The 142649-nt window shown below is 50.6% G+C and overlaps 2 protein-coding genes and 1 long non-coding RNA gene across 5 annotated transcripts; 2 read left to right on the top strand and 1 right to left on the bottom strand.

The window, feature by feature from the left end:
* The first annotated feature begins 73372 nt into the window (after window positions 1-73372).
* PCBD1 (pterin-4 alpha-carbinolamine dehydratase 1) lies at window positions 73373-77806 on the top strand. 2 transcript variants are annotated; one of them, XM_038534249.1, is made up of 4 exons: window positions 73373-73446; window positions 76106-76237; window positions 76681-76761; window positions 77301-77806. In XM_038534249.1, exons 1-4 carry the CDS (start codon window positions 73444-73446, stop codon window positions 77397-77399), a joined length of 315 nt encoding a protein of 104 aa, XP_038390177.1. In that variant the 5' UTR covers window positions 73373-73443; the 3' UTR covers window positions 77400-77806. The 2 variants fall into 2 exon arrangements, with proteins under 2 accessions (XP_038390177.1, XP_038390176.1); XM_038534248.1 differs by lacking the exon at window positions 73373-73446 and adding an exon at window positions 74171-74294.
* Window positions 77807-80193: 2387 nt separating this feature from the next.
* On the bottom strand, window positions 80194-136560 carry SGPL1 (sphingosine-1-phosphate lyase 1). 2 transcript variants are annotated; one of them, XM_038534247.1, is made up of 15 exons: window positions 136542-136560; window positions 131169-131230; window positions 110745-110910; window positions 105423-105490; window positions 102128-102275; window positions 99696-99772; window positions 98144-98272; window positions 91276-91364; window positions 89775-89880; window positions 88273-88371; window positions 87491-87640; window positions 85785-86023; window positions 84505-84651; window positions 83307-83427; window positions 80194-82816 (listed from the first exon to the last, which is right to left on the bottom strand). In XM_038534247.1, exons 2-15 carry the CDS (start codon window positions 131193-131195, stop codon window positions 82676-82678), a joined length of 1707 nt encoding a protein of 568 aa, XP_038390175.1. In that variant the 5' UTR covers window positions 131196-131230; window positions 136542-136560; the 3' UTR covers window positions 80194-82675. The 2 variants fall into 2 exon arrangements, with proteins under 2 accessions (XP_038390175.1, XP_038390174.1); XM_038534246.1 differs by lacking the exon at window positions 136542-136560 and adding an exon at window positions 132479-132646.
* Window positions 132850-135234, top strand: LOC119876193. Its single transcript, XR_005357930.1, has 2 exons — window positions 132850-133117; window positions 133524-135234. It is a non-coding gene; the product is annotated as an uncharacterized LOC119876193 (long non-coding RNA).
* Window positions 136561-142649: the final 6089 nt, after the last annotated feature.

Here is a 142649-nt window from a genome sequence, read left to right as displayed (position 1 = left end):
TGGATGTTTATCTGCAGCTCCACTCACAATCGCCAAAACGTGGAAACAGCCAAGATACGTTTCAATAGATGAATGGATAAACTGTGGTACATTATTCAGTGTAAAAAAAAAAAGAAAAAGAGCTATCAAGGCATGAAAAGACATGGAGGAATCATAAATACATATTAGTAAATGAAAGAAGCCAATCTGAAAAGGCTACGTACTGTAGGATTCCAACTATATGACATTCTGGAAAAGGCAAAGCTATAAGGGCAGTAAAAAAAAAAAAAAAAAAAAAAATCAATGGTTGCCAAAGGTTAAGAGGAAGGAAGGGATGGATAGGTGGAGCTCAGAGAAATTTTAGGGCAATGAAACTACTCTGTGTGATACTGTAATGGTGCAGATGTATCATTATACGTGTCATTGTACTGTAATGGTGGATGCATGTCATTATAAGTTTGACCAAACCCATAAAGTGTTCATCAAGAGTGAACCCTAATGTAAACTGTGGCCTCTGGACGATAATTCTGCGTAAGTGTAGGTTCATTAATCTTAACAAATATACCGGCTTGGTGGGGGATGTTGATAATGTGTGGGGCAGTGGGTATATGGGAAATCTTTGCATAGATTTAGCTGCCACCAAAAAAAAAAAAAAAAAAGATTTAGCTGCCACCTATGTGTGCATCTAATTCTGTTTGCTCTCTTTTGTTTTGTTTATCTATGTTTTGGTTACGGTAGCTATTTGGTAACGCTTGAAAACTGTAGTGTGAGTCATCCAAGTTTGTTCTTCTTTTTCCAAATAGCTTTGGCTATTCTGTGTTCTTTGCATTCCCATATACATTCCAGAATCAGCCTCTCAGTATTAATGAAAAAGTACGATGCAATTTGTATTGGTATTAAATCCATAGATTGAGAAGAAGTAACTTCTTTACAATATTGAGTCTTCTGATCCATGAACATGTTACATCTATTTATTGAGATCTTCTTTGATCATCAAACTTGTAGTATTCGGCATGTAAATCTTGCATATATCTTCTTAGATTAATTTCCAAGTATTTTATATTATGTTATTCTAAATAGATTTTTTTATTTTAATTTTTTTAATTTTTATTTATTTATGATAGTCACAGAGAGAGAGAGAGAGAGAGGCAGAGACACAGGCAGAGGGAGAAGCAGGCTCCATGCACCGGGAGCCCGACGTGGGATTCGATTCTGGGTCTCTAGGATCGCGCCCTGGGCCAAAGGCAGGCACCAAACCGCTGCGCCACCCAGGGATCCCCTAAATAGATTTTTTAAATTATAATTTCCAGCTGTGCATTGCCAGTACATAGAAATACAACAGATGTTTATCAACTTTTTGTGCTGCAATCCTGCTAAATTTATATGCTAGTTCTAGAAGCTTTTTGATACATTCTGTTATGATTTTATATGTAGGCAATTACACCATTTGCAAAAAAAGACTTTTTTTTTCCCTTTCCAAACTTTTATTTTCTTTTCTTGCCTAATTGCACTGTTTAGGTCTTCCAATATAATGTTGATTAGAAATGGTATAGGTGGACATTCTTGCCTTGTTCTGACCTTCTGGAGAGAGGTTTTATCTTTCACCATTAATTATGCTGGTAGCCCTTTGTTAGGTTGAGGAAGTTCTTTTCTATTTCTACATTGCTAAGAATTTTTATCATGGCTGAACATTAAATTTTGTTAAATGATTTTTCTGTATCTATTGAGATGATCACATGGTTTTCCTAGTTTAGTCTCTTGATCCAGTGAACTGCACTGATTGATTCTCTAATGTTGAACCAACCTTACATTTCTGGGATAAACTTCACTTGCTCATGATATAACTGTTTCATAGATTTTAAAAATCAACTCACTAAAATTTTGTTAAGGGTTTTTGCATCTTATGTTCATGGGAGATATTGGTTTAAATTTTTCTTGTGCTTTAATGCGTTTGTCTGTATCAGTATAATACATCATCACAGAATGAGTTGGGAACGTTCCCCATTCCTGTCAAGTAATTTTTGATTGGATGCCAGATATTATAAGTTTCACATTGCAGAGAGTTAGTCTTGCTGTAATCCTTTATAAATGTTGGTCTTTGTCTTGGTATGCAGTTAGGTTGTTTGCACACTCTTTTGATCCTTAAAGTCTCTTTTCTAGCTTAATTAAGTGCCTGTTATGCTGAGCTTACTCATACTAATTCATGACCCTGACCAGTCGGAACTTCAAATCTTCCAGCCTATGATAAGCTTTGGGAATTGACCAGCTCACTGGTCACTCTTTGGTCACCTTCTGGAGTTCCATCCTAAATCTGAACACTAGGATTTAGCAACATAATCTAGGGGATTCCTATGGAGATTTCCAAAACTCTTTCTCATCATAGCTTCCTATCTCCAGTTCTCTGCCCCACAAATCCCAGCTGTCTCAGGCTGCTTGGATGTCAACCTGCTGCCTCCATTGAGAGAGTCCATGGGCTCTCCGTGGATTCCCCTCCCCACACTGCAGTCTGAAAAGAGCCTCTAGGCTGAAAGCTGGAGTGACCATGGGATCCACCATTTGTTTCCCCTTTTTCAAGAATCATAGTCAGGAGCTGCCTATTTTCCGGTGTCGGAAAACAGTTATATTTCATAGGTCCTGTCCAGCTCCGTAGGTGTATAGGAGGAAGGGTAATTCCAGTCTCAGTAGCTCCATCATGGCTGGAAGAGGAGGCTCCCTTCCCCTGTAGTAGTCCTTCCCATCTGCTGCCCTTCTCTCAGCAGAAGACACCCTCTTTTCCCAAAGCCTGAGCACACTGCAGCCGAGAAGGCCCTACATGACCAGGAAATGGCCATGGAAGCCCTGTGCCCTCCAGCAGCCTCCCTCTCCAACCTCTGCCCTCCTTCCTCCTTCCTACCTAAGTCTCCTTGGGACCTCAAGCCTGATTCATCTTTTCAAAACTAACAGGTTTTGGCCCTTTTGTGTCACACATTGACCTGGGCATTTTTCCTAAAATCATCATTTTAAAACTTCACAGTATTTCTCTAAGGATTAAAGCTACTACTGTTTATCTAGCAGGTGCTCTGTGCTAGGGCATCAGGCTGGGCATGTTACACACATTGCCAAGAGCCCGATGATACCATACCCATGAGCTCCATTTTACGGATGTGGAAGCCGAGAGGCAGAGAGGTTGAGTTCTTGCCGGAGGTCTCCAGGCTAAGTTTGGGGGTACTTTTTAAGAAGCACTGGGCCTCTGGCCCTAGGTCACCCTTCACACCAGGCTGGCTCACCCACTGCCCCCTGGCCAAGGCTGCTGAGTTTAGAGTCCTTGAGGCCTGGTTCCTCCGGGACCCTTTGCTCTTAGCCTGCTCTTAGCTCCCCAGCTCCACAGCTTTGCCTTCCCAGGGAGGGGAGCTTGGAGAGAAAAAGTGGTCATTGAGATTTTCTGGCTCTGTGGCCCTTTCCCCCACTAGCCCAGCCTTCAGCACCAGTGCCCAAAGGCCCTAAGGAGCCCCGCCCCACTCTAATCCCCTGTGACCAACTTGGTTAGTTCCAGTGCCTGCACTCACACTTCGGGCAGACCACAGGTCACAGGCCAGCTTCTACCCCTGCCCTCTTCTCAGCCCACCCTGAGCCCCCAGGGCAGGATTTGTGAGGACCTTGTGAGAATTATCAGAGCTCACAGCTGAAAGGTGGAGGCATCCCTGGGGAATTTCCTGGGACCTCAAGGATCTCTGGAAAACCACTGCCCCCAGAAACTGAAACTTGGTTCCAGCTGCTAATAACAAAGAAAATAATCCCTAACATGGTGAACCTACCCCACTTACCTCTCTACTCCTGGATCTGGGGCCAGTTCCCTGGGGAAAGCTGTTCTTGGATGGAGGGAAGAGAGCATGCAAGCCAAGGGCCAGCCACAAGCTCCTCTCCCTCCTGTCCCCATGGCCTCATCACTTTGAGCCCCAGCCCCTTCCCACTCAGCTGGCACCCGGCAGGGAGGACATGATGACAGTACATCGGGGGCAGGGCCAACTTTGGGACCCAGAATCTCTGGGTTTCTAATCCAGGGCACCAAACCCAAATGAGCCCAGAGGTGCACAGAGCTTGCCTGAGAAGTCAAATGAAGCCCTTCAATTGGATAATGCTTTCGCCTCCTCAGTGTGAGACACAATGACAGCAGTAGTGGCTTCACTTTCTAAGTCCTGCCGTACCCCAGGCGCTTTGCACACTCGCTGCTAAGGCTCGCAGCCTGCAGCATCAAAGATACGGTACCATTTGGCCAAAGAGGAAACTGAGGTGTGGACTCCCAGGTCACCTGGCCAGGTCCCTTTCCCTCACCAGGGAAAGAGTGAAACTGGGCTTGAAGCCTGGGAGTCCCTGCCTGTTTTCCTTGCACTTCTCGGCTGTGCACACAGCCACCCTCCTCCTTTGTCCAGCTACTCACAGGGACTGTGAGGGAGGCAGAGTTGGCATCAGCATGCCTTCCAGCCAATGGGGAAACTGAGGCACCTGGCCCAAAGTCTCCCAGAGCCCAGACTATGACCTAGGCTTGCTCTACCCCTGAGAGTGACCTCTCTCCCACACACATGCATGGGTGTGGAGTTTTGTTGCTCCCATGGAAACTTGACCCTCATTATGGAGGCCAAGGGTTTAGAAAGAAACCAACACACGGTCAGGTCTAGCTTCACAGACATTTGCTTTTGGGCGGAGGGCGGGGAGGGGGGCAGTCAGTAGGACCCACACCTCACAGGGCACACATTGCTCTAGACTCTAGCAAGCCCTTTTTCATGCCTCGTTAAATCTGATCCAAGCATAAGGCAGGTAAGGATCATTTTACCCATTTTATAGATAAGGAGCCTGAGTGACGTAGGGCCCTCTGATCATCAAACATCCCGTGTGCAGCCCTAAGAGGAGGCATATTTGCAGGTGGCCAGATGATAAACTGTCACGGGGCCCCCTACCTCTAAAAGCTCTTGGTCCAGAAGGCACTAATGATCTGGGGATGTGGGCACTGTGGGGCCTTCCCAGTCAGGGCTGGGACCCAAATAGGGTAGGGCGTGCAGGGAGCCCCATGTAGCCGCCAGGCCTCTCTCCCAAGCATGCTAATTGGGGCTGAACGGGGTCACAGGGGCCACGGTGCCCCACCAGAGCTAGTGTTTGGAGCCAAGCAGGGGGCAAGCAGCCTTTGTGTCTGGCCTCAGAGCAGAGGTTGTCCATGGGGGCCTGCAATCTGAGCTAATGAGATGGCTTCTGGGCCTAACTTGGAGCAGCTGAGGCTACAGCAACACCAGTGGCAGAGGACAGGTGGCCTGGGGCCCCGTGCGAGGCCAGCACAAGTGTCCTCTTCCATGCCAGGTCAACAGGTGCCACCGGGACTCTCCCACAGATGAGGAGGCATGGTGGCCCTGCATGTACAGTCAGTGTTATCCCCATTTAAAAGATAAGCCAAAGGTCAGAGAGGTTGTGTCTTGGCCAGCAACACAGCTGGCCAGAGGCAGACCACAGATCCAAAGCACATCTGCCTCGGTTTGCTCCTGCCCCTAGCCGACCCTCAGTCCTCACCTGTGTGGTGATAGCATATCTCTTGATCAGCACTCACCCTGGGCCAGACACTGTGCCCAGACACTTTACATTTATTACCTCATTAAATTCTCACAATCAGACCACTAGTCTCCCCTTTTAGAGACATGGACATGGAGCACAGAAAGGCTAAGTAATTTGCCGAGTGTCACACAGCTAGGGATGTTAGAGCAGAGACAAGCCCCGACAGTCCAGGGGGTGTGTGAAGGAGGCTGGAGCGGGGCCCCGTGTCAGGCCGCCAGGCGGGGTGAAGGTAGGGGAAGAGTGGGTGACAGTGCCCAGAGGGGCGTGAATCCCCGGGGACTTCCTAGAGGAGGGGGCCAGCGTGGCAGTCCATGGCACCACCTCCCAGCCCACCACCTCTCTCCTCCCGGCTCTCCCAGACTCCAGCAGCAAAATACACCTTCCAGGTTTGGCATCCAAACCCAGAGGGTCGAGATCCTGTGTTTCCACAGCAACCGTATCCTTACCAGCATCCAATAAGGACATTATTTGGCTGCGATGAGCACACATGATCTTTTGATTATTGCTCAAGATATTATGGGGCAGCCCTTTCCTCTCGTCTCCAAGGGCCCCGTGCCTCCTTGGAAAAATGGATGCTGCCCTCCCCAAAAAAGTGAAAGGATGGTAAAGGAGCAAAGTCCTCACGTGAGACAGAGAGAGATGGAGGGGAAAAAAAATCAATGTTTGCATTAATGGAGTTGCCTGTTCGGCGTTTCTCCTCTTTTATAGATTTAGATAACGTGCCTGTCAGGGATATCTTCGTTTCCCAGAGCAAAGAAATTAATTACTCACTAATGGCGCAATTCAGAAATTCATTTGCTCCACCGTCTCAAATATGTCATTATTAATCAATTGGCAGCATGGGGCTGGTGGGGAGACGTGTCCATTAGGGTCTGGGCGCTCGGGCCGACCTGGGGCTGGAGGGCTCAGGCCTGGATGCTGCAGGAATAGCACTCGGCTGGCGCCCATAGGTGGCCTCCGGCAAGACCTCTGGGTGTCAGGTTTCCAGGCTGCACGCTGAGGAGGGTTGGACTTCAGTAGAACTTCTCGAACCTCTTGCAACTGCAGAGTCCACTTGACACGACAGCAAGCAGAACCCGGCACCCAAGACACACAGGCTGGGGCAGGTGTGGGGGGGTCGGGGTGCCGGAGCCCCTTACTCCTCCCTGGTGCCCAGGGCTTGGAAGAGCACCATGGAAAGCCCCAAGGAAGAGGGTCTCTGCCTGACTTCCTGGCTTTCTGGGGTGGGGACCCCAGGGCCTTACGGCCTCAATGAGGCATCCCTGGTTCTTCGCCCCTCATTCCTACTTTAGCTCCAGCCCGACTCCGAGAGCTGTAAGGGCAGCTCCGAGAGGGCTAGGCCCGTCTTGCTCCTGCACCATCAGCGCCTGCGACGGGGTTTGGCATACAGTAGGCGCTCAATAAGTGTCTGTTGTGTGAATAGCGGTTTGGCTAAAGCATCCAGCTGGGAGAGAAGAGCCCCCCCTGGAATCCGGGCACCGCGGCCCTGGCTCTCACCCACCACCTCCCACTCTGACAATCTGTACCTCCCTGGTTCTCCTCAGTCGCCAGCAAGCTCCGCTCCGCTTCTCCTTACCAGTCTTGGGCAGCGTGCCCGTCGTTATTCCCATCCTACAGCCAAGGAAGTCTGGCTCCAGAGTCCACACCTGCACCACGCACGTGGCTCGGGGGCGGGAGGTGAGGTGCCACTCACCCGACAGTGCCTGGGGTGGACTCAGCCCAGACCCCGCTGGAGGGCAAGGCCCATGGTGTACAGGACGATCCCTTAGCCTGGTGGCGTTCCGGACGAGCAGCAGGGACACCGGGATCTGAGAGTTGGAAGGAATGACCTCGTCATTTCACAGATGGGAAACTGAGGCACAGAGGGGGAGGGTTCACCAAGACCACCAACAAAGGGAGATAGGGATTCCCTAGGGAGGATCCTAAGAGATAAATTGTCCCCTGCTCCAGGTGCCCCTGAGCTCGGCACCCTTGGGTCCTGGGGGCTCACGAGAAGCTGGACTGGGGGCAGGGAGACCCTCTGGTGCCAGGAGGTCAGAGGGCGCTGAGTCAGAAAGCAGAAGCAGCTGGGAAAGAGCAGGACCGGAGACGGCTCCCCGGGGGGTTTGCGGGTCTTGGGAGAAGCACGGAAGAGCTTCGTGGTGGTGCAGGAGCTGCTCCCCTTCCCAGCCTCGCCCCTGCTTGTGAGAGAAGAGCCTTGGGCTCTTCTAGGGAATCAGCACTTACTGAACACCTGCTACGTGCCTGCTGCGTGACCTTTGTCACTCTGCTTGGCCTTCAGCCCCACCGCATTCACAGATGAGGAAACCAAGGCCCCAAGAGGGAAGGGGCTTGCTCAGAAGCACCGCTGGGCACAGGGCCCTGGTGCAGGGGAGGTAGGGGGCTGGCTAGGGAGAAGGTGCCAGAAGGTTCGGAGAAGAGAAAGGACGTTCAGCTTGGCTTCCCAGGCGATGCCAACTGTCCACAGCCGCTGTCCCCCCAGGACAAATGATAATTACGGCCTGCGTCAGTGGGTACCCGCAGTGGCCGTCCGTGCCCAGGGCCCAGGGCAGGGGAAGGGAGCAGGCATTCTGCACCAGCACCGCGGCCGCCACCGCTGGGAGAGCTGCGTCCCGGCCCCAGCTCTGCCCAGCATCTGGACGGACTTCGGCCAAGTGAGTCCCTGTCCCCTCGTCAGAGGACTCGGGAAGGGCTTGGTGAGAGAGCCTGGGGGAGAGGGGTGCCGCCTACCCCTACTCCCCGCAGCTTCCCTGGCGCCCTGGAGACGGCCTGGCCCTGGTGGGAGGTCACCACTCCCTGACGATGACACCATCCCTGGCGGGCTGTGGAGGACCAGGGACGTTACCCTCCGGGCAGCCTCAGGAGGGTGATTGGAGCACCAGAGAGTCCCCGTGACCCGCCCCAGGCCACACAGCAACCCCAAGTCCGGAGGGAGACACTAGATCTCCTGTGGTCACCTCCCCCTGACCCCGACCGCCCCCGGCCTCTCCTCCCCCTCCCGCCTCCCCTTCTCTCCCCACCTCCTCTCTCTGCCTGTCACACCTTCTGTCTCTCCTTGTCTCTCTCGGTCTCTGCATCTCTATATGACGCTGTGGTTCTGTCTCCAACGCTCCCTCTTCCTCTCTCTCCTTCTCTGTGGTCCTTGAACCTTCTCCAGTGGCTGGACATGGAAGGTGGGGGATCCTCTAAGTGTGCCACTCATGTGGTCGCCCACCGTCCAGCCAGGCCGAGCCAAGACCCGCCAAGGGCCCCTGCCCGTCCACCCCCTGCCCCCGAGACCCCGCGTGGAAGCAGAGGGCCTGAGGAGGTGCACTGTGTCCACGGGTGCCTATGGGGGGGTCACGAAACCCCTAGTGCCCGTCCCCTACCCCCTATGGGACAGAACTTACCAGCACAAGGGCAACAAGGGCTTAATAGCCTCTTGGCACAGACCTACACCAAGGCTCTGGGCCAAGACCTTCAGGGCACAGCCTGCTTCACCGTACACCGTGCGCTGGCTGGGTGGACACCATGACTTCCAGTTGGGTTCAGTTAGTTGGGTTTGGGCAGCGGTGGGTGAGCTGGAGTGTGAAAGGTGGAGTCAAGTGACAAAGAACAGAAGTAGGGGGAGTTCAGCATGAAGGGGTTAGGTTGGGCTTGGCCTGGCTTGGGTTGGGGGCTTGCCCAGGGGAAAGTCTCTGAGGTTCTGTTTGTGTTTGCGGAGGCATAGCAGCCCTGGGGACCCCATGCATGTGGCTCCCTGTTCCTTACTTAGCGCTTATTTCAGCAGCACTGGGCTCAGCCCCAGGGAAAACAGAAAGTGATTAAATGTGTGTTGATCCAACCACCTTGGGAAAGCTCTCGGAAATCCTCCTGGCCGGGCCCTTCCAACTGCACAGGCGTGGCTCCTCTCGCCAGGCCCCCTTCGCAGGCTCCCCCTGCTTGCTGAGGGGGGTCTCCCTTGGACAATCGATCGCACCCGGCACCTTGAGGCACCGCTGGGAGAGGGGTCTCTGAGGATGGAGGGTCCGAGGTACCGCACGGACTCGTGCAGGAGTCAGGGGCCAGGTGAGAGGACCGGCAAGCCACGTCATGAGTGAAGACCATTACACGTGGGGGGCATCCTCCCCGCTGCACTCTGCACAATGTGCGTGTCCCGGGGTGAGCATCCTGAGCCTTGGAGGAGTCTATGTAATCCAATCAGGTAGCTCCTGCTCAGGGTCTCTCCATGTGGCCCTTTTCATGAAGATGCTGCTTTTTCACTGGGGACTTTGGGACAAGGTGCTCTAACCCCAGTATGAGCCCTGTGGGGATCTCTCCTCCGTGGTGGTCTGGGGACGGGGGTGACATTTGGAAAATCCAAGGGCTCCTGGATACCCGGTAGTCACGAAGTGAAGGAAATTCCCCACCTCCTCTCGGTGAAAGCTACTTTCAAGTTTGGGGATGCGCCCCCAGGCCCACACTGAGGTTGTGAGACTGCCTGTCTCTAGGACTCACTTGCCTCATCTGCACCACGCGCAGAGAGAAGGAAGGAGTGAGCGAGCGATCTTTCCAGCTCCTTCTGTGGCCAATAGCCTCGGAAGTCCCACCGCCCACCTGGTGCCCACCACAGAGCGAGAGCTAGTGTTAGCACTGCGGGAGGACCAGCACTTGTGTCGCTACTCACGATACACCCCACAGCCACGTGTCACCCTCTGTCCACAGCGGTAGGGCGGCTACTAGTAAATCCATTTTGTGGACTGTGGCATCTGAGGCTCAGAGAGGTTGAGCAGCCTGCCCAAGGATGCACAGCAACAAGAGTTGCACCAGGGTGCTCAGATTCTCAAGATGCCGTTCCTTTGATAGCACGGTGCTGCATCCTGCTGGGATTATTATCTTGCCAAGAGGAGGATACGCCTTATATCTCTAGTAATGAATTCCTTGGTCTCACTGGCTACTCCTCAGCCACTCCAGGGCTTAGGAAATACCGGCTGATGAGTGATGCCGAGCTCTCCCCCAGAGGTTGCCAGAGCTCTGTTCCTCTGCAATCCACGGAGCTGGGTGCTGGCCTCCTGCCCCCTCCCTCCATGCCTTTACTTCCTCAAGCCTGAGGTCTGCCTCACTGCCCTCTCGGGGAGGAGGGAAGGTATAAAGGTGAGTGAGATCAGAAGCGGCAGTAGCCAGGTGAGCTGGCGAGCCCTCTCTTCATCTGCCTCCCCGCCTCCCCCCAGGGACCAGGTGGCGGGCCCTGTCTGCAGAGCAGCCGGGCCTCTGGCCTCAGGCCCTGGCATCTGCAGACCCTCACCCCACCATCGCAACCGTGTGACCACCAGCTCAGAGATGCAGCCAAGGAAATAGGCTCAGCTTATCAAGGAAGAGCCAGCTTTCCCTGCACGGCTGAATGTGGGAGAGTAACCACTGCATGTCCAAGCACAAACATGCACACACACACACACACACACACACACACACACACACACACATTCCAAACAACCCGACCAGCTTCCCAGGGAGTTGGGCCCAGGTATGGGATTCCTGCCTTCTCATACACATCATAAATGGTGATCCTAAAAAAGTAGAGCAAAAAGTTATAGGGAGGTGTGTTTGGGCTCCGCATAAGAGAGCTCATTCTAAGAATTGGAAAGGTCCCACTGTTGAATGGACTGCATTGGAAGTAGTGAGCAACCCATCTCTGGAGGTGTGCAAGCTGATGTTGTCCTACTTGTCAGAAGGTCAATGGAAAGGATTCCTGCACTCCAGAGGTATTGACCTAGAGATCCCTCTGGTCAATCAGTGCTCTGTGATTCTGGGGCAGTGGGTTGTGGAAGAAAAGTGCCAGAAGCTAGGACATGGCCTTCCAGTCCCAACATTTCAGTAGCCGTGTGATCCCAGGTAAGCCCCAGACCCTCTCTCTGAGCCTCAGCTCCTCCACTGTAGCATCAAGTAGATGAATACATGGCCTTCAGACCATGCTCTGGGGACCCTGTGGCTCCCTGGAGCTGCCTCAGAGATGCCACAGGGGTGACATAAGGGCAAAAGGAACAGCATTCTGGATCCCGCAGCAAATCCAAGAGCAGTGTCTATGCAGCATTGAACAAGACCTCATCCCAACCAAGGGCCCCTGCTGCGACAGGTCTTGAAACCTCAGAACACAGGATTGAAGACACCCTCCAAGCTCTGGCGTCTGGACTCACAATTTCATTTCAGACATGCTGACTGACTTTCACCAGTTAAGCCTCAGGAGCCCCTTGATGCCTCACCCTGGGCTCCACAGGGACACAGAGAGGTCCAAGCCTGGTCTGGGGGATCCATCCCTTCATCTGCATTAAGTGTCCCACTGGCCTCCAGGGAGCACCCTGAGCTGTGACTAGGAGAGTCGCTGGCCTCAGGGCGTTGGGGTGCGGCTGGGGCAAAGTCTTTTTCTCTGTTCTCTGGGGTGGGTGCAGTGACCCCAGGGGAGAAGAGAAGGCCCCATCCATCCGCTTACACAGATGTGGGAAAGCCGTCCTTGGGTGCGTCCAGAGAGATGAGTGTGTGGCTTCCCTCTGGGGGAGCTGCTGTTTACCAGGGACAGCTTTCCTTCTGGTGGGACCAGGAGTCTGGAGAGCGAGGTCAACCCACACGATTTGCAGAAGGGCTCTGGGCCAGCTGGGCCAACGCAGAACAGGCTTCACCGGTTTAGCAGCTACTGACTCCCAGGTGCGGACGTGGGACATTGAGTTAACCTGTGGATCTTCCCTGTCTCTCCTGAGCCTCCAGGTGAGCGGCAAAATGTGCCAAACAGGGTGGACCCTTAGGGCAGGAGACAAGTGGCAACCAGACACGGACTCTTCCTTCTACAGTCATACTGACGTCAGGTTCTAGAATCCAGCATGTGCGGTGCTCGTGCTCTATGTGTTGAAGGGAGAGAGACCCCCGGGACTGGAAACCATCAGGGAGGGTGGTCTAGTTACCCATTTCTGCATAATAATCTGCCCTAAAACTTGAGGCTTCAGAACAACAATTCATTATTGTTATATCTCAGTATACTGGGGGTCAGACACGGTGTAGTGGGGGTGACTGGTCTTTGCTCCCTGACGTCTGTGGCCTGGGATAACCCAAATGGCTGGGAGCTGGAACAGGCCCGGCATCTTTTTATCTGCATATAGCCTCACCACCTGGCTAGCTTGGGCTTCCTCACAACATGGCTATGTCAGCGTGGTCAAAACCTCTTATACGGCAGCCCATGGCTCCAGGAAGCCAGGGTGGGAACCGCCAGTGTCTTTAGGGCTCAGGGCCTAAATCCCCCACAGTGTCATACCCGCTGCCCCCCTCAATCGAAGCAGCCACAGGCCAGCCAAGGTAGGGGGCATACCCACTGCTCAGTAGGAAGAGGGTCAAAGGCTTCAGGCTCTAGTTAATCCACCACAGATGATATATGTTTTCCGAGGCTGCTGTAACACAGTCCCACAAATTTAGTGGCTTAAAATCACAACCACTTCTTATCTCACAATTTTGAGGGTCAGAAGTTCAGACACAGCAGAGCTCCACTGGTCGTCTGCTCTGAGATACAAGAAACCAAATCTAAGGCATCATCGGGGCCATGCTCCTTCCTCAGGGTCCTGAGGATGAATGTGCTTCGAAGTTCATTCAGGTTGTGGGCAGAGTTGCAGGTCCGCATAGTTGTAGGGTTGAGATCCCGGTTTTCTCACCACCTCTTCTCACCCTCTAGAGGCTATCTGCACTCCTCGGCCCATGGTCTCCTTCCTCTACGTTGGAGGCCAGCGACGGAGGACCAAGTCCGGAATCTCCACCTCTCCTTCTGCTCCACCTGCCTGCCACCTTCCTCTTCCACCTCATATCCCTGACCAACTCTTCTGCTTTCAAAGGCTTCCATGATTGCACTGGCCATACCCCCGTAATCCAGGATAATCCCCGTATTCTAAGGCCAGCTGGATAGTAAATTTAATTCCATCTGTGAAGTCCCTTCACATCAGTAACTGGATCTGTGTGTAATTGAGTAGCCAGGGGCAGGAATCTTGGGGGACATCTTTAGTGTCTTGCCACCACAGATGGCTTCCTAGAGAGATAAAGAGTTGGTTGGGCTCTGTAAGGTGGTAGGACCTGGAGGGGTACAGAGAATGGGGCATCCCTGGTTGGGGGTGGTGGTGAACAGAGCCAAACACAGGGCTGGCAGGACTGTCACGGCCCTCTGGGCAGAAGTTCACCATGTGGGACGCTGTCAGGGGACCAGGAGGAGAAGCCGGGCCAGAGGCAGGGCAAGGAGAGGCAGGGCTCCCAAAGCGTCCATGCTGGAGAATTCGGACTGCAGGGGTAACCAGCACTCTGGTTCAGAGCTCACTAACTGGGATTTCGTGTACCCCTCTGGGGACACGATGGGATTCAGGATGCCCTAAAATTTTGCAGAAAACACTATGCTTCCATAGACACATGTGCTTCTCTAGGAAGAAGCTTTCATCCCGTTCCCTGAGGAGCCCATGCCCTGCAAGGGGCACAGAGCATGGATTATTGGCCTTTGGCCTTTCATGCTATTGATTTTTATCAGAGGCCATCTATGAGACCCACATGCCGGGCCCTGGGGAGGCCCGCATGGACAAGAAAGCCCCAGCTCTTGCCCTTGGTGGGCTTACAGTCCGTAGGGTATGGACAAGTGCTTGGGTGTGACAGTTCAGAGTGATGTGTGCTGACATGGGAAGGACGGAGCATTCCAGGAGCCGGTTAGAGGCACACTAACCCAGCCTCAGGAGTTGGGGGGTTCCCTGGAGAAAGTGAGACCTGAGGGTGAAAGAATCAGCCAGTGTGAGGTGGCAAGTAGAAGACATGAGGAAGGGCCCCAAAATTCTAGAGGAGAAGGAACACAGGGCCCCTGGGGGAATGCTGCTGCTCCGCTCTTCTCCTGGGACTGCTGAGCGCTTCCTCCCACTAGCTCTGGGTCCAGGTGGGTCCACTCAGTCCATCCCCACTGGTCCACACCTGGCAGGCGAGGAACGATGGCAAGTTTATTTCACTTGTGCTGTGTGACCTTGAGCAAGCCCGTGCCCGCCTCTGGGCCCCCACCAGTTGAATAAAGCAGTCAGAAAGTTCCTGAAGGCTCTGGAACTCTATCTGTGACCTTGTTCAGTCAAAAGAGTGCTCTTTGGGGACTGCCCTGGCCCTCTTCTAATCCCACCAGAAGAGCAGAGCAAGATGAGCTGGGCTTGTGGAGGGAGAGAGGAGGCCAGGCTGTGACCTGGTGGGCCGAGGGGGGTGGGGGAGGCAGTCTGCTCCCACCTTCCAGCCCAAACCCACCACTAATGAGGCCTGTCTTTGGAGTAATTAGCCGCAATCACAGCGCAGAGCATTAGGCAGACAAGGCCTTGGTGCGGCAGCTCCCAGAATGCAGGAGCCCAGGGCTTTGAACACTGCATTACGGTGGGGGATGCGTCCTAATGTCACTTAATTACCCCAGACAGCCTTAGATGTAATCGAGCCTGGATGGGCTGGCGGGAGCGGGTACAGACGTCCAGAGGAGGCTGATGCATTTATAATGATGCCACTTTGCAAGACAAATCTGGCCTTGGTGGGCTGAGCAGAGCACGAAGTGGGGGTGGGAGGGAGGAGGCTGCGGTGGCATCCAGACAACAACCCCTTCACTTCTCAAAGCCTTGGAAGCCGTGACCCTATCTTGGCCAGATGCCTGCGCTGATCTGCCCCAGGCAGCAGGACTTGCGGGGAGGGGAGGAGTCCTTACTTCCCATCTCCCATCCAAGAGGCTGTGGGGGTCAAGGTCTTCCTCTTCCTTCCATTGCGTTGCCTGCCTGATGATGAATGATGGATCAAGGGGGATCCTGGGGATCCATTGGATCACGGGGCACAGGGAGGGTCGATGGACATCGCAGACCGTCCAGAGGGGGTGCCCCCGAGGATGCTGGAGATGAGTTTGGGAGAAAGCCCCAGTGGCAGGAGGAAGAGCTCTGAGGCATGAAATCTAGACCTGAGTTCCAAGGGCAGACTCTCCAGACAGTGCTCCTGTCAAAGCCTGTCCTTCTAGAGGCGGAGGGCCAGCACTGCAGGAAGCTGGGTTCTCTGAAAGGCCCTTGAAGGCCCAGCTCAGCTGCCTGGCCTGCGAAGGCCCCAGTCGGCTGTGCTGAGGACCACTGATCACCCTGAATGATGAGGAGCCCCTAACAGAAGGGAAGGGGCAACCACCTCTGGGGCCTCCTCTCTCTCCTGCCGCCGAGCCTGAATCCTGCATGCCCACCCCAGGCCAGACCAACTCCCTGGGCCCGTGGGAGGTGAAGTGTCAGTGGCCAGGACTGAGGTGACACTGCCCTAGGCTTGAGGAGGCCAAGGACTCACCGGCCGTTCCCTCCTTCGAGCCCCCGCTCCCTTCTGGGCCTGACATATTCTCCACACCCAAGGATCACTAGCATAGGTTCTTCCAACAACCCCAGGAATGGCTGCCACGGAAGGAAAAGCTTCTTGGGAAGGTTCCCCTTGAATAATAACAGGGGAGCATTGACTATGTGACCCAGGTGGGGGCCTCATGCAGGGATTAGTTCAAAATGCCGAGTAGAATAGGCAACTATAAGAGGCATTTGGGCTAATGCTTCCCTTAGATTATCAGACAGGGCTGGGAGGGGCTTGGAAGACCACCTGCATTTGGGGCGTGAGCAAAGGCTCAGGGGTTGGGGAAGGTGGACAGAAGGCTGGGGCTGCAGAGTGAGAAGGAAGAGAAGGTACAGACCGATGGTCACGGCCTTGAATGCTCACAAGAAGTTGGGACCACACCCTCTGCCCGTCCTCCTCTCCGGCCCCCGCCAGTGGGGACAGTGATATACTCTGAGGTCTGTCTTTCTCTTCTCCCACCCTTGGGCCACCTAGGACCTCTTCAGGAATCTCTGCCCCTACTTGCTATGCAGCCTTGACCAATTTGCCATCTCTCTCTGGGCCTGTGCCTTTCCACTCAGATCATGAGCAGGCTGGACTGTAGGGTTGCTGTGTCCCCTTTAACAGACCTTTGTCTGCCAATCACCAAATGGGGCTAAATCAGGCACTGGCTTTCCCTGGGATCCCTGTCCCTGCACCCCAGAGTCCACATGACCCCTCCCTGGGTACCTAGCAGTCACTGTGACCCACAGTGACATTGAGGGACGTGCTCTTCTCTCCCCTGCCCAATGGGCCGTGTGCCAACACCTGCCTTCTCCCCGCTGTCATCTGTCACTGTCTTGGTGTGTCGGTGGGAAGACAGCTTCATTAGCTCCTCCTGAGCCATCCGTCCCCTGGTGCAGAGACAAATGAAGCCCTCCCACCCCCTTCAGGCTGGGAGGGCTCAGAACCTGAAGGGCAGTTTCTAAAGGGCCGCCCTGCCTTCTCTGCTCCCCGTACAGCTCTCCCACCTGAGGCCATAGGCTTCTCCCAAGGCACAGGGATGAGTCCCCAGCAGCTCCCTCACCACCTGACACCATGCCCAGAGCCCCACCAGGAGAGGCCACTGAGGCACTTCTGTCCCCACAAGTCCACAGCAAGGCAGACGCCCTGGCCTAGGGAGGTCAGGCGCAGGCCTGGAGCCAAGAGTCAAAGGCGCTCCCTTCTCTGCTATGGGCTCCAGGCACCTGGTTCCCCCCCCAACCCTGGGCCTCAGTTTCACCATCTTGAAATGAAGGACTTAATCTAGAACCTAGATCATCAAGCCCTTTAATCTGCGATAGTATGAGGTTCCATGGGAGTCTCTGGGGTTCAGAGCTTGTGGAGGGAGGAAGCGCTCTGTAGCCCACTCCGTCTGTAGGAACTGAGGCCACCAGGTACCCGGCTCAGTTTCCCAGCACAGCAGTTAACCACATGGCTCTCTCCCTCCAAACCACTGCTTGGAAAATGGTCCCCATTTTGGAACTTCCAGTTACCAGCCATGGCCCCAGGGGCAGTGGGCAGAGTGGAAGCCAAGCCTTACATTAGCATCTGGGTTCATAACAGGCCCCAGAAGGAGAGTGGTTTCTTCGCAAGGATCCTTCTAGACCCGCAGCCAAAGATCCTGCCCCACCTGGTGAGACAGGGAGGGGACGCATGATGCCCACCTCTGGACCATCTTGAGTTGCCCACAGGTTCGATGGAGAAAAGAAGAATCACCCCATCCCCACCTGCCTGCTTGCCCCAAAGGAGGAAACCCCCCTGGTTTTCAGAGGGAGGAGGGAGCGGTGGTTGCCCTGTACCGTATAGTGTGCGAGGAAACTCTTCCATCTCCATTGATAAAATCACACTGGATCCTCCAAGGTTGAGCCCCACAGAGAGAACCTCTTCATGGAGCAGTCTGGGCTTTAGTGGGGGCGGGGGGTGGATGGAAAGCTCCCTATGGGGTCCCTAACACTGAAGCTGAGGCAGGGCCATGATTGCTGTACAATGAGAACCACTCCAGCAGGTCAAACCCCAAAGGCTCTGAGCAAACAGGCAGATGGAGGCCTGGGTGCATGACCCCGCATGGCTTGGCCTTCCCAGGGCGCAGGAGGCAGGGCCCTGTGTCTCCGTGACTGTGACCTTGCTCGCTCATTCCATCATGGAGTGGGAGCCCCAGAAGGATTCGGTCTCAGCGAGGGGCCGCAAGTCACACCTGTCCTCCCTCAGAGCTACTCTTCCCTCACTCCTAATCTGGAAAAAGCAATAGTGGCTTCATGAAAAGACTTGGGTGGATCAAAATACCACCAGGACACACCCAGGCCCCATTCGCAGCCTCGAGCAGCTCTGGTGAGCCGCCGATGGGTGGGCCCCGAGGAGCAAGGAAGGCCTTCCCCTGGGACTCTGCACCTGCGTCTCAGCGCGTGTAAGGCCCCCCTGCCCCGCGAGGGGCCCGGACAGCCCACTGTCTCAGACGTTAGCAGGAGTCGGGCCCTGGGGATGGCAGAGGCTCAGGGGTGAGAGAGGAGAGTGTGTCTGGGACCGGTGAGGAGGTTCTCCTGGCTGGAATGAGTGGAAGGGGATCAGAGAGGGCCTTCAGGGCCTGGTCAAGGACTTTCAAACTTGATCCTATAAGCAGAGGGAATCTGTTAAAAGCTTTTGGTGGCAGGAAGGGCCAGAGCTGGGAGGGCCCTGGAGGACGTCTGACCCAGCCCTCCTGTCACAGGTGGGAAGCCTGACGAGGGCCTGGCACAAAGTCACCCAGGGTGTCTAGAACCGGGGCCTGCACTGTTCAGTTCTGCGCAGGAGGTAACCCTGCTCCATGCAGAGGAGGAGCGCTCCCGCCACTCCAGCCCTGGGATCTCTGTCCCCTTGGGGCTGCTCCCCCGCCCCCACCAGCTTCCCATCAGGAGGAGGTCTGGGCTCCAGCACCCAGTTTCCCTGCTAGGAAGCCCTGGTTGGGGCAGGCGGGGGCAGTGGGGAGAGGGGCTATTATCAGGGGGCCCAGATGTAAAATGAATGCCTGTGATATTTATCCCTGTCATCACTAATAATAAATGGCCTGATTTGTCAAGCAGGGACAGATTCAAAGATGTCAATTAGGAAGGGGAAAAAAGCCCAGCTGTACTGTATTTATCTGCCCTGCAGATGCTCGGTGGAGGAGAGGGCTCCCGGCGGGGAGGGGGGCCTGAACCCCCCCCCATCCCCCATCCCGCTGCCCCTTGCCTTCCACCTCCCTCACCTTCTCGCCCCTCTCGCTCTTCCCCCTCTGGTTTTGGCCTCGTGTCTTACCTCTTGCTTGTCTCTGTCTTCTCTCGCCTTCACCTCTCGCCCGGCCCTCCCCCAGTGCCCTGGACCGTCCACCTCTCCTGTCAGTCTCTGGCTTGTCACTACCCTCTCTCTGCCTGCCTGCCGCCTCCGCTACGTTCCTCAATCTCCTCTTCCAGCTTCCCCTGCCCTGAACCTTTGGTTTCTCTGACCCTGGTCATTCCCAACCAGCTTCCTTTGTGATTGGGGTTCACAAAGCCTGTTCTGGATCCAGAGGGGTAAGTGGATGTAAGCCATTGAAGGAAAACTGTGAAGGCCACAAATCCAAAGGTTTTTACTTCAACTACAGAGTAAGCCAAACTTTTAGAGGTTTTTGCTTTGAGAGATAAACTAAAATAAGACCCCAGGGAATCAGTTTGATTCAATCCCTGAAAAATAGATTAAAATTGAAACTAGTGCCCGAATCTAAGCAGAAACTTCTCCATACTGCACCCCACCACCACCCCCAGCCCTGAACCAATCATGTCTGAGACCTGGGGCACCCAGGACAGGACTCTCTGGTGGCCAAGGAGTTCTAAATAGCACTCAGAGTCCTCCTCCTAGATCTTGGATCTCTCCAATCAAGGAGTCACAGAGAAACGTCCCCAGGGTGGACACCAGCCCCACAAGGGCCCTGCACTCTAAAGGGATTCCAGGAAGGATGTGAGGACTTGTCCATTGTGCATGGAACGAAGGTGTTCTCCACTCACTGGCATCGTGGGAACTTGTTGGCCTCCTCTAGAGAATACCTCTTGCTCAGACATCCCAAGCTGGGGCACACAACCCTTGCTAGAAGCCATAGTTTCCTCTCTGAACAAGAGTGAAAACGTTCCCTGAATGGTTCTCTGGAAATGAGTCCTGAGCTGCTGGCGTAAGCAGACATCCCTCCACCCCAGCCCCACAGTCTCTCCGGCCCAGGATGATTTCACACTGCAGAACACCAAGACTGCCCCCCGACGGGGGATGAGGGCTGGGTTTACCCTGGCTGAGACCAGGGGCTAGATTGCAGCCCATGCCAGGGTGGGTCAGTCCATGGTCAGGGGACAAGGGGAAGCCTCATGGTCCCCGGAAGACCCCTGGTATTGCCAGTCTGGCCAGAGCCAGCTTCCCTGAGCCTCTGTGTGTGGACAGGAGGCCCTTTAGCCATATCCTGAGGTGTCCCTTGCATCCGTAAGGAAATGAGGAAACCTGACCCAGTGGGTCATAACACTTCAGGTGACCACCCCACCTCCTGGTTTAATAACCACCAATCTCATCCTCTTCTGCCTTCTTCCTGCCCCCTAGGAGCCAGCTGAGAGCATCCCCTACTGATGTCTCTGAGAGAGAACTTTGGTCTCCCATCTAAGGGCTCCCCTGGAGCTCTTCGTCCCCAGAGGCCCAGCTGCACCATGCATGCTGGGTCATGATGACATCTGTGGCTTCTCCAACAGCCATGATCCCTGAGACCCTTTGCAAGAGCCCCGGGGTCATGGGTCAAGCCACCTGACCTTATTCCCCGTGCGCCACCACTGGCGAAGCCTCCGACTGGTGGTCTGTAACTTTCAAAGCCGTTCCACACTCGTGATCTTTTCCCCCCTCACAATCTTATCTGATTCTCAAATTCTCTCCAGGAAGAGAACGAGGTGATGTGGTTTCATCCCCATATGCAGATGAGGAATCTGTCATTCATTCTGAGCCTGAATTAGAATCCACGCTCCTTGCCCTGTGGTCCTTCCTCTGCTCCACGTCTTCAGGTTCGGTGTGAGGATGATTACATGATGACAGATGATATCCGAGGTTGATCTTTGAATCCTTAGGGAGACAGATGTCACACACATAGAAGTGATTGTCGCAGCCAGGATCTATGTGAACAGATTTATAAAGTCACTTGCCAGTGGCTCAGTTGGAGCTCGCAAAGTCCAGAAACGCTATGGGTGTCTGTCTTCATATCCCAAGGACATGGTGAGCCACTGAAAGCCGCTCTAACCTGTGTTCCGCAAGCCTTTACCTTGCCGCCTCTTTTTTAGTAGCATCGGAATAATAATAAAATAATGACGACAATAAACATTTATTGGCCACAGAATATGTTCAAGGCAGTGGGCTAAATACATCCCCCGTCTTATTGTGCTTGTTGATCACAACAACCTCATAGTTCAGGCACTATAATCTCCCCCTTTCTAGAAGAGGAGACTGACATTCAGGGGTGTTAAGTAATTCGCCCAAGGACTCGGCCCGTAAGCGGCAATCAGCACTTGAACTCAGATCTGTATTTCTCCAGAGCCGGAGCTGAGGACCAAATTTTCCCCTCCCTCCTGTCTTGAGGCCCAGGGCTGAGGCTGAGGGTTGGGTGAAGGTGCCCATGGAGGCAGTTCTTCCCTGGGCAGCTGACCTCAGGGTCCATTCAACCAGGAGGTCGATGACTGAGTCTTAGTGCCGGGAATTCTCTGCTCGGCCACTGAAGCAGATGCTGTGGGTGCTCACCCCACGTGCACCCCCCTTACCATTTCAGAGCTCACTGGCCCAGCTGCCGACTGATACCATCTTCATTTCTTGGCCAGAGGATTTTCTCTGACTGCTGGGGTCCTCTTGGCTGCCTGTGTAGGGAAGACCAGAAATGTCAGGGAATCAACACCCCCTGGGAGCGGCCTTCACCCCTGCTGGGAGTTAGGACATAAACGCCCCCGCTCCCTGGCTCCTTGGGCAGTCCAACAGTGGGCCATGGTCCATTCCGGGTCTCAGAGCATCCCTGCAGGACTGGGTGCCACTCACCCACCGTGGTAACTGGCTCGATAATGGCCCACGGCCTTTCTTTCCCTACCGGTGTCCCTGCCCTGAAATACGTGTCTTGGCGTGGGCTTCTGGAGGAACCCAAACTAACCCCCTTCCTCCCTACTCTCAGCAGTGTCCCCAGTACCCAGAGCAGGAAAGCGGCACGGGCTGGGGCGGGGTGGAGGGAGTCTGATTAGAGTGTAGATTCCATTTTCCTTCCCAAATCCACTGATGGCTCCCCAGTGCCCTCCGGATGGGGTCCAGAGTCTCTAAGCCGGCGTGCTCCAGCCCCTGCCCTCCTCACCTTTGATGTACCTCTTCCCAAGAGGCTCCAGCCACGACATAGTCTCCCTCCTGCTGGCCTCCTCAGAGCCCCTCCTTTCCACCTGGTGAACACCTGCTCCTCTTTCAAGACTCCGCTCAAGGGTCACTTCCTCCAGGGAAGTCACTCCTGAACCCCTCCCCCCCCCTCCCCGTGCCTGCCCCAGGGAAGCGAACCCAGGGAAAGGATCCCTCCTGCGGGGATCCCCCAGCAGACCTGAGCCTGCCTCTGTCCCAGGGCCTCCCCATGATCCCTTGAGGGTCGTATCTGTGTATACAGGGCTGACTTGCACCCCAAATGCTGAACTCCTCGAGGGCGGGGGCCGGTCTCATTCATCTTTCGTCGTCAGGCCCGCCCCTACTAGATGTCTGTTAAATGAGTGACAGTCTGTCTGAGATGAGAGGAGGGGAGGGCACAGGCAGCTTGGCAGGCTTGTTTGCTACTGTGATCATCTCAGAACCTGTCCCTGCTCCAGTAGCCTGACAGCTGGGCCCAGTTGGTCATACGGCCCCATGGCCCTCTCCCCCTTCCCCTCAGCCAACTTCTAAACTGTTCTGTACCCACCGCATTCCAGGTGATCAGTGGAGAGGGCCTCAGAATCTGACCTAGATTTAAGCTCACCTGGGACCTTCAGCAGGTTACTCGGCCTCTATGTTCCCATCTAAGCCTCAGTTTCCCCAACTGTAACAAGGGGAATAATACAACCATCTGCCCTCTGGGAGCGCTGTAAACATTCAAGATGATACTCACGGAAGGCCCAGCACATCTCTTGGAATGTGGGGGTGCTCTCCATCAGCGACTGCACAGGATATGGGAGATTTCTGTCAAGGTCTGCGGGCCGCTCCATTTCACAGATGGGCAAACTCAGGCCCAGAGAATGATCGTCCCCCACAAGGTCACAGAGCCTGTCAGGGATAGAACTGGAGTTCTGAGCTCCTTGGCCGTGCTCTTTCCTTTGCCCCAGGTGGCTTCTTTGCAGCCATCCTCGTTTAGCTAAAATAGTTAGAAATGTCTTCTTTTCCCATCTGTCTGCACAGGGGGTCCCTGCCCAGAGTTACCAGTGGCTCCTCATCTAGTACCCCAACCTGCCAGGTCTTCCCCACCCCTGGCTGCCCACACCTGCTCATACACCCCTACCTTCACCAGCCAAGACTTACGGTCTCCCCAGGTTGTGGAATTGGGACTGCGAGGCCGAGGGGCCTGAGAGGGGCTGAGGGCAGGGGGCTGGAGGACTGGGAGGTCTCTCTCCCATGATTCCTCCTCCCAAGACTGCAAGCTGTCTCAGCAGGAAGTCCAGACACCAGACAGGCTGGGGGATGGGGTGACCCCATATTCATTCTGCCAACATCTGCGGACCTCCCACAATGTCCTAGGCTCTGTGCGAGGCTTTGGGGGATCCAGAGCTAACCCAGTCACTATCTGCACCCCACGAGGCTCAGGGTCAGGGCAGAGGAGCAAGCAGGCAAAGAAGGACCTGCTTGTGTGAGAGCAAAGGCCCCTCAAGGTGAACCCCAGGCACGTGGGAGTGCGGACAGCAGCTCCCTCCAGGGCTCACAGGCCACTCCCACCTGGGTGTCTCACTAGTTAGTGCCCCACTAACAGATCTGAACACGGGGCCTAGCAACAAATTCTGGGTCCCCTAGGGAACATCTGTGATTGGATGGACTGGCAGAGAGGAGCCCACTTATGGAGAAGGAGGTTGGGGGACCGTCAGCTCCCCTCCCCCATTCTTCCTCCCCTCCCCTCCCCCACAGCCCCGCTCCTGCCCCTCCCCTTCTCGAGAGTCCTATTAATAACTTGTGATACCATTAGCTTTTGCTGTCACCAGCACTGACAACTCAGAAGCCCCCGAGAGCTGTCTGCAAAGACACAATAAATGAGAACTCTTAATTAACACCTTCCTTAACTAAATAAATTAATTTTATGCGGTCATGATGTCAGCGATGTGACTTGCTGATGACAGAGGCGACTTGGAGAGACTTGGCAAGGGCTGCAGGGCAGGAGCGGCGTGTTAACCTCCACGAGTGTCAGGGGGGCAGCAGGTCCAGGGGGTGAGAGCCTGGCCTGCTGGCCGGGGACCCCAGGACCAGGCAGCGGTCAGGCGAGCTGGTGGCCTTGCAGCAGATGGGAAGGGCCTTTCCAGCTTCCCCTCCCCCGAGTGGCCTTGGCAACCTGCTTAGCTCCTCTGGGTCTGATTTCCTCATCTGTAAAATGGGCATCCTCTCTCTTCATGCCTCTTTCTTGGGACCATGGAGAAGACCAAAAGGTGGTGGGTAGAAAGGGGTTCCACAAACTATGAAGAGCTGTGCGCATGTGAGGCAGGATAACACCCCCTTGAACTGCTGGGGAGTTAGTGCCAGCAGGAAAGTTCTGCTTCCCCGCACCCCCACACAGGAAGATAACGCTCCCCAGGAGCCCTGAGCCTCCCGAGGACTCCCCGAAACAAGGAGGACACGGCCCAGAGCAACGCCCCCCGAAAGCCTCCGGTGCCCACCCGCTCGGCTAGTGCTTAGAGCCAACGGGGCCAGGGTGGCACGCTCTCCTCGCTGGCTCCCAGCAGACAGACAATCTGCCCTGGCCCCAGGCTGACCTGCCCGCACCTGCGGGAGCCTCAGATCCAGCCCTGGGCTGAGGGCCGGAATCAGCCCAGGCTCTGACTTCAACTCTGACCCTGAGAACTCAGCCTCTGCTCTGCCCAGGCCCTGACCGAGTTCCTCATTTAGGCCCCAGCATGGGGCCCCAGCTGTTGGAGCCACCCCCTGGCTCCAACCCCTGGCCAAGCCCCCCGTCCAGCCCACCCTGACGTCCCTCAGCCCCTCTGCCAGCCCAAGTCCTGGCTGCATGCCAGGCCCGGACACTCTCCGCCCCAGCCCCTCAGGCCCATACTGTGCTCCCACCCACACCAGCTCGCCCTGGGGGTAGTGGAGAGGGCCCCCCTTCCCGTGGTTCACACTTGGCACCTTCCACCCTCCTGCCCATCATGTCCCTCCAACACTTGCATGTCATTAGCCACTCTCCCCAGGGAGCGCCATTCCCAGGGATCTGAACACAGAGACGACAAGCAATTCACCAAGGGCCACACAGCATGGTTGTGGCGGAGCAAGGGCCCAGGCAGTCACCTAGAGAATTCCTGTCTGCCTCTGAGAAGGAGGCAGAGGTCACTGTCCTCGCTTCCCTGAGCCTGGAGGACAGGGGTTCTCATTCACTCATTCATTCATTCACTCCCTCAACCGTTTACTGAGTACCCGCGACACACGCGGCACATGGCACAGTGGGCGAGGTGGTCACAGCAGACACGGCCCCTGCTCCCCTGGGGCTCACAGGCTGCGCAAAGATAAGGCTTGTTTCCTGGAAACTGCACCAAATGTTTCACAGATGCTACTTCTCTTCCTCCCAACACACGCACACTTGACACACACACACACACACACACACACACACAGGCAGGCAAAGTGAGGACGCGCCTTCAAAGAAGCATGTGAGGGAAGCTGAGCTCAGGGAGCTCCTCCAGCCGCTGCGATGGGCACAGGGGTCAGGGGAGGTCGCAGGCTCTCTCTCCGTCAGTGGTGCCACCAGGAAAGAGGCCCTCGCTGGCTGTGGGAACACGGAGTGCTGCGCTGGTGACTGGGCCCATGTGGGGAGGGAACGAGCCACGATGCTCTCGCATCTCCGGGCCCAGGGCTGACCGTCGGTGACCCGGCCCGGAGGAGGAGTAGCCGGGAGCAGAAGCAGGGCCAGGGCTGCAGAAGAGCGGCCACCAGGCCCTCCCGCGGGGGGACCTCTGAGCCGGGTGGCGTCGAGAGGCAGAGACCAGGGCCCAGGGCTGGACACGCCAGGCTTGTGGATGCAAAACCGTACTGCCCGGGCTTCTTGGCCTCACGGAGCATCCCCCATCCCCGACTCCAGTTCTCCTTACGTCCTGGAGGCCTCCTCAAACTTGACACAATCAGAGTCTGGACCCTTCTCTCTGGGAAGCAGCAGAGCCTAGCACGAGTCCCTGTTGCATGGGAGCAGCTGTGTGACACCGGTCAAGACACCTAACTTGGTGCACTTCAGTGTCCCCATCTAAGAAGTGTGGCTAATCGTGCCCTTCTCAAAAGGCTGTGGTGGCATTAGGGACGGTCACTGTTCTTGGCTCAGGGTTGGGGACATTGGGAGTTCCCCCATCTTTCCATCCCTTGCCTGCCACGAAGCCAGCCTTCTGGCCCCAGAGCCCCAGGGACACAACCTCCCAGAGTGGGAAGTGGCCTCGGGGGTGCCCGATGTGCCTTTGCCCCAAACCCCTCCATAGCCTCCCTTCAGGGGGTCCTTGGCTTCAGCTTGTATGCCCCGAGGGACGGAGCACTCACTGTCCAAGGCAGACCTGCGAGGGAGCTCGGCGTGAGGGGTGGGTCTCCTACTAGGCTGGAACGTGACTCCTTGGAACAAGCCCATGTCCCAAGGAGCCCGTACCTGCCCCGCTCTTGGTGACCCCCAGAGCCACCTACAGCCATCACCAGAGTCCATGCCTCCGAGTTCAGCTTCTCTGGCCTTTCAATCAGGGTGCCTTGGAGAAAGTCAATCCGAGGACAAGACAACCCAGGGAGTCACTCCCCTTCCCCTCACCCCTCTATCTTCCCCCTCTTGTCCCCAGTAGTCACGCTGAGCTCTCCTGATGCCCCAGGGCCTCCACTCACATGAAACCAGAGCATTACAGCCCTAACCAGTGTCCCTTCTGTGCTTCCATTTTGGAAGCCGGGACTGTTGATCTAATTCACCCAAAAGAATGATTCCTAATGGTGGCATTATGGATGTCAGGGCAGCTTGGTGGGATTTGCAGATAAGAGCCTTCTTCTTCTTCTTCTTCATTTTTTTTTTTTTTTTAGATTTTATTTATTTGCTTTGAGAGAGAGAGAGAGAGCATAAGTAGGAGAGTGGCAGAGGGAGAAGGAGAGAGTCCCAAGCAGACTCTGCACTGAGCATGGAGCCCAACCCGGGGCTCAATCTCAAGACCCTGAGATCATGACCTGAGCTGAAACCAGGAGTCAGATGCTCAACCAACTGAGGCACCCAGGCAGCCTGACAAGAGCCTTCTTAATGCCCCCCCCCCCCAGTCATCCCAGCCTGAGGGCTGCTATGCTTCCCTTCGGGGTGAGATTTTTCCCACACACGGAGCGGTGGGCATTCTTTGGAACCTGAAGCCTGCTCTTCAGCGGGAGGGCTTAGCCAAAGCAGCTGGGACAGCTGCGGCTTTAAGAATAACTCGGGAGCCTGCAGGAGGGAGGAGCAGAGGGGATTGATTTTTGGGTCCTCTTGGAGACTGGGATCTGAAATCAATCTGGCAATTAATAGGCCAGGTGTGAAGTGGCTGCTGGATTTCAGGCTCCTCCACCCCCTACCCCCACCCCCAGGTTCCTCTCCTTTCCTGAAGGGGAGACTCTGCTGCCTCTGCTCCCTGCCTCCCAGGGCCCTGGTCATAGCTGCTGAGGACTCTGGCTGGTTGTACCTCTTTCAGGGCACGGTCACCTATGCAGGGCTCTATGGTGGGCTGAGGGGAGGAGGCTCAGCTGGCTGGGTGAGGTGAGGGAGCAGGGGACCCCCCACCCAGGCCTCCATCACAGAGGTTGGGCAGCCTGGGCTCCCGAGCATCACGCTGGCCACATCGGAGCAACCTCCAGGGCCCTTTCCGGCATCACCACCTCCACATCCGCGTCCTAGGTAGGGAGGAAGATATAGCAGGGGTTCCCTGGATGGAATTTGCTGAGGGCCAATTCAGGGGTTGCAGAGAGCTGTCTGTCCCACGTCCTCCACCTGCCCTGCTGACCAAGCCTGGGGGTGGCTGGCAACTGAAACAATTCAGCTCAGCATCCCACCAGCCACCCCAACTCCAGCCCTCTCGCACTTAGAAAACAGAGCAGCTTGTCAGGACTGCCTAAAGGGGGAAGGGATGGGGTGGAGACGTGGGGACTGTCCCGCGAGAGCCACGGGCACTGCCTTGAAAAAGCTCAGGATAACGTCCCTCTCCTGTGCTGTGTGAACCTGGGTGATTCCCCTCCCCTCTCTGAGCCTCCAGGCCCCACCTGCATCAGGAGGGTTGGAGCAGAGGATCTGGTCTGGTGGGTGGGGCAGCGGCGGGAACTTCCAGGGCTTAGGCCCTGACACTAGGGCTTTCCAGTGTGGGCAGCGGGCGGTGGGCTTTACCAAGTTCAGCATCCCGCAGGCCCCAGAAAAAGTAGGCTAGTGACAGCCAGGTTCCCCCATAGGTGAGGATTCATTTGAGGTCATGCACCCCAGATCCTGGGCTCCAGCTCTCTGCCCTCTCTCCTGAGCCTGGGCTGGGGGAGGAGGCCAGCACCTAGAAGAGCTCAGCCAACCCTGAGCTGCTGCACGCCGGGGCCCAGGGCCACCACGGTGAGAGGCGATGGGGCTCTGGGGCCTCCAGAGCAGAGTAGATGGGCCTTGAGAGTACTCTGTCTCCTAAGGGCTTCAAGGGCCTCTCCTTGGGGCTGGTGGCAGCGGTCTCCACCCATAAGCAGGAGCCCAGGGGCCCAGAAATTCAAATCACAGGCCTCCACCGCCTCTCCTGACCCCAGATGGATCCCTTGAGTTACCCCCACCCCCCAAAACATGATCTGAGGAAGCCCAGGCTAGACCCTCACCTGCTGATTCCCCTTCCTGAACCCTGATTCTAGAGCTTAGTCACCTCCTGGCGGAGGCCAAAGATAAGCGCCAAGGGGACTTGCTCTGGGAGGAAGCAGGAAGGGTGCCTTCTTCTTCTAAAGATTATTTATTTATTTATTTATTTATTTATTATTTATTTATTTATTTATCAGAGAGTGAGAGAGAGCGCGTGCGCACAAGCAGCAGGAGCAAGCAGAGGGAGAAGCAGACTCCCCACTGAGCAGGGAGCCCGATGTGAGGCTCAATCCCAGGAGTCTGCTATCATGACCTGAGTCAAAGGCAGAGGTTTAACCAACTGCGCCACCCAGGCACCCCCTTCTTCTTCTTTAAAGACCCAGTAGCTTAGGTGTAAACCAGAAGCATCTGACTCCTCCTCTTGTCCCTTATCTCTTTCTTGTCTCCTCCTCCTCCTCTCCCTCCTCCCTGCCCACCTAGTGAAAGATAGAATCATTCTAATGCAGCTAACTATGCCCTTTGCCAGATGGCACACAGATGGTCAGAAGAGATCCATCCACCTACCCACACATCACCCATCCATCCACCCACCTACACATCCATCCACCCATGTACCCGTCCACCCATCCATCCACTCATCTATCCGTCCATCCACCCATCCATTGACCCACCCATCAACCCATCCATCCACTTATCCATCCATCCATCCATCCATCCATCCACTCATCCGTCCATCTATCCATCCATCCATCCTTCCATCCATCCAACCAACCACCCATCCATCCAGTGTGCCCTCTGCCAATAGTGTCGGACCATGGGCCAGGCAGACCAAAAAGGAATCCAACTGCCTCCACCCCCAGGAAACTCCAGACCAACTACCCTGGGGCAGAGCAGCCTGGGCAAGGCCCCACTGCACCCAGGCACCAGCATCTACTCTTCCCAAAGAGATAAGGATAAAGTCAACCAGTCACCAATACCCACCACTCAAGCATAGCCGAGAAGATATCACCTAGAACAAGCCCTCCATTGGACAGGAGAAAAGCAGCAGGCCCGGTGAAGAGGATAGTGTGAGTGGGGGTCAGGAGGAGGATAAGCAAGTCGGAGTACAGTGCCTGAGGGCGGGATGGGGGTCAGAACGGCCCAGCTAGAGAACTGCCGTGCAGGGGGTCTTGCAGGGGTGGACAGGATGGGGCTGCCCCCTCCGCTATCACCCACATTCCGTCACCAGCTCCTCTCTGGCCTGCACCCGTGCAGGGGTCACCCCAGACGCACCAATCTGCATCTCTTCCTTTCTGTGCAGGAGGCCCCCCTCTCGGGCCAGTTGGCTGGCAGTCGATAGAGGCATTCACAACCCCCATCACAGCTCCATCGCCCACATTTCTTTCCCTCATTTTTCTTGCTAAGAGACAGTTTTTAAAAATGAGTCCCCGAGCTCAGCCCTTTCCAGCCTCGTTAACTTCGTGCCCCACCTCATTTGTTCGGGGGACCTACTTTCCCCTCGCCCGCTGCAGCCTTCCTCCCGCCAGCTATATTGGGATCTCTGTTCTGTCCTCAATAACCTTGTGCGCCACTCGCAGTTCTGCGGCTGTTTGTCCCTGCCAAGGAAGTCTGGACTCGCAGGGACCGCAGAGGTCATCTGTTCACCTCCCACCCCCTCCTCATGCCCGAAACTGGAATCCTTTTCCCAGCATCCCTGCCCAAGGTTATCCGGGCCCAACTGCATTCCTCCAAGGACAGGCTGCCTACCGTCCCCCAGACAGCCTTGCTGCTGCAGGGCAGCTCTCAGAGGGCCCGGGCACTTCCAGAAAGGAGGAACCCACCCGAGGCTCCTTGCTGTGGTTCTCTCGGCGTGTTTCATCTGCACCCTACCATCAGCCTCCAAGAGCAGGGCCCATGGCATGTGTTTCTTGGGTGTCCCTCGGGCCACATGTTCGCTGGACACCTTGGATGTACAGGACATGTCCTTTGCTTGCAGTCCCGCCGGTGGTAGGACTCGTGCACCTGTTCCCATGCCTCTGGCAGCCACTGGGGTTGGTGGTGACCTGGAAACTTTTTCCTCGTTTCAGTTGAGAATTGCCTCTTGCCCTTCCCCATTCCTGGAGCTGGCTCTGCCTTCAGGAGTCCCCGGAGCAAGGAGAATGCCTTTTCTGTGGGACAGCCCTTCAGATGTTTCAGAGCAACCATCACATTCCCTCCAGGTGCGATGCCGGATCGCCTCCAGTCATCCAGCCTCTGGCCTAGGCTTTGTGGCCCAGGAACCACCCACTCCCCTCCAGGTGACCCATGGCAGTTTACCGGTGTCCGTCTCCGTCCATGGGTGTGGGCCCTCTGGCCATGGTCTGAGCAGAGCCAGCGGACGCCCTGGAGCTTTGGCAGCACTGCTCACGCCGCTGCCTCACGTGCTCCTGTCTCCCCCAGGAGAGCCAGGCCCTGAGCAGCCTCACCCACTCTCCATCCCAAGAGCACAAAGCACATAGGGACACCTTCTCACCCATGAACCCCCAAGAGGTCTACACCTGGCATCTCCACACCTCACTTTCCTCTCGCTCCCCACCCCCGCTATGGGGCCGTGCCCACGTACACCGTGGGTGCGCTCTGAGCAGGCTCTCCAGCCTCCCGACTCTCACCCAGCCAAGGCTGCCGGCCACCTCTCTTGCTTTTGTGATGCACAGCCCCACTCCAACCCTCCGACTCTCAAGGCACTCTTGCCCCAGCGGGCTCTCGGGCTCCCACTCTACCCCTGCTGTGCAGACCTTCCTTCAGTGGGTTTGCACCCTCAGCCCACCCCTCCTCACCCTGCACTGGCCCTGACTCATGCCTGGTTGCAAAGACCTTCTGGCCGGGCTGTCCCCCAGTCTACCTAATAGCACCTGCTGAACTGTGAACAGGGCTTTCGTCACTCTTTGAAGCCCAACTCCTCCTTCAAGATCAAGCCCCAACTCTTGTCTTCCAGAAAGCATTGTACCATGTCCCTATGTCACTCAGGTGCCTGCACAGCCGTGTTCCCTTATAGCTACAGTGACCTTGCTCACACCCTCCAGATGGCACTGCTCAGACAGGGATGAAGACACGGCCCTCCATGGGCAGCCCGGAGCAGATCATGTGGCCGGGCACCCAGGGCCCAGGGGGGGAAGGCCATCAGACGGGGCTCCTCGGGATTTGGGCTGAGGATACGGTGAATTAGAGCAAGAGTGCATAGCAAGAAGGATGAACAGGCAAATGGGGGGAAGCTGTCCCGGGAAATGGGGAAAGGGAGGAGGACAGAGAGACCCCTGAGAGAAGCAGCCCAGAGCGGCTGGCCCCCGGCCACCTGACGTCCCTGCCAGGGAACCCCTGTATCTCATGGCCCCTAGAATGAACTTGGGGCCCACAGACTAAGTGTTCAGCAGATTCCTTCTACTGACCGGGGGCCATCTAAGCCGCCCCTTGGCCCCTTTGTGGAGAAAAGAGCTAAGGAGCCAGGCAACCTGAGAACACGAGGCCGGGCATGGAGGGGGACCATTCAGTACAGGGACTGTCACAGGGTTGTGCTCCCTCAGGGGCCCATCAGGAATACCTGTTGTGGCCCTGAATTCAGGCCCCATGTCCCCAGGAGGTCCTAGCAGCTGGGACCCTATCACAACTGGGGGTGAGGCTGAGGATCTCTGGGGGATGTTGAGGCAGGAAGAAGACCGAGAAGCATGGCCTGACCAGACTCCATTGTTGACTAAGGAGGATACCAAGGCCCAGGGAGGGCCTTGCTGAGGCCAAAGGTGAGATGGCCAGGCAGGGCAGGCACAAACGCTGGCTCCCGATGGAGGCTTGATGTTTCCAGCACATCTCGCAGCCTCTCTGGGGAGATTTGGTTTCCTCCCTGGCTTCTGCACGACCTTGGGCTGGTCACCTCCACTCCCCCCATCTGGTCTCCTCCTGCATCTTAAAGAGGCCTGAAGCTCAGCATCAGGGATGTGGACTCAGAAGTGTCCAGCCACTGCCTGGAACCAGGCTGTTGCAGCGGGAGCAGGGCTGGGTGACCTTCCAGAGCCAGCACCCCTGCACCTCTGCCAGGTTGCTCAGACAAGAGGGCGCCAGGGGCCTGGGCCGGAGGTGTCCACTCAGACTTGTCACCTCCAGGGCACCCGTGCCCAGCTGATCACCTCCCCAGCCCCCTGCTCTCCGAGGCGTCAGATCCCCGGTGCTCCAGAATAAGCCTCTCTGGCAGCTTTTCATCCCAGCCTATCGTCTCTGTTGCTCCATCCTGGTTCCGGGGCAGGGGTGTATGTCTGTGTGCATGATGGTGTGAAAGCATGGGGGTCTGAAGGTGGGTGTGGGTGTGTGAAGGGGTGTGTGTGTGTGTGTGTGTAGATGGAGGTAAGTGTGTGCAGCTGTGCATGTGTGTGCATTGATGAAAGTGGGTGTGGGTGAAAGTGTGTGTGCAGATGGAAGTGGGTGTAGGTGTGTGCAGCTGTGCATGCATGTGCATTGATGAAAGTGGATGTGGGTGGAGGTGTGTGTGTGGATGGAGGGGTGTGGGTGTGTGGGTGGAGGTGAGTGTGGGTGTGTGCAGCTGTGCAGCTGTGTGCATGCACAAAGATGTGTGTTTGGGGGGAATGCAGGTAGGTGTGAGTGTCTGAATGGGGGGGCTGCATACCTGGGATGGCAGCCACAAGGGAGCGTGGCTATCGCTCAGGGTGTGCCCGGCAAAGGAGCAAGGCTGGGGGATCCAGCCCCCAGAGAGCGAGAACGAGGCAGGAACTAGTCCTGCAGCCACTGTGCCCTCCCGAGGGGTCTGAGCCACCCAGCGAGTGGCTGGAGGGCAGAGCGGCAAGGAGGGCTCCAGGCTGTGAGGGCCAGTGGTCTTCCGAGGTCCGTGTCAAGGTCGGCATGGGCCTGAGCTGCCCGGCTCCTGGGTGGGGGTCCCCTTCCTTAGACCATCTGCTCCATATCCCCCGAGTCTGCTGAGTGACGGGCAGCAGCCTGGGCCCACTACGGGGAGCCCAGGCCCCCGGCTCTGCCCCTCTGAGGACTGAGGTCTAAAAGGAGCGCTCTGCACCCCCGACGGCCCCCTCAGCCTGCCCCTCTCACTGTGAAGAGCCACCTCGCACAGACTGAGGCTCCCACCTGCCCCCCCCCCGACCAACCCCCCCCCCACCTCCTCCTTCCTCGGCAGGAAGCTAGGGCCGGAGGAGGCAGGGGGAGGTGGAGCACAGCCAGGGCCCTGGCAGGGGATGGCGGACAGACAGCCGGGGCAGGCCTCGCATCCCTCTCCCCGCCTGAGAAAGAGGGAGGCTCTTGCTCCCTGCCCCTCTGTACCACCCTCCCCACCCCAGGGTACCCCCTCCTTGCACTGTCCCCATGTGGACCCAGAAGGAGACTAAAAGTCTAGAAGTTAATCCCTGGCCAGGAGGAGAAAGCAGAGGCTGATGCTCCTAGTCAGAGGGTGGTGGGTAACGATGGGTGCAATCTCTCCAGCCACCCAGCCACCCCCGTCCCCATGTTACAGAAAGAAAAAGAGTCCTCAGGGAAGGGAAGCAAGGGGGCAGGGCCTCTAGCTGGCCTGGCCTATCATCATGAAGAATTCCTGGTCGAGAGGCCTCCATGTCTGTCCTTCCCAGCTAGTCGGGCTACAGTGCCAGGGAAGGAGGTGTTCCAGAACATTCCTGCTGGCCTCCGAGGTCCTTGTGAGGACCAGAGCTGTGCTAGCTTGGGAGGGGTGATCCCCCCAACACATCCTTGTCCCAGTTTGCCCACGACTTCCCAGGTTTTAGCACTGACGGTCCCACATCCCTGGGAACCCTGTAGTCCCAGGCAAACCAGGACGGTTGGTCACCCTACTCCAACCAACAGGGGACATCGCTCAGTGGCTTCCATGTACTTTGGGGCCAGACCGGAGTCACAGAGGACGGGGAAGTCTCAGAGGCCACCAGCTTAACCTCTCTCCTCTGAGCTCGTTCCTACCAGCCTCTGCTTGAATGCCCCCAGCTCCCGGGAGCTCACCACCACATTAGGAACCTTACTTTGTTATGGAGCATCTCCACATGCGAGAATGTTCTTCTTACAGAAGGCTGACAGCTGCCTTCCTGTGGCTTCTCCCCCTCCCGACCCCCGCCTTTCTCCCACTCCCGAGAACACCCAGAAGACATGTGCCTCCTTCCAGGTCCTTGCCCTTCAGACACTTGAAAGCTGTGATCACACCGCCCGGGGCATCTTGGGCCTGTCTTCTCCAGTGAGTGATTTCCAGGCCTTCTCCCTTCATCCAGCCTGGGTGTGCTGCTGATGGACAGACAGCAGCCCCGGGGGCCCATCTCATGGCCCCACTCCCACCATGCCATCCCCGTGCCCTTCCCCTGCCTCGTGCCCTCCCAGGACCCCCACTTCCAACCTCCCCATCTGCAGAATCCATTGGGCCCTGGCTGCACCCCCCCTGAAATTTCACACACATTAATGGAGCACCTACTGTGTACCAGCCCCAGTTGGAGTTTAAGAGATGAGGGGAGGTCTGGGGGGCTGTGAGGCTGTCTCAGGGATGGGCACCTGAGCCGTCTCCAGGCTCCAGGTCACTCTGAACCAGGTGAAGGGGGAAGAGGGGGCTCTAAAGAGGGGTGCAAATCCACAGCTTGGAGAGCAGGGCACCCTAAGTGCAGCGGGAGCCATTGGGAGCAGCAGGGTAGGCATGCAGCCCCTAAGGGAGGCGACAGGCCCGTCCTCCCCCAGGCTTCACCCGCTGGCCTGTCACGTTCCTCCCTGAGATCTAGACTGAGGCAGCCTCTCCCTCCTGCCCTGCATCCCCCGTCACCTCCACACCGTAAACCTGTCTTGTAAAAGCCGGTGGAAGGCCTGGCCGTCAGCCACAAAAGCCTTCCCGGGCCTTCTCTGGTCGCGCGTGGCTCCTGGAGAAAGCAGGAGGGGGCAGGAGGCTGGCATCCGCTGCTCGGCAAATCTATCAAAGACACTTTCTATCCCTTCCCGACATTCCTCGGTAAAAGCCACTCGGCTGCGTTTACAAATTACAGAACTCATTTGATGTCAGGGCCCTGGCTAATGGCCTGGGCAAATCCAGCAGGAACAGATGGGCCCCTCCCGCTCGGCTCCCGCCTGGCTGTGCCACCTTGAGTCACGGTGTCTCAGCCTCGCCTCCTTGTCTGTAAGGTGGGGGTGCAGGTGGCTGTGTGGCTCGATGGTATCCCACGTGGGGGCCGGCTCGGAGCAGGTCCCTAGTAAAGGACGGTGGCGAGGATGTGCATGGAGGCCTGTGTGAGGCCGCAGCCTGGGGACAGGCGACGGGGGTCAGAACCCAAGGCCTGGGGTTTCCAGCCCCTGACTGTTATCTCTCTGCCAGGCAGGCCTCCTGCATCACTGGGCCTCTGTGGGTGAGGAGGCCTGGAAACAACCAGGCTTATGCACAAAGGGGGATCCTCCTCCTCCTCTTCCTCCTCCCCTTCCTCCTCTTATACAGCAAACTTTAGAACCTGTCCCCTTGTCCTCTCTGAGCCTTCCCACATCAAGACTGTTCTAGCCCTTAGAAGTGCATCTTAGAAGTTCAAGCACTCCGTGAACTGATTGGTTGAGCTTCTCTAGATCCTGGGTTAAGAAGGATTCTGAGGCTGCTTCCAGTTGATGAGTGATGTATGCCATTGGCCTTGGCCGGTGTGAGGTGGCCCCGAGTATGGCCCCGTGCTTTGCCATCCTTTCCCCTTCCAACCCCCGTAGCTGATAGTCAAGAAGGTGCATGGGGAGTTAAGAAAGGGGGTGATGTTCCCTGAGCACCCGCTGTGTGTTAACATGCCAGCCACCATGTCCATACACCATCCCCTCCCGACAACCCCAACCGTTTGACAAAAGCTCTGAGGTTAGAGCAGTCACCCAGCAAGCTGTGGCTCCCAGGAGCCATCGCACTGGATTCCGGGGTGTCAAAGGACATAGGACAACCGAGGAGCAGATCCTTGGAGCGGAGGAGCCCGGACGTGCCGTGTGCGGATGGAATGGCACAGCAGGAGGCCGCGGGCACCTCACAGAGAGGGGATGAATCGTCATGGGCGGGAAGCTTCCCCTGGCAGGAGTTTCTTATTTATCACTTGAGAAGTACAACAGAGCAAATTGTTAGTAGTTCTGGAAAAGCCAATCGTCCTCCAATTTGAGCCACGCCGGGAACTTTTCAGGGGGCTTTCATGTGTGCGACTTTGTCGGAGCTGCTGAGAGGCCCTATGCAGGGCGGCGGTGGCTTGGTCTGCCCCAGCTCATCGAGGAGGGAGGGAGGCGATGGGAGGCGATGGGACCTACACCCCCAACTCGTGGTGCCACCGATCAGGGACATGTTCCCAAGCTTCTTAGCTTACCTTCTGGAGGAAGGGCATCGTGCCCCCGCCTTCCTCCTCCTCCCCATCCCTCTCACCCCGACTCTTATGGTGTCCAGGGCTTTCCATGCACCACCTCTAACCCTCACAAAAGCCACGTGCAGGGGGAGCTCTCATCAGCCCCACTGCACAGATGAGGAAACTGAGGCTCAGAGCAGTTGGGGCGTCAACGCCAGCACGGCGACTCCAAAGCCCTGAGCAGCCGCCAGCGTTGGGGGGGTGGCTCGGAGAAGCAGGGCCGCCCGAGGATGGCACGCCACACCTGCTGCGGTCCATGCTTCAAAAAGGAAAGAAAAAAATGTGCTCTCTCGGCCCTAAGCCTGCTGCCTGCTGGCCCACCGCCCGTCTCAAGTCAGGGAAGGTCCTGTCGGGGCCAAATCCTGTCACTGGAACGTTCTCGGGACAGAGACAGTCACCAGCCGGAAGGGTTGGGGGTTAGACATCTCCCTCCGGGGGCCCCCGAGTAAAGTCTGTGGGCAGGAGGACAAATAAGAGCATCACTACTCTGTCATCCTTTTGCTGCTGCCATGCTGAGTGTCAGCCCGGTCGCGCACAGCACACGGTGGACCCCCCGGAGAGTCTGATGGACACGGGGTCCGATGACCCAATGGCCGAAGGAAGGAGGCAGCACCTGTCCTCTCTGCTCCCTCCTCTGGAATTGGGGATCACGACCACTCCCCCCCAAGGCTGCTGGGGAGCCCGTCCACAGCACACCGAGTGTGCTCCATCAACAGGAGCTATTATTTCTGGGAAAGACCTTTACCCTCTTGGAGATCACAAATTAATCGCCTCTCCCTCGTCAGCCTTCACCCCCCCACTCCTGGATGAACCACAGGTCAGCCCACAGCCCCAGAAACTCAATCACTGTCTGATAAAGTCCAGGGCTTTTGTGTAGTTGCATGCCTGCCCCTCCATGCACACGCACACGCACACACATCGGGAGCAGATGTTCTAGAAAATCGAGGTGGCCTGGATTTGAAAGGCTCTGCATGTATTTCTGAGTTTTGTCTCAGAAGATGAAGTGATTGGGCGTGACACAAATCAATGTAAATATCAATGTCCGGGGGCCTGGCCAGCCTACGGTGTGAGGGAGGTGACAGTGGTGTCAGCCTCCTGCGTGACTGCAGCCGCTGTCCCTCCCCAGGAAGATCCGGGAAGCCGGCAAAGGGGAGGGGGTCCCCAGCATGCTCATGCCCAGTCCCCTCCTGTGGCCTCGTGAGGAAGGCGCTGGGGTGACCAGTCTGATCCCCTCCCGGGGCCGCCCCGGCTGGTTCTCTGCATCACGGAGAACCTCCGTTCTTTCTGGGCAGAAATGGGCCCAGGGATGCCTCTTGCTCCAGGTCTGGGCCGTACTGGGTCACTTGAAGCATCTCCCCCATGGAGCTCCACGTCCCCAGAGTCCTTTTCAGAGTGGCCCGCCACCTGCCCCGTGCCAGGCACAGGGGCCCAGCCATGCCCGCAGCCCTGCCCTGAAGGGGAGCCTGCCCCACTGGGTCACCGCAGGAACCGGTTCCGGTTGTACCCAGGGCCCCAGCGGAGTCCTGCCACTAGAAGGGCCTCGAATAGGGACCTGGCCTCATCAGGCGGCGTGGCATGGCTGAGACAGGTGAGTCCATGTGACGTAGAGGTGGAGGGAGGCAGAGAAACCACCTGGGCAAAGGCCTGGAAGTGGAAGAGAATAAGACAGAATCAAAAAGAAAGAAAGAAAGAAGAAAAAGAAAGAAAGAAAGAAAGAAAGAAAGAAAGAAAGAAAGAAAGAAAGCAAGCAAGCAAGCTACATGCTGGGGTGCGGAGTCACTGCAGGCCCCATGCTGGGGGCAGGGGCTGAACCTCATCCCAGGTTCCTGGCTCCCCTCACCCCATCTCTGATCACCCACAACCACACGCGGGGTTTCTTTCACACACACGCTCCCCTTGCAGATCGATTCATGCAAACGGGCACCTGCCCATCCAGCAGGTGCGGCAGGACCCAGAGTCCCCATTTAAACCACACCCGGGACCTCCACATGACCCTGTCCTGGTTCCACTCCCTGACAGCCCCCACATACACAGAGCAGCCTCAGTCAGGAGCCAGCACCTATGGCTCCTACCTACCTACCTCAAAGCAACACTGCACAAATACACAGACGCTGCTGTCACCAGCAACTTACTGAACTTGGCAGTGGACAAGGACAAGGTTGAGGGCAGTCATCAAGAGCTAAACCTTAGCAACTTGCATTTCACCCCAGAAAAGAGACAAGGCAGGCACTTGAGGCCCGTGGTTTTGGATCCACTCCAGCCCCTTCCGGAAGCCAAGCTCTCTGCAGCCTGTCCTGAGTCTCTATCACCACCTCCGCCAAGTAGGCTGCCCTCCTCTCTCCATGGCCCTGGTTGCCTGTGTCCGTATTTATTTATTTATTTATTTATTTATTTATTTATTTATTTATTTTATTTTTCCTGTGTCCACATTTTAAAGTCTGAACCATAAACTTCATTGATCCTCAAGGGTCTGCAGACCTGGACTGAGACTGCCCCGCCCCGCAGTCTGGGCGAGAGTCCCAGTGAACAATTCAAAATGAGCTCAAAGGCCATTACCCCCAATAAGCGGCCTAGCCTCTTGCTTCTCTAATTTGAGAGAGACGTAGAAAGACAAGGGGTGCGGTGGCAGTGAGGACGAAGAGATAGAGAGACGTGGAGGCAGAGGGGGAGATAAATGTGGAATCATGGCTCACTGCTTCTCTGTGTCCCTTACTAGGCATCCCGTCTGTCTTGCCCTGCCTAGCACCCAGGACACAGGGACCCAGAGCAGGGGCCAATGAATATTTTAAATGAAGGAAGGAGAAGGATCATAAAGCAGAGAAAGAAGAATGAGAAGAAAAGGCCAATAGCAGAGTAGCAGGTGGAGAGAGTTGCTGGGTCCCTCTCTCCGTCCCATCATGTCTGTATATTTTTTGTGATAGGAGAGGCTGACTATGTGGCAGGCCTGACCCTTCTACCCAGGACATGAGGTGGCTGTGGCAAAAGGGAAGCCAGACGCTGAGTTCCTTGCTCACCCCTCCCCAGCCTCCCTGGCTAGCCCAGTGCCCACAACCACAGCCGCCCTCCACCGGGCCGGGGAGCCAGGCCGGGGCCCAGTCCTCTGGGCTCTACACCACCCATGTGCCGAGCAAACAAAGCGTCCACGTGGGCATGTATGACTTATGGCTTTAATCTCTCTGATAGAAGGCCTTTAAAGATTATTTCAGGGATGAAAAAAAATAATCCTGGGTAATGAATCACGGCCTTAAGAAGCTGATAAGCAGGGAAACTGGCAAGGCCCGAGTTCCTGATTTAATTAAAGTCTCATGGAGACTCCCTGAAACAAAATCCATTGTAGCCATCAAGGTGATAAAAAGACTGCAGGTTACTTTAACTCACTTCCTCGTGAATCCTCTTCCCGGTGGAGGGGACCGATGAGGGGGCCGTGTCTTCGGGACACAGGGCTGCATCACTGCGGAGGGCCCCATGTCGGGCTGCAAGGGACCCCTGGGGAATAGGAGGTGGCTCATGGAGCCCAAGAGCTAGAGCAGATCGGAGCCTGGAGGACACAAGGTCGTAAGCTCAGAGAGTAGGACACTGTGTGTCCTTAGGTCCCTCGCTGGCCCTTTCTGGAACTCAGTTTCCAAACTATCACCCAGGGTGCAGGAGATGAGTCCAGCTGGTGTCTGAGAGGCACTTCGAGCTGCCCTGCAGGGTCCTAAGCCCCACATTTCCTGAGGAGGTGAGGAGAAATGGGTGGTATCTCCACGGGGGAGGCCTTTTTCTCTGGACCCTGCCCACAGCGCCAGCCTCCCCCAGCCTGGTTCCCCCTCCCTCTCCGTCCTCCCTGGTCCCACTCCCACACACAATTACCTGGTAAAAGTGTAGTTGCCAACACTCTTGGGGACACACTCTTGGGAACACACTCTTAGGACACACTACTGGTCCAGTGAGGGGGCGAGTGGAGCATATGGGTCCAGCCCGAATACACCACGGAGGGCAGGGCCCCCAAAGCAGGCAAGAGCCGTGGAGTCTTCCCAGCTCTGCCTCTAGGCTCTGCGAAGGCTCCAGAGAGAAGCCAAGTGGACTTGGAAGGACAGGATAGAGCCCGTGAGAACGTGACAACAGTGGCCAGTGGTCTGTACACCCTCGGGGTGAAAGACAGCTGCGCGGGTGAGTGCGTGGCTGGATGGGTGGATAGACAGGTAGAGGACGGATGAGCCAATGGCTGCATGGACAGATGGACAGCATCCAGGGGAGGTGACCGTGAGCCGAAGCTGGGTCTCGTGCCCTGGTGCCAGCTCCCTGTCTGAAGCCCTCAGCCCTGGCAGCCTGGGCCCGTGCCCCGCACTCGGTGCAGACGTGTGAGTGAGCTGCCATGTCACCCATCAGGGCCAACGCCCAGTGTCAGGGGTGCCGGAGAAATTTGAATTTTAGATTAATTATGAATAATGTTTAACAAAACTTTGTCCCAAAGACTGTATTTAGTTGCTCCATAGTGCAACCCTCCACGGAGTGGCCCCTGGGCCCTGTGCCTGGCAAAGGCCTGCTCCAGAGACAGGCCCCCCCCACAGGCTGGGCCCCGAGGCCCCGGGACCCCCTGACTAGTGAGTGTCTAAGGAGAGAAGATTCCAGAGAGAAACTGCAGGCTGAGATGTGGCGGTGCCAAGGCCGGCACCCCAGAAAGTCCTCGGGCCCAGGTCGGGGCTACAGGTGGGGCTGCCGGGGGCTGGCTGCCACCTAGCGGCCAGTGTCAGGACGGCAGGCTGCGGCGCCCCGGGAAGATGGGCAGGTAAGTGGCCCCCCAAAACAGCCTCCTTGTGCACGGTTAGGGTCCTCATGCACTTGGCAGGAAAGGAAACTGAAGTGTCAGGTCACCTAAACCCATACCCGGACCCTAGCATGGGCGTAGCTGGGTCTCCACCTCCAGGTACCCCCTTGTCCTGTTCACAGCCACTGCGTGGGTCCCCAAGGCCCACCCCGTCGCGTGCATCTCCCGCCCATCAGCCTTCATCAGTAGCCCCCTGTTTTCGAGGCCATAAAGCGAGGCCTCTCTGCACTGATGTTCAGAGCCTCCTCAACCAGCCCGAACTTCATTTCCCTGACTTTTTCTCGCCTTCTAAAATCCTCCTGTGTTCCACCTCCTGGAAACTTCCCAGCCCTCCTCTGGCTCCTTCTCGCCAGGCTCCTCATCTCTGAGGCTGCTGTGCCCCCCTCCTTCGTCTGCCCTGAGGCTGTTTCCAGTCTCCACGTGCTGGGCCCTGACCTCCCAAAGCCGCAGAGGGGCCCCTCATGCCCTTAATAAGCTCATCTATCCCATACCTGCGAGTTCCATCCACCAGCAACTCCAACATGCATTCCCGGGCCCAAGCCTCTCCCCTGAACTCCAGACTCACACTGTGCACCGTCCACCTCCTGAGAGTCCTCCCCCGGGACCCCAACAGGCCGCTCACACTGAAACGATCAGCACCCCAGGCCTCCCTCCGAAACCCGCTCACCCTCGGCCTTTCCCGTCCCAGTGGCACCTCTGCCTCTCTAATTAGGCCAATCTCTTTTGCATACGCCCCACATCCACTCCCCCACTCCATGTTGTTGGCGCTGCTTCCAGTATCCAGGGAAGTCTGACCACTCCTCACCCTCTCTGCTGCCACCCCCCGCCCCCCGAGGAAGCCTACTTTGCAGGGGCCCACGGCCAAGGGCAGCCTCCTGTGCCCACCTGGGCCACTGCACAGGCCCCTCACTTCCTCACTCATTGTCCCCGGCAGTCCCGGCTCCCATTCACGCATTCATTCATTGAAGGTTGGGCAAGGCCCCGCCATCGGGAAGCTTCCATGGGGCGAGGGCAGGGGATGGGATGGTGGTGCAGAAGGCAGGTAGTAAGCAGCCAGTGAGACACGACTATTACTTCACTGCCATCAAGATCGCTGCGCCAAAGCAGAGATGGAGGGAGTCACACAGCAAAGACAGTGGAACCCAGGTGGTCTGAGGCATGGAAAAGGCTTCCCTGAGGAAGGGCGTTGAATCTGTGTTCTCAGAAATTAGTCTGCGTCACGTGGACAAAGAGAAGGAGGGTGGGGAGGTGGGGGGTAAAGATGCACTAGGAGGGAGACAGAGGTGGGAGGAAGGGGGCCCAGAGAAGGAGGGTGTGGTGTGTGCTGAGACCCGAAGCCGGGCGGGCTAAGACCCTTCTGGCCCTGTGGGCCCTGGAGGCACTTACTGTTTTACTCTGAGGGCTACCAGGAGCACCTCTCAGGGTGGGGGGCTCCAGACCCATCGTTCGGGGTCCCGGACCCCTCCATACCTGATTGCCCACCTGCCCCTGATTCTGGCCACACAGGGGCAGTGAGGAGTTAGTGAGACACCAGAGACAGAAGTATTACATCAGGCTGGAGACCAAAGTCCTCCTGGAAACCCCAGGCTCAGAGAGCCTGCCTCTCCAGGGTCCCCAGGGGCCTCCCTGTCCCACACACTTGGTGAGGGTAGAGGCCCCTGTGCCAGCCCCACGCGGCCCAACATGGGATTGTGAGGGCCAGGCTGGCCTTCCCAGAGGCAGGGGCTGGATTGAAGGTATTCCCAGGCCCACCCACACAAAGGAGGGATCTGGGGTTGCCACAAGATGCCCAGGGAGTAAGGGAGCCCTTTTCAAGGGGCCTGGGTGTTCCCCCAGGGGTCGCAGGCTGACTTACAGGTGCTATGTGGGGTCAGAGAAGGCTCCCTGGAGGAGGGGACGGGAGAGAGTAGAGGAAGTGGCAGGAACAAAGCCGGCAAGTTTCGAGCAGGGCCTGCATCTCCCTGGCGTGCACAGCACCCGCCCTCAGGGTGGGCTCAGGTACTTGGTGTGGAAAGATGGTTGGATTGAGTCGGGTTTGACTCTCAGAGGTGGAGGGAGGTGGGAAGGACAGATGTGCCAGATGGGGATGATGGCTGAAGCGCGTACTAATTCAGGGTGCAGGTATCAGTTGGGGATGGGGGCACTGACGCCCTTGTCACTGCCTCTGTCTAGCATGGTGTGGCTGTACCCATGGAGCACACATGAAGGGAAAACTCTCTCCCAGCAGGCCCAGCAGATCCCAAGAACCCAGGCTCCCGGTCCGGGGCAGAGTGGGTGTTACCAGGGCCGGGAGCAGTGCAGGAGACAGTAGCTCTTGTCGGGGTGCCTCCCAGGGAGGAGCAGATGATGGACCAAGGCAGAGGGTAGGCTCCAGGACGGGGGTTCCAACAGGCAACATGAGGTCTCAGAAGCACTGGCTCAGAGATAGGGGTGCCTGGGATTCCATCCTGCCTCTGTGCCCCTCAGGGCCTCAGTGGCCCCACCTACCAACCGGATAGGGCCATGAGTGGATGGGGGTGACAGTGGCAGACACAGCCCTGGGCATGAATGCCAGGCCGTCTTGAGGGGGCTCTTGATGAGGCTAGGGGTGAAGCCAAGACTTATTTGAGGTCCCTGCCTTCCTTCTACAGGAAGGATCAAGAAGGACAGGGAGCCCTCCTTTGTCTGGCCTCCTCCCCGGAACCCACAATGACCCCTTTGTCTCTCACCTGCCCAGCCCAGGCCTGCCCGACCCAGGCGAGAGCTGGTTGTGTGTTTCTCCACCTACACGAACTCAGGAGGAGGCTGGCTCTGGACTCCTGAGGCCTTCCCAGGTGTCCGCTCCTGAAGGAACTCCAAGGAACCCTTTGGTGCTGGTTGTGCTCAGCAGAAGGAAGACCAAGGACATCTTTCCCATCATCAAAGATCTAAGAGGGCACTAGGACTGGAGCCTAGTCTGTTCCTGGTCCTTGTCTCTAGGGGAAGAAGTGGGACCGCCCCCAGGTCTTGCAGATGAGCGTGAAGAGGTGCCTAGGGTAGCCCAGGGCCTACGACTTCTCCCTGGACATGGGGCTTAGCCCAGGCTAGCCCAGAACTAGCGCCCAGGTCAGCCCAGTGCCACACAGGAACCCAGAACTCACACACACGGTCGTCCAGAGACACATGACACCCTAGAACATTTGGGTTAGTTTGGAACACCTGTCAGCCCCAGGCTGGCCCAGGACTCAGAGGTCAGTTCAGAGCACACAAGTGAGGCCGGGTTAGCCTCTGACACATAGATTTCCTTGGCACATCCAGGATGGATGACAACAAATAAATTGGTCCAGAAGAATAGTTTTTCAGGGGCACCTGGGTGGCTCAGTGAGCTAAGCGACTGCCTTCGGTCCAGCTCATGATCCCAGGGTCCTGGGATCCAGCCCCACATCAGGCTCCCCGCTCAGCAGAGAATCTGCTTCTCCCTCTGTTCCCCCACCACCCCGCCCTGTTCATGCTCTCTCTTTCTCAAATAAATAAATAAATAAATAAATAAATTCTTTTTTTAAAAAAAAGAAGAATTTTTCAAAACTTTTTAAAGCAGTGGAATTCCTCTTCAAATAAAATCTCGCCCAGAGCCCAAAGTATAAAACCAACAAAGCAGAGCTGCTGTGGTTGGGGTTGGAGGGGTGGGGGGTGCGGGGCGTGCAATGGCATGCTGGGAAACGTGCAACCCTCGGAGGCCAGGGAATAGCTCTGGCTCAGAGCATTTGGCGATTTCCTTGATGCAAATCCTCCCACCACCACCTCTGCAGGTACCAGCTGCCCGTAATTACCTCCACGAGCCTGTGAGCCAGCGCCAGCACCCAGACCTACCTAGGGGACCCCCTGGGCTCTTCTGGGGACACCCCAGGACTCGGAGGATCTCAATGCCGAGGACCCCGGATCCAAGACACAGAGGTTGGCCCAAGCCTGGGGGTGGACTATTCAATTTCAGGCTTTCGAAGCCTGAGGGGAAGCCAGAAAAATGTTTCCCAATCCCTGGCAAGCATGGGGCAAGTGGGAAGTGAGGTCAGTGGGGGAGACCTGGCCTCAAGAATTGCCCACGTGGAATGTGAACTGGGGCAACCACTCTGGAAAAGTGTGTGGAGGTTCTTCAGAGAGTTAAAAATAGACCTGCTCTATGACCCAGCAAAGATTTCCCCAAAGATACAGATGCAGTGAAACGCCGGGACACCTGCACCCCGATGTTTATAGCAGTGATGACCACAGTAGCCAAACTGTGGAAGGAGCCTCGGTATCCATCGAACGATGATGGATAAAGAAGATGTGGTCATGTATACAATGGAATATTCCTCAACCATCAGAAACAACAAATACTTTGATGTGGATGGACCTGGAGGGTATTATGGTGAGTGAAGCAAGTCATTTGGAGAAGGACAAACATTATATGGTCTCATTCATTCAGGGAATATAAAAAATAGTGAAAGGGGGTTATAGGGGAAAGGAGGGAAAATGAGTGGGAAATACCAGTGAGGGTGACAAAACATGAGAGTCTCCTAACTCTGGGAAACGATCAAGGGGTGGTGGAAAGGGAGGTGGGCGGAGGACAGGGTGCCTGGGTGACGGGCACTGAGGGGGGCACTCGACGGGATGAGCGCTGGGTGATATGCTATATGTTGGCAAATCGACTCCAATAAAAAATATACAAAAAAGAAAAAAAAGAACTGCCCATATGACTTTGACCAAGTTCTTTCTGGCTTCTGGGTCTCAGTCTCCCCATCTGTGCAAATGAGAGACATGAGGGCCACGGGGCCCTCCTCTGGTCTCTGGAAATCAGCTGAGCTTGCCTTTGTCACTTGCTGCCTCTGCCTCCTTCCCAAGCCCGGCACCTCATCCCAGCAGTGCCCCGGGCACTGGGTCACTCTCCCTCCACCCCTTGCACACCTGTCCTCAGCCAGCTGGCATCCACGGGGGTGTGTGGAGCTGGACACAGGGCATGCGTCCTCCTTTGTCAGAAGTGAGTCCTACATGTGCCTGCAGCAGCCCCACAAGCCTGGCCTGATCGATCATCTGAAGGAGCGACAGGAGGGTAGCTCCTCACAAGCAGCTCAGAACACTAGGAGAGCCAATCTAGACTTTTCTTTTTCGGTTGAAAATAAGAAAGCACCTGGTTCACAATGGCAGGTCAGCACTAGACCTGGGTCTGTCCCCAAGATGAATGTTCTCTTCCCCATAGGCCCCTTGGTGGCCTCACCTGCTCCCCGCCCTCGGGGCCTCCAGGAGGGGTTGTTAATAAGGATGCCAGGTCCCTAGGTGTAAGTGGGGACTGTCCCAGGCAAACTGGGCCATGCTTCAACCCTACCTTGGGAAAGCTCCCGGAAGAGTTGGTTGAGAACCAGCACGGTGTGAGGTGCAAGGGCACCTGTAACAAAGAGAAGACATCATCCTGCCCCAGAGGTGCACACCGGTGCCCAGAGGCCCCCACCCCCCACACACGTTTCCTGTACCCATCACGCTGTGCCCTCTGCGCGGACCAAATACGGAGATGTCAACCAAGCGGCAGGAAGGCGCTGATTTTCTAGAGGAAGGGGTTTGATTTAGGTCTTGGGCAGCATGCCTGCTGAGGTGGAGAGGAAGAGGGAGATCCCAGCCGGCAGAGGGCCCCCCACATACGAACACTCAGTGGTGGGAACCTGCACCCCACCTGCCAAGGAGGCAAAGCAAGGGGTTTGTGAAAACGGGAAAGTGAATGATGAAGCTAGAGAAGCACATAGCCTATACGCATACCCACGGATGAATCAAATCCAGACTATTAAAAAAAAAAAAAAAAAAAACCTCCAAATCAGAGAGAAAAAACCAACAACCAGCCCAATAAAACTTGACATGAACAGGCGCTGTTCAGTGAACACATGTCCAGCTGTCCAGCGAGCACGTGGGAAGTTCCCAACCCCATCACTCCTTGGGGAAATACAGGTTAAAACCACAATGAGATCCCATTACACTCCCACCACGATGGCTGAAGTTAAAAAGGAATCTGGCTCCCGGAGTCGACGAGAACGTGCAGCTACCAGAACTCTCTCGCACGCTGCCAGCGGGAATGTTAAGAACCACTTGGGAAACTGCTTGGCGGGATTGACGGAAACTAAAACACACGCCCGTGTCCTGACCTGGCGGTGCCACTCACAAGCATTCGCCCAAGAGAAATGAAAGCGGGTGACCATCGAAGGTGGTGGTGACACAAGCGGTCATCGCAGCTTCTACCATGAGAGCCCAGAGCTGAGGGCCTCTCTAATGCCCATCGGCCGTGGGGCGGATGAGTAAGTGGGGGCACCCAACCTTCAACGAAATACTACGCAGCGATGAAGAAGAACAACCAGTTGTGATGCACGTAGCTGTGAGGTGGATCTCAGAACGCGGAACGGAAGGAGGACAGAGAAACTAATTTGGGGGATTGAGGTCTGAAGAGGGGTCACCTCTGGGAGATTATTGACTGGCAAGGGACCCAGGGGAACCTCCTGGGCTGCTGGAACTCTCTGTACCTTGATCGATGAGCCATTTACCCATGTAGAAGTCCATGGAGCTATGCACACTTAAGATTTGAGCACTTTATCCTAAGAAATACCCCCGCAATAAAGTGGATTTTTTTTTTAAGATTTTATTTATTTATTCATGACAGACACACAGAGAGAGAGAGAGAGGCAGAGACACAGGCAGAGGGAGAAGCAGGCTCCATGCAGGGAGCCCAATGTGGGACTCGATCCCGGGTCTCCAGGATCATACCCCAGGCCAAAGGCGGCACCAAACTGCTGGGCCATCGGGGCTGTCCTAAAGTGGATTTTTTTAATCCCTCTAGATGAAGTTCAAGAGTGGAATGGAGAGGGCCAGGGAGGGCAGGGCGAGCACTTGGGAGGCTTTTGCAACAGCCCAGGTGCGAGAGAATGAGTAAGCCAGCAGCAAACAGGTGCCAGGCGTAGGCTCAGCCAGTCTCGCTGCAGGAGGCCAGAGGGAGATGTCAGCAGTGTGGGCGGCTGGCAGAGATTTCTGGAAAGAGAAGGAAGGCCTCGACCAGAGGCAGAGGAGAGGACTCCTTGAGGCACTTGAAGGTGTCAGCACGCCCAGGTGTCATCTGGAACAGGCTCCGCGCTACCCGCCTCAGAGGGGGTGAGCCCCCAACACCGGCAGGCTCAACAAGAATGGTCAGACCCATTTGCTGGGCCTTTCTGACGTCTGCAATGCCCTGTGGCGGGAGCTTTACTGGAGCTCTCTCCTCAAGCTCCGGGAAGGAGGCCTCAGTCTTCCTATTTCACGGACGTGCACACTGAGGCTCGGAGGGCTGAGCAGTGGCACCAGCACCCCAATCTGTTAGGCCACCTTGCTAACAACCATGACACACCCAATGCAGATGACCTGCTGGCAGGGACAGCTTGGCATCGGTGGGGGGGCCACCAGGCAGAAGCAAGCCGGGGCAACGGGCCTGGGAATCTGTGGCTCCTCGGACCGCCCAGGGGTCCTGGGCACGTCCAGGTTTGGGAATGGATGGGTCGTGTGACAACGGCAGTAACTCTGAGCAGGGGCGTGGAGCAGAGGCGGCCTGGGAAGGCATCGGGCACAGTCCTGGGCCCCCTCCCCTCACGATGGACCTCCCGGTGGGTGCTGTCGTCCCCAACTCACAGAGGAGGAGCCGGAAGCCAGGAGTGGGCAGCCAGGGAACCAACCGCAGAGGTCCCCAAGTCCAGCCTGTCACGTTCACCTGTCACACGTCCCCCTGGGTCCCGGGCACCCAGTGGATGGGGCAGACGTGGCCACTGCTGAGAGACAGCAGAGAATGAGGCGGGAGCAGGGATGAACAGAGACGCCAAGGAAGTGAGAAATGCCGCAGACGGAGCGGGCGGGCAGGGAAGCAGGTGGCGCCGAGGCGGGAGACGGAGCAGATGTTCCCAGCAGCTGTGAACTCCCAAGACGGACGCTCCGACTGTCCCCTGCACCCGCGCGGTGGCCACCCTGGTCCGCTGGGGGAGGATCAGCAGCAGGCTGGGCCAGACTCCCAGAGAGACCCCCACCCAGACCGTGCGCCCTGGGCCTCAGTGTTCTCATCTGGGCAATGGACCTCACACACCTGCCAGCACTGTCAGGCTCTGAGCCACCAAGGCATCTCCCCCGCACCCAGCCGCCACCGCCCACCCGCCCGGCCCCCGCTCCCAGCTCCCCGTGGGAGCTGCAGCCCACTCGCCGCCACCCTCCCGGGACCTCCAGCTTCCTTCCCGGAGGAGGAGATTAGCGTGGCCCCTGCGCGGGGATGAGTCGCAAAGTCTTGAAGTAGTCCAGAGTTTAAAAGCACAGAAATAAAACCAAAAGGCGAGGCCAGAGACGGCCTGCAGCCTCTTGGTTGTCCCCAGGCAGACCCTCACTGCCTGTCCTGGAGCGCAGTCGGTGCCTTGCGGCGTGACAGTAGGGTGGGGAGGGTGCCGGGGGACCCATCAACATATTGTACCACCACCCCCAGCCCCAGGACTTCCTGGCCTCCAACCCAGCTTTGCCACTTCACAGCTGTGTGGCCCGAGGCAGGTAACCCAACCCCTCTGAGTTGCTCATCGGTAAGGTGCAGATGAGCTCGCCCACTTTTCAGAGCTGGGGTGAGAACTGGCTGACCCTGCAGCTGCGGGGCCCCCACCCGTGGTCCAAGGTGACCCTGCAGCTGCGGGACCCCCACCCGGAGCCCAGCACTCCGTGGTCCAAGGACAACCACGTAGCTGAAGGGACCACAGACAGGGCTGCCCCTGCCCCTCACGTCCACCTACGGAGGGCAGCTGGAAAGCAGACCACACAGCCCTGAGGGCTAAGACGGCAGGGAGCCCACGCTTCTGGCTCCCAGGCCAATGCTCCCTGGTCCCCCAAAGTCACTCCTATCTCCCCCGGAGATGCGACAAATGCCTGCTTAAGTGGGCGCAGGAAAGCGCTTCACGGGGCTCTGGAACCGCCGCTGTGTTGTTGAGGGTGAAATATCAGCTTGCCCCGGGCCCCAAGTGGGGCACCTGCCTGAGAAGGTGCGGCCGAGGTGGGACCCAGGCTCCGGGGGCCCCGCTCCCCCTGCCTGCTGACCATCAGGCCCCCCATTCCCTGGCAGAGACTCCAGGCTTGATTAAGCTGTCACGGCCACTTGCAACGTCACTTCAAATAGAGTCCAAAAGGGACAAAGGCTACAGGAACCACAGGTCCCTGAAACAGGCTGAACCTGAGGTCAACGGCCTCCTTGGGTCTCTAATTCCAGCCAGCTGCGCTGTGGATGCTCAGCCCGCCCAACCTCACACGGGGGAGGGGACACTTTACAGGCCCTGATGGATTAAATCGATAAACCACCAATGCCAATCTGGCCAAGGGCCAGCTCTTCACAGTGCTCCGTGCTGAGGGGAGGACTGCACGAACCACTGCGGCAGAAGGGAGGAGAGACAGAGGAGGAAAAGAAGGAAGAGAAAGGCCAGCCAGGGAGGGGGCTTGGAAGCAGGCAGCATGTCCTGGCCTCCAGACCTCCTCTCTGGACCACATCATGACCCATATCTGCAGCATCCCCTGGGGTCCCGTTATCGGCCTCTCTTTCCCACTTCCTGTCAATATGGCTTCAAGCAAAGTCCTCTATCAGTCATTTACACTATAGTAAGAATTTGAAGCTGGACCAGACTGCAGAGATGCCCTGATCCCATGTCATTTGGGCGAGGATCAGCAGCTGAGGCTAGGAGAGCTAAATGCCCCTAGGCATCCGTGGCCAAGCTGAAAATTTCTGAGCACTGGGCCTATACCATGGTCTTTGTGCTGCACAACCTCCTCATGCCAAGGTCTTGCTTTGGTGAAGAGTCAAAGTGTCTAACTTGGTGGAGAATAAAGGCATATATACTAGTGCTGGCCAAGGCTGGCTACCAGAGCAGGAGTCCTGCAGGGTCCCCTTCTTCAGGGTCCTTGGGTCTGGGCAGTGTGGGGCCCTGGCAAAGCCCCAGGCAAGCAGCCCTGCTCACCTTCTATTCTGGATTCTCAGGGGACCTGGTTGTCAGGAAATCTGTACCTTAAGGGAGGCTGTGTGGCCTGGGGCCAGCCTGGTCTCTTCTGAGCCTCATTTTCTCTGTCTGCTCACAGGGGACTCAGAACTGACAATCTGTAAGTGACTCTCTAGCTCAGACACTCTCTTCATCAGGGTCTGTGAGGGGAGAACTGCATCTTTGACAAGCCTGGGGTCTAGAGTGCCTAGAGGCACTCTAGCCACCCCCAAACTGCTGGATGGGCCCTGGGGTTCCACCATGAACCCCGAGCACCCTTCATTTTCCCACCTATAAAATGGAGAAATAGCAAGTGTGGATCTCACATGTGGGAGGCTCTGCACTTCCAGAGCCTCAGAAGAGGAAAGGGGGAGCCTCTGCGGGGACCAGGGGACATAGGCAACAACCTGGGGGCCCCTGATGCCAGGCTGGATGCTGGGCCCTGCCCCGCTGGTCCAAGAAACACCAGCAACCCAGCAACCTCTGGTCTGCTGGAGAGATTTTCCCAGCATTCACTTCCCCTGGGACCTTGAGGAAGAGCTTCCCCATGGCATGTCCCTGCAGCCCTCCCCTGTAAGTGGCTCTGAAGCCCTATGACCCAACTCTAGGGACCGTGACAGCATTTTCCTCCCGCCCCTCTCTCTCACTGGGGTTTGTTGAGTCTTCACACATGCCTACCAACCACTATGAGGGACACAGGGGATACACGGGGAAGCGCCAGCCGTCAGGAGGCTGCGTCCCCCCCCTGGGTAGACAGAAGGTAAAGAAATGAGAGAGGTTTAATGTCAACACGCATGAGGATGTTAAAATAAATGGCCCCATGGCCCAGATGCCTCAGCAGGGAAAGCAGACCCAGAGCCCTGCCGTCCTCTAGTTCCTGACCTTGGCAGACAAGTCTCATAGACCCCACAACTCTTTCCAGCTGAGCCTGGAGGCAGCCTCCCTGCTCCTTCCTTTCTGCTGCTCCGGGCACCCGCCAGCCTGGTCACTGGAGTCAGCAAGCGAAACGGGGTTCACGTGTCCCCAGAGGCCTGAGGGTTACAGCTGAGCCGGCTACAGGAGGCTTCCTAGAGGGAGACGTCTTCACCTAGGCCTTGGAAGAAGAACCCGGGTAGTTGGAGGGAACAGAGAGGATGTTCCAGGTGGCAGGAGCAGCGTAAGTCGAGATCTGGAGAGAAAAACCTGCACAGCGTATTCAAGGACAGTGAGGTCAGGCGTCCGGCAGAGGAGAGGGAGGCGGAGGGGCAGGTGGGGCGGGGCGCCCAAAGCCAGGCCGGTGCCTCCCCTCTCCCCACTCTGCCTGGTGGAACCTGGAGCCCCATCGCCTTCTGAACCCACTCCCCAGCCTGGAGCGGCGCTGGGGGAGCCTGGGGTGAGCAAGGGGCGCTGTGTGCCAAGGAAATTTTCGACCTCATTAGAATGACATGTCAGTGCCCACCCTGAGTTGCAGGGTAGATGCCTGGGATGCATAAGCCATCTCCTCCAGCCCCGCGGCAAGGGTGATTTACAGCCACGTCCAGTCCGGTCCAGCCACTGGTCCAGGGACAGCCACACCACAGGGAGAGGTGCCCTCCATCCCTGCCTACTGGAGACCAAGTGCAGGACGGCGGGCTCAGACGCCGGGGCTTCTAGGGTCCTAGGATGCAAGGGGTACACGGACCAAGGACAGGTGCACGATGCCACTCCTTTCCCTACCCCTGGGGCCCGTCCCCAGGAGACAACTCTCCACCCACACTTTCCTTCAGAATCTATCTTGGTTTCCACCTCTAACAGGGAGTCACCAGGATTTATCCGAAAGACCTGACCAACTGCGTCAAATGGCAGGAAACCTGTTCAGAGGTCCCACCCAATGCTGATACGCTAAGGGACTTGGGCAAGCCATCCCTCTACTCAGGACTCAGTTTCTCCATCTGTCACCAAAGAAGTCAGACAAGAGAGCCTCTGGGCCTCCAGCAATAACTCTCCCATCACTTCTGTCTGGAGGAGGCCAGCTGTCTGGCTGGCACAGGGCTATGGAATCATCTGGAGTCCGTACCCTGTCCTGGTGCACTCAGAGCCTAGCCCAGGGGCTGACCGCAACCTGAGAAGGGTCAAAGGCCCAGAACCTTGGGCTTCCATAGCTGGAGGGGCCTTCAAAGACCCTACGGTCCAAACTCTGCCTTTCCCAGATGGATAACGGAGGCTCAGAGAACGCATTGACTTGCCCAAGGCGGCACAGCAAGCCCCCCACCGCCAGGACTTGAACCTCAGTTGAGATCTTGGAGATGTGGCTCATGGGTACAAAGGCTGTTCGTACTGTCCCATCTGTGCCACTCGCAGGGAGTCCCTGGGGTGAAGGGAGGGTCACTGGGCCCTGGTGGGTGGGGCCCACAAGAGAAACAGAAGAAATAGCCCCCGCCTGCCAAGCACCTGCAGTCAAGACAAGAGGAGGAGATTCTAGTGGGAAACAGGAGCCAGGGAGTGTACTCGCCCACCTAAGGTGCTCCCGTCAGCTCCCCACTGCTGTCAATTCCACCGTAAATGAAGTGTCCCTTTGGGTTAAAAACTGCCCTCTTTATAGAGGAGGTTACAAAATAATTTCCTAGCATCTCAGTATAAATGAATTTGTCAGAAGTTCTTCTGAAAAATTCTTGGGGCAACAGGGGCCCAAGATCAAAGAAAGGATCCAAGGAGAAAGACCCCTACTTCCTCTTGGGATGCAGACAAAAGCTTCTAGAATTCTCTCCCCATGGGCAGCCCTGTGGCCTCATATGTTGGTTGACAGCTTGCCCCAGCACAGACAGACAGACACACACACACACACACACACACACACACACACACACACACACACGTCTCATGGCCAAGGCCAGAGTGAAAGCACCAGCCTAGCAGAGACCTTCTCAGGACCAGAGCAGACTTTTTCAGGGGTGGGGAGCTGCATGACCCTGGGGGCGCCCACGCTGAAGCGGTGGAATGAAGAGGGGACTTGTCCATCCCCGAGAGGCCGGGACACTGGACCACTCCCCGTCCTTCCCTTCCTCCCCCACGAGCTGGCCTGAGTGCAAGTCCATCGTGTCCTCCCTGCTGCTCCTCTGGCCTGCTACCGGGGCCCCAGCCTTCGAGGGTGCTGTTTGAGTGGCCGGGGCAGGGGTGGCCCCTCGCAGGGGCTGATAGCCCCCTTCCTCAGAGCTCCAGGGCCCCTGAGCCCCCGCCGATCAGGCCTCGGCCCACTCCTGGTGGCGGGACCCCTCGTCAGCACTCACGGGGGCACAAGGAGCCGTGGCCTGTGATCTGGAAAAGGACAGCCAGGTCCTCCCTCCCCGGGCAGCCTCCCACGTGCCTGGCCTCGGTTCCCACGTGTCCACTTGGCTCCCCACCTTCGTGCTTCTGCTTCATGCCCTGTGTCCCACCTCCTCTCCTTCTGCCCCTCACTCCCTTCACCTGCCCCCTCCCGTCCCCCTGTGCCAGCCCCAGCCCTTCGGGAGCTTCCAGAACTGCTGGATGGTGTGATGAGGGTAACTCTCAGTGCTCCCCAGTGGAGCCCACTGGGCCTCCTCCCCTCCATCCCCTCCTCTCACCTCATCTGTCTCTGGGTGCCCAGCCCTGCAGGCCCGAAGGCAGGCAAGAGAGGGGAGAGGAAGCCACACTCCGCCCAGGCACTTCCCTCAAACATCCAAGGTGGGTTTTACTTTCCCCATTTTACCTACAAGGAAGCAGAGGCCCAGAGACACGAAGAGACCACCCGGCCCAGCTGCAGCCTAAACCCAGGTCTGCCCGCCTCCAAAGCCCAGGGCCTTTCTTATCTCCACTTCAGCGAGCCAGACAGCTGGGCTGACGGCCAGCCAGGGCTTGAACCTGCAGCCCTTGGGGGTCTGAGCCAGGAGGTGCTCACGAAGGCGTAAGGCACCATCGGACCCACCGCTGGGGTCGCCCAGTGCCAGGCCCCAAACAGAAAGTCAAGGCTGAGGTTCCCTGGGCTGCAGGAGTGGGAGGGAGCCCCGCAGGAGGAGGGCAGCCAGTAGAGGCTGGAGATGAGCCCGGGGGAGCCAGGCAGCACCTGCTGGGGCTGGGCTGGGGAGTCCCCAACAGTGTCAGACAGGGGAGCCTGGGGCTGTGGGCTGGGGTGCTGGTCACACCGCCTTCCCCGGCTCTGTTACCCCCAGTGCTCAGCCAGTGGCCAGGGGCAGCCTGGCAGAGGAAAGGGCTATAAGTCCTAAGGGGCAGCTGCTGGGCGAGGACAGCCAACCATCTCTTGGGGCAGCTTCTCTTGAAGAGAGGCGGGAAGGGCACCCCTCCAAAGCTGCCACACTGACTTCCTGGGGCAGAGTCCTTGCAGGCGTTGGTAGCTCCACCTCACACAGAAGAAGGGGTCCCTCTCCCTCACCCCAGTCCCTCCTGGGGCAGCGCCAGCAGTGCTCAGCACCTCATCTCCCCCACTCCCCCACCTGGGGGGACAGGACAGTAGAATTGGCCCCAAAGCAGTGCTCCTGGCTGGGGCAGGGATAGCGGGGCCTCAGAGCAGGGCCCCACCTGCTGAGGCCAGCCTGTGCCTCAGGCTCTGTTCCCACAGGTCCTGGCAGGAGCCCCCGACCTACCAGAGGCCCAGAGACTCATCACTGTCACCACTAGGTGGGTCCTGGTCCCTGGCCACCCCAGGTGGGGCTTCCCGTGGCGCACCTGCAGACAGCCTCCTACCTGGGGGACAGCCACCTGGGGCGGGGTTGGGGCCAGGCACTGAGGCACCCCCAGCTGGATCCAGGTGCTGAGGGCTTGGAAATTCTCTTCTCCTCCTATTGTAGGTTCTGTTTTCTTCCCTGCTGATCCCTTCCTCGGGCAGGCTTTTCCTGAGGTGGGCAACAGGCCCGGCAGCTCCAGGCTGCATCCCAGCAGCATCCCACCAAGAAGAAACACCCTCTTTCCTAATCCAGTGAAAACCCAGGCTGGGCTTCCACTGGCCGGGCCTGAGGCCTGGAGGTGGAAGGGGCCCACGAGAACAACAGGGCCTGGGGATCCCTGGGTGGCTCAGCGGCTTGGCTCCTGCCTTTGGCCCAGGACGTGATCCTGGAGTCCCGGGATCGAGTCCTGCATCAGGCTCCCTGCATGGAGCCTGCTTCTCCCTCTGCCCATGTCTCTGCCTCTCTCTCTCTCTCTCTTTGTCTCTCATGAATAAGTGGATAAAATCTTTAAAAAAAAAAAAAAACAGGGACTGAGATGAGGTGGGTGAGGAGGGGGACCAAGGAAAATCCACATGTTGGAAGCCAAAGAAGGTGGAGGGGCCATGGGAAGTCATCCTGGCAGCAGCCCGGTTCCCTGGCCAACACCAGCAGTCACAGGCAGGGACAGAGTGGCACCCCCAGGCTTGTCCAGCAAAGCGGGCGGAGACCAGAAAAGGTCAACGTCTCAGAGGCCAAGGAAAGATCAGGTTTCCAGAAAGAAGGCATGGTCACGTCAGCTGTGGCCACAAAGCGTCCACTAGATTGGGCACCAATGGTCGCAAGCGACTGTGGCAAGAATGGACACTACAGGGCAGCCCGGGGGGCTCAGAGGTTTAGCGCCGCCTTCAGCCCAGGGTGTGATCCTGGAGTCCTGGGATCGAGTCCCACGTCAGGCTCCGGCATGGAGCCTGCTTCTCCCTTTGCCTGTGTCTCTGCCTCTCTGTGTCTATCATGAATAAACAGATAAAATCTTTAAAAAAATAAATAAATAAAACCATTGGACACTACATGATCTGCTGCCACCAAGGGGACACCATCCAGGACCATCCAGGGGTGGGGCTGGGGGGGGATCCTGGGAGGAGAGAGTGTTGGGGGGCAGTGGGGACCCTGATGGGGAGCAGGAGGCAGGGAGGGGATGAGTGCAGCAGGGGAGCAGCGGGGGACAGAGCAGGGAAGACCCAGGAGGAAACGACAAAGGGAAGGAGACGGAAAAACTGCTGCCACAGAGCTCTCCCTGCCCACCCCCCACCCCCCCCCATGCCGAAAGTTAAAAATAGGTTGCTGGTGAAAGACAGACAGAATGAGAGCAGGCATCTGAGGCAAGAGGCAGGGGAGCTGGACCAGGGTGAGCACCCGCAGGCCTCAGCCAGGACGCCTGGCGCTGGTCTCTCCCGCCCGGGCCCCCACCCGGGGCTGAGGACCTGCTCCTACCGCGGGAAGGACGCACCCCTGCTGCGTCGGGCTGGCTCTGGGCACCCAGACCCGGCAGGGTGGATTACAACCCCACTGCTCAGAAGGGAAAACTGAGGCCAGTGGGATTCCTGGGGCTCAGAAGTAAAGGTGCAGCCCCCCGCCACCCTCACCACCACACCGCCCGCCTCCGAGGGCCCTCGCAGGCTGGCACCCAGCATCAGGGACGGCAGAGGAGAGGGTGGGGGCACGAGTCACAGGAGATCGGGCCACACGGGCGGGTGGGTGGCCTCCGCCTTCCTGCGTTGGCAGCTCTGGTGGGGGCACCTGAGCCCGGGGGTGGGGTGGGGGTGCGAGCTCTCGGCCCAGTGCTCCGCAAGAGGCAGACAGGGGCGCTGAGAACCGGGAGCTCTTTCTGTTCCCAGCCCGGCCTGCCCCTAAGCAGCTGGTGGCCCGGTTAGACGCCCCTTCCCCGGGCCTAACTCCCTCCTAACCCCGTGCCCTTCCTGCCTCCCTCCCGGGCGCCTGGAGGAACTAATTAGTGGTTGGTTTGCAGAGGCAAAGCCCCCGGAACACGGAGGTGATCAGCCTCGGCCGAGACGTCGGGGCGGGCTTCTCTGCCCAACTTGAGGGCGTCATTACCTGTGTTAGCAGACAGCGTGACTATTGGATGCTGGAATAATCTCATAGGTTTGTAAACAGCCTTTCTTCCAAGGCTCTGAGAGCTTCCCGTAGCCAGGAGGTCAACACCACGGCAGGGAGAAGCGTGGCCCTCCACGCTCCCCTGAGGCACAGAGAGGGGAGGCCTCTCGCCCAGGGCCGCACAGCAAATCAGCGACAGGGCGGGAGTCCGTGTTCACGGTCTGCTGGGGCCCCGGGGCGGGGGTCCCACCTTCTGTGTCCTCGCCAATTCTCTAGGTCTCTCTCCAGCCATCTCAGGACAAGCCCACCCCTGATACTTGTCTCGTGTTTTCTATCAGTTTTGATCCCCGGGTTCGGGCAGGGCTGTGGGATTATTGCTCCCATAATGCAGGTGAGGCTCAGAGAAGTGAAACCCCTTCCTAAAGATCACACAGCAACGGCAGGGAGAGCCCCGAAATCCAGGTGTGTGGACTCCCCATCTGGTGGGCAGGAGGAAAACGAGGAGGAACGAGGTGGCCCAGCTGGCGAGGAGACCCCCAGGGGCCGACTGAAGGCGGGCAGCTCCCCTCTTTGTGCCTCTATTTCTACAGCTGCTGCAGAGGGATGGGGCTGGGCATCAGCCCTGGGGTTCCCTCTGAATCTGAGGCCGCTGAGGTCTGGCCCCTGAGTCAGGCCCACTGGAGCCCCCACCCCCAGGGCGTTGGGGTGAGGGTGGGGCAAGCCCTGCGGCCCCGACACGTCTGGGGGGTCCACCCACTGCAGAGGGGAGAACCCAGCCAGAAGGCTGGAGGCCCGGCCTCGTATCACGGCCGGCAGTGATCTTGGGCCAGTCCCTTACCTTCCACTCATCTGCTCCTCATCTATTGCATACAGGACCACCTAGGTGTCCCTTCTGGCCCTGGGGAATCATGACAGATGCTCCCCGGGGAGCAGCTCACGCTTGGCTGGCTTGGGCACCCAGACATGGATGAACATCGGCCCCCCAGCCTCTCCGGGCCACCAGGCTACAGAGAGACACCAAGGAGGCCCTGTTCATCTTCTTGCAAAGCAACTGTCCCCAGAGCTCTGGCCCAGGGTGGCCAGCTCCAAACAGCACTAGCAGCCCAAATCCCTGGTTAAGGAAGACAGATGGGCTCCCCTGGGCTGCAGGGGAGGTAGGAGGTGAGTAGGACTGGAGCCGGGGGATCAGTCAGATGGAGGCGGTGGTGCTCGAGGGGGACAAATGATGAGGAGAGGGACGACGGTCCCCAGGCCTCCTCCCGAGAAGCTGCCTTCAGGGCACCCAGGACTGCCGCCTCATAGGCTCTCGGAGTGGGTGCAGCCCCATCCCCACCCTTCTGACCTTAGGGAAGGACCAGCAGGTCTGATCTCAGCCCAATGGCCCAGAAGAGTTGGGGGAAGGAAGCTAGTCCTGACTCCCCATCACCGGGCACAGCGCTTCAGTTTGTCAGGATCTCCCCAGACCATCTCCCTGGAGTCTCCGTGAGACCAGTCCTCTCACTTCGTTTCACAGCTGGAGAAACTGAGGCCCGGAAAGGGCTGGAGACTCTTACCCCATCACCCCGGATGGGCCTGAGCTTGGCCACGGACTTGCTGGCTGCCCCCACCCCTGGCTCCCAGTCTGTAACCTGAGTGAGCAGGAGGCCCTGCGAGGAGGGATGCTCCCTCAAGGCCTCAAGGCCCGAGAGAACCGGCCCTCTGGCCCCCATGTTGATAACAGATGGGCCCTTCCATGGGGTGGGGGAGGAAGGTGAGGAAGGGGGGGAACATATCTTCTCCGAAGGATGTATTACAAGGTCAACTAAAGGGGACTGTGTCCGCCCCCCATGGACCAAGTCAATGCGGTGTAAGTTGGATTCCAAGAGATGCCAGCAGCCCAGTGGCCCCTGATTCCTTCACACGGAAAATGGGGCTAGACAGTCCCCCTGGGGCACAGGGACAGGAAAGCAGGGAAAGGGCAGAATTGGCCAGAAGGCTTGGGCTTGGCGTGTTGTTGGGACAGGTTAGCCAAAGGGGATGCCCCTCCCACCACCACCACCTCCACCCTCCCTGGGCACCCGTGGGAACTGGGAAAGAGACAGCTCCCTCCTCCACCCAACACAGGCCAGAGGCTCCCCCCAGCACCCCTGCACCTGAGCCCACTGCCCTCACCCCATTCTGTGGCGCCCTGCGGGGAGGACTGCAGGGAGGCAGTGCCTCTGCGGTGCAGGACAGGGACTTCAGGGCTTCGGGAATGCTGTTCTGCAATTCAGTGCCTCTGAGCCATGGTCTCCTGACCTGTGAATGAGAGACGAGACCTCCCTCCTGGGCTTCCTGAGATTAGGACAGCATGTGAAGTGTCTGGCACCTGCTAAACTCTCCACCGCTCCTACCTGTACGGCCGGGCCTTAGCCAAGCTCATGTCCTCATTGCTTTACCCCAGGCTCTCATTAAGGGTCTCCTGGCTGATGGCCTGATGCCAGCCCTTGCTCCCTCCCCTCATTTGTCTCCTGTACACACTGCCATGGTGAGCTTCCTGAAATGCCCACCCAGGGTGGCTCAGCGGTTTAGCGCCACCTTTGGCCCAGGTTGTGATCCTGGAGACCCGGGATCGAGTCCCGTGTCGGGCTCCCTGCATGGAGCCTGCTTCTCCCTCTGCCTGTGTCTCTGCGCCTGTCTCTGTCTCTGTCTCTCATGAATAAATACATGAAATTTTTTTAAAAAATGTTTTAAAAAAAATGCTCACCCAAGTCCGGCCATTTCTGGGCTTAAAAAATCAGTCCTTGATGTGAGATGAAACTAAAGAATGATTTTGAACTTCGTTCAGATGTGGTCACGATTATGTTTAAAAAAAAAAAAAAAAGAGTCCCTAGCTTTTAGAAATGATATGTGATTTGCCTCAAAATAATCTGAGGGTTGGGGGAGAGCTGAAAGGAGCCTGGCAATTCGTTCATTGTCGAGCCAACCAGGTGGTGTGTCTATGAGGACCATTATACCAGCTCCCTGCTTTTGTGTGTGTTTGAAATTTCCTATAATAAGAAGTTTTCAAAACGTGGAGGGAGAATGGATGAAAACATGCCAGAATGTGATCATTGTTGGTGGGCACAAGGGAGTCATTATACCACATACTTTGGGGTATATTTGTACATTTTCACAATGAAAAGTTGTTTCGCTATTGTGTTCCTAAAGGCAATTCTGTGTGCCCCTCCTTGTGCCCCAGGATGGAGCTCCTTAGCACGGCTCCCGGGTCCTCTAGGACCTGTGCCTACAGCCCCACCACACTCGTCACTGTCCCAGCTCCCTGCCCCCAGTTCCTGCCTGTACCTCATACTCTGGGATCGGGAACTGCAGTCAGCAGCCAGACACTCTGGCCCATGTCCTGCCCCCATGCACCATGCTCTGTCCCCTTGATGGCACACCTCGAAGCCCCATCGGCCAAGGGGTCTTAGTTGAGCCCCAAAATGGCCTTCTCTAAGGAACAGGCCCAACTTCTCCTCTGGCCTCCACCCGGATGGAAGTCCTCCCTGCTTCCTTGCAGTCCCTACCATCCACGCCACGCAGCCAGGGACCCAGGCTTCAAGGGGCAGGGTTTATCTCTGTCTTCATGCACCCAGAGCCTAGCACCAAGCCTGAAGCTCAGTTATTGTCCATGGAGTATCTATCGGGAGGTCCCATGTAACCCCAGACATCATCTGGCTGCCCAAATCCCAAAGAACTGGGATCATTTCCTGAGGTCACCCTGCCCCCTATTGGTGGAAAGCAGCTTTGCAGGGATGGGTGGAAGCAAAACTGGATTCCTGGCACCCTCAAAGCCCGTAGGTCATGCAGCAGAGCTCTGACTAGGCTCAGACATGGGGGAAGCCCGCCAGAGAAACACGCAGAGCCCAATACCGTCAGCCTCTTCTTCCCACCCCTCGGGCCTCCCATGTCAACCCACTGAAGACCTTCCTTAGGAACATACGCTCCCTCAGGCCACCTGACTTTTGCTTGGCCCCTCAAGCGCATACCTTGTCTCTCCCTGGACCTGGCCAGCTCCTGGCGAGTCTTCAAGGCATACCCTGAACATCCCTCCATGTGGACACCTCACTGTCGCCCACGTGCAGAGTTACTGTGTCACTCTACTACAGCCCAACCACATCCCTCAAGGGTAGCACTTGTCGCCTGTGTTACTGGGGTAACCACCTCCTTGCCCGGACCAGAGTCCTTGAGAGAGGATACTTGGTCTCAGTGTGGCAGAGACCCACTAAGAACTGAACTCGTGGGTTTGGTTTCTACCACTATTGCCAAAGCTCCCTGCTGCCCTTGGGGAGGAAGGCTGACTCATCAGACAGGAGGAGGTGGCAATTTTTATCTCCCTTAGGAAGAAACCAAGACTTCCTATTTCTAATGTCGAGAACTATCCTGTCCAGTATGGCAGCCACCAGTCCCATGTGGCCCTCAGACAGCTGAAGGTGGCTGACCTGCCCCCTCCCTCATCAGCAAGGACTTCTGCTCAGACGGCTGGAGCCATCCCAGAATGGAGTACTTAAGGCAGTGAGCACCCTATAACTGGGGGCATTCAGTGCTCCCTGGGGACACCTCCTAAAAATCAGCGGCCACCTCCAAGTGTGCTCAGGACTCTCGGGTGACTCCTAAGCTGTCCTTCAGACCTCCTGCCATTCAACAACATTTCGTGAGTGCCTGTCTGAGCCAAGTGCTAAGCTGAGCACCAGCAATATAATGGGGAGGGACCATTTGATCTCTGGGGGACAAAAATCATCACTGTCGCCACCACCCTGATTGAGAACCACTGTCCCAGCCCTTTCTGCTAGGTAAGCATGGACCCTGGGAGAGATGGGTGGCAAAGAGGCATTTGTGTTGGGGATAAAGGAAGGGAGCGGCCCCCTGCAGGTGGCTGGTTTCAGGATTTCCACTGGGCAGATTCCTCTGTCCTTGCCCACCGGCGCTGAGGCTGTGCGCCCCTGGAGAATTGCTGAGAGGGTCCTCGGGGAGCAGCCCCAGTTGCTGGGGGACAGGACACCCCCCACTTTGGCCTCAGAAAAGACGTGTTGCTAGAACAGAAGCTTGGCAACAGAGCAGGGACCCAAGCCCGGACAGCAGCGCCCCCTGTGGCAGACGTTGAGGCGGGCAACCTGGAAAAGGAAGCAAGACTCTAGGCTCCTGGAGAATGGAGGCTTTCCTTTAGGATGCCGTAAGCCCCTGGGGTTCGTGTCCACCCAGGGACACGGGGGGGAGGGGGAGCCCCCCAGAATATGTATTGCACTTCCAGCCATTTTCAGGGGTGGGTCTCTATCACACTCTAACTTGAGAATATTTTAGGTGACACTACCTGTGCATCCCAAGGGTGTGAAGCCTTTATACCTGCAACTATCATCTCAGTATCCCTTTCCCCTCCTTCCTGCCACTGGTCACAGTGCTCAGCATGGAGAAATCAAACAAGAATAGGTGAGGATGGAAAGGAAGGAGGGAGGGAAGGAAACTCGTCCTTGATTATCATGCAGCTGGGAAGATGGTGCCTGAAAACAGACACAGCCACCAGAATTATGAACTCAGAGAAGCTTAGAGCTGGAAGGGATCTAGGGCCACAAGTGGAGAGCTCTGCCCCATGCAGCTATCCCTCCAGCAGCCCTAATGGGGTCGGTGCACTCAGCTGCTGCCATGCAGGGTCAACAGAGCCCTCTGCTCTTGATGGAAGCCCATCCCATGTGGGACAGGCATGGCCGGGTTAGAGTTCTGCTAACCCACAGAAAAACATTAGAACTGAATAGACAGAGCATTGGTGTGACTGCAGACAAGGTACAAAATTCATGCCCCACATACACACCCAACAATAGCCAATTAGAAATGTAATGGGAAAAATATCCTATGCACAATGGCCAACCAAGACTATAAAAAACCTAAGAGTAAACTTAATGAGAAATGTCCAAGTCCTATGCAAGGAACACAATAAAACTTTACTGAAGGACATAAAGAAGGCTTGAATAAATGGAGTGATATATCATGCTCCAGATGGGAAGACTCGATAATAGGAAGATGTCAATTCTTCCCAAATTAAATCTATAAATTCAATGCATTTCCAATCAGAACCCTAAAGGGATTTTTATAGAACTTGACAGGCTGGTTTTAAAGCTCACTGGAAAGAATAAACAAGGAAGAATCACCAAGAACATTTTTGAGAAAAGAAGAAAAATGAGATGAGACTTGACCTACCAGATATCAAAACATGCTGTAAAGCTAGAGTAATTAAAACGGGGCAGAGTTGATGCATCAAAGGAACAGAACAAAGACTCCAGAAGCCATGCTATGGGGAGCATGGGAATTGGGCAGTATGCAGGAGCAGCATTCAGGCAGGAGGACATGATGGGCTAGTTGGGATACCAACAAATAGTGTGAGAATTTTCCTTACCCCCTTGGAAAATGAAACAGTAAGTATTGCTATTGTTGTTGTTGTTGCTATTAGCGTTACTATATCTCACATGATGCCCCAAAGTCCATTCTAGAGAGATCAATAACCTGAACACTTTTTACCATCTGTCCGATATTTGTTCATCTCGGTGTAAGGAAGTTCTTTCTAAGCTAGACATGAAATCCAGAAACCACAAAGGAAAAGTCAGACAGATCCAACTATCTAAAAATTTAATGTTTCAGGGACCTGGGTGGCTCAATCGGTTAAGCGTCCGACACTTGACGTTGGCTCAGGTCATGATCTCGGGTTGTGAGATCGAGCCCCAGGTCAGGTTCTGCACTAGGCATGGAGCCTGCTTGGGATTTTCTCTCTTCCTCTCCCTCTGCCTCTCCCCTTGCTCCCCTCCCACCCACCCACCCATCCCCACCCCACCCCACCCGCCGCCAGTGTAACATTTCGCAGTGTCACTAAGCTAAAAAGCAAATGAGATTCAGAGAAATATTTACAACATCTGTAATAAATGAGGGGCTATTGTCCTACAAATCAATAAGAAAGGACTATCTTGAATTAAGAAAAAAAAAAAAAAGATTGCAGGCAGGTTGGTGGCAAAGGGAGGAAAGTCTAGGGCATGTGCGTTGAAGAGGAGGTCACCGAGGGCCATGGGCTGAGTCCACCAGGGACCCCTGAGACACCGTGTAGAACACACCAGGATTGCTCACCCAGGGGGCAAGGAGGCGGATTTTACGCAGTAAGCCCTGGTCCACATTGGTAGAGAGCCAGGTATTACCCTCCTACTCCATCTGTCTAGACAGAGCTTGTTCTAGGGACCGAGAACGTCCTCAGGCAGAGGGAGCAGAGAATAACAGTGGGCAGACTGCGCAGGGGACCTTCCTGTGGTTGAGAGGACACAGGCACGGTGCCAGGCACTTGTCACGGAATATCTCATTTAGTCATTGCAAAAACCCTAAAAGGCAACTATTATTACTATTACTCCCATTGCACAGTTGAGTAAACCGAAGCTCCAAAAGTGAATTTGCCCAAGATCCCACAGTTAGGCCAATGGAGGAGCGGGACCTCAGGGCAGGTGCTGCTCCAGTTCCTGTGGTTGCCTCTGCGTAGTGACCCTCAGAGGGCACAGAGCGGCGTGGAAAGGTGCCTCTTACCTTTCTCTTTATGCCCAGCCGTATTACCAAGGCTGGGGTGGATTTACTGAAGAAAACAGATTCTGAGCCTCAGGGCCCTTCACCTGAATGGGATCCATCCAGGAACCAATCTGGTCCTGTGTGTTTATGAAATTTGCAAGAGAAAGATGTTTTGATATTTTAGATACAGTGGGCTAAGGCCCTAGTCTTTTGTCTCTCAGTGGAGTCCCCTGATGTTGCTCATCTCAAGTTGGGTTGTGTTAGACTAGATGCCCCATGGGCTTGGGGACCTGGTGAAGGGCAAGCTGAGTTGGGGAAAATGCTTAATTTGGGTTCAGGAGGATAGGTACACATATGTGATTCTCAGTGACTTCCATCTAGATCAGCTATTGGTGGCCATTCTGGTTGTAGGAACACCTTCCAGAAATAGTCCTACCTCCTGCTGGATTGACTCATCAGGTGAAGACAAAATGATGCAGGGTCAGACACCATGACACGAATGCATCCCTTGGCCCCTGGCAAGGGGCATGTGGCTAATGCGGGAGAAGAAGGCTCCTTATGTACACAGCCAGCATCTAACCTCTAGAACATTCTTGCAGTTGTCAGTTGTATAGTATTTTCATTTTCAAGCATTTTCCTTTTCCTTGACTTCTGGTAGAAAGAGACATCTTCTCAGAGCTCCTGGGTGGCTGATTCAGTTAAGCATCTGACTCTTGGTTTTGGCTCAGGTCATGATCTCGTCCTGAGATTGAGCCCACATTGGGCTCCACACTGGGCATGGAATCTGCTTAAGATTCTCTCTGCCTCAAAAAAAAAAAAAAAAAAAAAAGATTCTCTCTCCCTCTGCCCCCTTCTCTCTCTCTCTCTCTCTCAAATAAATAAATAAATCTTTAAAAAAGACATCTTCTCCCTTCATATTAGCAAAATCTCAATAATTTAACATATTCAGTTATAAATACATGGTTATTTTTTTTGTATTGCACAGATAGAATGCATCAAAATTTCATTGTTGGTCAGATCCAGCTAGCAAGTCTGTACGTGTGTGAGGTCAGTTTACACATCTAAACTATGAACAAAATAATCAGCTAACATAATTACCACAATTTACCTTCCTATTCTCTTTTTTAAAATGCTAATGAAAACTATCATCGTATGAAGCAATCAAAATGTAGATGAAATTGTAGGAAATAAAAACTATTAGAGATGTGTGTCAGGCACCTAATTAAAATATTATATTATTTCTATGAACTCTGTGATGTTTATGGTAGTTCTTTTAAATTTGCAATTTGTTTTGTGACTGCCTTTCTCCTTTTGAATAAAAATTCATATTTGAGCTTAAATTCATGCAGGGAGATTTTTTTCCGGACTTTGTGTTATTTTGCCTAAAGAGGGCCTCCACAATTACATACACATTAGACTTATACAAAAATTCTGGATCTGCCCCTACTTCTTGGAAGAGGTAATTTATTAAGTCATATTAATGGAGGGATGAAATTCTAGGAGTAGAATAGTAGGATCAGAAGACAGCCCCCAAAAATCCAGACATTATGAACATCTAGACTCAATAAGGGGGGCTCAAAAGTTTCCCTGGGCCAGACCATGCCCCTGGAGCCTCCATATGCCTGACCCACTGTCCCACATGATGTGGCATCCCATGAGCCAGCAATCAACTTCTTTAGGTACTCCACCATGGAGGTGGTGAACTCAATGGTCCTTCATGCAACTCATCAGGTATTTCCAGCATCACTTCCCAGGCAGAGGGTAGAACTGCACTTCTCCATTCCATCTGAAGCTGGGCACAGCCACATGAGCTAAAACTTAAGATCCAATGCTAATCCATCACATCCCCATCCCACCTCTCTAGTGATTAGTAATTGTGGAAATATAGAAGACAAGAAACCTCCACTGGCCTAGGTTCCTCTGTGATTACAATGGATAGACTCCATTGGGTGGAGCTAACCTGCATTGGGTATTGTGAAAGAAAGAAGCTTTTCTTATGTTGAGCCACTGAGATTTGGGGGCTTATCCATTACTGCAGCATAACTCACCTCATCCTGACAGAGGTGTTAAATGGAGGAGCTCAGGCTGCTTAGCCCAATGTGAGGCCTTCAGACTACTTGTTAGGATGTCTGTTCATATTCTACCCCCAGAGAGCATGGCTCGTGAGTCAAAGCATACCCTGCTGGGGCGAAAGGGGCTGCAAGGGATGTGTGACACTTCCAACAGGAAGATGACAGGGCATTTTCACTTTTACCAGGACATTGCTCTTAACCCTTTCGCACTCAACATGTGGACGGCTGGATAAACATTCCTGCTCAAAAAAAGGGAAGGAGAAGGAGGCATGCAGTAGTCAGTGGGCCTTAGCAATTCTGAAATCCAGCAGGGCATGATCATCATAAGATCCTGGATCGTCCTGCCCCCGGGCAGCCCAGTCCTGCTCCAGGGAGTCAATCTTCCATAGCTCTCGGCTTAGGACACTAAGTTCTCATAAGAAATGCTCCTATTTGAAATACAGTAGCTTTTTCAGTCTGAATCCCACTCCTCGAGGACTTTTCCTTTTCAATTGTCTCTATCTTTTTCAGTCTGAGTGGGTAGTGCTATTACCAATACAATACTCTAAAAAATTGTGTGAGGTTCTTATGAATCTTATGGAGGTTTATTGTAGTAGACAAAACTTCCAGCCACAAATCTCCTTCAGAGAGGCCCTGCTCTACCTTGGGTTGTGAGTCAGGGCACTGCAGAACCATGTCCTCAGGATTTTTAACAGCCTTCCTGATTGGAAAAGTTGGTCTAAGAGTCATATCCTAAAGATTCTTCTAGAAGACCTGTTGTCTATCTGAAAGTATGACACACAGCCTTAAATCTCTCTAAGGTCGTGACAAAGAGTCTTACAACTGCACCCCTGACTTGATTTTTACAGTGAAGTCATTTCTTACTTTGAGAATCTTTGGCTAGCTGGAAAAGCTGTGCTGGGCCCTCCCTGTTTTCTCTAAACTCTGCTCAAAAACCAAACAGGTCAGAGCACCTGGCTGGCTCATTTGGTAGTGCATGCAACTCTTGATCTTGGAATCATGAGTTCAAGCCCCACAGTGGGTAGAGAGATTGCTTAAAAAAAAAAAAAAAAAGAACCAATCAGCTCACTATTCCCTCTTTTTTTCAGTGTTATCACAGGAGCTAGCAAGCTCAGCACATGCTCAATAGGTACCCCTTCTCTCTTCCAGGTGACTTCAAGAGACAATCTTCCTTAGTCCTCTTTTTTTCCAATAATTTCTTCACTGTTGCTTTTTTTTTAATTTTTAAAATTAAAATATAACACATATATAAAATAGTTCATAACTCATAGAGGTAGAGCTTGAAGAATTTTCCCTGGCTGACATACCCACATACCCAATACACAGTCAGAAAGAAAACATTACCAGAAGCCCACTTACAATTTTTCTGACACTAACTTCATTGGGAAATGATTGTCCTAACATTTCACACTCTAGATCCGTTTTTTTAAATCTAAGTTTACTGAGATATAATTTACCTATTCATACTTTTTGGCAAAGGCATCCAGTCATTTGATCACACCACAATCAAAATATAAAATATCTTAATTACCTACCAAAAAAGTTTCCTTGTGCCCCTCAGTAGTCTGATTCCACCCCCACCCCCTGCAGCCCCTCACAGTCAACCATGAATCTTTGCCTAGTGTATTTTTCAGAATGTTATATAAATGGGATAATATTATAGAAAGTAGACATTTGAGCTGCTGTCACTTAGTGTAACACGTTTGGGATTCATCCACTGCCCTGAATGTGTACTCATTTCTTCCACAGTGTCCTTTGTTGGTAGAAATTTTATATGTTGGGATACTGGCTTATCTCTTTTTTTCTCTGCCTTATAACTTTGTGCTTTTGAAGATTTATCTGATAATTTCCCTGCCATGACAATATTCTTCCTTTTCTTCAGTTAACTTTATGGTTAGATAAATGTAAGACCTAAATGTGAAAGCTCTCCTTTTATGTGAAGTTAGTTTACAGATGGCCAAATGGGAGAATATATTTGCCATAACAAAAACGGACAAGCAATTAACATCTAGATATAAACTCCTGCAAATCAACTAAAAAAGAGAATACTGTGAATTCTTAAAAAAAAAAAAAAAAAGTAAGATTAGAAGGCACTTTACAAGCAATAAGCCCCAAGTGCTAATAAGCATATGAAGAGGTGCTCAGAATCATTAGTAATCCGAAAACGCAAAGTAAAACAGTGAGCTATCATTATGCCTGTTAACTTGGCAAAAATTAAAAAGCTAGATAATGCCAAGTGTGAGTATTATGTGCAAGTAATGTAGGGGAACAGGAACCCTTCCTCACATGATGCACGTGACATAAGGACCAACACAGCCACTATCCACAGCATCTGAAACTATTTGGGATATATACCCATGAGGGAATTACTGGGTTTATAGAAGAGATAGATAGATAATAGATAGATAGATAGATAGATAGATAGATAGATAGATAGATAGATAGACAGATAGATAGATATTTATATTTACATATTTATATAGATTTAGATTTCAGTTGCCTAAGAAACTGCCCACAAGCCAGAGACCTACTAAGCTGGAAGAGATACTCACTGCAAAATCATCTTTGTTGTTCTGTTCTCTGTGTGTTACACACTCACATGCTAGGGGGTGGGTAGTGGTGGTGGTGGTGGCAGGTTGTTGGACGCTACCTGAGTCCAACACTGGAGGAATGATTACCCATTCTGGGTGCTCACCATGGAATACTGAGCAGCAGTTGGAAGCTATCGATTAAAGATACGTATAGCAAAAATGGGTGAAAGAAACAGAATGAGACAGGGCACACAGATTCATTTACAAAAGATAAAAATACATACAGATGAAACAATAGCACATGTAAAACACATAAAACAAAAATACATATTAACACATTAGAGTTCACAGAGTAACACATTGGGAGGAGAGGAGTAAAAGTGAGATGAAGGGATGAAGGTTAATGGGGAAAAAATGTTTTTGAACATTAGAGGACTTGTATTACATGACTCCAAGACTTACACAGCTACAGTAATCAAGACGTATGGCGTTACCATCAAGATGGACAAATAGATCAATGGAACAGGATAGAGTCTACATATTAAGGCCAATTATAAATAAACCACATGTATACCTTCCACAGAGTTTTTACAAAGGTATAAAAGCAATTCAGTGGAGAAGGGAAGAATTGAACACTCACACACAGAAAGCGAATTTGGATCCATAACTCCAAGCATAGGGAAAACTAGCTGAAAAATGATCATAGACCTAAATGCAAAACCAAAAACTAAAAAACACAAGAGAAAACATCACAAAACATAACAAAAATCTTTGTGACATTAGGTTAGGCAAAGATTTCTTAGCAGCAACACCAAAATACTAATCCATAGAAGCAACAGTTGATAAATTGGATTTTATTAAAATTAAGGGCATTTATTTGCTCTTTGAAAGACCGAGTGAAACACAAAGAAAAAAAAAGCTGGCAAACTATATCTTTCATGAAGTGCTCACATCCAGAATAAAGAACTGTCAAAACCCAGGAAGAACACAAACAACTCAAAAAGGGGGGGGGGGGGGGGGGGGGCAGGAAATTTGAAGGCAAATCATCAGATTTACCAATGACAAATAAACACCAGAACAAGTGCTCAATATCATTAGCCATTAAGGAAACTCAAAGGAAAACTACAGTCAGATAACCAGTTAGAATGACTGAAGTGAAAGAGACTGACCATAACAAATATTGGTGCTCCTGTGAGGTGTGTAGGGAACCTGGAACTCTCAGACACTGCTGGTGGGGACATGAAACGGTGCAGCCACTTTGGGAAGCAGCCTGGCAGTTTCCTTACAAGTTATACATACTCGGGGCAGCCTGGGTGGCTCAGAGGTTTAGCGCCTGCCTTCGGCCCAGGGCGCGATCCTGGAGTCCTGGGATCGAGTCCCGTGTCAGGCTCCCGGCATGGAGCCTGCTTCTCTCTCTCTCTCTCTCTCTCTCTCTCTATGTCTATGTCTATCATGGATAAATAAATAAAATCTTAAAAAAAAAGTTATACATACTCGGGGCAGCCTGGGTGGCTCAGCAGTTTAGCGCAGCCTTTGGCCCAGGGCCTGCCTGATCCTGGAGTCCTGGGATCGAGTCGGCGTCGGACTCCCTGCATGGAGCCTGCTTCTCCCTCTGCCTGTGTCTCTGCCTCTCTCTCTCTCTCTTTGTCTCTCATGAATAAATAAAATCTTTAAAAAAAAAACAAGTTAAACATACGCTCTGCCCCATGACCTAGCCATTCCACTCCTAGACATTTACCCAAGAAAAAGGAAAGCATCTAAATGGACTTGGACGGGAAGGTGCACAGCAGCTTTATGTGTAATAGTGAAAAACTGCAAACCACCCAAAATGTCCATCAACAAGTGAACAGATCAACAAATTGTGGTATATCGATACAACGTAACACTACAGAATAAATCTTACTTAGCCCTAGAAAGGAAGAAACTATTGATACATGCAACCACAGGGGCGAACCTCAAAGTAATTATGTTGAGTCCTAAGAAGCCAGACACAAGAGCATACATTGCACGGTTTGCATTTACATAAAATCCTAGGAAATGCAACCTAACGCATGGTGACCGGAAGGAGAGGAAGGGTCGCCAGGGAGGGAAGGGAACGTGCAGGGACGCGGGACGCGGGGTGTGTAAGAGCTTGCACGAGAGCTCACAACTGCCAAAGGCATCAAACTGTGCACTTTAGTTAGGTCACCACGTGAACCTGGTGCTTTTAAAAAATAAAGAGGTAATGTCGCGTCCGGGGGGACACGGCCCCGTGAGCGGCAGAGCGCAGATCAGACGCAGAAGTCCGCGCCCCGGGGCCGCCCCCCGGCCCCCGAGCTCCCGGGAAACGGAGCCCGGAAGAAAGTGCTGGAAGGGGCAGAGGCCGAGGTAGCGATTGCCCGCCCTCCCCGCGGCCCGGCCCCGCCCCCTCGCGGCCCCGCCCCCCTCGGCCCGGCCCCGCCCCCTCGGCCCGGCCCCGCCCCGCCCTCCCCGCGGCCCTGCCGCCCGCCGCCACCTGCCGCTCGGCCGCGTCCGCACCTGCGCCCGGTCCGCACCTGCGCCGCGCCCGCCATGGTGAGGGGTCGGGGCGCGCGGGGTCCGGGGGAGGAAGGGCGGACCGCGGGCCGGATCGCGGGGCCGGATCGCGGGGCCGGACCGCGGGGCCGGACCGCGGGGGCCCGTCCCTGCGAGCCCCTCGCCCGCCCCCGGGCTCCGGGAGCCGTTTCCCCGCCCCGCTGCCACCCGCGCCCCCGGCGGTGGCCCAGCGCGAGCTGAGCCCGGGAGAGCGGCGGTGGCGAGAGCGGCGGTGGCGCGGCCGGGTGACAGCGAGCCACAGCCCGGCCCGGCCCTGCTCCCGCCCGTGTCCCGGGGCGCCCCGCTGCTGCACGCGGGGCGTGGTTTTGGGTGGGGGTGGAGAGGCAGCTGGTGAGCCCGCAGACACACACCCCCACCCCCCCAACCGCCGAGGCCGGTTCTCTTGCACGGTGAGGGGAGGGCGCGTCTGTGTGTCTGAGTGTGAGTAGCGGGGTGGTCGGTTCTATGCTCCTCTGCCTTCCGGGCCCGCCCTCCGTGCACCCGGGCCTCAGAGCCTGCCCCCGTGCCTCGCTTGAGGCCAGGGGGGCCTGATTGCACGGGGTCAGCGCTCCTGCAGGCGGGGTGTCCCCCAGGAGGGCCCTGGCCCTCTGCTCGGGCCCTACTTCAACACCCTTACCCTCGGGGAGGTGAAGGGGAGCCCTGGCAGGGGAGGAGAGGAGCCTCTAGACCCAGGACGGCTCTTCTAAACAGCCTGTCTCTGGTCCCGAAGCCTCAGGAGCAGTCAGGACTGCGGTGACAGCTGAGAAGGCACTTGGAAAGCTGTGGCTTGGAGGGACGGCCAGAGGCCAGTTGTGTGGTGCACAGAGGCCCCAAAGATGCAGGGCAGGGTGGGTAATCAGTAACCCGAGCGAGTGCACACTCCCCCAGATGGCCTGGGCCAGGCCTGACCTGTGATTTACTAAGCAAACACTGCCCCTTCCCCCACTTGGATTCCAGCTCTCAGAGGGGCTGGGCATGTCCGCCCCAGGCTGTGAAACTTGGGGGATCCTGGAGGACTCTCAAGGGCAAGGGGTACCTCCTAGGAGCTCACCGGTACCCACCTACTTCTTTCTGGGCCAGAGAACTAATAAGCAGTGGGTTCTGATGCCTGGGCTGACATCATTCATCAGGTTGCCTGGATACACTGACCAGGCTTATCAGCCACTGAGAAAGGGCCAGCTCTGGAATGGAGCAGGGGTTGGGCACAGGATGCAGATCTCACAGAGCCAAGCTCAAGCCAGATCAGTCAGGAGAAAACAAGTGTTTTCAGGAGGGAGGGAAAGATTGACTTAGAGGAGGCTGCAATGCTTTCCAGTTGGACCCCAGGCCTGCAAGGCCTATCAAGCCAGCCGGCCCCAGGGAGTCTCCTTTAACGGATGCAGATGGCACCCCCTTAGTAACAGGGGAATTTACTGAAGTGTCCCACTGGCTCCTCTTGCTGATCTGAAAGTGGAAGTTCTGGGTCCCTTCTGGCTCTGGAGCCCAGGGAGGTGAGTGCCCCAGGGCCACCTCACTGGAGAATGGCAGATCTGGGGCCTGAACCAGTCCTGCCAACTCCCCCCAGGGCTGCTTGTGAAGCTAAATTAACCTCCCTCCCATCCTCCACCCCACTTAGTGGCTCGCTTTCCCTCAGCCCTCTGGAGTTTCTGTTTCAGCAGTTTCAGTGCTGGGATCCCTGATGCAGTGCCTAGGTCTGGATCCACCCCCCCAGGAACAGAACCGGCTTTTGCCTCCTTCTGTGCCTGAGGGTTCCACTCTTGGCCCATACCCTGCAGGTCTGGGCTGCCTCGAGGGCACTTTGCACACACAGTAGGTCAACAGGCTGAGGCACTAGGTTTGCCAGTCGCCCTCGGCCAGGTTAACTTCCACTTTGGGTCTGAGCTCTGGCTCAGGCTCCCCAGGCTGACGGAGTAGAAGAGAAGGTGGGGATCTGGAACCCCTAGGCCTGGCAGCTAGTACTGAGGCTGCATGGGGGCATGATGAACACCCACTGGGAGGTAGTTCCAGGGAGTGTCAGAGGTGGTGTGGCCAAGAATCAGCTGGAAGGTGTGGTCAGTGCTGGCTCCTTTCCCTGGGGGGCCTGGGATGCAGACTCAGACCCGCTTTGAGAATGATGCCTGTGCTCACGGGCTGAGGGGGATGTGCGTGTGTGTTTGTGTGGGGGAACCGTGCTCTTTTTCCCTTTCCAGGCCTAGATTCCTTGAGTAGAAGGGTGGCCATGGGGGTGAACTGGATACAGTCCACAGCAGGAAAAGGAGGCTTAGACCGTCGTGGGTACTCTTTCTGAAAAGTTGGGTAGTAACACATTTGCATCTGGGCTTGGTTTTGCTTTTACTCTCATTATCGTAAGAAACCTATGGGGCGGGGCTCTGTCGGGCTTTGGGAGCAGGGGTTGGGGGGTTGCTGAGCCCCAGTGACTTACATCACACCTCAGGATTTTCTGACCTCTGAGCAAAGTGTCAAAACCTAAGAACCTATCAGTATGTGAGCCAGGGCCCCACCTCCAGGGCCGGGTGCCACCGTCAACAACTCCCTGTGGTTGCTTTAGGCTGTGCCCCCCCAGAGCACCCGCGGAGGTTGCCTGAATGCCCCTCGTGACCAGGGCCCTCCCCTGGGTCCTGTAGAAAGAAGGCCCGTGGGCCTCTGTTGCCTCTCCTAGGCTGGCAAAGCGCACAGGCTAAGTGCTGAGGAGAGGGACCAGCTGCTGCCAAACCTGAGGGCTGTGGGGTGGAACGAGGTGGAGGGCCGAGACGCCATCTTCAAGCAGTTCCATTTCAAAGACTTCAATCGGGTATGTCAGCGGATGGGACAGTGTCTGAGACTGGGGCGGATGGGGTTCTCTCCCTCAAAGCCCTGCTACCCAAACTACCCTAGTCAGGTTGACTTCGAGTGTCACCCCTGGGGAGTGGGAAGCTGGGATCTGGGTTCTCCATATACCTGGAACTCTTAGAAACGATCCTCAGAGGAGATGGGTCAAGTAGGATACAGAGGTACATTTTAGCAGATAACCAAAATCTGGCCAAGACTCAACACCTCTGCGGTGTTTCCACCGTAAGGCAGGGTCCTAGAACAAGACGTTCCTCCTACTGAAGGGCCACCTTGAGCTGCAGTGCAGAACCAGCCATGGGTTGCTAGGGGGTGACTGAAGCTGGCCAGTCCGGCTCCCGCACCTAGGCCCTGCACCACCGGCCTCCCTCTCAGAGTGCTAACCTGCGTCTCACTTCACCACCGCAGGCTTTTGGCTTCATGACGAGGGTGGCCCTGCAGGCTGAGAAACTGGACCACCATCCTGAATGGTTTAACGTGTACAACAAGGTGAGCGGTGCGTGCCTGCCGTGGCCGGCCCGGCTGAGTTCTGAGGGCCCTTCCTAGGGCTTCCCTCAGCGCCTCCCAACCAAAGTTTGCCTGTCTGCCCCTCCTGGTCCTTTGGGCTCTTTCCTAGAATCATCAGGAACACCCCTGCCAAACGGTCAGGCTCACTACAAATTAAAGAATTGCACGTGGAAACACTGAGAGGACTCGCGGGCGGGGTAGACAATAAGTAGACGATAAGAAGGCGGAGCCCACAGAAGGCAAGGCTGTGGGGAGGGGCCACGGTCCCTGCTGATAGCTCCCAATGGGTTAGATCCTCCTGGAGGTGCGGGGGAATGAAGAAGTAGGAACCTGAGCTAAGAATGAAAAAGTAGGAACCACGCTCCACAAGCAGACAGGACTGACTGCAGGCGAATGCGCGCGGCCATTCAACAGCCACCACGTGCCAAGACGGGAGGGTTTGCACTGCTGCTAGTGACTCTTGGGAGGAGCCCCCAGGGGAGAGAGGGGTGCCAGGGCCCGTATCTCTGGTTTGATTCCAGGTCCACATCACCCTGAGCACCCACGAGTGTGCCGGCCTTTCGGAACGGGACATAAACCTGGCCAGCTTCATCGAACAAGTAGCGGTGTCCATGACCTAGGCCCCTGCCTTCCTCTCTGAACGCTTCAGGGGAAGGGGGTGACTGAACTGGGAACCCAGGGAGGGAATCGGGGAGCCCTGAGATGTCGCTGCAGCCAGAACTGCCGAGTGGACCCTGCTGTGGAAGGAGATGCCAGCGCCAGCACCGACCTTTCTTCCCCACACCCCTCTTCATCCCCAGCGCTCTGTCACACGCTCGCTCAGCACCATCTTCCCTTGCTGCAAGACTTCCCGGCACAGTAACGGTCTCCTTGCCAGGCCGTGTCCTGCTCCCTAACACATTTCCCAGGAAGCGGTGTCTGAGATGCACACTGTCTTATCTTAGAAACCAGAACCTAAAGTCAACCCCTTTGTGTGTGACAGAAACACCTGTGCTTTTATGCCTCAAATAAAACTGTTTCACTTGGCCTCAGGCTCTAGAACCTTCTTTTCCACAGGTCAGTCCAAATTGGAGTCAACAGGCATTTAAAGCCCTTACTCCGTGGGAGGCACTGTTTGAGGCACTGGAGGGGAAAGTGGGACCTGACCACCCTGTCTTCATGGAGTTCATGGTCATGTAGGGGAATTATGCAGGACGCGGTTAACCACCACTAGGCAGGATGAATGACGTCGATGCTAGAGGCAAGGGTAAGAAATGAGCTAAGGGAACATGAAGTGATTGACAGGGGTGTCTGGAGGCTTCAGTGACTTGTGCCTTGAAGATCAGAATGGGATTCTTGAGGCAGGGATGGCTGATTCTTATTCGCCATGAATAAAAGTAAAGGACATCTGTATTTATGTGTGGCGGTCTGAGGCTGCATTATGCCCTTCCTGGTCCACAACATCCCATGGGGAGACTTCTAATCCTGATAGCTTCTTACGGTTTTTTAGAGACTTAGCCAGAGTCTCCAGGTATGCTTGCCCTTACTGTGTAAGGGAGAGGACAAAAATCCTAGCTTAGGAGGTGACAGGTTAGTTACCATCTGAGCAGTTAAAGAACAGATTCCTACAGATCAGTCCTCCAACCTAGGATAGACGATTCCACCTCCAGGATAGACTGTTCCCACTAATATGCTGTAACTGGGAGGAGTGGGGGGCAGAGAGCACAGTCTCCTCTCTCTCCAGTGCATGCCACATGGGTGGCATTCCGCATATGCCATTATGCAAGATTTGGTTGAAGCCCGTCTCCCGATGGCTTCTCATCTATGATCCCCTAACCTGAAGCTGCCTGCATTCTAAGCTGACTTGCAAATGCCAGGATCTCTTGAAGCAGACATTTAGCAACATCACAACCTAGTCACCCTGAATGAGTTGGTCCTACAACAAGGGCCAGAAAAGAGGCAGAGGTTGGTGTCTGAGAAACAAGCATATGGTTGGTAAGAGGTACCAGCAGGATCTAAGGATTAACAACACCTATGTCAACGGCAGGTTCTCAGAAAACTTACTATCAAAACCAGGGAGATTCGGATGGTGATCTCCCTCCCACTGCTCCACTTCTGACTTCACTTTTCCTAAGTGAGCTTGGTTCTGATGACTGCGGATTAGGGGACAGAAGCCACCAGACATGCAATTATGGAGCACGTGTTAGGTCACCTTCCTGCCTCTGCTTACCCTGGATCAGGGGTTGAGAGACACCAACCTAGAGGATGCTACAGTTCTATGAAGGACTTTTCTGTGGGCCAAAGACACAAGCAATACTTTTTCAGAAATGTTTGTTCTACAATTCATGCAAATAACTGAAGCTATAGAGAAGATGTTATGGGGAGATTGTGGGAAAAAAAAAAAAGCCCAAGGCAAAGGATGGCAATTAAGACTCCAACTGGGAGGCACCTGGGTGGCTTAGTCGGTTAAGCATCTGCTTACAGTTCAGATCATGATCCCGGGGTCCTGGGATCGAGTCCTGCATTGGGCTCCCTGCTTCTCCCTCTCCCTTTGCCTGCCACTCCCCCGCTTGTGCTCACAGCTGCACTCTGTCAAATAAATAAAATCTTAAAAAAAAAAAAAAAACATAATAAAAAGACTCCAACTCAAGAAAAGGCTCTCAAACAGCTGACTTTTGCTCACCCCAGCTGTAGTTGGTAGCTGTCAAGTCAGGCCTCTGTCAATACTTCTGCCATTGCTGGGTCTGGCTACAGGTGACTCATTGCTACCAAGAACCCACAGAGGAGGCAAGAGGGTTCAAGGCTGTAAGTAGCAGGAATAAGCATCCAAACACCAATTCTTGGATGGGGGGACCAGGCCTCCTAACCAAGCATATCCTGGCTTCACCCTCTAGCATTAACCCCAAAGCAAGTAGGTGCTCAGGAAATTCGAGTCATATAGCAGAAAACTAGCAGAGATGACATCCCTTGGTTCTGGCAAAGTCCACAAATGGGTTGAAAAGCTGGGTTACCTGAGTGACAGCCTCCGGGACCTTTGGAAAGACTTCTTACTTGGAATGGAACAAGATGCCCAGAAGTTTCATGTGCAGAGAGATTTGGAGGGTTCCACTGGCTCCCACACCAGATGCAGGCTTGAAGCCAGTGCCCGGCTGGCTAGAGCCCACCCAGGAGGGTTCAATCCATCACTAAGGTATATGCAGAAGCAGATGGCGAAGAGGGAAGACAACACAAGGCAGGGCCCATGCCCTGGGGAACCAAAGCCCTCCTCTAAGCAGGTATGCCCACCGCCCCTGGTGACACCCCTGTGAAGGTGCCCTAATATCCGTGGCCGCACACAACCATTTCACCACGAGGGGGCGCTCTCCCACCAGCGGCCACCGCCCCACCTGGGACCTCCCACCTGCCCCCAAATAAGCAAACGAATCCAGCCAGCTCGTCAGTTAAGATTTCAGTCGTTTAATTACTGAATTGCTTTTTTAAGATATTATTGCTGCAATTAGGAAGGGAGCACTGAGCTGGGAAGAAGGAGGTTAAATACAGAAAAGATTTAAAAGAGGCAAGTACCATTTCCAAGTATAAAACTGGTAATATTAAAAGTGACAAGGCAGTACAGTCACAACTACTTACTCAACATAGAAACCAGACAGTACAGCTTCTGCAGAGGCCAATGCGACATCTGCTAGCATATGACCTCGTGGAGACATTCGGCCTGCCTCTGCCAGACTAGGTGTTCCTATGCACAGATACACATAGAGTGGAAAGCCCACAAGTGTTGAGTCAAACTAAGGCTTGTGATCAAAGTGGCTACAGTAGGTCCCTTTGAAAAACACCACTGTCCCCGGGGCCAGCAGTGCTGTCACAGCAGAGGAAGGGTCTGCAGACACTGGAAGCAACAGCACGTTCTAGGGGGCACCTGCTTCTCCACTTTAGCAGCCAGCAAGCCACAGTGGGGCCTGCTGGGTGGTTCTGGATCCCTGGTCTTCCTCCAACACCATCAATGTGCTGGAGACCCAAGGGCATTCACACACGGCTCTGGCCACAGCTCCTCTCTCGGGAGGTGCCCACCAGTTGAATGACTGGAAGGAGCATAGCTCCCGTGTCCAAAGGATCTTAGACACACACACACACACTCACACACACACACACACACACACACACACACACCCCTTCCTGGAACCGACCACCCCAGGAGGCACACACACACACACAAACACACACACACACACACATCAGCCCTGCAGTGACCCGGCCAGCGACTCACAGTTATTGTGGAGGAAGTACAGTGCTAAAGACCACTTCAGACAAACCCACTAGGGAGCCTGGGGGAGTCTGGTCATCTCGGCCCTCCCGGCAGCATCCCCAGTGAGGGAGGCCAGAGGCCAGCAGTCTGAAGAGGTTGAATGGTTCAGGAGTCCCTGAGAAGGGGAATGGAACACAGGAGATTTTCTCCTGACTTACCCTAAAGGCCTCCCCCACCCAAATAAAAATCTCCAGACAGCCCCATTTCCCCTGGGGCCTGGGTCAGGAGGAGCCCAGCACTGCTCACTGCTGAGGGAAAAGGCACACAGTATGTCATCTTCAGGGGAAGACAGTGGCTCCACCTAGATCAAGGCCCCTGAACAGGGGCAAAGAGGGGAGGGAGTGGGTGCAGGGATTGGTCCGTCCCTGCACCACCCTGAGCAACTAGTCTGATGGAGGAATCCCAGGCCCAGGCCCCACTGACAGTTGCCATCGTGCTTTCCTATTCCAAAGTTTGTCTCATGCTAGCCGGGGCTGAGAACTGCCCAGTACCTGAGGGTAAACTGCCACAGTACCTTTGGGAGCTGAACATACGGAAAGAGGCAGGAGGGATGCACGAATGGGGAGAGAAGGTTCCTGGCCTGGAAGGCTCTCTCACACCCTCCTCGCACCCACCTCAGGTAAGTCAAGGCAACTTGTGAAGGTGCTCTGAGCGGTTCCTTCAAGCAGACCTATTCTCATGCATGATGGCTCATGGCAGTGCGGGAGCGGAGGACCACTCCGGGGTGGAGACATCTATTTGAATGTGACACTCGGAGAACTTTAGTAAAGGCTCTGGTTTCTGGTCAGCAGCAGCCTAGGACAGGGCCCTGGTGTGCTCTAAACACGGCCGACACAGAGCGGGACCAGGGCCCAAAGGTCCTGCGCTCTCTGGAAACCACGTTCCCTTCCTGATCCAGGGGAACAGCACACCAATGTGAGGACAATTTCGCACACAAATCTCCAAAGACGGTGGCAACCAAATATCCAAGGGGGAACCACAAAAGAGGGCCGCACCAAAGCCTGCCTTAAGACACCGAGCACATACATATACTTGGCCATTCCAATCCTGCAAAACAGGAACAGCGGCCTATCCATCCGTGTCTCAGAAAGAGAAACTGAGTTGCACTAAACATGACTCTATGAGACAACTCACCTACTCAGAGAGGAGGCTGAGGAGGCCTTGTGCTTAGAGGGTACCTAACTCCCACCCTGTTACAAGGACGCTTCCTGTCCAATCAGCTTCACCAATCTGCCTGAGAGAAGAAAGAAAACCTTCTTTAGCACAAAAACGATACTCCAGCCTCCCTAAGGACTCAGGACAGGTCACAGCTGCCACACAAAGATTAAGTCAAGTTGAAAGCGAGAAGGTTAGAAAAGGAAATGGCTAAAACAATTCCTAGGGTAACATCTGGGAACAGGGAAAAATAATTAGGTATTGGACTCCTTCGGGGTCTCCATATTAAAAAACCACAAAGGATGAGAGGAGGAACAAGAATCCTGAGGATCAAGCCGTCTCATGGTCTGTCTTGTCGTGCTCTACGGAGCAAGACCAAATGCTGAACCTGTGTGTGGCCTGTCCCACACCCCAGGAACCTCTGCAGGCCAGGAGCCCCTCAGGGTCACAGAGTATCCAGGCTCAGCGGGGTTTCGGAGAACCATTCATCTGGCTGCTTGGAGTCACAGTGTCCGTGCTGAAGAGGCTGTCCAAGAAGACCGAGGACAATTCTGCGACCAGGTTCCTGTCAACTGTCGTCTGGGCCATGCCATAGATCGCACCCTACAAATCCAGTGAGAGGTCGTTACTGGCGGTGACGGGTACCGGGGCAGACATGAAGCTGTGGCTCCCATCTCCCCCTTCACACCGTCTCCATCTTCTGTGTCCCTCCCCTCCCAAGCTCCATGCCCACCCCAGGCAGTTCTTCACAAGTAAGTGCCAGTCTGCCTTTCTGCCCAAAGGAACTGGCCTATGTCAAAGATTCCAGAGAAAACAGGCTTATTGTCCTTCCTGTGTCATAATTTTCTTCTCAATAAGGCACGACCACACCTGCCTTTGTATAGCACTTTCAAGTTACCAGGTGCTTTTCTATACAGCACACCTCACTCAAGACCAAACAGCTTGGGAGTGGGTGAGGCAGAGGTCATCTGCTCAAAGGAAGAAGGTTTGTGGAGATGGGACAGAGGCAGGAACAGACTAGAGGCCACTTGGTTCTTCCAAACCCCCCATGGCACCTAAACTTCCACAAGAAAAATATTTGAAGTGTCCCTACCATTCCTGTGGTCTTTGCTTTCGGATTCTTCATGATTTGAGTGACCGACTCCCGGATGTCCTTTAAGAACTGTATGGCTACTCGCTTCCGGGTGTGCACCAGCGTGATGCAGAAATGAATACTATGGGCAAAGAGACAGACAGGTGAACCTCGGGGAAGAAAACAAAGTTCTAAAAGAAAGCAGCCCTCCCACACTGGAGTTTAGCACTCACTTCTTTGTGTTATCTGTGACAAGCGTTCCCAATCCTGGGAATCAGGGCTCTCAAATACATGGGCTGTCAAGCATGGGCTGGCACGAGGGCTTAGGCCTCAGCATGAGCAAGAACATCCTGACAGGAGGAACACAGCTGCCTGTTCTGTCCTGCTCCCCCCTCCCAAGACTGCCAATGGCTATGCCTTCAGCCACATGACCACCAAGGAGATGCTTCCCTTGTATTTCCTTGTAGACGATAAACCCTTAAGGGTGTAGGGCCAGAGGGGTTTTGAAGGACTCCAAGGCAAGGCAGCAGCTCTCCCTCCCCCGGAGGGATGCTGGGGTACAGAAGGACGGTGAAGGGCAGCCTCATTAGCTTAGTGGTTTAGCGCCGCCTTCGGCCCAGGGTGTGATCCTGGAGACCGGGGATCGAGTCCCATGTCAGGCTCCCTGCATGGAACCTGCTTCTCCCTCTGCCTGTCTCTCTCTCTCTCTAATAAATAAATAAAATCTTAAAAAAAAAAAAAAAAAAAAGGACTGTGAAGAGGAAGCAGCAGAGTCCAGATGGGCCTGGCAATGGCGCCACAAGTGAAACACTGGACAGTGGACAGACCTCTGCCATCCGGTGAGGTGTTTCTTTACAGGCATCATGGAAAATTAATTACAAAATATTATAGAAGAGAGCAGTGGGCCTGAACAGTGAGAGGCCCTATGGAAAGTTCTGGACTAAGTATGATTCAGGGAACGAGTCCATGTGCAAGAGCAATCGGATGGTGGTGTACAAGGTGGGGCAGGGAAGAGGGCGGGGGCAGGGCCAGAGGGTAGCCATAGAGCCATAAAGCTAACCGTTTCCTTCTGACACTAAGGAATTCTGAAGGGGGGGGGGGGCGGCGAGAGGAAATGGCACCTCACCAGCAGTCTCTAGGCTGCAGGTCAGCCTGCTACCCAAGCGCTCGGGCGGGAAGTCCTGGGGCCCAGGAAGGATAGGAGGCTCCTCTCGCTTACCTGGGCGGGAACTGCAGCTGGTTCAAGTTCCACCCCTTAGCCGTCATCAGGTTGAACAGTCGGTAGATGTCAAAGTCTCGGGAGCCCAGAGCAATTACTGACAACTGAGGATTCCCAAAAACAAAGATGCCTTTGATAGTTTCCAGTCTTAAACAAAAAAAGACAGAAAGGAAATTCAGCCACGGATGCTGCTCAGGTCATCATCTCTTTAATCATGCAATGTCTCTCCTATGACACTACCTCATCTTTTAAGGGCTTCAGCTCGTTCACCTTTTAAAACCAGGTGGTGAGACGGAGATCAGTGGTTCCTAGTTCCTAAACATGACAGATGTTCAAAGGCCCAGACCCCATTGAGCTCCAATGAGACACAATCACCAGCTCGTACCCTGTCTGCCCAGCTCCCAAATTATGATATGCCCCACGGGCATCTGAGGCATAAAAGATGCATTTTAGAAAAAATCCTGGCAAAATAACCCCTCCATTGCTGCAATTTAAAAAGTCGTATGTGTAATCTCTAAAGCAAGAAATGGTAGAGCAGTTCTCAACAGATGGGTGGATCAGCTGGGTAAATGCAGGCTTTTTTTGAATGACATATGCCTACTAGTCGCTTTCATTTGCCCTCCAGATTCTGAAAAAGCCTCCCCAGTCCAGGTGAGCCACAGAGACAGGCAGGGGACACATGAACAGGTGGGTCAGACAAACGTACAGCCTCATTCTAGCCTCATCTCAACCCTGCATTTCCCCCCTCGCCCTCCCCGTTCCCTCTGCCTCATCTCCGGTGCTTTTACACCAGAGACTCTCCGAGGGTGGGCCCTAGACCAGCAGCTTCAGAATCGACTGGGTGCTTCCCAGAAGTGCAAGTCCCCACATTCCCATTCCAGATGAACTGAATGAGAATTCTAAGAGTGGGGCCCAGCAACCTGGGTCGTAACAGGTCCTCCAGATGCTTAGAAGACATGCTCGAGTTTGAGAAACGCTGTCTTAAGCATTAAACTGCACATTGTATCAGCATCTGGTAAGAGCTGCCAGTTGTAAAGACATCCTTTGGACACGATGGCCTACAGATGAAGCCTAGATCTGACCCTCCAGGGCACAGCAGAGCAAGGAAGCTTCTCCTCCCAGGCCACTACCACATACCACACGTCTAAGCTGCTGTCCTAAGCCCTTGGTCCCTAGGGGATGGGGAGTGGGCTGGGCATAGGGGTGCTTGGCCAGGCGACGGCTCAAGCCCAGGAGCAGACAAAGCCAAAGACGAGGCCGAACCAGTCCTCCACACATACTCTGACTTGAGGAAGCGAGTAGTTTTGATGATCTGTTTGGTGGCTTCAACATAGCCGCTCTCACCGAAGTGCATCAAGGCAGCCCAACAGGCCGCGCTAATGCCTCCGGGCCGTGAGCCCGCGATGGTCGGGGAAGCGTAGATGCCGCCCTGCCAGTCAGTCGCCACGAAGAACTGATGGCTCCTGTACTTCTTGTCACTGTATAACAGCACGGAAGAGCCTTTGGGGGCGTAGCCATACTGAGGGGGAGAAGCACACAGGTGAGAGCACAGTTCTGCAGGGCGGGCCTGCCCCACACTCCTCATGCAAACTCCTCCTTGTGCCCATTTCTCACTGCTTCCCACTCACGTGGAGAATTCAAACTCAGAATGTTAAGTGTGGAGGGAACTGAAGGAATGGGGTTTAAACTCTCTCTCTGAGGGATGAGGTGTCTGAGGCCCCCCTCACCCAGCACATGGTTTCTCTTATGTAAAACATGACTCCAGGGTGGTACGTCAGGATGGAAGCAAAGATAAATTTCCACTGGAAACCAGGAAAAGGGTGGAATTCACATCACTTGGAGCAATTAAAATAATGATCTCACTCCCTTCCTAACTCTTTTGCTTAGTATTGTACTTCCTTTTTAAGAACATCATGGCGTTCAGAATCTACAAGCTACTGAATCAAGCTTAAAAATAACCTACGTGCTTGGTTTCCTTATAGAAATGTGCCCTCCTAATGAACTCTCGCTGCTGCAAACATGGAACTAACTTTACCCCCTGACCCACACCAGGAGAGGTGTAGGAAGGACGAGGGCACAGGGGTTGCCCAGGTACCATGGTAAAATCAGATCAGATCCTGATGGAAGATTTGCGTGCATCACTTAGTCTGAAAAACAGGTCTCCAACCATACTTGAGATTAAAACAAGCTCTGCATAATCAGAACAAAGCACACATTCCTCAGGCTGCTACTCCTTCTCCCACAGCTGTGTGTAGTTTCAAAGAGTTCCTGACCAACCTAGACTCTCTTCAGGTCCACCAGGGGTGGTGGCATCAGAACATTCCTGAGCACAAAGTTCTGCCCCTTTTCCAAAGGACTCCTCCCTTGGCTAGCTCCTGTCACATGGGGCAGGAGCCCCCATAGCGTGGAAGCCACAGCACTAGCATACGTCCTCTTAGGAATTCCACTATTAACTTCACTACTCATTCCCCCCACCCTAAAGAATCTCAAAGCTTCAGGGAACATTTTTCTACGGGCCACTGTACTAGCATGTCCCAGCTACATACAGTCAATGGATACGGAAAGCCATATGCCACAAAAATAACAAGTCCCTTTTCAATATTACCTGTCACCTATAACACCATACTTTGTCCCCTGAACTAGCTACGCTGATGAGAGCAAAGAGCCAGATTTTTTTTCTTTTCTATTTATTTATTTATTTACTTACTTATGATAGACATAGAGAGAGAGAGAGGCAGAGACACAGGAGGAGGGAGAAGCAGGCTCCATGCCGGAAGCCCGACGTGGGACTCGATCCCAGGACTCCAGGATCGCGCCCTGGGCAAAAGGCAGGCGCCAAACTGCTGAGCCACCCAGGGATCCCCCAAAGAGCCAGATTTAATTTTACATTTTGGGCAGAATTTAATGCTTGAATTTATCTTGTTGATAGTAGTCTAAATAATCAACTGCCCACTTTGATTAACATTTGGTCCCTTCCCTGTCTCACCTTGTGGGTATCAGCTGAAATGCTGGTCACACCTTTCACCCGGAAATCAAATGGTTGCTCCAGTGGGTATCCTGCTTTCTCCATAAAGACGATGAGGAAGCCCCCCAGACAAGCATCTACATGAAGAGGTATTTTATATCGGACAGCCAGCTAGTTCCAAAAAACAAAGACCACAAGAGAATTTTATTTATAGCCGCATAACAAAAACTTTGCAAGACACAGGTGGAAAAATGTACTGTAACCACAAGGCCACTGTATACTACATCTTTCATATTTAAAAAAAATGGCTAGTTTTGGCATTCCTCATAAGCTCATCTTCCAAATGTATTTAAGTTTCAAAATAGTTCATATGAAATGTAGTATTTTATATTTAAATACCCAGGACCTCAAGTTCCCTATAAAATGGAGCCGGAAACAGCAAGCCTCTGATGTAGGGGTGGGGAGGGTCCTGCCTTAATAACTGTGGGTGACGAGGAGAGCGCGCAATGGGGGCAGCACTGCTGGCTACCACCCTCTGGTAGGTCGGCTTCTCCATGCGGCTCAAGAAATGTCAATAGGCTTTCAGAATATCCAGTTTCCACAGCTGTCTTCCTCGTGCTGCCCCTCCCCCCAGCTAGGAACTTCCTGAGGCCCCAAATAGAGCTGTCAGGCTTCCTATGGGGATCAGGAAATTTGTGCACAAATCTAAACTCAAACTCGCTTCTTCTTGCTGAGTACCACACCATTAGATTCCATTTTTAAATCTCAACTTGACTGCCTAGCAACCCATTTCTCTGGCGTACCTTGGCCACTTCAGGGACGGGATCTATGACACCATGAGGAAACTGGGGGGTAGAACAGACAAGCATGGCCGTGTTCCTGGAGATGGCTCTCCTCATTGCCTAGGGGTTTAAAGTTGAAAGGAAAACAAGAAGCCACGTCAGAATTACTCTTCGTGCTGCTGCCAAGAGCACCCCAGACTACCAGCTTAGGGTTTGCACTCCTGTAGCGCTATCTCCACCTCTCCAACCCGGGAGAAGACCACCAGCACCAGCACCACCACCACGGTGGCAGGACGCAAACACGGCCAGAGGGCGTCTATCTGGGGAAAACAGTCTGAGGCCACAACACAGCAAATCATGGTGGGAGGAAAAAGAGCATTGGGCTAAGAGGCTGAGGAGTCTGTGCAAGTCCCAGCCCCACTTACTAGTGTAGAAACTTGGGGCAGACTACTGAACTCCCCCCAGACTGCTTCCTCACCTGTGTACTGCCAAACTACTGATGGCTTCTACAGCCTTCCTGGGCTGTCCTAAGACTCAGATGCCATTCTTCCAGCAAGTTCTCCACACAGGCACAATATAAAAAATAATGACTAACGGACTTCTATTCAGTCTTAGAAAAGAAAGCTTGCCATTTGTGAGGATGTGGATGAATTTGGAGGATTCAGTGAAGTAAGCCAGGCACAGAGTGACAAATGCTGCATGTTCTCACACATACGGCAGCTACGACAGCCAAACTGAGAGCAGAGAGTAGAATGGCAGTTGCTGGGGGCTGAAGATGAGGGGCACCAAGTTTCAGTGATGCCTGACAGGAAGTTCTGCCCCGCTCATGGATGGCCGTGTGACCAAGCCTAACAATACAGCACTGTGTGCCTGAAATCAGCTAGAGGTCAAGAGAGTAGTCTTACATATTCTAGCCCAGAAAAAAAGAAAAAAAGAAAGAAGATGGTAACTATTTGAGAAGATGGAATGCATGCTCAATAGCATGACTGTGGTGATGAGTCTGCAATGCATACACATATCAGAACATCAAGATGGCACCTTAGATATATACAGTTTTGTTTTCTTTTTGTCAATTTGTCAATTAATATGTCAATAAAGATGGCGGGCAGAAATAACGTTAGTGCTAATAAACTGGGTAGCTTAGTTCTGAAAAAATACAATTACTATTATTTCAGCATTGAAATTCAGATATTGTTTTGGGCCAATGAAAACCATAGGGAGAGCCCTGGGGCAAGTCAGTCCATGCTCATTTTACAGAGAGGAGAAAGAGATGTTGCTGAAGCAAAACCCAGGTGTGCAAAGTCCCAAGTCAGGGACTGAATCATCCTGCTATCACAGTTCATGAATTTAGGAAAACACAGAGCCGTACTCAATCACCACTGGTGGCAGCTTGTCGGCTCTGGTGCCTACAGTCAAAGGCCTTTGGGGTCTGTCTGTGTGTGACGCTGGAAAAAGCCAGTCAGCCAGGTGCATCCCTGCTCCTCACAGTCCACAGCACAGAGAGGCCCTTCAGGGCAACTCACCCGAACATCCACCTCCATCATTTTGTTCAGTGGAACCCGTATAATCTTCATCCCGAAATAATTGGCTGCTTTGTCAAATGCAGCATGGGCACTCTGGGGGGCCACACTAAATGACAGAGAAGAGGAGGAAAAGGACATTCAGATAAAAAATAGGATTCAAGAGACAGTCTAGTTAGCAGCTCATTTAAACCGTGAGCAGTAAACTTCTAATTATTTTTCCTCACATTTTTACAAGTGTTTATATTGTTTTACTTTTCTCTTTAAAAACAAACAAGAAGCCAACTGCTTTTATGTAGAAATCTTCCCCCTATGATTTAGGAAATCCAAAGCATAAATTAGGGCTGACATGTAGAACACTAGGGACTGGGAATTGGGATCAGATCAGCATCAGGCAGAGCCTTATCATGCTGGCCATCCAAAGCCAGGGAGACGTTGGGAGCACGAGGTCTCACACGACACATGGCCAAGCAGGAACCTAAGACTGCTTATATCACGTCAGTGGTTCCTTCCATCTTGGAAAGCCCACAAGCCTGTGAGAAACTGTAATTCCCATTGTTCCTACACACTTGGAAGCAGCACTTCAAATAACACTGAAATGGGGGTGCCCGGTTGGCTCAGTCAGTAGAAAATGCAACTCTCTTTTGTGAGTTCAAGCCCTACACCTGGGCATAGAGATTACTTAGAAAAAAAAAAAAAACAGCACTAAAAAGGAGACAGAGTCATTGTTAAGTATTTGCTTTCAGACTTCTCTCAATTATTGCACTCTCAAAATCAATGTTCCCTTTAAGGAAGGAAAGACTCTATCACTAAGCACCAAGCACTAAGATTTTTGTATGGAGAAAGATGGTAGCCTGACTTTTTCTCTTAGGCTAATTATGAAGCCCAGCATGAGATGACATGCAACCCTCAGTTACTGATACCTGTGGGCAAACAGTAACCCAGAGGATATAGTATAAATACTCTGGGCAAAGAAAGGGCCCAGAGAAAAAAATGCAGCCAAATATCAAAGTTATATCCACAGGGTGGCATGACAGATAAATCTCAAAAGGATTTTAAAAAAATTTTCCTCCCAGAAAATAGCCCTCAGGTTCAAATTTTCTTATTAGGGAGCACTCTGAGGCAGCCTATTTTATTTAAGTAACTTTCACTGAACTTAAAGCAATGAGAGAGTTTTCTGCAGGCTCTAGATTATTTATAATAAACTCCACAGAATTCAAAGATGTAGTCCTGTTACTCTGTCACTTTTAGAAAAAGGATCTCATTCTTGCTTTCAGTACATACCACATATAAACTTGGGGGTTGGGAAAGGGCATGACCTTTAAAATTAACTGGCTGATCCACTGAGGATTCTGTGGAATGTGAAGGGATAAGGGTTGAGCGCACAGGACAGGATGAATGAGCCAGAGGAAGAGGGAAGAAAGACATAGTAGAAAACAGATGGTCAGGTTGTTTCCAACCGCAGTCCTCCAAACACATAAACCCGAAAGCCACACATACGTACATTTCTGGAGTTTTGATCCCATTCTCAAAAGCCAGGTCCCGGTAAGCTTTGCAGGCCATCAGTATGCTTTCTGTCCCCCCAGAGGTCACCTGTAAGAAAGAAGAGACGCCATTCATGGAGTGGAGTGAGGAGCAGCTATCAGCATGCATGTCCCACCTTCATCTTGGTGATGTCTGATGCAGCAGCAGATAAGGTCTAGGATGCCCTCTGAAGAGCAGACACTGCTGTGTCTTCCGGAAGGAAATGTGGCTTTATCGGCTAAGCCCAATCTTGGTTCGGAAGAGTAAAAACTACAAAATAAGACTGAGCAGAATCATAACACCATATGGAAAAATGCACCATCTCCCCAGATGTCAGCAGTGCATGGTCGGTTTACACTTCTGCTACTCGTCCGGTTGCAGGTAGGATAGAACATTTTACACCACCCAACAGCATCAGGATTACAGACTTTGATTTAAATTTCCAATGCTCACTGCAGAATGAAATTGCAAAGTCACAATTCTAGTAAACTACACGATAGCTCAGAAGACCAAGAAGAGAACATTCCAAAGTGAACTGTGGTTTTGACAAGTTTGAATGAGAAAAGCAGAAGCCTCTACTTAGAAGTCTGTTACCTTACTTAACTGAAATCAAAACAAAAATCCTAGCATTTTTAAATGGAGTAAAATGTCTTCCTAAAGCTAGGCCTAGCCCCTGTTATAGGTGAATTTCTTTATCAGGGTTGAAACCTAAATACCCAAAGGTCATTTCACATGCCTGACTTCCTTCACTGGACTACAAACCCATGAAGGTGGGGACCAATCCGTTCATGACAATATTCCAAGCATTAGCCTAAAGGCTGACACCTAACAGAACCTCAGCTAACATTTCTCAAAGCCTGATTTGACTCTCCGTAAACCATGACCAACACAGGCACATCATACCCATTGGGCTACCTTTTGATGACATCTAAGAATGAATCCTTTTAGGGGCACCTGGGTGGCTCAGTCGGTTAAGCAACCAACTTGACCTCAGCTCAGGTCATGATCTCAGGGTTGTGAGATTGAGCCTGCATTGGGCACTGAGCTTAGCATGAGTCTCCTTGAGATTGTCTCTCTCAAGTGAAAAAATAAATCTTAAAAAAAAAAAAAAAAAGAAAAGAAAGAAGACATCATTTCAGAACAAACCAAAAAAGCCACAGCACTGAGCTAGGTAGCCATTTTCTGAGATTTCTCATCTCCGAAGATTCATGTAAGTTTAGATAACATTCTCATTGTACAGGTGAGAAAACTGAGCCCCTAAGAAGACTAAAATAATTCACCCAATGCCATCCCTTAGCATCTGTTGATAAAAAGCAAAACTCTCTACATTTGTGTATTTAGTGGAGCTTAACATGAGATGGAATGAGAGAGGGGGATTTCTGGAATTTCCTATGATACCCACATAGAGGACAAACACCATTGGCTACAAAATCCCAGAGGTCAGGAGTTACATGGAAGATTACTGAGAGAAGTTAGTCATACTGTGATTCAGGAAGTCTTCAGGAAACACATGACCATCACCCACAAGTTAATACTCTGAACTTGGGCACAGGACGCCTGTTTGTAGTCTCTGCACTTTTATGCTGGAGAAGATGAAAATGCTTATAGTGGAGGTCAGCTCTGAGAATCAGCAGCTTGCCCTGTGGTCTAGCATAAAACCTCAGACTGTCACATGAGGAGCCAAACAAGTGTGAAGCAAGTCAGAAGAGGACCAGCAACGTCCAAGTCTCCAGTGCGTCAGCCTCTAGGTCCAGTAATGACCTAAGCAAAAGGATTTCCAAACCCCTAGTCACTCAGCACACACGCCCTATTTCTAGTCCAATAACTAATCAAATCAACATCATTATTTGTTAGGCAAACAGCAGTGTACTTTTGACTGTAAAAGCAGGAATACCTCAATTTTTATTTTTATTTCCGATCCCCAAATTCTGTGTTTAGACGTGCTGCTAACCTCCCCCATGGCCCTCCACCTTCTGAGCCCAGAGAAAAATGGAAATTTAATTGTGAAATAAATCAGAAGGTGAGAGCTTCAGTAAGTACTTGGTACTTTAGTCAGCTTCTTCTGACATTTAGAAAAAACTCTTGCTATAATATGTCAGAGAACAAGAGTAGAACACAGCTGTTTGGAGAATTTTCTTTCAGATGTTGTTTGGACCCTTTGTACAGCCAAGACTGTTCCCCGTGACAACAGAAGTTCTTTCAGTATATGAAATCACCTCTCATCCATTTTAACTGAGGCAACTGAAGTTAGTAGCAGGAAAGAGAGTTTAGAACAAAGAACAAGAAGAGTACAAGACCTTAGCTAGGAATATGCTCCAGCCCACCCAGCCATGTGGCTCTGTCCTATTTCCCACCTCTGAACTCTGAACATTTTTCACCAGAAGCAGCACATCAAGACAGAGACAGAGAGATGGAAGAGAGAAAGACTGAGAAGAGTGAGAGAAACAGAAACAAAAATTATCCAGAGGTAATTAAATCTCTTGTGAAAGTCAAAGTATTACTAAAGACTAGGGATCTCACACTCCATCCTTCTCCCGACCCCTGACACAACCACTAAGAGAAATTGTACCGGGAGAGGCACTGTTTAACTGTAGCAATGCAAAAACACCCCTAGGTTGGACTTTGGCATTAAGATGGGAGACTGAACCTACCTTGCAGCTACCTTCTCTCCCCCCATACTTAAAAAAAAGAAGAAACACAATTGCAGAAACCTGCAGTAACAGCCACCAAACAAATGAACAGAGAAAATCTGATGCAGCAAACCTCAAATACTGGCAATAAAAAAGAGACAAGTTTCTAAAGCAGTGGAGAGCAAAACACAGGTTCTAATCCCTCCTTTAAGCCCTGAAAATTGTCTGGCGAGCCAGCAAAACCCTTAGGATTCTCATTAATACCCCCCAAATCTTCAGAGAAGCTAGTGGAGGAGGTTCTTTATCTTCCAATCAGTGAATGGGAGGTGAGGCGGCTAGGGAGAAACAAGCAAAATGGGGAGAGAGAACATTGGGATGGACCCCTTCAAAGTGAAGGCTTCAGGGATACAGGATGGGTTAAAGACCTAAAGCCCAAAGGGTATTACTATCTTCCAATAAGGCGGAGTGAACCCTCAGAGACAACCTTTAACAAAATCCCAGAAGAGACCCACACGTTCCAGTGTAGGTGGAACCAAGTGGCCCTCAACCAAATGCCCTGATGAGAAATCAGCCAGCACGTGTCAGAACAAAACAGGATTTTCTGATGGCATGAGCCATAATGAAAGAAAATGGCATGGTAACTGCACAAACACAGAGAAAGAAAAGAAAAAAGGAGCATGCAAAATAAAAGCCTAACTCAAAAGACAAGAGTCTGAGGAGGGGAAGGGAACTCCTGACTGCTGTTTGTCATTACAGGACAACATGATAAGACCACGAATTCAAGAAAACAAGGGCTGAGAGACTGGACACCAAAACAAAAGAATGACACCGCAGACCTTAAACAGAGTAGCCAATGACCCTAACACAGGATTAGTAAGGACACAAGGAACAGAATAAACACTGCCAAGAATAAAGATCAGGACTTAGAGGAAAGGTTTCAGGCAAGTTTAGCAAATCCAAGGGCAACTGGGGCTCAGTGGTTGAGTGTCTGCCTTCAGCTCAGGTCATGATCCCGGGGTCCTGGGATCGAGTCCCACATCAGGCAGGCTGCCTGCTTCTCCCTCTACCTGTGTCTCTGCCTCTTTCTCTGTGTCTCTCATGAATAAATAAATAAAATCTTTTTTTAAAAAAGTTTAGCGAACCCAGATTAAAAAAACTGAAAGGGGACTGCCACTCCATACCTGGAGAGCTGTGTCCATCTAGCTAGACATAGAAAACCAAACGGTGTTCAAAGAAGGACAGGCATGGTTGCAAATCTGTGAAATCATATTCTCTAAGAATAGCTGAGTAGCCTAGGAAAAAAGTGAGGAAGAGAAGATCCAGAAGGAAAGAAGAATAAAGTGGACAAAGGTCACATGGAAAAAAAAAATCACAGAACTCCTATTTCCAGCAATATAGATTATACAGCTTGGGCAGCCTGCCTCCCATGGGAAACAACTAAAAAGCCTCATAAAACATTCTTTTTTTTTTTACATCTACCACTGAGTGAACTAAAGGAATATACTGAACCTAAACAAAGCTAAATCAAGAATCTTACCATATAACTGAGAGCCAAAGCTGGTTTCAACTTTGAGGGTTGCTGCCAACCTCTAGGGAATACCAACTCCCATTGTGACAAATGAATAGGAGGTTAATTTAGGGTCTTCCTAAGGTAAGGAGTCTAATAGGAGACAGCTGGAGAACTTGGGATCTACACCCTATTCTCAGGGGAACAAGAAATAAACTACTGGTGTAGAAGGAGACAGCAAGAAAAACTGCTTTCTCAATCCAGATGTTCAGATAAAGAAAAATAAGAATCTCTCAAGAATAGATCACAAGACAGCTTTCACACAGGTCTGCGCTGAACTCCTACTACCTCTGTAGTACGAGAAACAGCAAGCTGAGCATCAGACTCAAATAGGTTCCAGCGTGACAGCACCTCCCAGCAAGTCTTTGGCAACTGGCAGAAGTCATTAACATCTTCTCTGCAAGAACTTAACTTCCATCTTGGCCTCAAAGATAAGTCCCAGGAAGATAAGTGGCTCACAGTAAAAAAAAAAAAAAAAGTCAAATATAAAGACACGAGACAACAGGAGAGAAACCAGCAGATACAGACACACAAGGCTCATGAGTAATGGAATTATCAGACACAGAATATAAAATAATTACATGCAATATATTTAAATAAGCAAAACATAAGCCAAAGAAAGGAACAATGAACCACCATGCAGTGACACCTGGCTGGCTCAGTCCATAAGCCCATGTTAGGCATAAACCTTACTTTAATAATAATATCATTATTATTAATAATAATAAAATAATAACTTGAGCAAAAGCCTAGTCTAAAAAAAAAAAGAACCACTATGCAGATTAAAACAAAATTCTCAAAAATGAAGAATACAGTAAATAAAATTTAAAAACCCAATGGAGGGATCCCTGGGTGGCGCAGCGGTTTGGCGCCTGTCTTTGGCCCAGGGCGCGATCCTGGAGACCCGGGATCGAATCCCACGTCGGGCTCCCGGTGCATGGGGCCTGCTCCTCCCTCTGCCTGTGTCTCTGCCTCTCTCTCTCTCTGTGTGACTATTATAAATAAATAAAAATTAAAAAAAAAAAAACCAATGGAGCAACTGAAGTGCAGAGGTGACAAAGCTAAAGAGGGAATCCATGAAACCCCTGTACTTATCTCCCAGCTCCAATAATGATCACCTCACAGCCCATCTTTCCTCTACCCACAAATGCTCTGGACGCCACTGCTACTGAGAATACCAGCTTTTTTTCTTTTTTTAAAAGATTTTATTTATTTATTCATGAGAGACAGAGAGACAGAGAGAGAGAGGCAGAGACACAGGCGGAGGGAGAAGCAGGCTCCATGCAGGGAGCCCGACGCGGGACTCGATCCCGGGTCTCCAGGATCACACCCTGGGCCAAAGGCAGGCGCTAAACCGCTGAGCCACCCAGGGATCCCCACACCAGCTGTCTTAATAGCTAATTAAACATCAACCAGATAGGTGTTAGCCCTTTCCACTCTAGCCCTCAAGTCTCTCAACCTCTTTTGTGTTGCTTGTCTCTCTGGTTGATTTTTTATAAGTCTTGTTCTTTAAATTTGACTTAGGATCCATGTAAGTATTTTACATAGTTCTAAAGGAAACAGGGCTCTTTGGACAAATGGCTGAATTGGAATCTGAAAATGCATAAGGTAAACCTGGAATATTTCATAAAATAAAAATATCTTGGCAAAAAAAAAAAAAAAGAAAGAAAGAAAGAAAGAAAGAAAGCAAGCAAGCTAGCTTTCAAAGTCTACTTGAATCATACAAAAGGACCCAGGCACCAAAATTAAGAGGCTCCCACTGGTTAAAATGTGCTAATTTGAGCAACAGAGTAGCAGCTACAATTGATTGAAGCACATGGAATATTCTGGAATTTTCCACCTCACTGTTGACTGACATTTGAATTACTTCCAGTTTTCAACATCATGGGCAATGCTGCTATGAATATCCATCTATCCTAATACACACACACACACCAGTTTTTCTAGGGTATACCCTGAGTAGTGAAATTTCAGGGTCATGAGATACATATAACTTCAACTTCACTAGATGAAACCAAACTGTTCTGGGATTGCTTAACTGATGGTCTCTTAAAAGCTCAGAGTCTATGGCATAGGAGAATACCTACATACTCTAAGTCTACTGGATGCATCAAAGAGGGAGGGGGAGAAAGAAAGGAGCAGACACAGTAGATGTACAAAATATTTACAGTTACTGAATCCAGGGTGTTCTGTATTCTAGCAACTTCATGTTGAAAGTTTTTCAAAATACAAAACTGACAAGAAAAAAGATCTTAAAAAATATATGGTAAAATACTGATGCTCTAAAATGACAAAAGGCGGCACTTGTGTGGCTCAGTTGGTTAAGCGACTGCCTTCAGCTCAGGTCATGATCTCAGAATCCTGGGATGGAGCCCCGCATCAGACTCCCTGCTCAGTGGGGAGTCTACTTCTCCCTCTCCCTCTGCTCCTCCCTCTCCCTCCCGGCTCATGCTCCTTCTCTCAAATAAATAAAGAAAATCTTAAAAAATAAAATAACTTAAAAATGACAACAGTTAACATTTTTATATTCTCTTAATCTAAACCTTCCTAGCAATAATCACATATTACTTGTATAACAAATTGTTTTCAACAAACTCTTCTATTTTAAGATAAAGACATGAGGTTATTGGAGGCCACCTGCATATACTTACACACCCACAGGAGTCCGGCCCCCCATTAAACAGGGAACAAGCTATCCTCACGATCTCTGCCTCAATCTTGCGCAGTCCTGGGAAGATATCTGGGTGCAATGGATTGCTCCAGGCAAAATCTCCATAAGCCTGCAATGAAATGCAAGCAGATACGAAGTAGGATGAATACATAGTAGGGACAAGTAATCATACATGAGACAAAAGTTTCTAGGTATCAGGCACAACACTAGAAACCGGAAAAATGGTAAGATATGGTTCCCACTGTAAAGAAGATCAAATTACAGTGGAGAAGGACACACAATTAAGTTATTTTACAGTGTGGTAAGAGAGGAAGTATAAATGTGGTTACAAGCACATACAAAAACACCAAACGGACCCAGTTTGCAATCTTAGCTTTGACTATTACTTCTCACTGTGTAATTTCAGGTCAAATAACCTCTCTGAGGTTCAGTGTCCTCGTGTGCTCAAAGGATAATCAGGGTACTTACCTGATAGGGTTCTAGCCCTAAGTAAATAACAGAAGGCATGCAAAGCCCTTAGGGGAGCATCTGGCACAAAGCAGCTATTGTTCTAAGTGCGATATCAGAAGTACACAACTGAACAAACACCCAAGTGCTCTGAGATGTCTCCACAGCTAAACGTTGATAGAGCAATAAGAATTTGTTATTTAGAAGATCTGGAATGAAGGAGGGGGAGAAACATGGCAAGAGAGAGGTACACTCAGTGAAGAGAAAAGGTGGAAGTGTTTACATGGGAAAGTAACAGAGGTGGTTGAAAAACACAGGTGGGAGCTGGCTCATGATGGAGCTTGCATCTTGTGCTAGGTAAGCAGTGTGGGTTTTATCCTGTAGACAGTGGGAAGCCACTGAAAGATTTTTAAGCAGCAAAGTATGATCAGAGCATTATATGAAGATATAGCTGAGCCAAACCTGTAACATTAATAAGGTATGAGCAGTTTTATAGTTACACAGAGACCTTGGAGACTGTAAGTCTAGTGCCAATTTTATATGACAAAGTGGGGTTTAAGAAATAAATTTGATTAGCAAAGGAAGAAGCTATAGGTAACTCTAAAGTCAACAACAACAAAAAATAATAATAATAAAAACACAAGAATTATTTCAATTGTAAGTGAGCCAACTGCTCATTCTCAGATCATTTGACCTGAGACTTGGGTAGTACAGGAAATGATGACCAAGGATCTGTTCCTCATCTCTTCTCATCAAACAAAGTATGTCTTGGCATTAATAACCTCAAATGAAAAAAAAAAAAAAAAAAGCCTCAAATGATGGGGGACTGACTACCTTCCCTAGTAATCTGCCTTATACCCAGAGCACCTATAAAGTCTGAAACATAAGTAATATTGTACTTTTTTTACGGACCACAGATGTCTCTACCTATTTATCTACATGTAGGTAAAGAAAAACTTTCTAAACTTCTTTTTCACAGTAAACTTTCCTTAAGTAATTTTTTTAATTACAAAAGTGAGGAGAAAAAAATGAGGCAGCATAAATGTCAGAGACCACATACACTCCCTTGGAGTGCTGGCATTCACCTTCACGAGGAGTTCGGTGAGCTCCTCCGCCCCGCTGTACACTGCTCCAGACGCTTTGCCCTCCTGCCAGAAGATGTCTGTAAAGAAAGTTAAGACCACTGAGTCAGGAGGAAGGAACTTCTCAAAGTACGAGGAAACACTTCTGGGTACAAAAGAAAAAAAATCAAGTGGAAACCCAAAGGTCTTTTTATATTAAATTAAAAAAATTCCAATAAAGACCTACCATAGCAAAATAAAGATGAAAGATATTCTATTACTATCAACAACAGTGTAAAAATATATTAACAGCATCCAGGTATAATAAAATTCAATAATGATGTTGTCATCATCCCCAACTGGGGATGTCATCATCCCCAACTGCCTTCTACCAGTAGAAAATTGTTCCTTTACCTATACTCATTTTCTGGTCTCTGTAGAGCTAACTTGAATTTTTTTTTTTTTTTTTTTTGCAACAGCTTCCTTCTTCTCCCTTTCCTATCTAGTCAAAGGAAGTGTGTGAACTGTTATGAGCAGAGTTGGCAGAGAACAGCAAGGCCAAGTGTGAAATTTCAGTACACTATCATCAGAGTTGGAGCCAGGGAACTGAATCCCTGACCAAACCACAATGATGTAAGTACCATCAGCACCCTGGTTTCAGCGGACCTGCCCCCACACAGGACCCTAGAAACCCAACCACAATTTCCTATCTGAGGTGCTTCTCCAAAGACAGTCTACGTTCTATCAACACATCTGCTGATCAGGTATCTCAGGTCCTTTTGCCACAACATGGCTGTGCCCTCCTGAGAGTGGGCAGTGTGACAAAGCTATTACAGATATATTAATAGGAAACTGTAGCCACGGGCTCTACAAAGGCAAGATCTTCAGCTCCAACAAGAGAGCAGAGGACTGAGTAGTGAACATCCAGACAGGCCCCTCATCCTCCAGCAATCTGCCAAGGTCTGGCTTGCAGCCAGTAGGACTTTCTTTTTTTTTTTTTTTTTTTCCAGTAGGACTTTCTTTCCTTAGAGGACACTGAACTGTAACAGGCATTTCTTCGGACAAGAGGCCCCCAGCCTCTCAAAAAATAGAATACATGGTTTCATTTCCTGTTCTTTAACTGGTGCTATTGACAATGACTTGAAAAAGGAAATATGGTGGCGGCAACATGCCCTCACAATCATGGAAATCTTTAACATCCAAGTCTCAGAGGGCTGATCCCTGCTTTATATCCCCCAAAATCCTGGACTGCAGCTAATTTTATACCATCCAATGTCAAAATCTCAACACTCATCAATTAGAAATTTTTAAGTGTATTTGTTGAAATGCAATGTGGTATCCTGGATTGAAGCCTGATACAGAAAAAAGGACAGTAGTGGAAAAACTGGTGAAATAGGAATAGAATTTGTAGTTTAGTCAACTACTGTTTCAACAAATGCATCATCATCACTTTAGATGTTAACATCAGGAGAAGCCATAAATTCTCTACAAATTCTCTATAAATCTAAAATTATGACAAACCAAAAAGCCTATTTCCTAAAAGTATTTGTAATATGATTTTAATCTGTAACAAACCTGTGTTTTTCTAAATAGTCAGCACTTATCTGAGCACTTACTATATGTCAGGTATTATACATTTATATGTACGACCTAATTTAATCTCTGTAATCTTTTCAATTAAGTTATATCATTATCCCCCCCATCGTAGAAAGACAGAAACCGAGACATAGCGTAAGTAATTCACCCCAAGGTCACACTTTGGTGCAACCAGGATGTGAATCCAGTCTGATTCCATGGGCTATATTCTTTTTTAAAGATTTATTTTTTGGGGCAGCCCGGGTGGCTCAGTGGTTTAGCACTGCCTTCGGCCCAGGGCGTGATCCTGGAGTCCCGAGACCGAGTCCCACGTCAGGCTCCCTGCATGGAGCCTGCTTCTCCCTCTGCCTGTGTCTCTGTCCCTCTCTCTCTCAGTGTCTCTCATGAATAAATGGGTGGAATCTTAAAAAAATAAAAATAAAAATAAAAAAATAAAAATAAAAACAATAAAAGATTTATTTTTTTATTTTTAAGTAATCTCCATACCCAATGTAGGACCTGAATTTACAACCCTGAGATCAAGAGTCACATGTTCCTCCGACTGAGCCAGCCAGGGCTACACTCTTAAACATTAAGCTGGCTGGTATATTTACCTTCCCTTAAATGTTCGTGCATATGTATGTGTGTGTACATGTGTGTGTTTACGACACAAAAAAACACTATTAAAATTCTGACTTAAATATGATTTTTATATTAAGAAATTCAGTCTCTGAAAGAGGATGAATATAGAAGTTCCATGGATGAAGCATTCTTACAACAATTCTTACAATTCTTACAACATTCTCACAATTCTAACATTCAACGATGACCAAACCAGCCACGTCAAGAGAGCAGCAGCCTGTGTTTGCCTAGAATCATACCCATAGAGCTGTATTCCTTGAGCTTCTCCAGAACTGCAGATGCACTCAGACCTTGAGAGGGCAGAGCTTTCACATACTCTTTGTCCACTTTCAGGAATGACATGTTCTTGCTAATATCATCCTTGGTCTTGTTCACCTTATCTTGGATCTGCAAAGGTAAGAACATTAAAAAGTTAACAGGAGATGGAAGAACACAGACCAGGGAGCAGAAGAACTAGGTACGACTCCAAGTCAAGTGCTCAAGGCTGGGCACCATACCCGTGCTACAGAGAGCGGATGGTAGTTTTTCCTTAAAGAGATGGGGTGACGTTTTGGCCACTCAGCTATTTTTTGGCACGGGCAGCAATCTCTTAGAAGTCTGAAAAGTCAACACTCTCTCTGAAAGTCGAAGATGTGTTCAATTTCCCCTGTCCCTTTCCCCTGCCATGATGACATCGCCCCTGCTATACTGGGTCTGCAGGTACCAAGTGTCAGCACCTGAGCACAGTATTTGGACCTTGTTCCTGTCCTGGCAGCAGCCACAGATGGTGTGCTAAAGAAACACAGGTGGAGCCAGGAGTCATAGCCAGAAAACAGGCCAAGCAGCAGTAGGAGGGATACAGGTGATAAGCTCCATCACCAGACATGCACAGAGCACTCCCAGAATGTGGACGCCCTGCACAACTCTCCACCTGCGAGCATGAGACATCCCGGGGGTGCCGGTGACACCGCATGCTACCTCCTCAGGGTGTCCCCTGCCTATACTCCTTGACCTTTAAGTGCTAAGGGGAGCGATGGTCATTTCTGCTACAGTTTATCAACTTTGGGCATTTGTACTTCATCCTCATCCTCACTGTTGCAGCATCTGGGCCGTGTGCCTTCCCTCCCTAGTTGCTGAACTACCCCCGTGGGCCAGGGACACACAGCAAACAAAACACACTAGACAGTACTCTGTGGTACTGGCAAGGGTGGCAGGACTTGTCACCTGTCTCCCTGGGCAGTATGAGTGAGAACAACTCCTATTCTCATGATGCATATTTTTAGCAGCAGAGACAGAAAACGAAAGTCAGGTAATAGAGAGTGCTGGGGGTACAGAGCAGAGTTTAAGAACACAACAGACCCGAGGAGGGGCTGCGATCCCTACTCAGGCAGTGCCGGGGGCGGTGGGGTAGGTGCGGAAGAGTTGGCTACAGGTCACAATCTGTGTGCATTACAGCGAGACGGTGTCAGCGACCCGTGTGAAAAGTTTGAGGCCCAATCTGACCCCAGACGTTTCGACTTTCCCATCTCTAGCTGTGGAGGATGAGAACACAAGAGGGCCCTCCCAGATGTGGCCCTCAGTGAAACGGCAGGGCAAGCCGCGCCTGCGAAACATGCCCGCGACAGTCCAATGGGCAGGCAGCGGCAGGCAGCACAGGCCGCACTCCCAGGGCCGGGCTGAGGCATGTGATGGGCATGAAAGTATTTTTAAGGTTGTACAAGAAGGGCTATGCTGCACAAATGGTGAGCTCGCCATGGGAACAAACCATGGAAGCCGAGCTTCCATGCAAAGACTGTGATGCTGCAATAAAATAAAAAAGACACCAAATGATAATGAGCCGTATTAGAAAGCACAGCAGGTACCTTTCCCCTAATTCCTGCCTCAGAGCCTCTATCACATTTTAATTTCTTCACAGCAACTTCTGCAAAATGAAATTCTTACGTATTTGTTCACTTATCTATTTTCTGTTTTTCCTGTGAAATGTAAGCTCCACAGAGCAGGGACTCACTCGGTGAGCATACCTGACGCCAAGTGCATGCCCACTAACCATGTGCTGAGTAAGTGTGTGTAAGGAAACAGATGACACAGAGACATACGCACTCACTCAACACAAAGAATGCGTCTCTGAGCCTCAAAATCTGCTCCTAAAAAATGAAAGGTGGTTATATAGCTCCTAAGTGCCTTCTAATTCTGTTATTTTATAAATTTAAGAATGAGTTCTGGAACCCTGGCATTTATTTGTCTCAAAATCTGAAACCGAAGGAGAAATGTGTGAAGAAAAAGAGCAGAAAAATACAGTGCATGAGAAGGGGAAATATTAGTATCCTCTGAGATCCAGTCCACCATCTACACCTGCCCTCTCCCTACCCCTTAACTCTGGAATGACTCAAGGAGATTCCATTTTAGGGTTAAGATGATTGAGGGTCAAATCAAAGCCTATCTATTCCCATTCCCCTTTTATAACCCAATAACTACTTCTACTTCCCTACGGGAAATGAACCTAAAAAGAAATCCATAGTTATGGGAGAGTTAGCCCAGGAGTCTGAATGGATTTTGATCAAAGGCTAAAGATGACTGACATCTCTTCTGGTCTGGGCAGGAAAGGGGAAAAGGGAAAGGGAATTGAAAGCCAAAAGTGAAAGAACGCTTGAAGGACAACTGAGGGGCAGGCAGGGCACTGAGGGAGATGAGGACATCAGGACTCTTGCACCTTCCTTAGAGCTTGCATGGGACCTGCCCTGGTTATCTTCATCTGTGATAAAGGACCGATGGGAAGGGTACAGAGGTGACTGTCTTGTCCTCAGCATGGGTGAGGGGACAGAGGACACAGTGAAGGGAACACAGCATGCTGCAGACAGGTACAAAGAGCAAGAGAACAGTGCTCGCTGTGTTTCTAAAGACAGGATCCTAAAACTACAGCCAAAATCTGGCCACTGCCTGTTTTGTAAAGGAAATTTCAATGGAACACAGCCAGGCTCATCCCTTTACCTATCTATCGCCCTGTGCTGCTTTCCCGCTCCAGGGGGCAGACTTGAAGACTTCTGACAGACAGGGGATGGTCTGCAAAGCCTAGAATGTTTCCTATCTGGTCCTTCACAGAGAAAGTCTGCCAACCACATTAAGTGCCCAATCCCCAGACACATATCTCGAGTCAATGCAGACAAATGTTGCTCTGAAGAATCATGCCACTTCAATCAGGTTTTCTAATCTCAACTTCTTCCTTAATAGACTGTCACCTTTCTTCTTCGGTCAAATATGTTGGAGATAGGTTTGAGTTTCTTAATCTTGGCACTTTCTACATTTTGAGCCAGATCATTCTTAGCCGGGCCCTGTAGGATGTTTAGTAGCACCCCATCCTCAATCCACTAAATGCCAAAAGCACCCCCCTCCAGTTGTGACAACCAAAAGTGTCCTCAAACACTGTCAGATGTTCCTGGGAAGTGAGGGACAAAAATCACCCCTTGCCCTTAGGAATTTGCACTAGGTTTAATAAAAAGAAGAGGTCATGATCATGGGGATGGTGGTAGGGAAGGAAGATCTACGGATTCCACTTACCTTGCGACCAATAATAGGCATCTTCCTGATGAGCTTAAAACATCTCTTTTTAAACCTAGACCATAAACCTAAAAGAAATAAAGAGTTCTGTTATCCAAATAAATTCCCATGGATATGAGCTACTACCATAATGTATGAACTACTCAATGTGCCTTCTGCAATCTCACCTGCCTTCTAATGGCAAAGGTAGTTTCTTACTGTTAAAAACAAAACAAAACAAAACAAAACAAACAAAAAAACAAACTTGAAATTTAAATTGTCAAGTAAGGAATATATTTACATGGCTCAAAAATTTTTAAAAATTGGTGCGCCTGGGTGGTTCAGTCAGTTAGGCACCTGATTCCTGGTTTGGCTCTGATCAAGATTTCAGGGTTGAGATCAAGCCCCATGTCACTCCACACTCAGCACAGAGTCTGCTTCAGATTTTCTCTCCCTCCTCCTCTGCTTCTCCCCCTGCTCATGCTGTCTAAAATAAATAGAATCTTTGAAAAAAAAATTTTAATTAACAAACACACAGAGTTGTAAGTTTCTCTCTCATCTATTCCCCAGATTTTCATCCTACCCTCAGGTAAACACTACTACTACTCACTTCTAGAATACCTATCTAGAATTTCTTTATGCTTATACAAGCAATAATGAAGATAAACTTACTTGTCCCACCTTTTAAATAAAAGGTAGCATATGCTAACACTATACTAGATCTTGACTTTCTACTTAGGCATATTCTCTTAAAGCTCAGGGCTTCCTCATTCATTTTTTAAGAGTGTATTTATTTGAGAGACACAGGAAGCACAAGTGAGAGGAAGAAGCAGACTCCCCACTGAGCAAGGAGCCCAATGTGGGATTGGATCCTGACTCTGGGATCATGACCTGAGCCAAAGGCAGATATTTGACTGACTGAGCCACACAGGTGCCCCCTCATTCATCTTTATAGCTCTCAAGTAGTCCATTATATGGATATATCATAACTGATTTAACCTGCCCCTTCCTGATGGACGCTTCGGTTATTTCTAGTAATTCCTATTACCAACAGCAGTGAATCAATAACCCTGCAGCACACACCTGAGCGTGTACCTACAGCATGAATTCCCAGAAACAGAATGCTGGGTCAAATGACATGTATTTCAGAGCTGGTGACCTTCCCAAGGTTTCAGATGCCCAACACCTCTCTTCCTTCCCACAAAACAAATGACCAAGCCATGCTTTCCTTCAGGATCTATGCTCTAGTCTCTCATTCAACACACACCTGACAACATTTCAACATCTTTTGGACTTCAAAAGGCTTTCAGTATCATGGACACCAATCAGACTCCTTTCTGTCAGGCAGTGCACAGGACAAATATGGAATCCTATCTATTGCACTAATTATAAATACATGGCATCTAAATAGACCATCATAACATTTAATGAATTCACATTCTATACAGAAGGCACCACCAACCATCCAGAGGCAACTAAAGATCAAGCATCAGTAACTTGCTGAAGGCCACACAACACATCAGTGTCAGAGCAGGGATTTCACTGAAATCTTAATTTTCCTAGTCCTAGACCCCCGGGACTCTACGCTGCCTCAAATGCACAACAAGAATTATGTTATCTCAAATGAGTCTATAAGAAATCTAGACTTAACTTCTGCGCAGGCAGGAAATGATTATGATCTTCTACTACATTTCTAGAAGATGTGGGCATTCTAACTTCCCTGGCCAGTGGAGCACTCTTTAACAAGCACAGACTGTCTGTGCCTCATCAGCACTGATTACACGATGTCTTGCATCTTTATTGGTTGTTCTTGCTTGGGCTCCAACCCTGCCTTTCCACCTCACCCATAGTGCCTACCTAGAGTCAACACTTCATAATGTCTGGGACAGGACCAGGTGACTGAGACCCGGACTGAGTAAGAAGACAAAGGGATTAAAATCACTTGTTTGTAGAACTTTTTGGTTTAAATTTTGGAGTATTTCCTTTCAGTCCTATGTTCCACACACTGAAACACACAGCTACAATCTTGTAGTATGTACAATGCTGTCTTCTCGTCACAGCATTTTCTATGTTAAAATTTCTTCCTAAACAGAGTTTTAAATATTACCATAATAGTCCAACAAATGAGTATAACATAGTGCTAAATATTCAAGCTCCTTATTATTTGACCATTTCTAACAATGTTAAAGCTGTAAAGATTCAGAACAACTTCATAAGAGATGAAGTAATTAACTAATGAGGCAGAAAGAGGTTGAAAACTCAGTAAATGGAGTCACTTATTCAGAAGTACAATAATGTGGCTAGGTGGAGGAGGATAGAATGGACAGTGTACAAGCTGCGAGATTAAACAAGACAGGGAAAAAGAAGAAAATCCAACATCAGAGATAGAGAAATTAGAAATGAAAAGATCATGTGGTCATGAACTAAAAAGATGATCTCAAAAGTCAAAAGTCCCTAGAGGTACAGAAAGAAAAGAAATTACAATGTTACTGATAGTGTTTTGAGGTAATAAAATAGGAAATGCAGCGTGAGGACAATATATGGCTCTCTACAGTTTACAAATTCCTTTCGCACAAACGATACCTCTCGATACTTGTATTACCCTATGACTAAGTAAGGCGGGTGACACTTCTACCCATCTTACTATTAGGACACAGGCCAAGAGAGCTTAAGGGTGTTGCTCAAAGTGCCACAGCTAGAAACTGGGAGAGTGTATCACCTCCTCCCACCACATAATGCTGATTTCTGTTCATGAACTATGAACAGTCCCACAGGTGAAATCAACGTTGAGGAGTAATGACATGTGCTGATAATCGCAGATTGGAATTAAGGAAGAGATAACGTGGCGGACAGCTGCTGACCCCTGCCCATGCTCCCACCCTCATCTTCCTGCCCCTTCCAGTTTTTATCTGCCCCAGTGTCCATCCTGTGTTCTAGAATTATCCTCTCCTCGTAGAAGTGTATTCAGAGTTTGAAGATCAGCAAAATTTACCACTAGCCCAGACTTTGAGACTCCTGGGGCAATTTGCTAAAAATAACTCAATTGTTGAGTGATAAGTATAATACTTCTCTCTGAGAAAGGTAGTGAAAAAACAGCAATGCTATCAAAGTTATCTCCAATCTCTACATGGAAGACATTTTGATCTGTGTCTAAAATTCAAGTTAGAAGTTACAAAATAAAAAGTGTGTTGTAAAAAAAAAAAAAGTGTGTTGTGTGTATGTGTGTTAAGCTGTAGGAAATTGCTGATATTCAAAAAATTTTCACCTTCAAAAACACTTTGTATGGTTTGAGACTGGTTTCAGATATAGAAAAGGATACATATATGTAAATAGTGGTTGGCTGTAGGCAGCAAGAGTTTCATTTAGTTCTTATGGGTTACCTGTATTGCCTAATTTTTTGTAATGAACATATACTATATTTGTAATAAGAAAAAATGTTATTAAAAAGGTCTTAAATAGCTCGGAGTTGGGCTTACAACAATTTACATGGCGCATACTTATAACACACACTGCTACTAGTAATTTTCTCACGGAATACTCAGAGGCCAGCATATTCTATTTGGAACACTAAAAGCAGGTAAGTACATACCAGGGCCTAAGGTGGCTGTGCTTCTACTACCAGGTGGGCAAAGTGCACACAGGCACCCTGGCCTGTAGAATTAAAGACAGAACTTGATACTTAAAGCTATTATTAATCATAGCAAGGAAATAAAAATCTCAAGATCTGTAACCATGTGGGTTTTTACAAATGCACCACCCTAAAAGAAAAAGTACATAGAAGAAGCACTGGTGTGAGGGGCTAATGGAGAGTTATCATTCAATGGATACAGAGTTGCAGTGTGCAATGCTGACAAAGTTCTAGAGATGGATGGTAGGGATGGCTGTGTAGCAATGTGAATGTACTGAAAAAAGGGATAAAACAGTCAATTTTATGTACATGTATTTTTATCACAATAAAAAATAAAGAGAAAGAAAAGTCTATTTATCACTATTCCTTAGAGTCCTCTGGAGTAAGAGGACTCACCTGGAAGGACAACATGGTGGGCTTCCCAGGAAAGGACAAGCCTGAGCAGAAAGCTATGGGTCGTGTCCCTTTCCAAACCATGAAGCAGATGCAGCAGAAGGGTTAGTCACCAGAGTTTATGAGGAAAATCTTATGAGGACTAGGAGAACTGAGGATTTTTACAGCTGCAGTAGACTCAAATTTACACAGGGCAATCAGGTCTCATTTCCAGTTTCATTAAGTGCAATGTTTACTGTGCCATAACTGCACGGTTCCTGGACCAGCTCAGGGCCTATCTGCAGGGTAAATAGATAAAACTGAATCTGGCTCCTAAGTTAACATTCCTGGGGGGAGAAGAAAAACAGAAACAATACAGGTAAAGAGCCCCTTCCAACAGATATTACCAGGGAAGCAACCAGTCATGGACATTTTAAACAAATGAGACAGGACAAGCAATTCTCTTCAATGTTACTGGTTTTTTATCCCAAGGAAGTTAACTCCAGTTCCCTCCACTAAGGGTGGCGAAGGAGTGCAGAGCAGTGTTATAAAACACCCACTGTCCTCCTTTACTTAGGAAGCACAACTTGCAGGGGAACACAACTCACAAGGAGGTTTGGCAGGGGAGGAAGGGTGGACAGGACCTTAGGAAGGATGGAGGATTTATAAACTCACCACCAAGAGACTTCTCACCTTCCTCTGCACTCCATGAGAGGTGGCCTCCCCTGCCACCCACATCAATTTGGCTCTCCGAGTCACTACCCAGGATGTGCAAAATGCTGTCCCCCAACATCAGAAGTACAATTCCAAGAGGACAGGAACCCTAGATGACTTGTGTAGATATCCCCAGAGCCCAGCACAGTGCTTGGCACACAGCAGATATCCACACAGTCACTGCATGAGTGCTGTTCCAATTTCACATAATCTGTATCAAAAGGATGGCCTAAAATGAAAGTAATAAATTCCTGCTTGGGGAACTCCAGGAGATACAATTATGTTCCAAGCAAGAAATGAAAAATGAGAAAGGTTTTAAGCTATACTCTGAAATACCAGTGGACCCTTACAATGATGAATTTCTCAGGAGTTTTTATGCAAGCTGGAAATCCAGAAAAATCAAGAAGAAATAATAGTTACATTAAAGTTGTTATTATAACTTTATGTAGAGAGTCCTACTATAATTTTACAGTCAGAAGACAACTATTCCACTTCCCATTTAAATAGATTCTAAAAATCAGAACCAAACCAGAAGGCAAGAAGTTATTAGTCTAATCCATCAGCCATACGTTCTAAAGCTGGTGAGACTCCACTATACCTGTCCAGAGGAAAGGGGGCAGTATACTTACTCTCTGGCTGGAAGACAAAATCGTACACCCAGACTATCAGCAGGGTGCAGAGGACACTCCAGGCAATCAGCTGCCAGGGCTCATACTTGGTGCAATGTCCATTTACATAATTCTTGGCCTTTGTAGAATACACTTCCAAAATCTCAAAGTAGGGCTCAAAAGCCTTCTAGAAATACAAGAGGGAGGAAAAAAAGAAAGAAAAACATTATATTCAGAGAGAAAGAAATCTGTTCTTCATTTGTTCCTCAGCTCTAATTTTTCAAGGGCAAGGCCATTCATGATCTGGCCCCACCTCAGCAGCAATAATCTTATCATCCTCTACAGTCCTCAAAGCTTCTGTTCCAGTCACCCTGGTGTGCACTGCCCCTTGCGAGTCAGGTGGACTTTGACAAGGTTTTTGATCTTCTGACAAGTCTATAAAATAAAAGGTTCAGTTGGTTCATCATTTCAGCCCTGAAGCTTCACCATGAGTATACAGTACTCATCACCCCGCTCTCCTTCTCTACTTTATTTGAATCCTTCCCATCCTCTAACTCAGGGGTCAGCAGATTGTTTCTGTAGAAGGCCAGAGAGGAAACAGTCCAGGTATTACAGGCCAGCTAGTCTCTGTTACAACTACTCAACTCTGCTGCTAGGGCACAAACGCTGCCACAGACAACGGGAAACCAATGACTACAGCCAAAGTGAATCACAGATGCTAAAATTTGAACTGCATATAATTTCATACATCACAAAATATTCTTTTTATAAAAATAATTTTAAAAACGTAAAATATCATTCTTAGCCGATGGGCTGTACCAAAACAGGCAGCAGGCCAGATTTGGACCATGCACCAGTCTGCCAATCTCCGTTCTCGTGCCCAACTTGACTAAAAAACTCTGAGAGCCACAGATTATATCTTATCTCTCTGTATCACACAATATCTGGCACAAGGAAGAAAAAAGTCCTCTCATCGGAAAATCTACCCGACTACCCCACTCATGAGAATTCATCTCTCCCATTAAACTCGCCTGAAGTATCTCCTTGTGCCACCACACAGAGCCTATCACCAGTCAGCCTACTCATCTGTTTTTATCTTCCGCGCTACGTGGTTGAGTCCTTGAACACTGATCAGACCTTAGTCATCATTTCAAGCCCCCACAGTGTCCAGTACAAAACAAGTTCATCTGATGGTAGTCTGTTCTTCACTCACTTCTTCAATGTTTACTAAGCGTCACCAGTGGTTAAGGCATTAGCCTGGGGGAGCCTTACAATAAACATCACAAGTTTTTGCCTTCACTGAGCTTACAATCTTATAGGAAAGGGGCAGGAGTGTGTGTGTATGTGTGTGTGCCTATGTGTACACTTGGGTGGCTCAGTTAAGTGTCTGCCTTTGGCTCAGGTCATTACCTTAGGGTCCTGGGATCAAGTCCCACATCAGGTTCCCTGCTCTGTGGGGAGCCTACTTTATCCCTCTCCCTCTGTCCTCCACCCCCACCCCCAGCCCCTGCTCATGCTCTCTTTCTCTCTCAAAGTCTTTAAAAAAAAGGATTTAAGTAAAATGCTGACAGACCACTAAGGGAGGCCTGTTTAATTCTAACCTGACAGAAGAAAGGGAAGATACAGTTAAAAGGGTAAAGGAACTATTGAAGAAAATTCTCTTGGCAGAAGTTAAATGAAAAAAAAAAGTCATACCAGGAAGAGAGAAAAGTAGCTGCAAATGCATAAGAAAGTCTAGAAATGGCAAAAATGTTCTGTGTAGTAAGAGCAGCGATGACAACGGGGACCTCTCCGTGTCATCAGTGCTAGATCCCCAGCACACAGAGAGCACTCCATGAACATTTGAACCGTGGCCAGCAGTACAAGCGTGACCAAGCACAGGTGTGAACACAAGTCAAAGAACGGAGGCTGGCAGAAATACACTAGGTCCAGATTAAAAATGGTCTTAAAAAAAACATGGAGAGTGGGAATATAAATTGATAGGCACTTTTTGTAAAGCAATTTGTCAGTGTCTATTACATTTTTTAAATGTACATTCATTTGGACCCACATATTCCACTTTTTGGTATCTACATGCTTCAATGTGTACAGGATCAAGGACATTCACTTCAGTATTCTTTGTAACAGTGAAATATAAATATCATAAATGCCCACTCATGGAGAAATTATTAGTCTATAATACACCCACTTTATGTATTCATACTACGTAGCATTTAAAAATATAAATAAATAAATAAATCTAAATGAACTACATAGACAAATTTCTAGAACATAATGTTGAGTGTAAAAAAAAAAAGAAAAGAAAAAAGAAAGAAAGAAAGAAAAAGAAAAGGCAAAAACAACAGCAGCAAACAAAAGGCATGAGTTGTTAATCAGGAGAGTACTTTTTTTTTTTTTTTTTTTTTAAGATAACTACATGGGAGATAAAGGGAAGGAAGACAGAGGTCAGAAACATAAATTTCAGTTAAGAGGACTGCTGAAACAGTCCAGAGGAGAAACAAACTAGGCTTGGCAGGATGACATGGGGACTGAAAAGCAGTACAGATTAAAAACCCTTTTTGGAAGCAGCACAAACGGGGTTTGCTAACTTCAGATACAGGAAGCATAGAGTAGGAAGAGGATAGGTAATTCCAAATGTTCAAGTTCAAATTTGAGAGAGTGGGTGAGTGGTGTCACCACTAACCACGGTAGACTAGAAGAGAAAGGGAAGCTGAAGAAGGTAAAGGAGATTTTGAGATATAGATGATACTGGTTTGAGTTATGCTGCTGTTAGATATCTACCTGCGGTGTTCCAGCAGGAGCGTGAAAGCTTAGGAGGACAGGTACTGAACAAATGTCTACTGAAAACACTTTTCTAACTTTAGCAATTAGGCTGCAGTATAAGGTCATTAACATCAGGCAAGTACTGGGTTCCCTAGAGGGCTATCCATGGAAACACAGCTTATTGCCACCCCTCAAGGTTCTTGGCCATTCCCCAGAGCCCACTGTTGCTACCAACAACCTCAATCCTGCATGGGAGTGACAGTGCTGGTCAGAACCCAGGGAAGACCAGAGGAGTCTACCCATCATCAGACATGTTACATCATGATTGCCATCATTATAAAAAAATCTTGTAGTGTTAAGACTATGATCAAACCAAATGGTTAAATTGTGTATATAGGGTGCCTGGCTGGCTCAGTCAGCAGAGCATGTGACTCTTGATCTCAGGGTAGTGAGTTCGAGCCCCACGCTGGGAATGAAGCCTGCTTTAAAAAATAATAAATAAATAAATAGCGCATATGAATGGGATGACAGAAGAAATAATCATGCAGATTAGCTTTGCCTCTGGTGATACTAGTTCCTAATTCACCCAGAAAATAAAGGTTACCTAGTTCAAAAGATGTCTGTAAATATTATCAACCTTTCGTACACGGGATAAAAAGTAATATAATTAGCATCCAGGAGAGAGCAAAGAATCAGCTAAATGCAAACTATGTCAATTTTTACACAGCCTATTATGACATGAAGGCATTTCTTGCTAACATTTATAAAATTACATTCAGCAAGAACATATTTTCTTGGTAATTGCTCTAAGATGATAATGGGAGTCCTTAAATTCCAAGCCCTTAAATGTATCTCCTTAGGAAGAGATCTATGCCTATATTCTCCTTCTCCAAAGACAGAATGACGTTGTCCTTGGATAGGTCCTAGCAAACTGTTTGAATAGACAACTAACTGGTCACAGAAATTACATGTCCTGGCCTCAGCCCAAGGCCCTTCTGGTTACTACAAACAACCTAGGCTCTGTCCCCAATGAATAAGCACCTCACGGCACTAACACTCACTGCTTTATAGGGCTCTGTGGGCTAATCCACATTGTCTCCTTGGAAAAAAGAAGGAGGCAGCTCCTTGGGGCCTTGCACAGGGCACGAGCCCCAGGCTGGAGCCTGACGCAACACTGCAACCCCAGAGAAGCATACGATCCCAATGCTGAAGGGAACCCTAGAGATCAAGTCCATATTCTCACTTCACAAACAAAGGCCCACGGTGAGACAGTGCTCCTAAGCCCAGCCAAGACCCAGGGTTCCATGTTTTTTCCATTCTTCATTCTAAGTGTCCACAGTTAGAGGAACACTTAACACATCACCATTCGGTGTCATCCTGAGTTTCCTTCTCACAATTTATGTTCTTGGCAGAATCTGTCCTGGATACATGTACAGATCAGAACAAACTTTAACAAACTATATGACTACCGATATAAACACATCTAGACAGAAACAGCACAAGAACGTAATATAATTATAATTGCTATTTCCCACCATGTTTTCTTACTTACAGAAATACATTTTTTGGTCTATATATACCTGCATATGTATTAATAGTTACAATACTTAGGCTTTTATTTATTTCAATTTAATCTACATAATGTCTCAGGAAATAGAAGAACCATGAACAGTCGTCTATGAAGGCCACTAGCTTGTTGTGCCCCTCCAGACAAATATTTCCCCCACCTGTACATCCACTCTTCTAGACTGCATCTGTGCATCTAGAAGAAGGGACACAGAATAACTGTCACAGAACAAATAAACTGTGTCTGTGTAAAATGTGTATCTGCGGGTGTGTGTGGGTGTCTATCTCCAACCCTTAACAGTTTTGGTAAAATTTCCACAAGTAAAGCAGCAGTCCTTCTTCTAGGGTTTATTACCAGACTGAAAATGTATTCCTCTGGAGGAAAACCAAAACAAAACATTTTGCCCACTAAATGTATATAAAATGATGACAAAGGATATCCAGTTTCATTACTTCTTTTTAAAGTACAGTATTAAAATGGAAAAGATAAACCTCAGTAGGATGAAGATTCAAAATATTAAGTGCTTTAAGGAGCTTATGTCAAATAAAGATGAGTAAACTAACTGGCCTTTCTCTTCTTACTTATTCCATTCCCCATCTAATGATTAGGGTTTAGCTGACGCCTACAAGACATCAAAATAGTACTCAATAATCCTAATCATTATCATACAAAAGGCAGCTGCTGGGATTTATGGGAATTTAATGGCCCTCCTAGTTCCAATCACATTGAACTCTTTCAACTCCTGAATCACTTCAAGGGACCAAGACACTTTCAAAAAAGTAACGCAATAGGGGTGCCTGGGTGGCTCAGTCCGTTAAGCATCTGTCTTTGGCTCAGGTCATGAACCCAGGGTCCTGGGATTGAGCCTCACATTGGGGGTCCCTGCTCGGTGGGGAGTCTGCTTCTCCCTCTCCCTCTGCCATTCCCCTGTGTTCTCTCTGTCAAATAAATAAAAAGAAAATCTTTAAGAAAAAAAATAAAGTAACACAATAACAGAGGTCTACAAATTTTGTAAATTTGGGCATCTTACTTTTTATTTTTTCATGTATTTAAAAAAATTTTTTTAGAGAGGTTAGAGGAGTTGGGAAGGCACAGAGGGAGAGGGAGAGAGAAAATCCCAAGCAGGCTCCATACCCAGTGTAGAGCCTGACAGGGGCTTCATCTCACAACCCTGAGATCATGACTTGAACCAAAATCAAGAGTCAGACACTTAACCAACTGAGCCACTCAGGCATTCCTGCATGTTAACTTTTTAGACCATGAGGTTAACTAGACCTCTAGTACACACAGTAACAGAAAGATATGAAACCAAAACAAAGGTTTCCAAAATAAAAACTAACACCTGATCACTTGTAATGCATTTACATTTTTTTCTATTTCCTCTTTTTTTTTTTTAAGATTTTTATTCATTTATTCATGAGAGACACACACAGAGAGAGGCAGAGACACAGGCAGAGGGAAAAGCAGGCTCCATGCAGGAAGCCCGACGCGGGACTCGATCCCGAGACTTGAGGATCACGCCCCGGGCCAAAGGCAGTCGCCAAACCACTGAGCCACCCAGGGATCCCCTATTTCCTCTTTTTTAAAATGTTTGAAACACTAAACTGATTCTGCATCCCTCTAAATGGATCACCACCTTCAGGTTTAAAGTGGTGCCTTAAAAAAATAAATAAAAAAATAAAATAAAATAAAATAAAATAAAATAAAATAAAATAAAATAAAATAAAATAAAATAAAGTGGTGCCTTACTGTGATCCTACTCCTGGCTTCTTTAAATTTAGAATGCAGTTGTGTAATGCAATGAACGGTATTAATATGGAGGTATTTTGTACTTCACACAACCTGTGCTTTTTACACTTATGATTTATTCTCTTAACATTTTTGTGAGGCCAAGATTATTTCCTGACCAACCTACTATACACATGGTGCTATTTTATAGGAATCAGAGATCACCAATTTATTTCACTTAAAACTTTCTCTTCCCTTCAAAACTCAAAGATTAAGTGACCACCTGATCACAGAGAGAACAGACGAAGAAAAAAAGGCCAAAGGTGCCATGACAAACACGCACAGGAAAGGGCGAAGCACTGAAAAGCATTAACTCATCTGTAGAGAATACACAGTGATATTTATATAACTTAAAATCTTCACTAGCTTTCATGTTATTTTCTGTGTGCTTCATAACCTCACAAGGTTCTCAGGTGAGGAATGAACAGTTCCATGGGGCACCTGGATGGCTCAGGAGGTTAAGCATTTGCCTTCAGCTCAGGTCATGATCTCAGGGTCCTGGGATGGTGCCCTGCATCAGGCTCCCTGCTCAGCGGGGACTCTGCTTCTCCCTCTGCCCCTCCCCCTGCTTGTGCTCTCTCACACTCTAATAAATAAGTAAAACCTTTAAAAAAAAATAGAATGGTTTCACTTCGTATATCGTAAAGAGTGGAATCAAGAAAGATTAGTTTTGCTCTATAGCAAAGTCAGGACAACATAGGACTTCACACTCAGAGTTGAATTCTAAGATGTCTGAGAACATCTCTCTGGGTTCCACATTATATACATCTAAACATTAACCAGAGGAATATGAACTCAAAGAAGAGTACACTCAAAGAAACCAAAATGCTGTGAGGCCAAGCAGAGGAACCAGCAAGTTACTCCAATGTACGTCCTCTTTCCTGATCCTCCCACATCAAAGAAAATCAGGCTAAAGATCAAAGAAAAACATTCCCACTGTCAGAATGATTGACTATACTAATAATTTCTGAACAGAGACATGGATTCCTTGCCAAAGAAAATGTAGCAATTTTGCTCAGTTGATTATTACCCAGCACAAAGTCTACTAAGGTTTTCCGGGCAAAACTAAAGTGCCCATGGACTAGCTTCCCTAGTTCTCTTCGGCTCCAGTAACAATAACTTGGGCCTCTCAAAATGCTTGCTCATCCGAGAGGACTGCTGGCCACAACACAGACCTGGGTTCAAGTGTAAGCCTGTCACTCACAGGAGGAAAGATTCAGAACACTGATTCCTAACAATATCACTACAGATCCACTGTGAAACTGGGATTCTGGGAAAGTTACTTTTCTACAAAAGGTTCACCTCCCTATCACAGCACAATGACTTCTTTGCATTTCTACTATGCCAAATATCCAGTATGCCTCACTGCAGGTTATTTCTCAAGAGTCAACCAGGGCCAAACTGCATTAGCCAACTGCAGCTCTGTGAGTTAATGCGTTCCAGAGGCAAAGCACTCAACCCAGGTTGGGGAAGAATAACCAAATAATTGTTCCATACCTGATCTCTCTTCTGGTACCAAGTGCTGAGAAGAATGCAAACAACAGCAAAGGCTAATTTTTCAATCTCCTACACCACCTTCAACATGGCAGGAACACAACATTTATTTATTCAACTACAATGAAATAATTATAATACTGCATACACTTAGGACTGCTTTGTAGGATCCTCGGGAAGAGTCCACCTTGCCTCTCCCACATCTCTCCTGGTGGCAGTGGCTCAAACTCGCAGAGGACAAGGGCTGGTATTTGGAACCAGACTGCACACACAGGCACCGTTTAGATGAACTCACAAGATACATCATGTCATCGGTCGCCAGAGCCAACAGGGAGGTTAAAGACCAGTACATGACCACTCTCCATCCCTCACAGATGAACACACTGAGGTCCAAAGATCACGCAGCTTCCCCATCCACTTCTTTTTTAGAGGAATCACCCAATAATTGACTTAACATATTGCTGAGATTCAATCACCAAACTCAGAGGCTATCCGTCTTTTAGATGAGTGGTAAAGGCATTCCCAAACATTCTGAAAAGTGTTAGTGAGGGCCCAGCCACGTCAGTCCACAAGACCAACTCACTGCTCCTGGCTAGTATTTATTCCTAAGCCAAATACTATGAAAATCAAAATCTCCCACCCTCCAATGCTGCAGAGAAAAGGGGATTTGTTTTCCTCTTCCTTTCACTTGACATCTAATACAACTACACATGTTACCACGCAACAGTTTTTCCAGGAGAGCCAGAAATCCGAGCTTAAAAGCAGGAATGGGCTAGTGAGGAAAAGAAAACCCGCCCAAGTTCACCCACTGCCTTAATGTCTTAAGATCAGATGGTATCTAAAGCCTAGGACTCAGGTTAAGGAGTGGAGTTAAAAATACAGAAGACCCCAAAGAGTTAATATAGTCCTTCTTACTTCACTTCTGCCCTAAAAACACAAAAAAACAAAGCAAATTAAATCTGGTTCTCTTTCATATCACATTCCAGAGAACTTCAAAGTGCAAAGTAAACAGGTAAGAAAACACTATTGTTTTTAGAGCCTTAAAAGGCATTAAAGTTTATCAGCAAAACCAGATCACAAGCCCAAAGGAAAAACTCCCTTGGGTCATTAAAGAAGTTAAGAACTGAGCAACAAAACCAAACAGCCATCTGACTGCATTACAGAAATGTTCAAAGGGCCTGAATCATCATTTCTTAGATGGTAAAGAGCAAACCACGTACCTCCTCCAAAATTCCACTATGTGAATCAAGTTCATCTTAATGAGCTTAACAGTCCACGTTTCCCCTTCTAGCCACGTTTCCCCTTCTAGCCACGTCTCGAGTGAGGTACACACTCAGTACTACTCCACAAACACTTAAAAAGTCTGATTGCTCTATGCTTAGCACCAGAGCCTTCAGGCAAAGCACCTGCCCATCACTGAGACACAATCTTGGCCTCAGAAAGGGGACAGACGTTCAATATTCTCAAGTTATTAGAAGTGTACTCTTGGAAAAAAATCAAAGCTTCTGAGCTCATAAACACTGACAGCCCTAAACGTTGCCAAATGGGTCTGTAAATTCTGTGTTTATTTACTTGTGGGCAGGGCAAGGCATCAAGTGAAAACTGATGCTGATTCTGTCACTGAAGACTTGGAGCCCTTCTCCTGTAATGCATCAAGAAAGGCATCTTTCTTGGAGAGAAAGGAAGTTTCAGCTAGGAGAGAATGCTGACATGCAGGAAACCAAGCTCAGTAAGCAGAGGAACAGGCTGAGGGATGCTGAGATAAGAGCAATTACAGGTTTCCTTGCTAAATACATGGTCACCCAGGGGCAGGGAGGGAAGATGTGGGGGGAAAGGTCTATTCAAACTTGATGCCTTGCACTCCCAGAGCCTCTTATGGTAAGTAGCTAAATGTGCGCATATACAGAAGTTACCTTTCAAAGTACAAAAGGAGTTCACTATCCTATGGGCGGTTAATGGGAACTCCTTAGATTATAAGCAAGGACCAGCAGAAATAATCCCATAGGCTTCACACAGAAAGGAGAAGTCTTGGCTTCCCTGAGCATACCGCAGCTGGGGAAGAAGTCATATGGGTTTTTCTCCTTCCTAATAGTATTTCTACCTTTGTCATCTAGACTTTCCAAATTATATTTATAGAAATATCTATTTCAACAGTCATGCTGCTATCAGAGATAAGAAACACTGAGTATATGCTGGGAAGTGTAACCTAAATTAAGCTGCAAAGGCTACTTCCCTGGAGATTTCTAACATGTAATCTTATTCAAAAGCACAAACCAGAGACCTATCCCTGGGCCTCTGACTGGCCCTCAACTGATAGAAACACCCTCTGGAAAATCTACCTTCAAAATCTAGTTACAAGAGAGCTACTTTTTAAAACTGAAGTAAGACTCTAAATTTAACATTAACATTTGGAAGTTTCTGACTTTTTTGATAATCTGTTGAAAGTGCAGAAGATGTGTTCTTCCAATGGAAAACTATACATGATCGAGGCCCTCCCCCTAAGTTACCTGATTCTAAGGAAGTAATTTTACAACCCTGGAAGTTCTAAATAATTACAGCAATTCAAACTATTCTTCACCTATAAACATGTAAAATCTGCCAAGTCTGATAAAGGTTCAAGTGACTTCCCTCTCCACGAGGGAAGAAACCAGTTTGGGTACTGTTTCCATATTCATTTTAATATCCCTGATCTATAAATGTGTCTGTTCTTTGCATTTTTCCTTTGACCTGTTATAACATCTGCCTGGTTTCCTCATTATAAGCAAGATAAAAATTTTCACATGTTCATTTTATATTTGTATCAGCATCATGATTTTACCTTTTTTTTGAAAATCATCTTTTAACAAAAGCTAAAATCTCTAGGTCCCCAAACTCCCCCACCAAAAAATGGGAACATGAAATGTGCAAATAATTACAAAGGGTTCAGGACATCCTGAAGGCCAGTCATTGGGGCCCATATTCCCCAGGTTAATGTCACCCTCTTTATTTTTTTTAAGATTTTTATTTATTTACTTATGAGAGACAGAGAGAAGGCAGAGACACAGGCAGAGGGAGAAGCAGGCTCCTTGCAGAGAGCTTGATGCGGGACTCGATCCCAGAACCCCGAGATCACGCCCTGAGCCAAGGGCAGATGCTCAACCACTGAGCCACCCAGGCGCCCCAATACCCCCTCTTTAAAATGAATAATAATGTAGCTGTAATATGACAAAGTATCCTATTATATGTAGAGCAAACCCAAGCCCTGTATGTTGCCTATAGATGAGAACTATTACCCATTACTTAAAATTCTCCAGGAAGAGCCTTATGACTATAACAAAAAATGAAATTCTGATCCAAGTTACAATAAGGATGAACCTTCAAAACATCACGCTAAGTGAAAAAAGCTAATCACAAAAGACCAGACATCATAGGACTCCACTTATTTGAAGTGTTCTGAATAAGGAAATCTACAGACAAAAAGTAGTTTGGGGGTCACCTAGGGCTAGCAGACCAGGAGGACATAAGGAAGGGACTGCTAGGGTTTGGGGTCTCTTCTGAAAATGTTCTAAAACTGTGGTGATGGTTGCACAATTCTGCAAACATAGTAAAAACCAATGAGCTGTATGCTTTAAAAAAAAAAAAAAAAAAAAAAAAAGGCATTATGACCCAGCAGTTCCATTATGTCTACCAAATGTTTTCTCAACTAAGACCAACCACCCACCAAGATTCACTGGCTTTCTTTAAAGAAAACAAAACCAAAAAAAAAAAAAAAAAAAAAAAAAAAAAAACCCAAAACCCAAAGGCCTTTCTGAAAAAAGTTTCCATATGGGCCAAAACCAGCAGAAACTCTGCAATTCCAGGAACAGAGAGTAAAGCTTTGGACTCCAAATGAAAGCAATCCTAAGTATCTAAAAATAACTTAAGAAATTGTAGAGCAATTATATATAAACTAGACAATGTAGGTCATTATTGTCTAAGGTATACATTTTTAAGAGTCTATAAACAGAATTACTAAGTGCTAAAATGATGAAATTTTTTTAAAACTTCCTTGGCAGCTCACAAGCATGCACTCTACTCCAGCCCACTACACAGGATATCAAAAAAGGACAGCCAGCTCTAAGTGTTGTTCTGAACTGACACTCATCACTACTCCTATGGACTCTGAGCATCCTGTTACTGGTGTTCTACAGGCAGCTGTGGTGCCCTCGAAAGTCTGGACTGGTAATCAGAGGCTTCTACTCTAATTTTAGCTCTGTGTGACCTCTGGCACAGGAGCCTCTGTGCAGCTGGATTTTGCTCATCTGCAAAAACAGATGCCATTGTTATAATTCAACAAAAAGTTCATAAGGCAAAAAAGAGATACTCCCTTCAATCAACCTACAGGGTTGCTGTGAATATCCAATGCAGTAAGGTAATAACAGATCGACTGCAGATAATAACTACTAAATATTTAATGACCTGAATCTCTGATGATAAACATTTTTCCTTTCCTCTTCAGTAAGCAACGAGGAAAAGTAAGCTTTGTAATAACTCAAGCAAAGTCCCACAGGCAGAGCCTGAAGAGGCTTTAAGTGGTTTGCTGCCCATGTCTACTTGTGTTTTCTTAGAGATGATCGTAATGCTCATCACAAGCTGCTCCTCAGTTTAATGAGACAGATATTAAATCAACTCTCAGCCTTCAACTAGCTAATTCAATCAGAAGGTTGCAAGTGCTCTCTTACCTACAAAGCAGGATTACATTGGTTACCTACTCATGTTTACAGATCATAAGCCTGATTTCAGGCATCTGGATAGACTGCTGTTGACTGCTATAGTTATGACTCTTGGGAAAGCATCTGAAACCACAAGTTTATCAAAAAGGGCTGGGTTGAACACATACCCTTAGGCCGCTGTCTGCCCTGGTTGCAATGCAGCTAGACAAGGAGCAGCCCCCCACCCCTACCTGCCACAGCATGCTTGTGTTCATCCTCCAGACCTTCCTACTAGGGTCTGAAAAGAGAATTTTCTACTTGCCTCAACTGTCTCAGCACTAGTAAGACTAGAATTCAAGATGATTCTAAAAGGGAATACATCAGTCCTATCTCCCAAAATGCATTTCAGAGGAATACATTTAAATGCTTTCAGAAAAACCTCCAGGAAAAAAGGTCTCCCTAATAAGGAGTGCAAAGTGTAAATATACCACAATAGCTGCATAGGTCTCAAAGAGTTCCAGAGGACTATGGTTTTACCTTTGAATTAACTGCTACAAATGGTGATTTACAAATCTAAACTCTGCCCCTAATAGAGAACCATGGTTGCTCTCTTTCCCTCAAATGTCTATTAATAGTTAGAGACGTGATAAATAAGGACTCGGTAGGCATTCACTCTCCAGGGAAATCACAGAAAAAAGGAAGGGCACTCCACACTTTAAAAGTGCCAACCCTACCTTTAGGAAAGAGTTCTCAATGCTATCTCCCACGTCTAGTGTGCAGATAACAGAAATACAAGGTTTGCTCCCCAAAAGCTAAAAGCGCAAGTTATGCATTAAGAAAACCCTGTGGGAGTATAAATCGGTACAGCCACTTGGGAAACCTGTCAGACAGTAGGACTCAGGACCTGGCAATGTTATGTTTACCCAAAGACATGTCCAAGAATGTAGCAGTGTTATTCAAAACGGCCAACAATTAGAAACAGAAATGCTCATCAACTATAGAATGAATAAACTGCGGTATTTTATACAGGTAAAACTACGCAGCCCCAATTTTTAAAATCACTGCCACATAAGAGCATGGCTGAATGTCACAGATCCGGCAAAAAGGACACTCGCAAATGAAAATATACTGTATGTTTCCATTTGTATAAGGTTCAAAAATCAGCAAAACGAATCTGTAGTGAGAAGGATAACCTTTTGTGGGTACCAAATGGGAGGGATAGGAGGACTTGCCCAGATGCTGGACATTTTTGGTATCTGGGCAACAAGTAGTACATCCACGTGCAAATATTATCAGCCTATACAATTAAGACTTGTGCCCTTTACTGTTAATGCAAGTTATACCTCAAAAAAGAAAACTCTACTGTTTTTTTTAATTCAAAAGTGATTTATCCACTTTATGGGATAATAGGCCACATAAATAATAGTGTGCCAGAAGAACAGACCAGAAGGAAGACTGTTCTGCAGTTTCTCCCTGTGCAACAGGCAAGTCATTCATTCATCAAACATTTACAGGTTGCCCATTTCATGACAAAAAGCTCACATAAGTATATTAAGTCAAAAAGCACTGAGATTAAAAGTGCAACTTACTAGGTAAGATGTAACAATTTTAAGTCTGTATGCACCTAGCAACAAAATCTCAAAATACGTACAATAAGATCTAATAGAGCTACACAGAAATACATAATTGAGAAAGCGTAGGACTAGAAGAGGCATCCACAAAACAGGAAATCCAAATAGTCAATATACAATGAAAAGGACACTTAACTTCATCAGTAATCAGGGAAATGCATATGGGAATCAATTAGCTCTCACTCTACTGGATAGGCAAAAAAATAAAAAGCCTTGTATACACCGAGTTTGTCAAACTGTGTAGGAACAAGAAGTCTTACACAACACTGTTGCTAGGAGTATAAACTGTATCAACTTCTTCTGAAAAGTCTGGCATTATTTAGTGAAGTCACAATGCAGCAATTGTATTCCCAGGAATAAATCCCAGAAAAACTTAGACTTTTAATCACATGTCATATACAAGAAAGTTCATTACAGTAATGTTCAAAAAAGCCTCAAACTGGAAACCACCCAAGTGTCCATCACCATGGATTGGATAATTGTGGTAGTAATACAGTAAAATATTATGCAACAATGAAAATGAATGAACTAAAATTCATGAACTACACATAACATGGATGAATCTCACAAATATTGAGCAACATAGCAAACTCACAAAAAATACATAGAAACTGATTTAGAGGAAGTTAAAAAATGAACAAAATTAAACTTAAGGGCATATACATAGATGGTAACACTTTTTTTTTTCAACACAGCAAGAGAGTGTTCCAAAAATCAGAACCGTTACACCTAGAGGGGAGGAAAGGAGATATAATCAGGGTGAGGCACATGAGACTAGGGGTAAATATTCTATTTCTTAACCTAGGGGATAGATGTATGACTGTTTTATTGTTTTTCTTAAAAATGTAGGTATGTGCCTTATAATAGCTCTCTGTATGTATTAATGAATTTCACATGAAAACTATTAATTACAAAGGAGGACAATCCCTTCTCCTTGCTTTTCCTCTTCCTACCAAATAAAACATGAACCTAACAGCTCAAGCTCAGAGCAGCTATCCTGGACCAGAAGGGGATGCACCGTGTGTGGAGCCTAGGAATGGCCGTATCAGCCAGGAAGGGTCTACTCTGGGTTTCTCTTACTTTAGAGAAATTCATTTCTACCTTTTAAAAATCTCTATTACTTTAGTTTTTCTCTTCTTTACAACCAAACCTAACCCTATTGGATATGTTCGGTGATCTGGACAAATGAAACACTTCCTACAATTAAAGCTGTCCAACAATGGAAAGAACTCCCTGAGAAAGCATTCTGCACCCACCCCTGGCAGAGCACGGTGGAAAGGATTTCCACACAGCAAGGGAAGTTGGGCTGCAGGATTTCTAAAAGCCCTTCAGGCAATTAAGATTCTAAGGCTACTCCTGGAAAAAAGCAGCTCCATCCAGCCTTGCCAAAGCCGTGGCAACACTTTGCCTCTGAATCTATCCTTCTGTTATCAGTGAGAACATTCCTTTTCTAGAACATTCCATGTTCTATCTGTTCTTCAAGATTCTGCTAACAAGCTACCTTTTCCTATGTGCCTTTCAGAACCAACCTGACCTCAACTTTAGCATGCTGGCTATGCTCCCTTGGCTCCTCCAGATCCTCCACCCAACCTTCTCCACTTCTCTGTGCCTCACAGGCCTCTAGCGTTCTATGAATTAAATCACCCAGGCCCTTACTTATCCTCTGGTTTCCAGTTGGGTTTGGCAGATGAAAGGCTCCAGCATTAGATCAGAGGGTGGGAAAAGAAAGAGTCTGAGCTATGTATTCCCCTTGATTCCCTTCCTGCTAGGCTCCCAGTTAGCAGTGGCAGCATTTCTATAGGTTACTCTCTCCTCCAGCTAAACTTCCAAGGTTCCATAAGCTACTCCCTCTTTGCCCCTTCAGGCCTAAGAATGATAATAGCTCTTAGCCCTGAGGTGTCTCACCACCCTTACAGGTCTCTTAACTCTGCCCAGCTTTGTAAATAGCCTTTTATCTTCTCAATCACACTACTGGTGGGTGCCAGGAGATAACTGATAGGTCCAACCAACTCTTCAGCCTGCACTATTCCATCTTCCCAGATGCCTATTTCCCCTCACCCCCTAGCATGGTTTTTCTCTCAGTAATTGTGTTCTGTATGTTTCTTTATACAGACTGATTCACTAAAAATCAATTCCCTATGGAAAATTCTTAATCCCAAAACGATTCCCAGTTCTGCCACCAATGTGTACAAACTGTATATAACAGTATATTGGGCAAAGCCTAATTAAGAAAGCAAATGTTACTAAAAATTTCCTGACACACAGACTGCAAAGCCAAGCCAAATACTGGGATTTGAGGTTTATCTATTTATAACCCCTCCTTCCTTTAGACTGATGGCTAGAGAAATTATTAAACTGGTTATTATCATTTTGCTTTACTAGTAAGACTGGAACAGTGCCAAATATAGTGCTCATCTCACAAGGGCCATACAAATGGTCAATAAAATTTTAAAGGTCCTACCAGTTCCCATGAATTTTCCCTTCCTTCTAGACAATCTTACAAATAAGACACCAGATTCAAATACTAGAAATGAGCTTTTAGTGTCCATCTTTTGGTTTATTGCTCAAATCCCAGCTGACATTCAGAAAGAAAGCATGCCTGATAAAGATTTGAGGCTCAAAGATAAAGCTCTAAGATCTGGAAAGATTCCATTTTGAACCTAACAGACAAAACTGAGACAGGCTTACTGTTTCCAAATCAAGAGTGCTGCAGAAATATTGCAAAGGAAAGCATTTCTTAAGCTTCTACTGTGTTACAGAAGATTATGCTGCATACCGTCCAATATATACATTCCAAAGCAGCAGGACTTGATCCATGGGCAAAATAACCCCAAGTAATACTGTAACAGACCCACTAAACTCAAAAAAAAAAAAAAAAAGGCTCATTCTCCCACCCATATGAAAGCAAGGGCTACCCAGATGCTATGACCTATTTTAAGGAACCCTAGACCAGGGTTTCTCAACCCAAGCACTACTGACTTTTAGGCCACATAATTCTTGGTGGTGGAGGGCTGTGTGCATAGTAGGACATTGAGTTGCAGCATTCCTGACCTCTAGCACTCAAGTATGACAACCAAAAATGTCTCCAGACATTACCAAATGTTCCTGGGGAGCAAAATCACAGTTAAGAACCTTGACCCTAGATAAACTATCACTCAAACCCCACCCAGCACTACCATGGAGTGTATGATTCACCAGGTGGGAAAAGAGAAAAGCCACCCAAAGCAGTAGACTTAGCTTTATAAAGTACTCTGCTCTTAAATGCTGTCTTTGACAACTTACAAAGTGACACCATTCCCTAGCAAAGTGAATGGTTGCCAAAGTGGAGAGTTAACTGCTAAAAAAAAATTTTCAGACTTGAAATCCTTCTGAAAGCATCGCAAGTCTCCAACTAACACTCTTACCTTTTTTATTCTCGAGACACAGGTGGACAGTATTACAGTTCATGACATGAGTGAGCAAATGGAAAAAGCCAGGCAAACCACCCTTATCAAACGAGGGCAAAGCTAAGGGCTGGATGGCACTGAAGACAGACAGCCCAAGCTCTGTGGTCTGGAATTTGAGGCTTGTTATGTACAGACTCCAGTTCATCTTCATGCATTAGTGTCACAGTACCCTGTCCACACAAGTAGTTTCCAACCCTATCAAACTCAATGACCTCTTTTTAGAACAAATATTTTATATGCCCCTTTATCATTCTGAAACAGAATTCAAAGACTACCTCTATGAGCATAATTTTTAAAATTTCAAAATGATGCCCTAATTTCTAAGTAAGAGAAAATAAATGAAAAGACCTGGAAAATAAAACATACTTTCAGGCAAGACCATACTAGAAAACAAAAGGACCCCCACAGCCGTGCTTCCAAAGTGGCCCCTCAGAGGGCAGAACTATTCCACCCCCCACCCCCACCGCCCCACTCCACACAAACCCTCTCCCATCAGTCACAAAGCTCAGCAACCTCTGTCTCTTAAGGACAATGTGGCCCAGAGACAGCATCACAGAGCAGGTAAGAAGGAGGGATTTGAAGTCAGACCAGTCGTAGTAAAAACTCGGCTCCACCACCTCATAGCTGCGGTACCCTCCTTAAGCCTGGTTTTTCACCCACAAAAGGAGGATGCCAGCATATTTTTCAAAGGGTTTTTGTGAAAATTAAATGAACATGTAGCATATCTATTTCTTGCACCTAACATGTGAAATCTGCTCAATGACTGTTAGCTATTAGACTTATATTATTATTCTTGGATCCACCTTGGATTGTGTCCTAGCTTATGCCCATTGTATTCCCCCAGCAGAAAGGATGGATGACAGGATATCCATTCATCAGAGATGCTCTAAAAAGGATTCACATACAACACAAGTAAGAAGTTGCATCATACAGCCGCTAAGATTGCTTCTACTTCTGAGGCTCTACAATACACTGCCTTGCATGGAGATAGCTTTTATTAACTGAAGTCCTTTCTTCCCAGTTAGAGGGCCCAGAATATGATGTCTCACACTTCATACAAAGTAGCTAAAGAATGCAGATAATGATGGTTTACTGCCCCCCCCCCCCCCCCCCGCGACAACCTGGGCCTGGCCACTAGTTCTTTACCATTTGGCCTCAAAGAGCACAGCATGGGCACAAAAGGGATGACAACTTCTCCAGAAAAGCTCCTCAAGAAATATGTTCAGTATCCTCAGATCCTGAGTATTCTTGAGAGCCAGTCATTATCTGTGAATTAATTCCTTACACCAACAAGCAAATCAACAACCTAAATATTCTAGATCATCAAATGAAGAAATGAAAAGTAATGGTGGTGGCTACAGAAATACTTCAAAACAGGGATCCCTGGGTGGCGCAGAGGTTTGGCGCCTGCCTTTGGCCCGGGGCGCGATCCTGGAGACCCGGGATCGAATCCCATGTCGGGCTCCTGGTGCATGGAGCTTGCTTCTCCCTCTGCCTGTGTCTCTGCCTCTGTCTCTCTCTCTCTCTCTCTCTCTCTCTGTGACTATCATAAATAAATAAAGAAAAAAAAATATTTAAAGAAATACTTCAAAACAAAACGGATACCCAAGGTAATATTCTGAATAAAAAAAGCACTGACTGGTCAGACTGTTTAAGAGAGCCCACAGGCCCAAGAAGTCCCAAGCACATCTCTGGGTATGAAGGTGTAGCCTACTTACACCCAAGACGGAAACCTTAACTTACACAAACATACTGATCTGTAAGAGGAAAAACAAATTGCCAATTGTTACAAATCATTCTGCATTGGCCCACTTAGGTGGTTATTTCTGAGTAGTGTAATTATTGGGGGTTGTTTCCTTTTGTTTATGTATAGTTCTCAATTTTTCTAACACATGGTTCCTGAAATAAGAATTTAAAATCACATAAGGCTATTTATCATCTCTACTGACAATCCATGAAATTTGAGGCAAGAGGCTATTTTAAGCGAACTCTTTATCAGGATCTGTGAATAAGCGAAGTATTTACCTAGGTCTCTAAAGTCATCCTTGCTCTCTGCCTCAGAACAGAACTTAGTTTCCTTCTTTATCCCTCCCACACACCTTATAGGTTTTGCCACCACAGAAAGTCAGCACTGGGTATAAGAAACCCCCAGGTTTTTTTTACTAGGTTGGTTTTTTGGGTTTTGTTTTGTTTTGTTTTTCAATTTCCCAGTGACCACTACCAGCTCTCTGGGGTAGTGAGATAAGGAGAGGGACAAAAACTGTTCTGAAATCAATGTTTTTGTACAAAGAGACATGAGACTCAGAGAAAATCAGCTTATTAAAAACAAAATGCTCTTTTTCAAGATAGCTATTGGAAAGCCATGAGCTCCCTGCAATACTCACAATGAAGAGCCTCTATGGAATCATAAATGCTCCAAGAATAAAACCTCATTTTGGTAAACACTCATTTGGCAATGCTATTCTCCTTGCTCAAATAATAATAATAATAATAATAATAATAATAATAATAATAATAAAAACTGCACAAAAAGATCTGGAGAGAAAAAAGTGTCTTCCAAAGCAGGCATATTCTTCAGCGTAACCAAAGAGCTTAAATTCAAATGAGTTTAACTCCACAAGCATTTGCTAAGCACTTACTATACACAGAGCACCATGACAGTTGTTTATTCATCTTTCAACAAATAATGACATGATGACTGCTTTCTGAGGAATCGTAACTCTAGTCTGGGAGGCAAACACTTATAAACGAATAAATGGAAGCCCCAGGCAAAATTTAATAGAAGTTTTTAAACTGTTCTGGAAGTATGGGAAGGGAAAGATTAAAATCAACTGCAAGAATTCTGTAAAAGATTCTTCATATCCATTCAATATAAATATACTCATGTATTTAGTACAGTCATTTAGCCATCCCAACCAGTAACCCCGAAATTAAAAGGCAGCAGAAACGCTCAGCGACCAGAAGCAAGCATCAGAAGTGAGATCTACAAGCTCAGATCCTTTGATCTAAAAATAAAACTCAAGAGACGAGCTCCTCATCTTGGGGGCGGGGTGGGGGGGTGGGGGGGATGTTTGGGAAAGACTCACCAACATCAGAAGGTCCGTACCGGGCATCGTCCTCCCTCGGCCGTGCTCGCGGCGCCTCCCCTCTGCAAAAGGGAACCGGGTTTGTTTACTTCCAAAGCTTTAAACCGTCTCCCGGCCCGCCTAGAGTCCCGGCAGCAGTCTAGAAATGGTTCTCTCCCTCCTTTGAGAGCTCCGATTTCACTCGCAGCTAGGGCGCCCCGCCCCCAGCACCCGAGCCGCCCAATCAGGGCCCTGCTGCACCCTGCTCCCCTCCCACGGCTGACCCGACGAATCCGGACCCAGCCTCCAGCCCAGCGAGCCCCCCAGGTGGACGCCCGGGGAAGCGCCCCGCCCGCCGCCACCTCCGCGCGCAGCCCGGGGAGCCCGGCCCCGCAGCGCAGCCCGGCGGAGCATCCGACGCCCCGAGGAGCCCGGCCCCGCAGCGCAGCCCAGCGGAGCATCGGACGCCCCGGGAGCCCGGCCCCGCAGCGCAGCCCAGCGGAGCATCGGACGCCCCGGGAGCCCGGCCCCGCAGCGCAGCCCAGCGGAGCATCGGACGCCCCGGGAGCCCGGCCCCGCAGCGCAGCCCAGCGGAGCATCGGACGCCCCGGGAGCCCGGCCCCGCAGAGCAGCCCGGCAGAGCATCGGACGCCCCGGGGAGCCCGGCCCCGCAGCGCAGCTGGACGGAGGATCGGACGCCCCCGGAGCCCGGCCCCGCAGCGCAGCCCAGCGGAGCATCGGACGCCCCGGGAGCCCGGCCCCGCAGCGCAGCCCAGCGGAGCATCCGACGCCCCGGGAGCCCGGCCCCGCAGCGCAGCCCAGCGGAGCATCGGACGCCCCGGGGAGCCCGGCCCCGCAGCGCAGCTGGACGGAGGATCGGACGCCCCCGGAGCCCGGCCCCGCAGCGCAGCCCAGCGGAGCATCCGACGCCCTAAGGAGCCCGGCCCCGCAGCGCAGCCCGGCGTTGGATAGGACGCCCCGAGGAGCCCGGCCCCGCAGCGCAGGCGGACGGAGGATCGGACGCCCCGGGAGCCCGGCCCGCAGCGCAGGCGGGCCGAGGATCGACGCCCCGGGCGGCCCGGCCCCGCCCCGTGGCCCCCACCCGCAGCCCTTCCTCCCTTCGCAGGCATCAGCGCATCCCGGCGGCCCCGTCCGCTCCCACCGCGCGGAGCGGCCCCGGCGCCCTCCCGCACCGGTCGCCGGCTCCCGCCCCTCCCCCGCGCCGCCCTCCCAGCCCGCGGGGCTCGGCGCGCCCACCCCAGCCCGCGCCCCCGGCCGCCCGCCCGCCCCCCGCCCCCCGCCCACCCCGGAGCCCTCCGCCCCAGCCCGACCTTCCCCCTTCCGGAGCCGCGGCGGCCCCCGCCTCTGCCCTGCCCCGAGTCCGCCGCCCCGCTCCTTCTCCCCGCAGCCTCTCCCTGTCGCCGGCCCGGCTCCTCCTCTCCACGCGACCGACTCGCGGGCGGCGGAGCGCGGGCTCCCCCTGCAGCCGCCGCCGCCGAGATTGGAGGTCCCACCGCCCGCGGGCCCGCCCGCCCCGCCCCGCCCCGCCCCGCCCCTCCCCGCCCCGCCCCGCCCCTCCCGGAAATGGCTCCCCGGCCCCGGCGTGCGCGGCCCCGGCGTCGAGCGCGCGCACGCTCCGGCCTGAGGCGGGCCGGGGAAGGGGCGGGGAAGGGGCGGGGCGGGGGCGGGGGCGGGGCCTTCCCTCCGGGCCCCACCGCGCGTGCGCGCCGCCTGCTGGCCGGGCCGGGGGCCGGCACCTGGGGAGCCCTCCGGGGAGGGTGGAGCCGCCCCCCTCCCTGTCAGGTAGCCCCAGCTCCCCCCTCAGGTTGCACTTTATAGAAACCAACTTAGGGTCACGCTCGGTCCCTTGGAGCCCTTGAGGGACTCAGCCTGCGGAGCACCGCACACACTGAGCCAGAGCGGCCGCTCAGGACGGGTCTTCTCTAGAGAGACCTTTGAGATTTTAACAGGTGACTGAGCCTTGCCCCTTCTCTCTTTCCTGGGGATTTCCTCGAGGTCAATAATGCCAGAAGAAAATCTACACGAAAAGCCCCTAAATGGAATTCACCCTCCCCATCCTCCCCTTCCCCCCTCGGACATGATGAACAGGACCGAGGTGTTGGGCAAAAAAAATTGTTACCCATATTACTTTATTCTCATGAGCAATGTTGGGAAGCATCTAATATTCGAGGGGAAATGCCCCCCAGGACCACAGATGTCACCCTTTATTTTCAGATGAAATAGTTAAACCTCAAATACGTTTTTCATGACTTGCCTGGAGAATACTAATTCAGCAGAAGCAAAGTTCCCCGGAGCACAGTTACACGGAACTGATCAGTGATCAGCACGCGGTGTTTTTTTTTTTTTTTTCAACAGATTTAAAAATGACACCCAGATGGAATCTTGAAATCTTAACAAAGATGACCCTAATGACGGTACCCAGTTCCATCCCCTTGCAAATGTTGTCAGTGTCATCGCTGCCATCATTACCCCCAACCAGTGCTTTCAGGATGAAATCCCTTGTTAGCACAACAGCCCTCCTCTGCACACCCCCTCAGCACTTCCTGACCTCCCAGCCAGGATGGCGAAGACCCTGAAAGAGTCAAGCGGGTTGTGTCTGGGCTTCCCCACCCCACTGGAAGCCCCAGACATCTCTGCCACTCAGAGCTCCTGAATCAGGCGCTGACACCCCCAGACCCTGACCCCTCTTGCGGCTATCCCCCAGCAGGCATCCATTCTGTGTGGAAGGGTCAGAAGAGGTTCTCGGGCTTCCAGCCAATGTCCACTCATCAAGAGTTACTTCAGAATTCTAGGAATGATCTCCTCCACTCTGCTCTTCCCACTTCCACCCCCTCTGCTTTATTTCTTCTTCAGATCCTAGGGTCTGACGTCTCCTTCTTAGCTACCACCTCCCATCCTTTCAAGTTAAATCTCTGTGCCAGCTGATCGCAGGACAGGGTCCATCTCTGATTCTTGCCTACACTTCTGTGGTACAACTTCACTGCTCCTCATGCTCACCAGGCAGTCTGCTCATTTTTCCCAGGTGGACCAACCAATTCAACTATATTGACTAATCCTTATTGTTGTGGACTAAATGTTTGTCTGCCCCCCACCCCCACCACCAAATTTGTATGTTGAAGCCCTACCCCCTAGTGTGATGGTAGGGCCTCTGGAAAGTCATTAGGTTTAGATGAGAGCATGAGGACAGAAATCCCATAATAGGATAAGTGTCTTTTTAAGAAAAGGAAGAGACCAGAGCTCCCTTTCTCTCTCTCTCTCTCTCTCTCTCTCTCTCTCTCTCTCTCTCTCTCTCTCTCTCTCTCCACTCACACACAAAGAGGAGGTCATGTGAGCACACCATGAAGTGGCAACAGTTTGCAAGCTGGAAAGAAGAATCTTCCTTAAAACCTGAACCTGCCAGCAGCTTTATCTTGTGTTTTGTTATAACAGCCCAAGCTGACTAAGAAACTTTCTTTGCCAAGAACAACACGAGGTACCTTTACATCCAAAGCTCTCTTTAGGTCCTAACTTGCCCAGATCAGGTGATTCTCATTACCCCCTAACTTATAAATCAGGGCACCAAGGCCCAGAGAAAGTGAAGATCATTCTAAAGACGCACAGAAGATTGAGGTGGAGTTTGAATAGAAAATTAAGGTTTGGGACACCTGGGTGGCTTGGTCAGCTAGACATCTGCCTTCAGCTCAGGTCATGATCCAGGGGTCTTGGGATCCAGCCCCACATCGGGCTCCCTGCTCAGCAGGGAGGCTTTTTCTCCCTCTCATCCGTGCTCATGCTCACTCTTGAGCACTCTCTCTCTCTCTCAAATAAATAATCTTTTTTAAAAAGTGAAGGCTTCAGATTTTGTAGGGAGAACCTAAAGTATGCTGGTTGATTTATTAAACTCAAAGAATGTTAGAGGTAGAGAAGGCTTCTATTATTTGCCAGCTGAACCCCATAGTATATGCATAAAGAAATTGAGGCCCAGAAAGGAACATGATTCTTGGCAGTTCCTGGCAAAGCCCAGAGGGTGTGTGTGTGTGTGTGTGTGTGTGTGTGTGAGAGAGAGAGAGAGAGAGAGAGAGAGAGAGAGAGAAAGAAAGAAAGAGAGATACAGAAATACAGAGAGACACTTCAGGCCCCCTGCTTCTTGGTCCACTCCCCCCTCCCTAACGACAGAGTAAGATCAGGAATTTACACGAGAAGCATCAAGTAGAAAGTGGACAGTGATAAAAGATGGATGGGGATTCAGGGAGATAATTTCAGCCTTCACAGGGGAATCACATTTTACCAACATGGAACAAAATCCCCACAGCCTCTTGGTCTTAGGAGTCCTATAGCTATATTGGTGGTCCCTTGGGAGAAAGCTAGAGCTGAGAACAAAGGAGCTAGAAATAAAAGAATAATACTGCAGAGGGAAGAGAGATATGAAAAAGCAAGAAGCATTGGCTAAGGAGGGGACATAAGCCAACCTCCTTCCCCTCTCCCCACCTCAGACACTCCTGCAGTAGGGGCTTCAGAAGAAGAGGCTGAGGGCACCTGGGTGGCTCAGTGGTTGAGCATCTGCCTTTGGCTCAGGTCGTGATTCCGGGGTTCAGCATTGGGCTCCCCATGGGGAGCCTGCTTCTCCCTCTGCCTATGTCTCTGCCTCTCTGTGTGTGTCTCTCATGAATAAATAAATAAAATTAAAAAAAAAAAAAGAAGGAGAGGCTGAGCTGGCTAGTGGGAGGTTGAGGTGGGGTTGCCTGGGGCTTCTATACCCAGAGTGTGACCTCCCCAGGGGCCGCACTGGCATCACCCAGAAGCTTACTAGAAATGCAGGTTCTTGGAGCCCCCACTCCAGATGATGAATCTGAATCTACATTTCCACAAGGTCCCCGGGTGATGTACGTGCGTGATAAAGTTTGAGAAGTGCTTCCCTGGACACCCTGCTTACAGAGAGAACACAGTGTTTTTATTAGGAATATGTGTTTGCTTGGGATGATTTAGGGAGGTTGATGACTCTTTAGGGAGCTGAAGAAAACTAATGTTCCCCAGGTTGGCCTCTGGTGCCTTCCAGGATAACAAAACACTGGGAAGGACTGGAAATATCTATAGAGAACCGGTGAGGGACTGCAATTTGTGCTGATGACAGAGGGCTTGGGGTGGCAGGGGCCAGGGTGAGAAGGAATATGGTCTGGGATTTTTTTTTTCTCCCTACATGGTTTCTTTTACAATTCATGCCAGCAAATCTGGTCCTGCTTAAAATGGCAGCTGTCCATGGCCAAGTCAGCAACACCCCTCCCTCCATCCAGGAGCATACACGCCCCTCTCTAAAATCAGGAATGTGCTACCCACACCTCCTTTCCTGTCTCTGACACCTCCCCACCCAACTGAGGACTGTCTGTGGAATCTCACCTTGAGACAGGGCTGTGGGCAGATGTTCTTGCAGCTCTGAGCCCCTCCTGGAAAGGAATGGCCACAGGAAAGCCCCCTGCAGGAACTCTGTTCATAGAGCCTAAAATGCCTTCCCCACGGAGAGGCAGGAAACCAGCCAACAGCAACAGGTTGGGATGACGCAACAGGACTGGCCTTGACAAGGTGAGCTAAGGGCCAGCCAGACGTGGGAGCACCTGAGCCAGGGAGCATGTGCCCAGAGATTGCCACCCGGGATAGACAGCAAGGTGCACTGGCTCAGTGAGGTATGTGTCCCAGGTGCCAATTCAGCCAAAAGTCAGAGTGGCCGAACTCTGAGAAACAAGGGTCATTTCCTAAGGAAGCCCACTTTTTCCTGAGGAAGCCACCCATTGCTGGCCAGACGGCACAATCACTGCTAGCAAAGCATCAAAACCAGAGTGACTGCTTAGCAGAAGCCAAATAAATACACACTTCCTTGCAGAAGGAAACCAGCTGCGGCCTGTGGTGACCAGAACAGCTTTGAAGGCAGACAGACACACTGGCCTCTACTCAGAGGTCACTGCATGGCTCTGGACAAGTCAGCCTGATGGCCTGAGCCTGGGCTTCCTTGGTTGTAAAACAAAGGTGGCTAGCATCTACCGCAGGGCTACGGTGTCCCTCAGGAGGCAGACACATGTACCCAGCACAGGGCCAGGCCTACAGGAGGCACTCCAGAACATGAGTCTAATGTGTTCCACGCATGTCTAGGATGAGTTCAGGGAAGTTTCCAATCAGCGCTCTGTGACTGGCTCAACCAAGCCCAGCCCCCTGCCTCGGTCTGGCTTCATTCCTCATCAGGACCTGATCCTGACAGTTGGTCAGTCTTTCTAACATGTCCCTGGCCCCATAGGGCACTCTGAGCCTTTTCAAGGTTTGTCCAAGAACCTCAGATCTACTATGGTCCTCCTGCAGGTTTTATTGTTTATAGATCGGTACATTCCAAACCAACCAGACCCAAGACTCCCTATTTATGGGAGTTACAAAATATATTTTTTATAAACAGGGGATATACCTACCTGTACATATAATTCTTTTGCAAAGCAGCACAGTGTTCTAACCTTAAAAGTGAAATCCAGGGCAATAAAATCATACAGACGTCGGAAGATGCATGAACTTACAATGGGTAACTATGTTTTTAAGAGGAAACAATAATTATTTGAATATTGCTTTCACTTTTTTTCCTGACATTTGAAAAAAAAAGGGCTAAATTAGGATCCTGATATAATTATGTACAATCATTACAAACTGAAAAGTTACAAACGCAGACCAGTATGGAGGTGTCACCTTGGTGACTCAATTACTACGTAAGCAGCATTGTCCTGGTTATATGATTTTTCCGCAATGGTAGAGTAAGAGTTGTAAAGTTTCAAACAAAGTAAGTCAACTTACATGCAACTTTCCATATGGTGATTGCACTCCAGGAAGCATGTATAATAAAACCATGTTTTTAAAGAAATGCACTTGTTATATGAAAGTCAACTTGAGGGATGCCTGGCTAGCTCGGTGGTTGAACATCTGCCTTGGCTTAGGGCATGATCCTGGGGTCCTGGGATCAAGTCCCACATTGGGCTCCCCACAAGGAGCCTGCTTCTCCCTCTGCCTCTCTCTCTGTGTCTCTCATGAATAAATAAATAAAATCTTTAAAAAAAAAAAAAAGGAAAGTCAAATTGAGGGGTGCCTGACTGATACAGTTGGGTAAGTATCTACTTGGTTTTGGTTCAGGTCATGATCTCAGGGTTGTGATCTCAGTGTCATGAGATGGTGACCCACAGCAGGCTCCACACTCAGCATGGAGTCTGCTTGAGACTCTCTCTCTCTCCCTCTACCCCTCCCCTTCCCACTCTCTCAAATAAATCAATACATCTTAAAAAAAAAAAAAAGAAAAGAAAGAAAGAAAGAAAGAAAGAAAGAAAGAAAGAAAGAAAGAAAGAAAGAAAGAAAGAAAGAAGAAAGAATGTCAAAATTTTGGCTCATGTGACCATGATCTGGTTTTCTACCTACATGAATGTTCTAGCAAGATGTTATTAAAAAGTTGTGCAGGACTCAGGGGCAATTCTTCACTGTGAGGGGCTGGCCTTGCAATGTCTGCAGAGCAAGATTGGCAAATGCCAGGGGAATTAACCTCATCATGTGAAAACCAAAATTTTTTAAAATTTTTGGGATGTGCCCTTGGGAGCAGAGCCATCCCACTAAGACCTGCTGCTGTGGCTTGATAACAAGAATGCACATGAGTGTGGGCCTCATTTTAGTATCTACAGCTGAGTATCTGCAAACTGGAAGGGACCTGAGCACCAACCAGGCCCAGCCTTCCCAGGTAGCCCTGCATATCAGCATCTCCAAGAACCTTTGCAGAATCTGCATGTCAGGGCTTTCCTGCAGACCCAGTGGAAGAGGGGTGGGGCCCAGACATCTGTATTTCAAACACAGGTAAGTGTTGCCAAGTTCTATCCATTCTCATCAGTTTCTATGCATTGGTCCCACAGCTAGTGGAGACTGAACCTAGAGTTCCTGACACCTCAGCTCCAGAAGCCCAGGTTCAGGAATTATAGTGAAATCTATGGGTTCTTGTGCCAACTTTGTTACTCACGCACTGTGTGGCCTCAGGTAAACCATTTACCCTCTCTGGGTCTCAATATCCACACCTCAAAATTGGATAGGAAGGTGAAGCCGCTCTCCAACTCTGTCAGTCTAGAATTCTCTATGCCTCACTTGGGTGATACTTCCCAGAAGCCTTTGTTTGTAAACTCCACCTCAATGCCCAGGGTGGCCAGGCCTCCCCCACCAGTGTTGACACAGATGCAATGCAATGAAGAGGCCCAGGTAATATAAGTCCCGTGTAAACAGAGGACCAAGGGGGTAATTATGAACCTTGGCCTGTGGTTACTTCTTGCCTGGCCCTGCAGAACCAGTTCCCAGGCTGACTCACTCCAGGGAGCTTTGTATATATCCTGAGCTCAGGGGTCAGGGGATGAAGAGAAAACATCCATCTCCACAAGCAAATGAAAACCTTGGTCTTTAAAAATGGAATTACTTTTCTCTAGGAGGTTTTATAAAAACCAAGGGCAGTCATTCTCCATGGTCAGGGGAGTTGAGCTGGCTGAGGGATCAAGGACAGCTTGAGCTGAGTGCAGAGGAGTTAACCATGCCGAGAGTGTTCTAGCTGAGGGTGCTGTATGTACCAAGGCCGAGTAGCAGGAGCAGAAAGGGGTGCAGGTCCATAGGGACCATTGTGCAGCACAGGTGCACAGAATGTATATGCCTTCAGGGGCCCAAGTAGGTGATGTGACTGCCTCAGGCTCATTCATTATATCATTCATTCATTCATTCAATACTAGGTTGCTATATCCCACATGGGAGATGTATCATTGAACAAAACAAAGATCCCTTCCCTAAAACAACTTGCATTCTAGCAGAAGGAGTCAGACAAACAAACACAATAAATAAACTACAATGGTACACTAGAAAGTGCCAAGGACTAAGGGAAAAAGGCAGTCTGGGAAACAGAAAGTGTGGGGCATGGGGTAAGGTGTCATTGGTGTTACATTGTAGATAGAATGGTAGAGTAGGCCCAACGTTTCAATTTTTCAAGGAAAGTTATAAATCCAGACTTTTTGGTAAAATCTCTCAATATTAAAATTGTGATGTCCTAGAGGCCTGCTGGAATCAGTGATTACTTTCTTCTCTTTGCTAGGACTCCTTTAGTGCTTTATGTCAAACAATGCAAATAGTTTCAGTGCCCCAAGAGATGGAGCCCACTCAAAGGGCTTGTCACTGCCCCAAAGAAGCAACATTCAGAGACTACCCATGAGCTTTTCCTTTTTTTCAGATGCCCAAGCTATTCTGATCTCCCTGTTTCTTAGGGAAGACACAGGAGGTGCCCACAGCCTGCCTCTTGCCCAACCTCTGTTGGGGAGACTGTCAATCCAGAGGGGAATGATGTGCTGTGCTAACACTCAAGCACACTCTTGATCTCTTCTAGGTGCTAGGAGACAAATGCAGCATATAGATCACTCTTTATCCTCAGTTAGGAACAGGAAATAACAAGCCAGCATGAATTCTGGACAGAAAGAGCTCAAAAATCTTGTAGGACTATGTTGTTTTCTTACACCAATTTCCATAATTCATCTTGTGACCATGATGTAACCTGCTGAATGGCTGCTGTGTGTTAATTCCATCTCCGCCAACCCCATGCCCCCAAGAGAGAGAGAAAAAAATCTGCAGTTGTACGGTGATTGTCAAGAGACCTAAAAGGACATAAAGGGGAATATGACCAAGGAACTTCCAGAACTTTGAGCGACTTATTCAATTGTTTTGAAGTTTTGTCTCTTAATTGAAATATATCCTATCTACAGATAAGTCCACAAATCAAAGACTAAGTTTTGATGAATCTTCAGGGAGTGAACATCAGTGTTCAGCACTCATATTAAAACACAGAGCATTGCTGAGGTGCATAGCTGCCTCAGTCGATGAAGTATGTGACTCTTGATTTCGGAGTTTGGACACAGACATGTATGGGGAGAATGCCCTAGAAGATAAAGACAGAGGTTGAGATGATGCTTTTCCAAGCCAAACAACGCCAAGGATTGCCAGCAAAGTACCAGTCTAGGGGAGAGCCATGGGATAGATTCTTCCTCACAGTATTCAGAAGGAGTCAGTCCTGCTGACAGCTTGATCTCAGGTTTCTAGTCTCCAGGACTGTGAGACAATACATTTCTGTTGATCAAGCCACCCAGGTTATGGTCCTTTGTTATAGCAGCCCCTGCAAATTAATACACTGAGATTCCCAAACTCATTCTAACCTTCAGTAGGTTGACACAGGAGGAATGGGAAGGGCAGGGTGACCTGTCCATTCCTAGTAGCCTCATGCTCCCTCTGAGCCAAGTGTCAAAGCAGTGATTAGAGTGGGGAAGCTCCCAGTGGCCCTGGAGACCAGGGCTAATCCTGAAGCTAATCCTTGAGGTGACTGCTATATTTAATTTTGGAGCACAAACCAATACCTGCTACTTTGGAATACCTTTCCTTAGGAGCCACTACAAAAGGAAACCACTCACAGGGACATAGTTCAAATGCCCATCCTTTCTATCCACCTTTTCATGTATTTCAAGAATTGCAAATATTGAAACTATTTCCGTTGGCTGCACATTCAAACATCTAACTCACGGCTCCTTGGTTATCACATCATCGTAGACCCAATTAAACTCATTTCATTTGACTATTCTTGCAAGTCTCTACAAACCATTCCCCTCCCTTAAAGTAAGTTATTTATAGCTAGTAGACCTACTCCCCACCTGAGCTGTCCCCCTCCAGGGAAGCCTAACAAAGTTTCTAGTTGGGAACAGAAGGCCCTGAGGGTATTGCCCAATGTTGTCTCAGGACACAACCTTAAAACCATAAAAACAAGTCAACACTAAGGCCTACTGGCAGAGAATCAGTTACAGGATATGCAGGAACAAGGGTCGGCAGAGTTTGCCTGGGTTATATCCCAGACCATGTGGAAACCACTTACCTGGTAAGTCTTCCATAAATGGCAACCCATAGCAATAATCATCTTTCAATAGATGTACTGATGTATCTGTGAATTAGATAACATCTGGATAAGATGACCTCTGAGGGAAGACGCCATACAAAGTTCAGTTAACAGAATACTTTTCTTCAACTTGACCCCACAGTGTCCCTTATTATCATCAGCCTCTGCCTCTCTCTGCCTTCATCTCCCCCATTTCTGCCTCACACTGAGACCTTATTTCCCAGGCATAGAGTGACCATATTGTCTGTTATCCAATATGAGATACTTCTGAGATGGACGACATATTAAGTTTTCTGAAACATAGGGTACAAACTGGACTGTTTTACCCCATCTCGGACTTCTGGTCTCCTTAGCCACGTGAAATTAGAGTTCCTGTAACCTGCCATGCACTCTTGAATCCCCAGACTTTTGCACATGCTCTCCTCTTCTGGTCTACTTGGAGCACATTCCATAACCCACTCTTCTGCGGAGCCTTCTGCAAGACTCCTAGGTGGGCTTGGGCTTTCCTTCCCCTGTGTCTTCACTGTCCCCAGGATGTATCA

This window comes from Canis lupus, chromosome 4, assembly GCF_011100685.1.
Source record: "Canis lupus familiaris isolate Mischka breed German Shepherd chromosome 4, alternate assembly UU_Cfam_GSD_1.0, whole genome shotgun sequence".
NCBI classification, from domain to species: Eukaryota; Metazoa; Chordata; class Mammalia; order Carnivora; family Canidae; genus Canis; species Canis lupus.
Note: the sequence above shows the minus strand (reverse complement) of the source record. Positions and strands in the feature narration are given on the sequence as shown.

Bases quoted from the DNA above. Each gene is read 5' to 3' on its own strand.
- PCBD1 (XM_038534248.1), top strand. The intron at 76,238-76,680 runs GTATGTCAGCGG...TCACCACCGCAG, and splicing joins ATTTCAAAGACTTCAATCGG to GCTTTTGGCTTCATGACGAG. The intron at 76,762-77,300 runs GTGAGCGGTGCG...GTTTGATTCCAG, and splicing joins GGTTTAACGTGTACAACAAG to GTCCACATCACCCTGAGCAC.
- SGPL1 (XM_038534247.1), bottom strand. From the start codon at position 131,195: ATGCCCGGTACGGACCTTCTGATGTTG. The intron at 91,365-98,143 runs GTAAGTATATGC...TCTTTCTTACAG, and splicing joins GGCCGGACTCCTGTGGGTGT to GTGACCTCTGGGGGGACAGA. The intron at 88,372-89,774 runs GTGAGTTGCCCT...TTAAACCCCTAG, and splicing joins TGATGGAGGTGGATGTTCGG to GCAATGAGGAGAGCCATCTC.